General features: G+C 41.2%; 1 protein-coding gene, 1 long non-coding RNA gene and 1 pseudogene across 2 annotated transcripts; 1 reads left to right on the top strand and 2 right to left on the bottom strand.

Annotated features, from left to right (window-relative positions):
* Nucleotides 1–53193: 53193 nt before the first annotated feature.
* lrfn5a (leucine rich repeat and fibronectin type III domain containing 5a) lies at nucleotides 53194–64985 on the bottom strand. The gene is made up of 3 exons (XM_072280494.1): nucleotides 64682–64985; nucleotides 55280–56690; nucleotides 53194–54573 (listed from the first exon to the last, which is right to left on the bottom strand). The coding sequence occupies exons 2-3, from the start codon at nucleotides 56668–56670 to the stop codon at nucleotides 53634–53636; spliced, it is 2331 nt and encodes a 776-aa protein (XP_072136595.1). The 5' UTR covers nucleotides 56671–56690; nucleotides 64682–64985; the 3' UTR covers nucleotides 53194–53633.
* Nucleotides 64986–65788: 803 nt separating this feature from the next.
* Nucleotides 65789–105802, top strand: LOC140211103 (uncharacterized). Its single transcript, XR_011889393.1, has 4 exons — nucleotides 65789–65947; nucleotides 102486–102590; nucleotides 104079–104211; nucleotides 105191–105802. It is a non-coding gene; the product is annotated as an uncharacterized lncRNA (long non-coding RNA).
* Nucleotides 79752–81394, bottom strand: LOC140199410 (ubiquitin carboxyl-terminal hydrolase 35 pseudogene; annotated as a pseudogene).
* Nucleotides 105803–144179: the final 38377 nt, after the last annotated feature.

The raw sequence follows: 144179 nt of genomic DNA on the forward strand, positions 1-144179 counted from the left end.
AATCCATGCTGACTTTGTCCAATGATTTCACCGCTTTCCAAATGTGCTGTTATCACATCTTTGATAACTGACTCCAGCAGTTTCCCCACCACTGATGTTAGGCTAACCGGTCTATAATTCCCTGGTTTCTCTCTCCCTCCTTTTTTAAAAAGTGGGGTTACATTAGCCACCCTCCAATCCTCAGGAACTAGTCCAGAATCTAAAGAGTTTTGAAAAATTATCACTAATGCATCCACTATTTCTTGGGCTGCTTCCTTAAACACACTGGGATGCAGACCATCTGGCCCTGGGGATTTATCTGCCTTTAATCCCTTCAATTTACCTAACAGCACTTCCCTACTAACATGTATTTCCCTCAGTTCCTCCATCTCACTGGTCCCTCTGTCCCCTACTATTTCCGGAAGATTATTTATGTCCTCCTTCGTGAAGACAGAACAAAAGTAATTATTCAATTGGTCTGCCATGTCCTTGCTCCCCATAATCAATTCACCTGTTTCTGTCTGTAGGTTACCTACATTTGCCTTAACCAATCTTTTTCTTTTCACATATCTATAAAAGCTTTTACAGTCAGTTTCTATGTTCCCTGCCAGTTTTCTCTCATAATCTTTTTTTCCCCTTCCTAATTAAGCCCTTTGTCCTCCTCTGCTGAACTCTGAATTTCTCCCAGTCCTCAGGTGAGCCACTTTTTCTGGCTAATTTGTATGCTTCTTCTTTGGAATTGATACTATCCCTAATTTCTCTTGTCAGCCACGGGTGCACTACCTTCCTTGATTTATTCTTTTGCCAAACTGGGATGAACAATTGTTGTAGATCATCCATGCGATCTTTAAATGCTTGCCATTGCATATCCACCGTCAACCCTTTAAGTGTCATTTGCCAGTCTATCTTAGCTAATTAACGTCTCATTCCTTCAAAGTTACCCTTCTTTAAGTTCAGAACCTTTGTTTCTGAATTAACTATGTCACTCTCCATCTTAATAAAGAATTCCACCATATTATGGTCACTCTTACCCAAGGGGCCTCTCACAACAAGATTGCTAATTAACCCTTCCTCATTGCTCAATACCCAGTCCAGAATAGCCTGCTCTCTAGTTGGTTAATAAATATACTCTGTGGCTCCTTCTAATTATTCCAATATTATTATGATTTTATAGTACTGCAGTATTTCTACGTGATACAAGTTCTAACCAAAAATATACTTTTTTTTAAACTTGATAAGGTATCATATTTTTATTAATATGATGTAAGAAATAAGAGTTTGTCAAAAATATTGATTGTCACCATAAAATGTTTCTTTCATTGTGACTTAAAAAGGAAACTTTTCCATTTAGCTTGGCTTTTCAGGACTTCAGCTGAAAAAGTTTGCAAGCTTCGTCTCTGAAAGTGATCATTATTCCCAAAGGACATTATTGTTCAGGATTCCTTTGGACTGCTTTCACAGTCTTGCTTATCAATCTCTTATGCAGTATGCATCTCATCTGCTAGTACCCTAAGGAATGGAGAGGGGTGAAAATCTTTACATATAGAGTGTGTGGAAAGTCACTCATCAACCAGCAGACCCTTCTATATTCTGCCAATATCTTCTAAATTTATTGAGCATTAATCTTCCTGCATTGGAAATGAACACTGGAGACCATACAAGAAAATGTAAGTCAGGAATAGGTCACTCAACCACTCAAGTTTATTCAAGACTACTGTCAGATAGACCTCAGTCAGGAAGCACAACCACTGCTCCCTTCCCATCACCCTCAAAACAGGGGCCCCCGGGGCTGTGTGCTGAGCCCACTGCTGTACACTCTGCTCACACATGACGGCACAGCCAAACACCCGAGTAATCACATTGTCAAGTTCGCTAATGACACGACGGTGGAGGGGCTCATCATCAGTAGTGAATAGAGGGCCTACAGAGAGGAGGTGGAAGAGCTCAAGGCCTGGCATCAGACAAATAACATCTTCCTTAATGTCAGCAATACAAAGGAGCTGGTTATTGATGTCAGGAGAACCCACACCTCTCACACTTCCCTCTACATCAGCAGCACAGCTTCATTCTCCTGCGAGTGCTCATCTCACACAACCTCTCCTGCTTCCTGAACACATCCTGCACAGTCAAGAAAGCTCAAAGATGCCCTTACATTCTGAGGAGGTTAAAGAGAGTCGGATTATGTACATCTATATTCAAGTTACTCTATAGATGCTCCGTAGAGAGCATCCTAACAAGCAGCATGTCTGCTTCATATGGAAACTGCACTGCAGCCGAGAGGGAGGCTCCAGCCTACCCACCATCAAGGATGTATAGTATATATAGAAATGTGATGGAAAAGAACTAGTAACATCATAAGCGATCCCACTCACCCTGCTAATAGATCGTTGTCCCACTCCCATCAGGGAGGAGGCTACATAGCATCCATGCCAGGATCACCAGACTCAAAAACAGATACTTTCCCCAAGCAGTAAGGTTGATCAACATCTGAACCCAGCAACACCACCCCCCCACCTCCAAACCTTCAACCACTGCAATTTTATCATTTCCTGTCAGTCACCATATGTACAGACACTAGCATCACTTTATGGACATACAATCAATCTACGTATATAAACTACAAATTTTGGGATTGTATATGGTGATTTATATGTACTTCGATAATAAATTTACTTTGAACTTTGAATTATTTTCTTCTCCTTTACACGTGTACAGGAAATAACATCAAACAATTTTTGAACTTGTATCTTCAATATGAAGTCAAAAATAGGCAAGGAATTTGCTTCTGCCACCCTTTGAGGAAAACTCCCTGACTCTCCTATGGATTACTGCACAGAGGTTTAGATTATGAAGACACGTAGTCCCTTTTTATTGTCATTTAGTAATGCATGCATTAAGAAATGATACATTATTTCCTCCAGTGTGATATCACAAAACACAGGACAAACCAAGACTGAAAAAACTAACAAAACCACATAATTATACATATAGTTACAACACTGCACAATAACATAACTTGATGAAGAAAGTTCGTGAGCACAGTAAAGTTCAAAGTTTCTCAAATATCCCACATTTCACGCAAACGGGAGAAGGAAGAAAAACTCTTCCTGCCATGCAAACCACAATCCGACTCTGAGTCATCCGAAAACTTCAAGCTCTGATCAGCTCTCCGAAACCAAGTACTGAGCACTATCTCTGTCTGAGTGATTCGACCTCTTTCTCGGTCGCCAAAAGCAGGCAAGGCCGGGGATTTTGAGGCCTATCCTCTGAAAGATTCCAGACCACACAGTAACGACAGCAGCGGACAGGCATTTCAGAAATTTCTCCAGATGTTCCTCTGTGATTTCACGTCCATCCTCCATCAAATCAGAATTGCCCACGGCCCCTATTTAACAGGTACGACATCATTTTTCACCGGAGAGTTGCGCACGTGCGGCGCTGTGCCATCTTCTCCTCCCACCGTTTAGATATTGCATCAGACAGTGCATTAATTATGTGTATTAAGTGATACAATTTTTGTTAAAATATTTTGAAAGCAAAATTCTGTTTATTAAACTGTTTTCTTTAATATTGATTTTCCTTCCTCACTGAGGCGCTTGGACATGCTCAGTGTCTCGAGCAGCATCCACCTCAAGTCTGGGTACTACTTCCATGTTTCTGGTCCATATGTGAGTGGTATAGGGATGATCAAAGCCAATGTGAGGCTCTTTATGCCAGTGGAAGCCTGCTATAATTCCAGTTTAAGAGTATTTTTCAGAGTAGTTAACACCTTGAGAAATCTGTTGCTACAAACCTTCTTTAGGAAGATTGTCATTAAATTAGAAACCTGTGCCTGTTGAGGGCTCTGTATTTTACCCACTAACTGCAATCACAATGCCATTCCTCTAATCCGATTACAAACAAGTCCTTCACTCTAACTGATCAAAGCTACAGTTCTTCACTACCACAGCTATATTTGGTCTTCAAATTGTCTTAACATGATCTATATGTTCCCAGATCTATTTTTTCCCTCTGCAACCAAAGGAAATCTTGGTCTTTCCACTTAGATTCACTCCACATGATCCAAGATCAGAACTAATCAGTTTCTATTGGTGGAAATCATGGAGAAAAGACAATTAAGTATGCAAGAACTTCTTTAATACACAATTCACTCATTCTCAGATGCTTTTGTATCTTGTTATGTTGGCACTGGAAGCATGACGAAGCATCGATGTTTTGATGTGCATGTGAAATGGTGGTGAGTATTGGTAGCTCATGTTGAGGCGTTTGATGTTGCAGTGTTCACCGAGCGTGGCAATTAGCTAGCAGACGCTTAATCACCAGTCAAGGAGACATCCTCAATGCACAGCTGTTGGTGTTTCTCTCTGGGACAGCTCGCATTTATACAGCCCCTCCATTCTTTTGCCTCACTCTTGAACGGTTAGCCCTAAGGTGGACCTTCGTATTCTATTGGCTCCTTTTTCTTTGGCTCTTAGGAGTTCATAGATGGCATCGATTTTGATATGTTTGCTTATGGAGTTATCAGAAGAGAGCCATGCTTCTAAAAATTCTCATGCCTGCCTCATGTTTGCCTGCACCAGAACCTCCATGGTGTCCAGTCTGTGTTCCTGTAAATGAGTTGAGAGTTTATGTCCTGAATGGCCTACATAGTTCCTGTGGCAATCTCCACACGTGATCCTGTACAAAACATCATTTTTGTGGTTCGAGCAGTTGAGCTGCCATTTCAGGGCAACCTTGCCCTATATCAATAGACAATAGACAATAGGTGCAGGAATAGGCCATTCAGCCCATTGAGCCAGCACCACCATTCACTGTGATCATGGCTGATCATCCACAATCAGTACCCTTTTCCTGCTTTCTCCCCATATCCCTTCACTCTGTTATCTTTAAGAGCTCTATTTAACTCTTTTTTTGAAAGAATCCAGAGAATTGGCCTCCACTGCCTTCTGAGGTAGAGCATTCTACAGAACCACAACCCTCTGCGTGAAAAAGTTTTTCCTTAACTCCGTTCTAAATTGTCTACCCCTTATTCTTAAACTGTGGCCTCTGGTTCTGGACTCTCCCAACATCGGGAACATGTTTCCTGCCTCTAGCTTGTCCAATCCCCTAATAATCTTATATATTTCAATCAGATCCCCCTCATCCTTCATCAAGAATATATCAGAAATGATAGCTCGACTACTCAAACCTCATGGCATCACAATAGCACACAAACTAAACAGCGACTTTAAGGAAGCTTACCTCAAGAACCAAGCTACTGATAAAGACAACCAACAAAAAAGCAATGTGGCGTATAGGATCATGTGTGGAGACTGCACCAAGAACTATGCAGGACATAAACTCTCAACTCATTTACAGAAATAAGAACTGGTGGCACTGATACATGATCCATTGTCGCTGATCTCAGTACATAAAGACCAAGAAGGACACCACTTTAACTAGGGCAGCATGGAGGTTCTGGTGCAGGCAAGCACGAGGCAAGCATGAGAATTTTTAGAAGTGTAGTTCTGCTCTGATAACTCTGTAAATAAACATATCAAAATTGATGCCATCTACAAACTTCTACGAGCCAAAGAAACATGAGTCGATCAAAATGAAAGGCCAACTGAAGGGGTAGCTGATCAGGACCAAGACAAGTGAATGGTGAGGGGGGCTATATAAATGTGAGCTCTCCCAGAGAGAAACACCAACAGCTGCGCATCAAGGATGTTACCTTGACTGGTGATGAAACATTTGCAAGCTAATTGTCAAGCTCGGTGAACACCACAACATCAAACGAGTACATGTGACATGTACATTCTTCTTTAGTAGTAGGTTTGCCCTCGCCAGCATGCAAAAACTTTTCAATGTACCTTTTCAGATGTTGGAGAAATTCTAGAAAAGGACTTTCCAGGCCTTTTGAAAGGTTCAAGAACAGTTATTACCCCTCAACTATCAGGCTCTTAAACCAAAGGGAATAACCTCTCAACTTCACTTGCCCTGTTATTGAAATATTCCCACAACTTTCAAGACTCTTCATCTCATGTTCTCAATATTTATTTTTTATATATTTATTATTATTGTTATTTCATTTATTGTATTTGGAGAGTGCTTTGTGTATTTGCACACTGGTTGAATGCCCAAGTTGGAGCAGCCTTTCATTGATTCTATTATGGTTGTTGCTCGATTATGGATTTATTGAGTACGCCAAAAGAAAATGAATCTCAGTTTTGTATCTGGTGACATATATGTACTTCGATAATAAATTTACTTTGAACTTTAAAGGAAAGACAGGAGCATCAGTGTAATGTATCATTCAATGACTAACGGTGCAGGATTCCCTCTGTACAACATTGATGAGCTAGCTTCAATCTTACATGCAAGCTTTTGAAGAAGAACTTGAATCCATAACCTTCCAATTCAAAGGCAAAGATGTGTCTACTGAGGCAAGGCTGACATATACAATCAGAGAGCCAAAAAGTGATTCATAGAGCTTCACTCTAGCATGTTACAGTTTTCTGCTGGGAATTATATTTGCGCAAATCATTTAATCTGTGCAGTAGCTGTTGCAGTTGTCGAAGGATTTGGATTTAGAAGGTACTAAACAGTTGGATTTCAACCAGATGTAGGAAAATAATGCTCAGAGAAGCCCAAGTGTAGAAGGTCTTCATACAGAGAGAATTCCAGGTGCAGAAAGATAATGCAAAAAGAAATCTACATGTAGGTAATCATTATCCAGAACTTCTACTGCCAGGGAATCTTATGTGTAGAAAGTCATTGCACTAAATATCATGAATACAAAGTTACTGAACTCATTGAGCAAACAATCAGTGGAGAGAACCTTATATCTGTTGAGATCAATATCTAGAAACTCATTATCTAGAAACTCGTAGTAAATTATTAGATTGCTATGTATGAAGTCTTCACCATATGTGTTCTGAGAGCAAAATTCAACATCTTATGACCATGAGTGCGACACAATTAGAGTAAGCCAAAGTACCTGAAGTTATTACAGTGGATCCATGAACGGAAAGTCCATGTACAAAAGAGCAGAATGTTCATTATCCAATCAAAGTCATTGCAAAAAAAAAAAAAAAAAAAATGTGAATGCGTTTCTGGCTTTTAGCATGCTGTTTTTAAATTGACAAAATATAAGTTATGTGGCAAAAGTTTATGGATAATAGATACTTGAATCAATCTCAAATGATTGAACAGAAAAGTGACAAATATAATTGAATCCAGAAAACAGTGTGGAAGGAGTATCAAAGTAGGGGAATGTCCAAAGCATGGACAGGTATGTGGCCAATCATAGGGACCTAAAATAGTTTGTTCACAAATTCTAAAACATATGGGAGACAGGATTGGTGTTAAAAGAGGTATACTAACCTTTTCCCCCCATTTATTAACCAATATAAGAAATTCGATTGGCCACAGCCCTGGTCACTGCATCACAAAAATATTGTCTCACTAAAAGTGTAGAGTAAAGCTTGACAAAGGTGAAGCCTGGACTGCAAGATTTTGGTTAAATGTAAAATATTGGATAAGTGAGAGTGTATTATTTGGAAAATAGAAGCTAAAGGGAAACTTTAATGGTGTGGAAAAAGTATGAGAGGCCCAAATACAGTAGAATGAATAGGAAGAAGCTATTTTCTCTCAGCAGAGAATCAAAATACAAGGGTAATGGTTTTATAGTAAAGGGTAGAAGGATTAGAGGGGAGATGAGGAATTATTTTTACTCATAATGCAGTAGTGGTCTCAACTGACTGTCAGAGAGAAGCCATTGTCATATTTAAAAAGCAGTTTAGTACATATTTGAAGAGCCATGGTCATGGATTTAGCATGAGAAGGGTAGTTGGGCAGTTCTTGTTTAACCAGGACAGACACAATGGGCTGCACGGCATCTTTCCAAGTCATTAATTTTTTGGGATTATTTTCATGTTTCTTTGATTTCTCTGTAAGGGAGCTTGCTGTACTGTAGATCCCATTTTAGAGCAGAGACAACATTTCAAGGAGGCCATTATTAACTGCTAAGTAATTTGCAATGCACTCACATCATACAAAGTGGAATGAAACTGAATATCTTTTAATATGATGTCTGGCACATTGCAATGCAGGGTTAGATTTCTGTGTTTCTGAAGAAAGTCAGAAATGGAGCTCACATATGAATATTATTTTGATTAGAATAGATTTGTTAATCTCATGACTTTGTAGAAAAGACATTTAATTGAAAAATGCAGGACATACTTGTAAAGCATGAATCTTATGATACTGGGAAACTGCATCAATTCAGCATTCCTGCATGAATGTGGAAATCCACAGCTTACTGTGCGTTCTCCATCAAACAGAATGCATAAGGAGAAACATGACATAGTCAATCAAAAAGGAATAGAATCATAAAATATGGGAGCAGAACCAAGCCATTTAGCCTATTGAGTTTACTCAGCCATTCAATCATGTCTGATTTATTTTCCCTTTCAACCCCATTCTTCTGCCTTCTCCCCATAACCTTTGACATCTTTACTAATCAACATCTGCTTTCAATATTCCTAATGACTTTGCCTCCACAGTCATCTTTGGCAATGGATTCCACAGATTCACCACCCTCTGACTAAAAGAATTACTTTCATCTCTGTTTTAAAGTGACGTACTTCTATTCCCGGGCTCTGCCCTCTGGTTCTAGAGTCTCCCTCTACCGAAAACATCATCTCCATGTCCAATCTGTCCAGGCGATTCAAAGAAAGTGGAGAAGAAAATGGGAAAACGAAGGAGGCAACATTCTCTGTTAAGTATTTTGTTTTTAAGTTTTCGATTAGCTGAGTTTTTTCAGTTAATTTTTGTTTATTATTTTAGTAATTTAGCTTATTATTACCACATGTATTGAGGCACAATGAAAAATATTGTTTTGCATGCCATCCATACGGATTATTTCATTACAGCAGCGCATTGATGTAGCACCAGGGACTGCACAGCGAAATGTGGGAATTACAGAGAAAGTACAGTGCTGTCAGACAGTAAGATGCAAAGCCATAATGAGGTAGATTGTGAGGTCAAGAGTCCACCTTATCGTACTATGGGATCATTTAATAGACCTTCTATGTTAAAGTCATTCAGAATTATTTAAGTTTCTTAGCTGATTTGATAAGGCAATGCATAGCCACCTATCAAAGTGTTTATACTGTAGGTAATTACTTTGTCCAGTTAACATTTCTCTGTTATGTCATTTAAAGCTTTACTACATGACTCTGAGAATGTCTGAACAAACAAGACCAGATTTCTGGTTCTGGTCAAATTAGATTTGAAGGTGTGGAGATTCAAGTCTGGGAGTACGGGCAACAGATTCATATCTAAAAAATAGGTTTAGAGGACTGGAGAACAAAGTGTGTGAGCATGTTCAGCAGACCCATGTCTGTAAAATCAGGGCCAATGGGAGATACAACTGATAAGTGAAGAAAAGTCAAGAGAAGATTGCTAACATAAGGGGATATAAAATATTTATTAATTTAATATCTTATTTCCAATGAAAGGAATTTTTATGGATGTTGGATATTTTAATGTCTGCAACTGGAGTTAGTTGACTGAAAGTTTAAGTTGTGCTTAAACTTGTTCCTTTCAGAAACACAGACTCAGCAGAAGGTATTTAAGAGCACTTTAATATTTCAGTAATGTTAAACAATAAAATGGTTTGGTAATTTAATAAAAGTTGTCATCAATTCATATCATTTCTTGGTCATAAAGTGTGTAATAAATGTTTAAGTATAGTATAATTGTTTCAAGAAAAAATATTTATTGCTATATTTTTGGTAAGTACTTTAAGGAACTTATAATTGATATCTGACAGCATAGCCCTTTTTTAAGACCTTAAGACCATATGACCTAGTGCTGTTCCTTCAGTCTATCAAGTCTGCAGCACCATTCAAGATGGCTAATTTATTTTCTTTCTCAACCCATTTTGCTGCCTTCTCTCCATAACTTTTGGCATCCTTACTCATCAAGAACCTATCAAACTCCTCCTTAAATATACTCAATGACTTAACCTCCAAAGGTCTGTAGCAATAGATTCCAAAGATTCACCACCCTTTGGCTAACAAAATTCCTCCTAATCACTGTTCTAAAGGGACAGCTTTATATTCTGAGGCTGTGCTTTATGGTCCTAGACTCCCTCACTATTGAAATGACCTATAACCTCTGCCAGCCCACGCCTTTCAATATTCAGTAGGTTTCATGAGATCACTTCCTCATTCTTCTAAAATCAAGTGAGTGCAGGCCTAGAGCCATCAAACACTCCTCAGATTTAACCCTTTTATTTCTGGAGAGGGAGGTAGGGCAAGGAAGCAAGGATTCTCAGAAAGACTAGGACAGAATAAGGGAATGGGCAAAGAAGGGGCAGATGGCAAAGAAATGCTATCTGTCCTGTTAAGTTCCTCCAACATTTTGTGTGTGTTGCTGGAGATGGAATACAGTACCGTGTAGGGGAGTATATGGTCAACAGAAGTACAAAGGTACTTGGGAGTCCTAGTACAGGATTCCTTAAAGGTTAACTTGCTATTTTGTTCCATAAATTATTTAAAGCATTGCTAAACTAAAAATAAAATGACAGTGACTCTATCTCATTAGAAGATTGCGGAGAGTTGGTATGTCATCAATGACACTCGCAAATTTCTACTGATGTACCATGGAGAGCATTCTAAATGTTTGCATCAGCATCTGGTACGAAGGGTCCACTGCACAGGATCAGAAAAAGTTGCAGAAAGTCGTAAACTCAGCCAGCTCCATCATGAACACTAATCTCCCCAGCATCCAGGACAATTTGAAACGGCAATGCCTTAAAAAGTTGGCATCTAGCATAAAAATCCCCATCACCAAAGGCATGCCCTCTTCTAATTGCTACCATCAAGGATGAGGTGCAGAAGCCTGAAACACACACTCAGCTTCTTGCCCCCCACCATCAGATTTATGAATGGACAGTGAATCCATGAACAGTACATCACTATTTTCTTCTCTTTTTATGCTACTTATTTAAGTTTTAAATATATATGATTATTGTAATTTACAGTTTTTTTATTATTATGCATTGCAATGTACCACTGCCGCAAAACAACAAATTTCATGACTCTCTGGATCGCTACCCATGCCATGTGTTAGTGGAAGAGGGAGGAAGATAGTGTAATTTAACATGTGGCTAAGGAGATGATGCAGGAGGGGAAGCTTTAGATTTTTTGATCATTGTGCTCTCTTCAAGGCAGACAGTACCTGTACAGAAGGGATGGTTTGTACCTGAACTGGAAAAGAACTAATATCCCAGTGGGAAAGTTTGCTAGTGCTGCTGTGAGTGGGGGTTAAACTACATTTGCAGGTGGGAGGGAACTAGAATGGCAGGGCAACAAGTGGAGTGCCAGTGGGGGAGATGGACGCTAAGCCTACAAGCAAAGTCAGAAATCAACTGGTTGATGAGCATAGTGTGGCTAATGTTCTGAGATGCATTTATTTCAATGCAAGGAGTATTTTAGGCAAGGCAAATGAACTTCAGCATGAATCAGCATGCGGAATTATGATGTTGTATCCTTCAGTAAGACTTGGTTGTAGGAGGGGCAGGACTGGCAGCTCGATGTTCTGGGGTTGCATTGTTTCAGATATGAAAGAGGGGAAGGTACTAAAGGGGGTAGGATAGTATAACTCACTAGGGAGTCATGACAGTACTCAGAAAGAACATACTGGAAGGCTCATCTACTGAGGCAATGTGAGTACAGAAGGGGAATTAATTCAGGAATGAAGGAGGATCTCATTGAAACCTGTCAAATATTGAAAGGCACAGATTAAGTGGATGTGGAGAGGATGTTTTCCAGGGCAGGTGAGCCTAGGACCAAAAGGCACAACCTCAGATTAGAGGGACATCCACTTAGAACAGAGACAAAGAGAAATTTCTTTAGCCAGAAGGTGGTGAATCTGTGGAATTCATTGCCGTGGGTGACTGTAGAGGCAAAGTCATTGAATATATTTAAAGCAGAGGTTGATAGGTTCTTCAGGGTGTGAAGGGCTACAGGGAGAAGGCAGGAGAATGGAGTTGAGAGAGATAATAAATCAACCATGATATAATGATGGAGCAGACTTGATAGATGAATAGCCTAATTTAGCTGCTATGTATTATGGTCCAATGGCCTTATATACCAGTGATAATGAACCTGATTCTAATTCTGATTTATTTAACCCAGGCAACCTGTTCATATTCTACACCTTCACAGTATGGTCAATTTTGACCCGGCCCAAGAATCCCCTCATAACAAGTGTCTATACCAAATTTTGAACCACAGACCTATTTAGAATGTATAAATAGCCTATCTGACATTAATAAATGGGTGATTAATCCTTAATTAATGTTTCAGAGATCTATAATCCATTTCAACAGATACGGGTCCAATTTGACCCAGAACAGCCTCAATGTACCTTAATCTTTAATTAATAATTCAGAGATCTAAAATCCATTTCAATAGATATGGGTCAAATTTGACTCAATGTACAAAAACTTGTAGCACCTGTACAAAAGTATAACATTTTTAAATATTTTCATTTTTGCACATTTTGGGTCACTTTAGGAAAAGTTATCAAATTTCAGTTTAAAAAAATGGCATTTAGGGTGTTTTTACTACTATCAAATGTCAAAATGAGTCAAATTTGACCTGAACAGTATGTAAGGGTTAAAAAAACACAATTTAACTCCCATCAAACTTCTGATTTTATTGCTATCATCAGATTCATTTCCCTTTGCAGTTCTGAATGTTCACAAGTCTAGAAGTAAATGCGTTCAATAAAACTTTTGTCTAATCACATAAACAGGCACAAGTCCACAATAAGCTACCTGCTGAGATCAACTGCTATTAACTTAGTACTTTCTTCAGTCCTGAAGCAGGGATAGTTATGCAATGATTTATGTGTTATGATAAAATTCTGTGATATATTAATCTAAAATCTAAACAGTAGAATTGAAAACAGTGTGGTAAAAGTACTATCATTGTGAATAACAGCTATAAAATAGTAAAATTGGATTAGCCTTTGAGAATTGATAAAATTTCATTCAGCAACAATACCGTACTCTATATATAAACAAACTATATTTTCATATATTTTATTTTTGGAATAATAGACATTTTACTAGATAGCCACATTGTCAAATTTTGCTTACAAGCACACTTCTGCTACCCTATATTTCAAAGAAAGAAAATAGACTTCAATATTAATAAGCATTGGATGCAGCAAACAGCCTTGTTATAGACCATTATGAATGATTTATTCATCATACTGGGCGAATGGTAGAACATAATTTTAAAAATCCTATTAATATAATGATATTCTATGGTTACTGTTACTGACTCTATAAAATTATTTTTTTCGATGTCATTTCTAACCAAAGGTGAAGACATTAAAAATACAAGATTCTGCAGATGCTAGAAATCTGGATCAACACACACACAAAATGCTGGAGAAACTCAGCAGGTCAGGAGGCTTTTATGAAGGAAAACGAACAGTCAACATTTCACCAAGACTCTTCATCAGAACATCAGATGCTGCCTGACATGTTCACTCCCTCCAACATGTTGGGAGAATTTGAATTCTTGCATATTTATTGTTTTGTGATTAGCAGGAATTATATAAAAACTTATCACCACTGTATCCAATGTTGGCTGAGTGAAACCAATTGATCGGACCAAGTATACTTACTGTACAAAAGCATCATTTTTGAGAGGATTGATTTAGCAGTAAGTGCCCAAACTATGTTAGCTCATGGTGAAATTATATGCTTGTATGAACAAAGAGAAGAATAAATACTTTATTTTGGTGACAAAATCAGGAGAACAATTATTGCTGGTTTTGAGTCAGAAACAAGTCATTGTATACAGATTATAATCTGTTTTCTGTTTTTGTTGGAATTTATAATGACATTCTTCCCTATTCATTATGCATTTTTGGTTCATAGTCCCTAAGATAAAGGATCAGAATGTGTTACAGAGCACGAAAAGAGCTAGCAAAGATGCTTTTTGCACTGTGACCTAATGCAAAATCTCTCTTTTTAATAGCCTTAAACAGAAAGTATACGGGGGTGACAAGTTCGTGGCCTAAGGTAGGAGTCAATTTTAGAAAACCTAACACATTTATTTTTCAACATAGTCCCCTCCTACATTCACACACTTAGTCCAGCGGTCGTGAAGCATACGGATCCATTCTTTTTAGAAGTGGTCCACAGCAGGGGTGATTGATAAGTTTGTGGCCTAAAGTAGAAGGAGATGAGTTAGTAACTTCAAACTTTCTGCATTATCACTCAAAGAGTTGAACTGCATGTGCATGTAACAAGAGTGCCTTGGACCTCCAGGTGGTCCACAGCAGGGATGATTGATAAGTTTGTGGCCTTAAGGAGATGAGTTATACAGCTCTTGTTACATGCACGTGCAGTTCAACTCTGAGTGAAAATGCAGAAAGTTTGAAGTTAATAACTTCCCTCCTTCTTCAATGAGTAGAGTCACTGAGGATATTATCACATCGTTCAGTGGTGCCCACATGCTGAGTGGCTGATATTTCATCTCATACGCAATTACATTTTTCATCTTTACTGCAATGGCTCCTACTTCCTAACCATAGCGAAACCTCACTTATGATTCGTCATTCTGGCTCCCCTCTTATCCCATTCTCCTCTCCGCACCTGCCTATCCATTTCTCCCATAGTCCACTCTCCTCTCCCCTTGGTGACCCTCCTCCTTCCCTTTCTCCCATAGACCACTCTCCTCTCAGAGTTTGTCTTCTTCAGCTCTTAATCCTTTCCACCTTCTCACTTCATCCCACCTCCCCGACCCACCTGGTTTCACCTATCACCTTGTAGTTTGTACCTCTTCCCCCTTCCTTTCCAGACCTGAAGAAGGATCTCAGCCCAAAACGTTGACTCTTTATTCTTTTCCATAAATGCTGGGAGCTTGACCTGCTTAATTTCCCTGACATTTTGTGTGTGCCACTCTGGATTTCCAGCAATCTCTTGAGTTTATGAGAAACCTCATCTTAATTTCCATTTTGTTTAATAGAGGCCATTTTTATTTTTATCATTGGAATTTGGAATATCTCTTATATGAAAATTTCTGCAGTCCTTTAGTTCTCATTCTTTCAGATTTTCCGTGGATTTTCATTTTTGTTAAACTGTTGCTGTGGTTTATTTTCAGTGTTGACTCGTGGACAGTGAAAAAATGCTCTCTGCCTGTGAGTGGGCATCCATCCATCACAGCTCACATTACATGAGATCCTGATGAAGCAATTACATCCTCTGATAGTATGTGGAGCGGGTTGAGCAAAATGTTAATCGACAAAGCAGTACTAGTAATCCAGAAGCATGTTCTAATAATCCAGAGATCAGAGTTCAAATCTCCTCATGGCAGTTACTTAATTTAGCTACAAGCTATAAGAAACTGCCTCATGATTGGGTCCAAGACACAGGAAAGCACCAATCAGTTCCTTGCTTCAAAGGATGGGAAGTAGTGAACCAAACATTCAGGTTAATCATTCACGCAAGAAAGACAATAAATTAATTTTTGTCACAGTGGGATATAATTGGGACATAATTGTTTGAAATCACGAAGGAGGCAAGGTAGCCAATAATATCAAAGAGGATACCAAAAGTTTTCTCAGAAAGATAAAGAGTAAAAGTGGTGATGGTGGATATCGGTCTGCTGGAAAATGACACTGCAGATGTGGTAATATGGACAAAGAGGTGGAAAACAAACATAATAAGTATTTTGTGTCAGTCTCTACTGTGGAAGACATTAGCAGTATGCCAGAAGTTCAAGAGTATCAGGAGACAGAAGTGATTGTAATTGCTATTTCTAAGGAGAAGGTGCTTGGGAAGCTGAAAGGCCTGAAGGTAGATGAGTCACCTAGAAAATATGGAATACATCCCAAGATTCTGAAAAAAGTAGCTGAAGAGATTGTGGAGGCATTAGTAATAATTGAAAATGTCACTTCACTCTTTAAGAAGGGAGGGAGGCAGAAAAAAAAAATTATAGGCCAGTCAGTTTGACGTCAGTGGTTGGGAAAAATATTGGAGACCATTGTTAAGGATGAGAATTTGAGGTACATGGAAGCACATGATAAAATAGAACAAAGCCAGCATGGCTTCCTTAAAGAGATAGCTTGTCTGACAAAGCTATGGGAATTATTTTAGTAAATAACAGGCAGTATAGATAAAGGAGAGTCAGTAGATGTTGTTTACTTGGATTTTCGGAAGGCTTTTCACAAAGTGACGCACATAAGGCTGCTTAACAAGATAAGAGTCCATGATATTACAAAAAAGACATGAGCATGGATAGAAGATTGGTTGACTGGCAGGAGGCAAAGAGTGGCAATAAAGTGGGCCTTTTCTGGGTTGGCTGCCAGTGATTAGTGGTGTTCCACAGTGGTCAGTGTTGGGACTGTATTGTTTTACATTATATGTCAATGATTTGGATGATGGAGTTGATGGTTTTGCAGCCAAGTATGAGACAAGATGTAGACTGGTGAAGGGGCAGGTAGTGTTGAGGAAGCAGAGAGTCTGCAGAAGGATTTCGACAGACTGGGAGAAGTTGCAAAGAAATAGCAGATGGAATATTGTGTAAGGAAGTGTATGGTGATGTACTTCGGTGGGAAGAATAAAAGTGTAGACGTCTATTTTCAAAACAGGAAGAAAATTCAAAAATTAGAGGTGCAGAGGGACTTGGGATCCTTGTGCAGGATTCCCTAAAGGTTAACTTGCAGTTTTAGTCAGTAGTAAGGAAGAAAAATGCAAATTTAACATTCATTTAGGGGACAAGAATACGGATGTAATGCTGAGCATTAAGGCATTGGTCAGACCGCACTTCGAGTATTGAGAGCCTCTTTGGGCTCATTATCTAAGAAAAGATGTGCTGGCATTGGAGTGGGTCTAGAGAATGATTCCAGGAATGAAAGGGTTAACATATGAAGAGTACTTTGATGTTGCTAGTCCTGTACTCACTGGAATTTAGAAGAATGAAGGGGGATCTCATTGAAATCTGTCGAATATTGAAAGGCCTCAATAGAGTCGGTGTGGAGAAAATGTTTCCTGTAGTGGGGGAATTTAGGACAAAAGGGCACATCCTCAGAATAGAGAGAGATCCATTTAGAAAAGAGATGAGGGAGAATTCCTTTAGTCAGAAGGTAGTGAATCTGTGGAATTCCTTGCATAGATGACTGGCAATACCAAGTCATTAGGAATATTTAAAGTGGAGGTTGATAGGTTCTTGATTATTCAGGATGTCAAAGGTTACAGAGAGAAGGCAGGAGAATGCAATTGAGAATGATAATAAATCAACCATCACGGAATGGTGGACCAGACCAAATGGCTTAATTCTTCTCCTATGCCTTATTGTCTTATGGTTTAACAATATAAATCCATCGAGATAAATCAATATGTTTACTCCAGTGCTGTATAGTATTAGGAACAGCTAAACCAATGAAGTAAGAGGGTGAAAATAGATTGTACCTCATATACCTGGGGACCAGCCTATTTCCTCACCATATTTACTGAATCAAAGCCAAACCATCCCCATGGAAATAAAGTAGATAGCATGCTGTTTGAAGTGCAATTGGAACAAGAACTACCTCAAGTGATGTGGGAAAACGGAAAGTAAATGGTAGTAGCTCACAGTAACATATTAATGCCTGTAACAAGGTCAAACATCCCAAGTTACTTACAGAGTCATAGAGTACCAATGCACACAAACAGGTCCTTTGGCCCATTTAGTCTGTGCCAGTATGGATTTCTGGCTAGTCCCATCCACTTGCACCCAGACCTCTCTCATCCATGTATGTAACTGAGGTGTTCTCAATAAAATTTACAGAGCCAAACCCTGCCAAGGATAATTGGGCCACATATTCATTTTTGAGCTGTACTTTCTAAAAAATTCCTAGTTCAAAGTAAATTTATTATCAAAGTTCAACATAACCCAAACGGTTTTCTAAACGTCCTATATTTTCTGGAGATTTTCAGTTCTCATTTCAATCCTTTGAGATACAATATTGGGAAGCCAAGACTTTGACATATTTCTTCAGAGAAGTGACAAATGATACTGTAGTTTCCATCCTTTATTAAATAGCTAATTATTTTTTTACTCTACCAAGCGATGCCTATTGGATTCAAAAATTCTTTAATCTTGGCACAGAATTGTAACACAAGTTACACTGAAGAGTTCAGTTCAGAATAAATATCAAAGTTTTACCTTCTGAAGCAGGTCATCAGACTTTGTTGATATAAAACCTAGATGCTGCAGACCCTTGGAGGATCCAAAAATATTCAGAGCTCAAATTAACATTGGGAAAAAAATACCCTAAAGCAATAAATTGGCCACTAACCTGAAGAGAATATGCTTCCTCAAATTGAAATGGAGGCAGAAAGCTGTTTGCTTCTGCAGACTTCATTTAGATCTGTTTAAGAGATTAAACTATGAGAACAGACAGCAAAATAAAGTGCAAGAATGGAAATGGGTAAGAGTGAAAATAGGATAAAGCAACAAGAAGTGATTATAGTCACGTCAATAGAGAGGGAATTGAATCCTTGTTGATTTTGATCAGAAGCAGGATCCTATCAATTAAGCAACAGCCAACACCAACAAGATACTGTAGAGATTGTTCGGAAATGATTAATCATAGTATTAACTGTAACCTATAGATATCATTGTAAAGGGTGGAAGGTGGAAGGAGGAATATGCAAACAGACTGAGGGAACAAGCAGCAAACAGAATGGTAATAATTCAGGATTTCAACTACTCTATGATTCACTGACCAAAAACATTAAATAGAAGGATTAAGTGACTGGAATTATGATGGAATGCACAGGCCTCCCTGCCAATCTGTTGTTTTTTCTCTGTTGCCACAACACTATATTCTCTGCTTTGCTTATCTTCTTACTACCTTGATATACGTAGCTATGACATGATCTCACTGCAAAGTATGCATGCAAAAGCTTTTGACTGTCTCTCGGTACATCTGACAGTAATAAGTCAATACCAGTAACAGATATGAGAATTCACAAGTGGATTAGGTGGAATTGATTAAACCTGAGCGGAGAAGGAGATGTAACAGGAAGGGATCATCTAGTCAATGGAGACGGGAGCACAGTACACTTTGATAACTGGGGGCAGCATGTTATTGTTGCGGTTAGCGTTATGCTATTACAGTGCCAGTGACATGGGTTCAATTACACCACTGTCTGTAAGAAGTTTGTACATTTTCCCTGTTACTGTGTGGGTTTCCCCGGGGTGCTCCAGTTCCCACTCATATTGCAAAGACATATGGGTTAGTAGGTTAATTGTTCACATGATATAACCATATCAAAATAATACACCGGAGGAAGGCTTATTTTAAGAGGACATGATTAGAAACTAAGAAAATAAAATGGACCACATGTTCATTAAGTAATAGTACTGAAAGAGCGGCTACTTGCTTAACAAAACTCAGAGCCCATGAAAATATATTTAATTAAAAAGCATCAGCAATAACCAAAAGTAATCACCAATGGAATGCCATAAAAAAGGAAAAATGTGAAAATGTGAAGGTAAAGAAGGAGCTGTGCACTAAGTTTATGAACAACAAGAGGAGAGTAAGGAAAGACACAACACCGAACAGAGAAAACATAAAAACGATGAGGTAGGCAAAGGAAAATTCTGAAAATTTTAAACAAGATTGTGACTCGGAGGGCAGAGAAAAGTCAAGATGACATTAAATGGTGACTCCTTCGCTTGCATCTTCAGAAACAGTTCTATTTCTATCTTTGATACCTCTTTTTTCCCTTTTCAAGGAAAGGTCTTGAAGACCTTGACCTGGGCTTACACTCTGACTTCATTTCTTTGTGAGAATGGGACCTGCTCTCAGGGCTTCATGACTGGCCGATTTTTGATATCCCAAGGACATGCCTGGAAGACTAGTGTGCCTTCAAGGTGCCAGATTTTCGTGGCTCTGGAGACGGGCTGATTCAAGGCCGGTGCCCCTGACTGAGGCATCGTGGGAGAAGACAGAAGGTTGGGAGCAGTGGGTTAGCTGTTGCAGACTGTGGGTGCAGAGACCTGGGCCTTGGGCCAACTCTCTGGTGCAGAGCTCGGAAAAAGCTATGGAACAGACTTTTAACACCATAAATCAGGGAGTTGTTTGTTCTGTCTCCCCTCTCGCTGTGAGATGGGGACACCTCTTTTTCCCTTATTAGTGAGAGAGAGAAAGCTTGTGGTATGTCAAATTACCGGGTGAATGATTGGTCTTTGGGGTACTGAAAGTCTGTATTTTTATTGATGCTTTGCTGCACATGTGAGTGTTCAGTGGAGGGTGCTGATTCTGTTTTGCTGTTGGGGGTGGGGGGTGGAGTCGTGTCTTGCTGTTGCTTGTGTGTGGGAGGGGGTGCGGGGGGGGAGACTTTGGGCTTCTAATGTTTAACTGTCATTCATTCTTTGGGGCACTCCTCTGTTTTCGTGGATGCTTGCGAAGAAAAAGTATTTCAGGATGTATATTATATACATTTTTCTGACATTAAATGTATCTATTGAAAACTATGGAATAAAATTAACAGTGAAATGTTCAGAATGGGAAGCAATTGATTGGGCATGGCCTGATGATGCAGTTCACAGATCCATTGCTCCTCAATGCATGAATCCCAGGCTCAATATTTTGGAGCATTTAAGAAGTATAGGAGTGCATTTAAAAAGAATGTTAGGAGGGAAAGGGAATAAAGGAGATGATCTTGTTGAGGATTAAGAATTACAAAACCTTTTACAAGCACATCATAAACAATGTGGTAGCTAGAAATGGGAAGATCCTCTCAAGGACCAATGGAAAAATCTATCTGTGGACCCAAGAAATATGAAAGGGGTTGTAAATGAATCATTTGAAATGGTATTCATCTGGGAGAATTATGTGGAAGATGCAGAGTTAAGGAGGAGCACGCTCATATTCTGACTCATTTATAGCAGAAAGGAGGAATTGTAAATGCAGTGGCGTATATTAAGGTGAATAAATCCCCAGTGCCTGAAATAGTGTGAGTACCCCCAAGTGTGGTGTCCATGTTCTTAGTGGTTGTAGCTGTGGAATTGGGAGGTGTTATGGTAGTAGTCTAGATGCATAACCACAGTGCATTTTCTAAGTGTACCAACTTCAGACATGATGTGCCACTGGAGGAAGGATTGACTGCGTAGTTCAGTGAATGAGGCGACATTTAAGTGGTCTGTTACATCCTAAAATGCAATGAACATCTTGAGTGTGTTTGGTGCTACCTCATCCAGACTAAGGCAAGTCTGAGAAGCACTGCACGCAATGTCAGTAAGACCAAAGAGCTGATTGTGGACTTCAGAAAGGGTAAGATGAGGAAACACAAACCAATTTTCATAGAGGGATCAGAAATGGAGAATGAGCAATTTCAAGTTCCTGGATATCCATTACTTCTGAGAATCTAACCTGGTCCCATATCTATGCAGCTATAAAGAAGACAAAGTAGCAGCTATATTTCATTAGGAGTTAGAGGAGATTTGTTTTGTCATCTAAAATGCTCAGAAACCTCTATAGGTGTACATTGGAGAGTGTTCTGACCGGCTGCAGTACCATCTGTAATGGAGAGTGGGTTAGGCGGTGGGGGGGTGGGGTGCTACTACACAGGATTGAAGGAAGCAACAGAGAATTGTAAAATTATTCAGCTCCATTATGGGTACTAGCCTCCATATTCTCCAGGATACCTTCAAGGAGTGATGCCTCAGAGCAGCAGTGTTAATTATTAAGGATACCCACCACCCAGGATATGCCCTCTTCTCATTGCTACCATCAGGAAGGAGGTACAGAAGCCTGAAGGCACACACTCACTGATTCAGTAACAGCTTCTTCCCCTCTGCCATCCAATTTCTAAATGCATTGAACCCATGAACAATACCTCACTACCTTTTTATTTCTGTTCTTGTTTTACTTATATTAATTTAACATACATATTATATGTGTATGTGTGTATTTACTTAGTTCAGTTTTTCTTCTGAACTTATCATGTATTGCATTGTACTGCTGCTACAAAGTTAACAAATTTCACAACATACACTGACAATATTAAACCTGAATTTGATTTCGGGTATTGAGCCTGCATCAGCAGCACCCAAAGTGCCTAAAGTTTGCAAACCAACACAAAAGGAAAATTAGACTGCAGTGAAGTAAAACAGAAAGCTATTAGGTTAGACTGCAAATATATGTTATATGTATTTCTGTGAAGTTCTAAACAATAAGCGGATATATCTATGCTTAGCACTAGTATATCCAGCCGGACTCATTATAAAATATTTTGTTTGTCATGTTTTTGATAAAGTTCAATATCCTTTAGGAAAAGATTCTCCAGTATTTGATAAGATCCCATGCCTCTTTGGAGACAGTAACAAATTGAGCTGAGGACTACATCATTTTATCAATTGTCAGCATCATATTACATAGGGGATTGCCTGACAACTGACCAATGACCCACTCTCATGATAAAGCATTACTGTGGCAGTATTCTCAATGAATTGTTTCCATTGCTCTGACCCTTGTTGAGCTTTAGAAAACTGCCATAAATATCAAAGTTCCATAACATCATTTTCTCCTGTTGCAACATCTTATAGCTACTGTCATTCAGAGGATTTATTTCGGAAAGCATGTTGGAAATTTCTTTTCCAACAAAGCAGTGCTTGTTCATCAGTCACTCTGTGGACTACCCAATAAATAACAGTTAAACAGTGGCATTCACAGAAGTGTGCAGTTTGAAGATGCCAGATAGTACTAGTAAGTCATGTAATTAGTATTGGTATTGGTTCATTATGGTCACATGTACAACAAAACTCTTGTCTTGCATACTGTTCATACAGATCAAATCTGCTGATTCCTTGATCTGGGTTTGAATAGCTAACAGGTTTCTGGTGAGAAACTACACCAACTATACTTTCTACTCTCGGGAAAGGGAATTCATCTCCTTCTTGAGAAAGGACCATCAGCCAATATGGTCCTGTCTATTTGCAGGCCTTCCCAAGGTTCAGGGAATTATGTTTGATTCTTTGGGCTACCACTGGAAAAACAAGAGTAACATTGCGAGCTAGTACCTCTATATCTATATGGCTATTGGTACCTACGAGTACATATGCCTACCATATTTCAGCCTCTGTACCAGACAGATAGTTGAAACTCGGGAGCAAGGTCTGTCCTCTATGTCTATAGCTCTACACTCAAATCTAGGTTAAGCTTAAGTAAACTACGGCTTTTTTCTTTGGAGCAATGGCGGATGGGAGGTGATTTGATTGAGATGTACAAGATGATAAGAGACATAGATCAAGTGGATAGCCAAAGAAATTTTCCCAGGGAGAAATGGCTAATGCAATTTTAAAGTGATTGAAGGAAGGTACAGTGGGGGATGTTAGGGTCAAGTTGTTGTTGTTTTTTTTTCCCACAGAGATTGGTGAGTGAATGGAAAACCCTGCCATGGGTGGCAGAAGAGAACATTTTTTTAAAAAGTCTTAGATAGGTACATGGATGATAGAGAAAAAAAAAGAATTATATAGGAAGGAATGGTTACATTGATCTTAGAGTAAGTTATAAGGTCAGCACAACATTGTGGGCTGAAGGGCCAGTACTGTGCAGTAGTGTTGTATGTTCTATATTCCATGTTCTAGACAGAATTGCAACCTTGCTCATTAAGCTGCAGACAGCTTAGTGTAGACCTCTTTTGGGGACAAACTGCAATGACTGTACATGGATCACCCTGCAGAGCTCCTCAGAGATATTTAACTATGCATTGAAATACAGAAAACAGAAGTAAGAACACACAATTCAGACCTTCTAGTTGTTCCATTAGTCTATATGATGAGGATGGATCATTTATCTCAATTCCATTGTCCCTCAATAGCTTGTGTGTACAGAAATCGATCTATCCAGTTTCTCATAAGTACATTCAATGCCCTTGCATCCCTGATCTACCGTGGTGTGACAACTCCATTGGTTCAGCACCACTGAGTCCTTATTTCAGTCCTAACTGACTTAACCCACATTCAAATATTGTGACTTCTTGTTTTAGATCCCTTCACCAAGGTAAACATGGTGTCTGCATCCAATTCAGGTATCATGTCAGTATTCTTTGCATTTCAATGAGATCCCTCTTATTCTAACATTTAGGGAAGGAAACCAAAACTACACACAATATTTTGGGTGTGGTTTTACCAAACCCCTGGGTGACTGTAGTAAGGTCTTCGTGCTGTTGTATTCAAAATCTCTTACAAGGGGTGATTGATATGTTCGTGGCCTAAGGTAGAAGGAGTCAATTTTAGAAAACCTAGCACATTTATTTTTCAACATAGTCCTCGCCTACATTTACACACTTAGTCCAGCGGTCGTGGAGCATATGGATCTTGGACCTTCAGAAAGTGCCCATAGCAGGGGTGATTGATAAGATTGCGGCCTAAGGTAGAAGGAGATGAGTTATTAACTATAGAATTTGTTACACTGATGTTAGGCAAGTCAGTCTACAGTTCTGTTTCCTTTCTTCTTCATCTTTCTAAAGTGGGGCTATATCTGCTACCCTCCAATATAAGCATATAAACATATAACAATTACAGCACGGAAATAGGCCATCTCGGCCCTTCCAGTCCATGCCAAACTCTTACTCTCACCTAGTCCCACCGACGTGCACTCAGCCCATAGCCCTCCATTCCTTTCCTGTCCATATATCTATCCAATTTAGCTTTAAACGACAACATCGAACCTGCCTCAACCACTTCTGCTGGAAGCTCGTTCCACACAGCTACCACTCTCTGAGTAAAGAAGTTCCCCCTCATGTTACCCCTAAACTTTTGCCCTTTAACTCTCAACTCATGTCCTCTTGTTTGAATCTTCCCCACTCTCAATGGAAAAAGCCTATCCACGTCAAATCTATCAATCCCCTTCATAATTTTAAACATCTCTATCAAGTCCCCCCTCAATCTTCTACACTCCAAAGATTAAAAACCTAACTTGTTCAACCTTTCTCTGTAACTTAGGAGATGAAACCCAGGCAACGTTTTAGTAAACCTCCTCTGTACTCTCTCAATTTTATTGACATCTTTCCTATTATTCGGTGACCAAAACTGTACACAATACTCCAAACTTGGCCTTACCAATGCCTTGTACAATTTCAACATTACATCCCAACTCCTATACTCAATGCTCTGATTAATAAAGGCCAGCATACCAAAAGCTTTCTTCACCACCCTATCCACTTGAGATTCTACCTTCAGGGAACTATGCACCATTATTCCTAGATCCCTCTGTTCTACAGCATTCTACACTGTTCATTAATCTGCAGACTTTTGGAAAATAACAACCAATGTATTCAATATTTTGTTGAATCCCTCTGAGATGCAAAATTTCAGGCCTTGGGGACTTAAAAGCTCTGAAAGTGAATAATGTCTCCAGCAGTTTTTTTTTCCCACTAATACACATTATCTTTCATTCTTTTGACCCTTGATTTCTGCATATTTGTGTGAAGCTGGAAAGCCATTTGTGCCCTTTTCTGTGAGGACAAAACTAAAGCATTTGTTTAATTACTATGACATTTATTAGTTTCCATTTTTATATTTTCTCATTTCTGACTGTGAAGGGCCTACATTTACCATCTGTAATCTATTTTTCTCTAGATACTCATAGAAGATTTTATAATTTACTTTTGCAATAATATGTACCGTTCTGGTTTCCACACAACAGGAAGGATGTGATAACATCAGAAAGAATGCAGAATTCAGAGATTCACCAGCACATTGTCTAGAGTGCTTTATCTGGATTGGGGTCTTGACCTGAAACATCAATTGTTCATTTCCCTCCATTGATGCTGCCTGACCCATTAAGTTTTTACAGCTCCTTTGTGTGTTGTGCTGGATTTCTAGCATCTGCAAATTCTTGTGTCTCCATCGAGATCATGTGGCCCATTTTTGTGCTATACTGCTCTATGACTCCACAAATCTAATGAAATTACAGCCTTTTCTGTGGCACAGTAGGAGAATGTGGTAAGAGAAGGAGAATAGGTCGCTTGAAGGATTAAAACAGGTTTCCCTCTTAACACGTTAGGGCATTCCCTACATCACTGATGTTCCTATTTGCAGCCCATTCAATTGAATGAAGGCTTACTTAAACAGCCAATCTATGTCCAAATACAGCTAGGCCCTGTCACCATCCAAACTTGGACCGATAATTGGCAAGTTAATAAGCACCAAACCAGTGTTGGCAAGGGCCAGAATCAGGTTTATTATCATTGACATATGTTATGAAATGTGTCGCTCCGTGGCTGCAGTACAGTGCAAGACATAAACTATAACTAAAAGGAAAGAAAGAAAGAAGGGAGGGAGGGAGGAAGAGAGAGATGAAGCGGGGGGGGAGGGAAGGGGGAGAGGGGAGGAGGGAGAGGGGAGGAGGGGGAGGGGAGGAGGGGGAGGGGAGGAGGGGAGGAGGGGGAGGGGAGGAGGGGGGGAGGAGGGGGAGGGGAGGAGGGGGAGAGGGGGAGGGGGAGAGGGGGAGGGGGAGAGGGGGAGGGGGAGAGGGGGAGGGGGAGAGGGGGAGGGGGAGAGGGGGAGGGGGAGGGGGAGGGGGAGGGGGAGGGGGAGGGGGAGGGGGAGGGGGGGAGGGGGAGAGGGGGAGGGGGAGGGGGAGGGGGAGGGGGAGGGGGAGGGGGAGGGGGAGGGGGAGGGGGAGAGGGAGTGGGAGGGGGAGGGGGAGAGGGAGGGGGAGAGGGAGAGGGAGAGGGAGAGGGAGGAGGACGGAGGACGGAGGACGGAGGGGACAGAAGGGAGGATGTAGGGAAGGTTTTCTATGTTCTAAATAAATAGTGCAAAAGACTATTTCCATCAAATAGAACTCTCTCCATTCTACGTTTACAAACAATTTCCATTCTCCCAGCAGCAACATCCTTAGAGTTAATATTAACCAAGATATCACCTGTTCAAGCACTAATTGTTACAGGAGCGTGCCACAGGACTTGAGCATTGCACCATCTAAAAGCACAGGTTTTGGCAGTGAAAAGAATTATCTACAGCATCAAGGACATTCAATAACCTATCTCATTCGGGACCAAGCAGCTCAATGCATTGCTATCTCGTTGGCTAGAAAATGGATTGAAGTGCACATACAAATCAAAACTATTGATCCAGTTTTATTTTTATAAGGAATAACTCATGGTAGCATGCGTGGTCATGTCAGTCACAAAATTGGAGCAGATACTTTCAGTCAGGATCTGTGGCAACAAACCTGTTCTTTTCCCAGTGTCAGATGTGCACCCAATTACTTCACCATTACTGTAGCACTCATTTTTATCCATGCCAACATAAATTGGAGCTTAAATCTTCAAGCTCCAGCCATTGTGGAAGAATATCCATCACATTTGGAGTACCTAGGGCTAGTTTATTGCTTCTCTTGTTATTTATTTGACACCTGGAAATTGGACTAGGCAACATCAGAACTAATTATCAGCTGCTTCAAAAGTCCAGACAATGCATTTTAATTAATAGTTAATGGTTAATAGTTAATATTTAATGTGCCATTTATCCATCAAAAAATTTGTGAAATGTTGATTACTGGTTAAATATTCACCATGGCTTTTCTGGTGAAGACATTAGGCCTAGTATTGCATTTGTCCATTGAATAGAGATTCTCACACCTATAGAGACAGGTGAAGCCACCTCTGACCAAACCTTCTTATGGTAGCCTGGCAAGTCTCTGGGACAGCATAGGATATCCCTTTAGACATATATCTCTTCAAATAGGACTTCCACATTTTTCTGAGTGAACCCAAGATTTTATTCCTCATGGTATGTGTGACTTATGTCTGAAAACTATGGGGAGTGTGTGTATAATGGCTGATGCTCCTCTCAGACTGTTTAGGAACAAACTTTCCCAAGCTACATCGAAGCGAGCCTTGTATCACTAAGAATCATGCATGTCCTTAATTACTTGGCAATGACACGAAAGGATAATTTTCAGCTGCCAATTAATTTTCCAACACACCTATAAAAATTAGGATGTGGGATCAACTGGAGCACCCTAAAGAAATCTGTACAGCTACCACTTGAGGTCAGGATCAAGCACGGAGCTGTTAGGCAGCTGAAGTCTCCTAGTTAGTGCATTATTTTGGTCTGGATTTAAACCAAAAAGCTGTCTCAAATATCTCTATGATTGATTTTCAAGTTTCTTCAGGTAGCCCTAATTTGGCAAATGTGTATACTAAACAAGGGGTGAAACCCATTTTCCAGGTGTTTGACATATTCCATTGCAAAATAAATAAAAAATACTGGAAATACTCAGCAGGTCCAGAAGGATGGATGGATGGATGAAGGGGCAATTTCCAAATGGACTGTGGAGATGTTTGTTGGTTGACAAATTAAAGAGCGAGGTTAGAAACTGAGAAGACAACAATTGGACCTGTAATCCTATGAAGATAGAGAAGTGGCCAGCATTTTCCTCTTGGTTTCAGGTTCAAAAACAACTCTGACATGCACTTCACTATCTAACAAGACCATTTATTTATCTTATCAGTCCTTGCCTCTCTGCTTGTTTTTTTTGTTCCCTCAGTTCTGATGAAAGATCTCCTACCTGCAAATGCTGCCTGACCTGCTGAGTTTTTTTTTCAGCATTTTCTGCTTTATTTCGGGTTTCTGTACTTTTTGATTTTCCATTATTTGGACGCCTACAGTGAGTACCACTCACTAATAACAATGGTTACATTTTGACAAAGCTCCTTCCCATCACATATTCCACTGTCTAGAAAGTCAAAGAAATCATTCGTTAGGTAATTTGACGCTTTTGAAACTGTCTTTAACTCACACATCACATCACCTAAAAATATACTTTCATTATTCATCCTTATTGCTATGATAAGATTCCCTCATAGCATAATGTAGAATTTTCCACATCAAAATAATGCAGTTGATCCAGGGAGGCAGCTCCTCTTCACTATTGGTGAAGATTTAGAATGAACAATAAATGTTGATCTTGCATCAAAACCTACAACTCATGAATAATAGAGAATAATAAGAAATTCCACATTGTCGTCCAAAATAACAATTATCTCTACGTTATCTTTCCACAAACCATGCAAGTCATCACACTAAGTTGCTTATATCCAATCAGGTCCAAAATCACATTTGACCTACCAAAGGTTCAGCACTTCACCTTTGTCTAGGTTAAACTCCATTTGCCATTTCTCTGCCCAAATCTGCAACTAATCTATATCCTGCTGTATTCTTTACCAATTTTGTATGCTATCCACAACACCACCAATATTTGTATCATCTACAAATGTACTAACCCACCATCTATACTTTCATCCCCGTCATTTTTATATACATCACAATGTGCAGAGGTCTCAATACAAATCCCTGGGGACACCATTAATCATAGACATCCAACTAGAATAAGTCTCTTCAAACACTAAACTCTATCTTCTATGGGCAAGCCTGTTCTATATCTAAAAGGCCAATTCACTGTGGATTCCAGGCATCTTATTCATCTGGATGAGCCACCCCACTCCATGAGGGACCTTTTCAAGTGCCTTACTAAAATCCATGTAGACAACATCCACAGCTCTACCTTCATCAATCACTCTTGGCACCTTGCCAGAAAACTAAATCATTAATAAGACATACCTAGGGGTTTAGCGGTACAAGTTTGTAAAGAGATGGCAGACTATTGCAAGAAACATAAGGTTGTTAGAGTAGGTGATTTGAACTTTCCACACATTGACTGGGAATCCCATACTGTAAAAGGACTAGGTGGGATAGAGTTTGTCAAATGTGTTCAGGAAAGTTTCCTTCAAAAGTACATAGAAGTCCCAATGAGAGGGCATGTGATACTGGATCTGCTATTCGGTAATGAGACAAGGCTGGTGACAAAAGTTTGCGTCGGGGAACACTTCGCATCCGGTGACCACAATGCCAATAGTTTCAAAATAACTATGCAAAATGATAGGTCTACCCCATGAGTTGAGATTCTAAAGTGGAGAAGTTTATGGTATCAGAAATGATCTGGCAAGTGTGGATTGGGCAGGCTGTTTTCTGCAAAGGTGTACTTGGTAAGTGGAAGGCCTTCAAAAGTAAAATTTTGAGAGGGCAAAGCTTGCATGTGCTTGTCTGAATAAAAGGTAAAGATAACATATGTGTGGAGCCTTAGCTTTCAAGAGATATTGAGGTGCTGGTTAAGAGAAAAGAGGAGGTCCATAGCAGGTACAGGCAAGTAGGCACAAATGAGGTGTTTATGGAGTATAAGAAATGCAAGAGGACATTTAGGAAAGAAAACAGGAAGGCTAAAAGAAGGTATGATGGTGCTCTAGCAGATAAATTGAAGGAGAATCCTAAGGGATTCTACAGATATGTTAAAAGCAAAAGGATTGCAAGAGACAAAACTGGTCCTCTGGATAAGCAGAATGGCAATCCATGTGTGGAGCCAAAACAGATGTGGGAGATCTTAAATGAATTCTTTGCATCTGTATTTACTCAGGAGATAGACGCACAGTCTACAGAAGAGGGACAAAGTGCCATCAACTTCATGGATCCTGTACACATAAGAGGAGGAGGTGTTTGTTACCCCAAGGCAAATCAGGATGGATAAATTCCTAGAGCCTGACAAGGTGTTCCCTCAGACCCTACAGGAGGTAGGTGCAGAAATTGCCAGGATCCTAGATGAGATATTTAAATCATCCTCAGCGACAGGAGAGGTACCAGATGATTGGAGGATAGCCAATGTTGTTCTGCTGTTTTAAAAAAAAGCTCTAAATGTGAACCAGGAAATTATAGATCAGTGATTCTGACATCAATTTTGGGACAGTTATTGGAAGATATTCTAAGGGACTGGATATATAAGTACTTGCATAGACATGGACTGATTAAGGATAGTCAGCATGGCTTTGTGCATGGTAGGTTATGTCTAGCCAATATTATAGTCTTTTGAGGAAGTTACCTGGAAAGTGGATGAAGGCAAGGCAGTGGATGTTGTCTACTAGGACTTAAGTAAGACACTTGACAAAGTCCCACATGGGAGGCCTGTCAAGAAGATTCAGTCGCTTAGTATTCAGGATTATGTAGCAAATTGGAATAGACACTGGCTTTGTGGGAGAAACCAGAGAGTGGTAGTAGAAGGTTGCCTCTTTGACTGGAGGCCCGTGACCAGTGGTGTGCCGCAGGAATTGGTGCTGGGTCCTTAGCTATCTGTCATCTATATTAATGATCTGGATGATAATGTGGTTAACTGGTTCAGTAAATTTGTGGATGACACCAAGATTGGGGGTGCAGTAGACAATGAGGAAGGCTAAAATGTCAGAGGGAACTTAAAGCAGACAAGAGTGAGATGGCACTTTAATAGGACTAACCAGGGTAGATCTTACACAAGTCTTACACTGTAAGGCACTGAAGAGTGTGGTAGAACAACGTGATCTGGAAATAAAGTCCATAATTCCTTGGAAGTTGCATCACAGGTAGATAGAGTCATTAAAGAAGCTTTGGTACATTGGCCTCCATAAATCAATGTATTGACTACAGGAGAAGGGATGTTATGTTGAAGTTGTAAAAGACATTGGTGAGGCCTAATTTGGAGTATTGTGTGCATGCTTGGTCACCTACCTACTGGAAAGATGTAAACAAGCTTGAAGCAGTACAGAGAAAATTTACAAGAATGTTGTCGGGTATGGAAGACCTGAGTTATAAGGAAAGGTTGAATAGATTAGGACTGTATTCTTTAGAACACAGAAGATTGAGGGGATATTTGATAGAGGTATATAAAATTATATGGGGTATAGATAGGTTAAATACAAGCAGTCTTTTTCTACTGAGGTCTTCTAATCCAATTGACTACAAGAGATCATAGGTCAAGGGTGAAAGGTGAGAAGTTTGAGGGGAACATGAGGGAAAACATCTTTACTCAGAGGGTCGTGAGAGTTTGTAAAGAGCTTCCAGCATAAGTGGTGCATGCGAGCTCAATTTCAATGCTTAAAAGGTTTGGATTGCTACAGGAATAGTAAGGTTATAGAGGGCACTGGTCCTGGTGGAGGTCAATTGGAGTAGGCAGTTTAAATGGTTTTGCCATCAACTAGATGAGCCAAAGGGCCTGTTCCTGTGTTGTACTTTTCTATGACTCTATGCTCTGCAGAAAGCCATGCTGGCTCTCCCTAGTTAGGCCATGGTTTACCAAATACTTCCACTGCTGTCTGTAAAGTTGTTTATGTTCTCCCCATGACTGCGTGGATTTCCTCCGGGTGCTCCAATTTCCACTCACAGTCCAAAGATGTACCATTTGGTAGTTTTATCTGTGACTGTAAATTGCCCCATGATTAGGCTCGGGTCAAATCGGGGATTGTTGGGAGGAGCAGCTCAAAGGGCCAGAAGGACATTTTCTGCTCTGTATCTCAGTAGACAAAATAAATAAATCCTATCCATAAAAATTCTCTGCAGTACCTTCCTTACCATTAATGTGAAATTCACCAGTCTATAGTTTCCAGGATTATCCTTGGATAAAGGAATAATATAAGCTACTCGCCATTCCTCCAGGACCTAGCCTGTGGCTAGATAGGACATGAATATACTGATCAAGGTCCCAACAACCTCTTCTCTTGCCTCTCTCAGTAACCTGGGGTATATCCCATCAGGCCCTGATGACTTATTCACCTTAATTCTCTTTAACAGACCCAACATTACTTCCTCCTTTATCCAGAAATCCCCTGGCATTTTAATACCCCAACAATAATCTCCCTAACCTCCTCGTCCTTCTCCTTGATAAATACTGATGCACTCTGTTTGGACCTCATCCCATCTTTATGCTTGAACGGTCCAATTATCCTCTTGCTCCTGATGTATGGATAGAATGCCTTGGAAATCCTTTTAATCCTACTTGCCAACAACCTCCCGACCATGGTATTGGTTGCTCCAGTTTACATATCTTGCCTTTTTCTTCTTGACTAATTTCATCACCTCTCTCAACATGCAAGTTTTTTCTTACCTTGTCGTCTTTGTCCTTCCTTCTCACTGGAACATACCTGTCCTGTGATCTGTGCAGGGTCATTATACACCCTCCCCATATTGGATGTGGATTTGTTCAAAAACGGCTGTTCCCAATTAACCCTCTTTAGTTCCTTCCTAATGCTCATGTAATTTGTCCTGCTCCAATTTAATACTCTCTCACTAGGCTCATCCTTATCCTTATCTATAACCCTTAAAACGTAAGGAGTTGTGCTCACTGCTCCCTAACTGTTCGCGCACTGAAAGGTCAGTGACCTGACCAGCTCATTACCAGTCACCAGGTCCAATATAGTCCCTCCACTTGTTAGACTATCTTCATTTTAATTTAAGAAACCTTCCTGGATGTACCTAATAAATTTTACCCCATCTAAACCTCTTGCACTAGGACATTTTATATCAAGGAAGTTGAAATCTCCCATGGTAACTACACTATTGTTTTTACACATTTCTTTAATTTGCCTCCATATCTGTTACTCAATATCCCAATGGTAGTTGGGACGTCTGCCTACAATCCCATCAGAATGATTGCACCCTTCCTATTTTTTGGGTTCTACCATATAGACTCAGTGGATGATCCCTTAATTATGTCTCCTGTGAGTGCAGCTGTGATGTAGTCTTTGATTAGTAGTGCAAGTCCCTCCTCCCTTCTTTCCTCCCTATCTTTTTTTTAAATATTAAAACCTTGGGACATTAAATACCCATTCCTGTCCCTCTCTCAATGAAGTTTCTGTAATGGTCACAACATCATGGTTCCATGCACTGATCAATGCTGTAAGTTCAACACCTTTACCCATAATATTCCAAGTATTAAAATACACAACCTTCAAGCTATCCATCCAATCATATCTATTACTTTGCTCCCACTTATTTTTTACTGGCCATTACATCTAACTTCCTCTCTATTTTCACACTTCCTGACCTGATACTCTGGTTCCCATCCCTCTGCCAAACTAGTTTCACCTCTCCCAAGTAACACCAGCAAACCTCCTGGCCTGGAAATACACTCCCCTTCAGTTTAAGTGCAATCTGTCCCTATTGCATAGGTTATCCCTGTCCCAGAAGAAATTCCAGTGATTCAAAATTTGAAACCCTGCCCCCTGCACCAGTTCCTCCGCCACTCACTCATCTGTATTATCATCCAGTTCCTGCCCTGACTAGCACATGGCACTGGGAGTAAGCTAGAGATTACTACCTTGGAGGTCGAGCATCTTTCCAAACTCCTTTCACATCACCTCTTACCCCCTTCTACCCATGTCATTGGTGCCAATGTGCACCACGATCTCTCGCTGCTCACTCTTCCCCTTGAGAATATTCAGTAGTGGAACTGAGACATCCTGAACCATGGCATCTGGGAGGCAATACACCATCCTGGCTTCTCTTTCATTGCCACAGAATCTCCTGTTCGTCCCCCTAACTATCAAGTCTCCTATCTCTATTACTCTGCCTGACTTTATACTTCACTGCTGAGCCTCAGAGCTGGCCTGTGCCCCGATAGATCATACATCTCCCCCTCCCCCTCCCCCAGCAGTATCCAAAATGGTATAATTGTCGCTGAGGAGAATGGCCACAGAGGAACCCTGCGCAGTCTGCTTACTCGTCTTACTTCTCCTGGTGGTCATCCATCTGCAGCCTGCACTCTGGGTGCACCCACTTCAGTAATAGCTTCATCTAAGAGAAATTTAGCCTGTTGCATGGGCCTGAGTATATCCAACTCCAACTCCAGTTCCTTGACCTGGCCAGGAGTTGAAGCCGGGTGAACTTCCCACAGATGTAGTTATCAGGGAGACTGAGAGGTACCCTGATATCGTCCATCTTACAAGTATTCCACTTCCTACTCTAAGTTACTGACTAAGATTTAACAAACAACAATAAAAATCATACCTGTTCTTACCTGTGGCTTCTCTCTGGAAACCTTGAGTTTTGCACTCACCTAGGTCACTTACCTCTTCTCATCAAGTTTGTTATATCTTTGGCTCCAACTTTTCAGCAAAGTTGTATAAACAAAAAAAAAATGATTCCAAATGGCTCAGCCCACTTAACCTGCACCTGTTCTTGCAGAAGCTTATTGAGCCAAAGCCTCCCACTCTAGCTCTGGTCCACTCCAACAATAGCCACTCCATTTTCTTGGCCTTTGCTAAGTTACTAATAACCTAAGCAATTTCCCACTCCGTAGATAAGTCCCAAAAGACCCCAATCGCTTTTCAAAATTGGCACATAAAATGAACTGTTTCCAAATCACTCCGTGATCTCCCGCTCCACAGACAAGTCCTGACAAGCCCTGCTTTTTTTTTAAAACTGCCTTCTGCATACCTTTGTTTGCTCTGTTACTACTGTGATAAATGGCTGTTCACTCCCTTGAAATTGGCTGTACATTCCTGGGAAGGTTAATCACAAGCACAGAATGCAATTAATTCATTGTCCAGCTTTATTGACTACTGATATCCACAGGCAAGACAGTAGTCTGAGATTGCATGGCAGAATTCTCAGGTTCCTTCTCAAGAGACAGAAGCTTTTGCCTGATCTAGAATGGAACCAGAGGCAGCAGCAAACATGGCATATGGTTGAGTCACATGTTCCTGTCTACATCAACAGTGTTGAAGTTAAGAGGCAGTACGGTAGCATAGTAGTTAGCACAACACTTTAAAGTACCGGTGCAACACACACAAATTGCTGGAGGAACTCAGCAGGCCAGGCAGCATCTATAGAAAAAATAGATGAACTTTCCGGCCAAGGCCCATCTTCAGGACTGGAAAAAGATAATGAGAAGTCAGAGTAAGGTGGTGGGAGAAGTGTAGCAAAAAGTATAAGGTGGTAGGTGACAGGTGAAACTGGAAGTGGGGGAGGAGGTGATGTACACAGCTGGGAAGTTGATTGGTGAAAGAGATAAAGGGCTGGAGGAAGGGGAATCTGATAGGAGAGGGTAAAAATGCATGGAAGAAACGGAGTGGGGAGGAGAACCAGTGGGAGGTAATGAGTGGGTAAGGAGATATAGTAAGAGAAGGAAACAGGAATGGGGAATGGTGAAGGAGGGGGAGAGCAATTATTAGAAGTTCGAGAAATTGAAGTTCATACCATCAAGTTGGAAGCTATCCAGATGGAATATAAAGTGTTGCTCTTCCAACCTGAGTGTAGCCTCATCATGACAGTAGAGAAGCCCATGGACTAACATGTCAAAATGGTAATGTGAAATAGAACTGAAATGGGTGGCTACTAGGAGATCTTGCTTTTTCTAGCAGACGGAGCATAGATACTCGGTACCAGTACAATTTACCCAGGTTTAATTCCCACCACTGTCTCTAAGGAGTTTCCCCCCAGGGACACATGGGTTTTCTCCCGGTGCTCCAGTTTCCTGCCACAGTCCAAAGGCATTCCAGTTAGTAGGTTAATTGGTCACTGTAAATTGTCCCATGGGTAGACTACAGTTAAATTGGGGTTGCTGGGTGGTGCAGTTTGAAGGTCCGGAAGGGCCTACTCTGCATTGTCTCTCAATAAGTAAATAAAATTTAGTTGCACTGCCCTCTTGGTAGCTTTCATATTTCGTTTTGCATTGTTATTAGTTTACCTAATGCTAGCTCAATTCACTGTGTAATAATTCGATTGGTATAACAGTATATAGGACAAGCTTTGCATATGTGGTACATGTGACAATAAAAAAACAATTAAAATACCGGTACTAATATTGGCCATCTTTCCCTGTATGAAGGATGAGCTTTAAGTACCACAAAATGTCAAATGCAAATCTGGATAAGTCATCAGTTTGAAATGCTTCTCTTTCTACTGATTTTATTTGACCTACTGCAGATTGACAAGATTAGGGGGAAATGGGATTTGAGAACAAAGGTTACCTTATCATTACTGATAACCTCTGAGCTATCAAGAATATTAACACACCCTAATCAACATGCCAAGTTTGCAGGACCTCCTCCCCACCTTGTTTGGTACTCCGGTCAGGTCAGGGTGACCCTGGGTCAAGAATTAGCATGTTCCTATATGTGTCTATAATCTGCCTGTCATGAGTATGTGAAATGTGCAAAAGGTATTTGCAATTGTGGTAATGATTCTAAGTATGTTACAGTAGACTGAAATACCTGAATCCTAGACAGGTGCGTTAACTCCATGGAAATATTGTTATCTGAGTGCTGGGGTACAGTGTAAAAAGCAATGTTTGTTATACAGTCTTATTTTGGGATTTTGTTTTGGACCAAATGAGAATAGAGTGCTCCTCTTGACTTTACATGAAGGTTACCTGATGTTGCTGCCGATCTCCCAATGGTGACGTTCTTCCCACATTGCTCCTTATAGTGGCTTGAGCTTTCCGTCTACCCAGAGGCTTTAGTCCATTCTGATGATGGCCAAAGGCTTTAGAGAATTATAGTACCTACTAAAAAATGCAGACCACAGATGACCACATGTCAATCTCAAGGACATGTGTTGGTCTGTCTTGTTGGAGCCAGAGATTTCAGCCATAGAGTCACAGAAAAGTACAACACAGAAAAGGCCCTTGATTCATCTCAGCCATGCTGTGCCATTGAAACCACCTACTCCTATGGTTCCTGCACTGGGACCATAAACTTCCATACCCCTATCATCCATGTAACTCTCCAACTTTCTCTTAATCATTGAAATTAGCCTCACATACAACACTTGCGCTGGTGGAATAAAGTCCTAAACTATTCAATCTTTCCAGATAATTCAGGTCTTCCAGGCCTGGCAACATCCTTGTAAATTTCCCTTCAACCCTTTCAACCTTATTTACATCTTTCCTGTAGGTAGGTGACCAAAACTGCACACTATACTCAAAATTAGGCCTCACCAATGTCTTATACAACTTCAACATAACATCCCAACACTTGTACTCAATACTTTGATTTATGAAGGCCAATGTACCAAAAACTTTCATTATGATCCTATCATCCTGTAATCTCACTTTAAATTAATTATGAACCAGTATTCCCAGATCCCTTTGTTCTATCATCTTTACTATTGATGGCCAGGACCTTCAGTTTATCTCACAAATAGCTACAGATTTCAGAATGACGGAGTTCGGGCAGTGAGATCTCAAATCCTCATGACCAGGGTTTTCCATGCCTTACCTGTCAGTAGGGATCCTCCGCAGTGGACTTACCTCTAGCCTGTAGCCAGTTAATCAATATAGGATTCAGCCTCATGATCCATCCTTATGTATATTTTAGCAATTTGTCCATTTCTTTTCCCCCATTGACATCAAGATGATTAACACAGAAATCCAGTGACTAGATCTTCTCGCTTTGAGATTTTATTTGTCGTTTGCCAGTGCTCTGGCAGTATTCCTCAATGCATTTAAGTTTTATCTTCAGGTATTAGATTCTGTTACAGTTCCTCCATGATTCCAGCAGGTGAAATCCATCTAGATTTGGAGTTCTCTGCTTTTTAACTTACTGAATTTACACCTAACTGATGAAAAATATTCAACATGCATTCCTGCCACTTCAGCAGCTTAATTTTGTTTTCTGTAGTAGCAATATTCTCATTTGAACCTTTACTCAATTATCCTATTCAATAATGTGATGTTTATTTTTATGTACTCTGACATCTTCAATTCAGATTTTATCTTTGTCTTCCTGATTTATCATAAAAAAATGATTGTTTTTGTTTTAGTTATCCTCTGGCATTCTATACTTTGAATGTATGTTGTTCTTTAGGTACACCTTTAATTATATATAATCATTAACTCATAGCACTATATTATTTCATTTTATAGTTTAGTGGAATATATTTAATTCAATACTCCCACTCTTGTTTCACTTCTTTATTTGGAGACTGTTTCTTCAAAACCTGGTACTGGAGGAGCAGAGATTTCCTCCAACTAAAAATGGAATGTTTTTTAGCTTCATCATAAACTCCATTCCCTGGCCAATTATCCCACTCTCTGGCAACTGCCTGAAAGTGAGTCAGTCAGTTTACATCTTTGGCTTCACATCTGATTGTATTATGAGGTTCAGAGAGCATTTCCACTGTATCATTAAGCAAGTACATCTCAGCCTCTGTAACACCACCTATAATCACCCCTGCATCATCTCTTCTCCTGTCAATGCCCTCTCTTTATTTCAGGTCAACGACTTACCATCAATGCCATTCGGGTGGAAGGTCATTGACAGGAAACACTAACTCAGTCTCTCATTACATAAATACTTCCTGGTCTGCTGTGTCTTTTTCTTTACTTCTGTTTCTATCTCACTTCCCATGTTGCTGATTGCTACTCATCCTATGCTGTTTCTGATAAACAAAGCTCGATTACCCACCATCTTACCTCCAATTCTTTCAATCCCATCTGTAAAGCTCCTAGTCACTGCAGCCCTCCACAGTCCTATGAACTGCGGCTTCATGAATTGGAACTATAACATTTTTCAGGTACGTTTATAAACTGATCTAGTAACTCCTCCGCTAAATGATGTCAAAAATTCTAATAAAGAGAAGGTTACATTATGTGTTTACTTTCAAAAGTAAATCTTTTCCATTCCCCATGCAGCATCTTTTCAAATTCCTTAAGATGGGACCATTAAGGTCCTGATATTTATATAGCACCATTTACAACTTCAGTTCATTCCAAAGTACTTTGCTGCTGAAGAAAGATTCTTAGGTGCAGTCACTGTTAGGATGTTAGGAAACACAGCAGCCAACACAAGGTTCTACGTATGGGAAGGTCATAATATGTAAAGCAAGGAGCCCACTTTAATGCTGATTTCTACTTACTAGTGACACTAACTATTATTGAGTAACAAAAGGATAAATATCAGTTAGGACTCAGAAGAACTCTTTTAGTTCTGCTTTATGTTACATTACAAGGGGGCAGAAGGAATGGTATTTTGATGCCTCATCCAAAGATGCTATCATGGACAACATTACATTTTGTTGTCACTGTACAATTTTAACCCTTAGTTTTTTCTGGTGGATCTTCAGTGGAACTGAAACCCACAAACCTCTGACTGAGAGGTTGTGTACTCTAACTGTGCAACAGTTCACACATTCATTTACCTACCACATTCATTTGTATCTCCATGAATGACATGCTGATTTGTGAAGATTCTTTTCACTCCATTGTCTTCTTCCAAGAATAATACTTCCACATTTTATTATCCTTATATTAACCAATACAGGTACAGCTCTAGTTACTGGATCAACCATGTGGTAGTCAACAAGTGCACTGAGATAGAAGGCAGAGGTAAATGCCCATAGTTTATTTAGTGTAACAATGCCTGTGGCAATACAGCAGGAGTCTTACTCAAACCTTTTAATATCAACAAGAAGAGAGGACTGATTATATTGGGAACTCTCCTGGATTTGTAGATCAGCCAGGTGAATGGGGCAGGTACCAAAGATCAGATTAGCCATGATCATACTGAATGGAAGAATAGCCTTGTGGACCATAGGGTATACGCAAATTTCTTCTGCTCTTCTGGTGTATTAACCTGTACTTTGCTAAGTTGCAAACCAAAGAAGGAAACTTAACGTGATAAGTTACAAATGAATTATTTATTTTCTATTTTACTTTACTTGAGCACTTAACTTTACATATCTCCATGCTTTTAAGACACATTTATTGGGAAAGTTACTAACGCGTGCTATAAGGAAACAGAGTGAGTGATCCGGAAATAGGACTGTAGGGAGGGAAAGGGAGGTACAAGAAGACGAGGAGTCCAGGAGATACATGAAATTGCCTTAACTTACATAAAGCCTTGCAAGGTTAGATATATTTTACTTCAAGTTTACATAAACATAGGATATAAAAAACAGCTCCATAGTACTCTCTAAAATAAATTTACTTTTAGACTAAATTCTTGATTTAGTACCACTTACTATGTACCCAATTAAGATCACATTCATCACCATTCAAGTGTATGTGGTTAAGCGTATTTAGACCTCAAGTCAGTAATAAACACTATGGTGTCCGGGGTACTGCAACAAACCATGGAAGTGATGAAAGGTATAAGTGCTGAGATAATCCGTTAAAAATATTAAAATGAATCTAGAAAATAAAAAGAAAACAGCATCTAAGACTCGTTGATGTTCAAAAAAAATTGTGGAAGGAAGAAAAGACACAACAAAGGAATGGAATGAGATTATTACAGAAAGAACACTGAAATGACTGTTGTTGAGACACATGAAGAATAATGCAAAGGGAAAGTGAGAAGAAACTATGATTTCAGGGGCATTTAGTAAAATAGTGAAGTCACAGCACAGCTAGTTCAGAATCATATCAAGGCTGGGTCTGCTGCTCAGGATATAACAAGAAACTATTAAATAAATTAGTTGTCTGATTCAATTCTGAAGTTTTAAAAAAATGTTAATTCAGATACTTATGATTAAATTTTTAGCTCCTTATGATGCCTAGTTTGAAACTGCATTGGGGATTAAAATGTAAATGAATTTGATCTTTCCAACCACAGTGGGGGGGGGGGGGGTGGAATTCTGAAAATGGGAAACAAGTTGCTATTTAAATACTATTATAAAGCTGCCCATCTTCATATTATAGATTCTAATCTTAACTACAGAGCTCAAGAAGCAGATGAGAGTTTGTAAATAGCAGGCTAGAAGAATGAAGAGTGCTTTCTCCTGGCACCAAAAAAATGAACATCTTCAGGGATCTACCCTCCACTTCCCAAACCAGTACTGCACTTCATGGTCAACGTTACCTCCTGTGTTGCTCCAGACCCCACAGTTAGGGCATGCCATTATGAAAGGCATACCTGTGATCACTTCTCCACCCTTAATGCAAAAGTTGACCCACCCACACTGTCATTACTACAATATTGTATTTCTCATTCCCAAATACACCTACCTTCTCTGTTGCGAAGTACTCTTCTTTCTTGAATCAGTTCCAGTGTTTCAATCAATTATGGCTGTGGGTGTGAACCCCAGTTAAAGAAGACCTGTAGTGAAATTCTACATGGCATTTGTCATTTGTGAAACTCATTCCTTTCGGTGCTTCCAGCCTCATTAGAGCTTCCTTGTATTGACCTCGCATGCAGGTAAAATCTAGGTCATATATTCCAGTTTTCAAACATTTAGCAATTCACAATTAGAACCAGAAAGACAGAGTAATTCTTAAATGATGTTAGTTGTAAAGTGGATTTACAAAAGGAATTGGGTGCCCGTTACACCAGATGCAGCAAGCAATTAAGGCAAATGGCATCTTGGCCCTTATTGAAAGAGGTTTGGGAACAGGAACGAAGATGTTTTCCTACACATATGGGGCAAGATGAACATCAGTCTACTTGCTGCTGCCCATTAGTCTGCATTCCTAACTGGAATACAAGCAATATTAGGGCTTACTGCTTGGAAGAGGGGCAAAAAAACAACAGCTGCATGGCAGAGTCATTGCTTTATGTGGACAGCCGCCTTAGACACTCACCGTGTGGTTGTATTAAAGGGTGTGTTCACCAGGATACCACACAAATCATGGAATGATAACCAGCATATTATAATTTCAATGTGATACGTCAGTGAGGAGACTTCCAATGAGGAGGAAATTGGCAGCTGGCAGTAATGATGCAAAGACTGGCAAGTAAGCTAGCCACACTATTGATTCTATCAAGAGCAAAATCAACTATAAACAAGAGAAAATCTGCAGATGCTGGAAATCCAAGCAACACACACAAAATGCTGGACGAACTCAGCAGGCCAAGCAGCATCTAAGAAAAAAGTAAATAATGTTTCAGGCTGAGACCCATCACAGGACCACAAGTCCATAGATGCAGGAGCAGAATTAGGCCATTTGGCCGATCGAGTGCACACTGCCATTCAATCATGGCTGATCCATTTTTTTCGCTCCTCAGCCCCACTCTCTGGTCTTCTCCAGAAACCTTTGATGCCGTGTCCAATCAAGAGCCTATCAAGCTCTGCCTTAAATACACCCAACGATCCAGCCTCCGCAACTGCTTGTGGTAATTCACCACCTTCTGGCTAAAGAAAAATCTTTGCATCTTTGTTTTAAGTGGACACCCTTTTATCCTGGGCTGTGCCCTTTTGTTCTAGATTCACCACCATGGGAAACATCCTCTCCACATCTCCTATGTCTAGACCATTCAACATTTGCCAGGTTTCAATGAGAGCCCTCTCAATTCCAGCAAGTACAAACCCTCTAACTTCCAGCGAGTACAAATATTCCTCATATGATAACCATTTCAGTCTTGTGAACCTCCTCTGAACCCTCTCCAATGTCAGCACATCCTTTCTTAAATGAAGAACCCAAAACTGTTCACAATACTCAAGGTGAGGCCTCACCAGTGCTTCATAAAGCCTCAGCAGTGCATCATTACTCTTGTATTCAAGACCTCTAGAAATGAATGCTAACACTGCATTTGTCCTCCTCATCACCGGCTCTACCTGCAAGTTAGCCTTTCGGGTATTCTACACAAGGACTCCCAAGTCCATTTGTATCTCATATTTTTGGATTTTCTCTCCATTTAGAAAATAGTCAGCACATTTATTTCATATCCAAAGTACATGACCATGCATTTTCCAACATTGTATTTCATTTGCCACTGTTCTAATCTGTTTAATTCCTTCTGCAGCCTACCTATTTCCTTAACACTACCTGCCCATACACCAAGCTTTGTATCAACTGGAAACTTGGCAACAATGCCATTTATTCCATCATCTAAATCATTGATATACAGCATAATAAGCAATCCCAACACCAATCCTTGCGGAACACTACGAGTCACTGGCGGTCAACAAGGATCCCTTTATTCCTACTCACTGCCTCCTACCAAACAGTCAATGCTCTAACAATGTTAGAAACGTTCCTGTAAGACCATGGGCTCTTAACTTTGTAAGCAGCCTTATGTGTGGCAGCTTGTCAAAGGCCTTCTGAAAGTCTAAATACACAACATCCACTACATCCCCTTAATCTATCCTACTTGTAATTTCCTCAAAGAATTCCAACAGGTTTGTCAGGCAGGATTTTCCCTGAAGGAAACTATGCTGACTTTGTACTATCTTGTCCTGTGTCACCAAGTACTCCATCACCTCATCCTTAACAATTGACTCTAACATCTTCCCAACCACTGAGGTCAGGCTAACTGGCCTATAGTTTTCTTTCTGCTGCCTTCCTCCTTTCTTAAAGAGTGGAGTGACATTTGCAATTTGTCAGTCCTCTTGCACCACACAGAGTCCAATGATTTTTGAAAGGTCATTTCTAATGCCACCACAATCTCTAACCGCTGCCTCTTTCAGAACCCGAGGGTGCAGTTTCTTATATACCCTTAGGTCTTTCAGCTTTTTGAGCACCTTTTCTCTTGTAACAGTAATAGTACCCACTCCTCTTCCTCCACACACAAAATCAGGCACTCTGCTAGTGTCTTCCACAGTGAACACTGACGCAAAGCATTCATTTAGTTCATCAGCCATCTCCTCATCCCCCATTATTATTTCTCCTGCCTCATTTTCTAGCAGTCCTATATCCACTCTCATTTCTCTTTTATTTTTAAGATACTTGGAACAAATTTTTACTATCCACTTTGGTATTATTTGCTAGCATGCTTTCATATTTCATCTTTTTTGTTATAATGATATTTTCAGGTGTTCTCTGTAGGTTTTTAAAAACTTCCCAATACTCTATCTTCTCACTATTTTTTGCTTTGTTGTATGCCTTTTCTTTTGCTTTTACATTAGCTTTAACTTCCCTTGTCAGCCACAGTTCTACTATTTCTTTGTTTTTGGAATACACCTATCCTGCACCTTCCTCATTTTTTTCTAGAAATGCACACCATTGTTGCTCTGCGATCATTCTCATCAGCACCTCCTTCCAATTAACTTTGGCCAACTCTTCTCTCATACCGCTGTAATTTCCATTGCTCCACCAAAATACTACTACATTAGACTTTACTTTCTCCCCATCAAATTTCAAATTGAACTCAATCATACTGTGATCACTGTCTCATAAGGGTTCTTTAACCTTAAGCCCTCTAACCACATCTCGTTCATTACATAACACCCAATCCAGTATAGCTGATTCCCTTGTAAGCTCAATTACAAACTGCTCTAAAAAGCCATCTCATAGACATTCAACAAACTCACTCTCTTGAGATCCATAACCAAACTGATTTTCCTAATCGACATGCATGTTGAAATCTCCCATGATTACCATAACATTGCCTTTTGATATGTCTTTTCTATTTCCTCTGTATTCTGTGGTCCACATCCCAGCCACTGTTGGAAGGCCTGTATATAACTGCTGTCAGGGTCCTCTTACCCTCGCAGTTTCTTAACTTAACCCACAAGGATTCAACATCTTCCAATCCTATGTCATATCTTTCTACTGATTTGATGCCATTCTTTACTAGCAGAGCCACACCACCCCCTCTGCCTACCCCTCTATCCCTCCGATACAATTGTAACCTTAGACATTCAGCTTCCAACTACAACCATCCTGCAGCCACGATTCAGTGATGGCCACAATTCATACCTGAAAATCTGTAATAGTGCAACAAGATCATCCACTTTACTTCTAATACTCCATGCGTTGAGATATAACACTTTGAGTACTGTATTTGCTACCCATTTTGATTCTGCATTCCTAATACACTGATACTCACCCTGCTGGCTACAATTATGTCCCATCATCTACCTGCCCTTCCTGACAGTCTGACTGCACGCTATCTTTGTTTTTTTTTACCATCCATCCTACCCTGAGTTCTTTCACCGTGGTCCACAACCCCCTCCCCCTGCGAACGCCCCCCCGCCAACTGATGAACCAAAGAGTTCATCAGGACCCTTTGTCAATATAAAGGCATAACAGGGAAAATACAATGATAGAATGTAAGTTTTAAAGCAAACACAGTAATGATTCTACAGGAAGCATATCCAATAGAGTCATTCAAAAGAAAAGTATGCATTAGCCATGAGGCTCAGACAACGCCCAGCACAATGGCAGTCTCACCCTTGCCCAAAGGTAGAAATACCAATGACAAACTCAATGAACTACTCTGGGTTGCTGTCTCAAAAGGTGCCTAAATTGCAACTATCAGGCAAATAATATCTTCCTCAATGTCAACAAAACAACAGAGATGATTATCAACTTCTCTACAAGAGTGGTAGAGCAGTGGAAACTGTGAGCCGTTTCAAACTCCTGGCAGTACCTCGCATGGTCCTAGAACACATCCTATACAATCAAGAAAGCTCAGCATGCCTCAACTTTCTGAGGAGCTGAAGAGAGCTGAACTACACACATCAATACTTATAACCTTCCACAGACATGCAGTATAGACATAACGAGCTGTTGGAGAAAAACCAAGCCTCAGACAATCTTCATAGCCATTATTTATTTTGCTTTTCCAATATTTAAGCTGAGAACTTGTATGACTAATATTAAGACAAATAGCATTTCAAAAAAAATTAACTATTGATAGTGATACTCAGTATTCTATATTTGTCAGCTGTTGAGCATATTGAACCATCAATATCTCTTGTGCAAAAGTGCAGTATCTACCTTCTCCCTGGCACCAACCAGGGCACAGGATGGCATTTAATTCCCTCAGGAAACTCTTCAAATTTCTGAATGATTTGTCCCAAAGAAAGTGTGCAGGAGGGAGACAGTTTCAATGCTGCCCTTCAATATTGAAACAAAACAGGAATGCGGGACTTCAGTGCCAACACAGCTGATGTCAAAGCCTCCAACAGTTTCTATTGTCATAGGATCATAGGCTCTGCAGCTGAATTCATGATGTGGATTCTATGTATTGGAGCTGGATGTGTCCAAGCTCCAGGAAGGCCAAATCAGCAAGGTCCTTTACAACAGCTATATCTGTGAAGTAAGCATGTTCTTTGCCACAGACCAAGATGGCTTAGACATCCTTTACCAACTAGCTGTCCTATCAATGTTCCTACTCAGTTAGGCCAAGTAAACTCCTGCATGGGAATCCACTCAGATCTCTAATCTGTGTAGGGTGTAAATGCTTGTGCAACTTTAATAGTGTTGTAGTGTATGCACAGCCATCCACATTCCCCTGCATGTTCACAGTATTTAAGGATCTGGAACATAAAGTTATCACTCAAAGGAAAATATAGGTGAAGATGGAGGAGGATTTTCAAATTATTACTTATTTTCCTGTATTGTGTGAGAAAGAGATATCATTGGGAAGAGGGCGAGACAAGCAAACAATTGCAGAAGCCCCCAGATGTTAAACTCTGATGCATACCTTTCTGGGAATGCTTGTGCTGCCCTCTTTCAAAACAGGACATGGCTTTAACTCATGGCAGACTACATTCTGATATCATGAGGTAATACCATATGGTTTTCAAATTCTGCTGGAACTTATTGAGGATATGACTGCCAGTGTAGAAGAATAATTTCAGACATACAGCACCTGCTAGATTTCCCTTTAGACATGTTGTCTGATCTGATTAACAAATGCAAGTGATATTTAATTCCTTTACTCATTATTTACTGACTTCTTGACGAATAACATGAGCCATGCTGCCAGTTTTCAGTTTTTCCCCTGATGCTAACCAGGCAGAGGGGCCAATTTAGAGTGGCAGTCAATGCCCCATGAGTTGACCTCTCTGCAATCATGTGGACATTTTTTTTGTGATTTCAACATTTCAAATTTATACAATCAAATGATTGTGTAATCATTTACGAGCCTGATTGAATTTTTTTGAGGTTGTGACTAAACACATTGATGAAGGAAAAGCAGTAGATGTAGTGTATCTAGATTTCAGCAAGGCATTTGATAAGGTATCCCATGCAAGGCTTATTCAGAAAGTAAAGAGGTATGGGATCCAAGGGGATCTTTCTTTGTGGATCCAGAATTGGCTTGCTCACAGAAGGCAAAGTGTGGTTGTAGATGGGTCATATTCTGCACGGGGGTTGATGACCAGTGGAGTGCCTCAAGGATCTGTTCTGGGACCTCTTCTCTTCGTGATTTTCATAAATGACCTGGGTGAGGAAGTGGAGGGATGGGTTAGTAAATATGCAAATGATACAAAGGTTGGGGGTGTTGTGGATAGTGTGGAGGGCTGTCAGAGGTTACAGCAGGACATCGATAGGATGCAAAACTGGGCTGAGAAGTGGCAGATGGAGTTCAACCCAGATAAGTGTGAAGTGGCTCATTTTGGTAGGTCAAGAATGATGGTAGGATATAGTATTAATAGAATAGACTCTTGGCAGTATGGAGGATCAGAGGGATCTTGGGGTCCATGTCTATAGGACACTCAAAGCTACTGCGCAGCTTGACCCTGTGGTTAAGAAGGCATACAGTGCATTGGCCTTCATCAACCATGGGATTGAGTTCAAGAGCCAAGAGCTAATGTTACAGCTGTATAGAACCCTGGTTAGACCCCACTTGGAGTACTGTACTCAGTTCTGGTCACCTCACTACAGAAAGGATGTGGAAACTATAGAAAGGGTGCAGAGGAAATTTACAAGGATATTGCCTGGATTGGGGAGATTGCCTTATGAGAATAGGTTGAGTGAACTTGGGCTTTTCTCCTTGGAGCGACGGAGGATGAGAGGTGACCTGCTGGAGGTGTATAAGATGATGAGAGGCATTGATCGTGTGGATAGTCAGAGGCTTTTTCCCAGGGCTGAAATGGCTAACATGAGAGGGCACAATTTTAAGCTGCTTGGAAGTAGGTACAGAGGGGATGTCAGGGGTAAGTTTTTTTTCCCCCCACAGAGAGTGGTGAGTGCATGGAATGGGCTGCCGGCAACGGTGGTGGAGGTGGATATGATAGGGTCTTTCAAGATACTCCTAGACAGGTACATGGAGCTTAGAAAAATAGAGGGCTATGGGTAACCCTAGGTAATTTCTAAAGTACGTACAACTTTGGCACAACATTGTGGGCCAAAGGGCCTGTATTGTGCTGCATGTTTTCTATGTTCTATGTTTTAAATTTTAAAAAAATTTAAAACACAATCATCTTCAATAAACCTTGAACTAGTTTCTGCATATCTAATCGTTATGCAAATCACAATATAAAAACAGGTTTAACCTCACAAATGTAGTCCATTACACTTAAGTTCAATGCAACATGCTTTGAAATGCTCGTGTTTTGCGAATAAAATCCACAATTTTCTGAATTCTCAACTACCTGATAAATAAACACAGCTAATGCTGAGTCATGATGTATTTGACGTCATGCACTTACTGGAATGGAATATGACTTAAGATAAGACAAACCAGCATGTTACTTAAATACCTTGTGCATTTACAATCATTATACAGTGGATTCCAGTTAATTGGACCATCAGTTGATCAGGGCAGCCACTTATTGTTCAATACTTAAAGAAAAAAATTGAGAAAATTCTGGGATTCCCTTTGTTTATTTGGGACACTGTGCCACTTAATTGGGGCAGTAGATTGTTACCAAACAATTTCTAATCAGCATCAGACACATGCACACAATTGGCCATTAGACACTACACAATGCTTAGAGAGAACCGTTTTAAATAGCGTTGCATGCATATGCATTCAATAAACAGTGATTTTTGTCACAAATAGTTGGCGAGTAATAACTCACAAGATGATTCACAACTGCAGTTTCAAGCACTCCAGCTTGGAGTTTCCAGAAATGGCCAAGAGTGAAGGTGAAACGATTTCACTACTTCAACAAGTTAGGAACTACAGACAACTTGAAGGTATCAACAATCATCTTGAATGTCACAATGAAAATAAAGATTGGAAGACCCAATCGTCGATAACATTGTATGAAAGCAGAGCATTATCTACACCAGGTGTCTGCTGTACTTACAGTCAAACAAAGGAATGCAGAAGTGTGCAGGTACACCGGATGAATTCCTCCATTGATAACAACTAGGAACAAATACACAGTTTTATAGAACTATAGTAGAATTGTTAGTATTCTATTTTGCTCTGTATTTTATATAAATACATATTTTAGTACTCAGTTAAACAGTAGTTTGCCTTTTTTATACTTGCTTTTAACTATTTCCATGAAACTTCAGTTAATTAGGACAGCCACTTAATTGGGCCAAAATGTACTGGTCGTGATGTGTCCCATTTACTGGGAATCCACTGTATTTGATTTGGCTACAATTAGCTCCAATTCCTGAAGAAGCTTTAAAAACTTGTACCACTTTGATCATTTGTTTCTCCAGTCTTATTTATGTCATATGGTCCACAGTTACACTTTTTAATGAACTACGTTGCAATTCTTGAGAGAAGGCCCGGTGATACCGTATGCTTGTATATGGTGTAAAACATGTCCAGACACATGGGATGGATATCTGTTCTTCCTGGCTGTATTAATAATGCATGATCTAAAATGAATCTACATTAGTTCCTGGTTAGCTTGCAAAGCTATCTTCAATTAGCATGAGGGACACAATCCAACTCAATGATAAGTATATAATTTCTTTTACCAACATATATAGCAAAATTAATTGCACTCAATTGCTCATATGACTTAAGTACTAAAACCCTTAGGAGAAAAAAAACATTTCAATTATCAGATATTGAAAGTTTCTTTACTAGGCTAAAGATTCTAACATATGATGAAGATTCTATTTGCATTTTGTTTTGTTCTGAAAGATGTATCATGTTTTCAAATAATAGTCAAATAGGAATGCTCGTTTAGTCTTAAAGAGTACTTGAAACATTGAGCTGGTTAAGTGTACTGCTGGGGAAATAACTTTTCAGTTTCTGGTCACTGTGAGAGATTTAGCATTATCAAGCTAATGCCTAGTCAATATTCAGAATAGCTTTTTGAAGTGGACACTTGAAGATTTTGTGAAAGAGAAATAACATCTATTTCTACTGGGCTAGATTAAAGTAAACATGGCTGGGATCATGGATCAAAGAAAAATAGAGAACTATATGGAAGGGAATGGTTAATTTGAGCTTGGAGTAGGTTAAAAGGTTGGCACATTATCGTGGGCCCAAGGTCTCATACTGTTCTATGTTCTAGACAAGGTATGAACAAGCTAGCATCTGGCAGGTGTCCAACAAGGTGACCTGGCTTCCTAACAGAAAGAAAGTTGAAGGAATCCAACCTAGGGTACCCCCTGCCCCCTAGTTCCACTACAAACTGGGAATTCTGCTCTTCACATCAGACATCCCTGTTTGGCTATGTATGTGTTGAAGCTGAAATGCACTGTGGCCCTTATAACTAACAACCAGTACTTCCCCAAGAAGTCCCAGCTATTAGCTGTTTTGTATCAACTCACATTTAAAAAAGAGATTGGGTTATAAATCCAGGGATGAAAATACATTGGAGGGCTTGCTGTTATAAATATGTTAACAAAGTGTTTAAAGCACTTTCCTTTTAACTGGCTGAGCTTCAAATTCAAATCAGAGTATAAAAAGGATACATTGTTTAATTTATACCTTGAATAGGACATATGATTGTGCATTGTTGAGATTTTACCTCAAGATTCAAAGTGAATGGAAAATCTATTTTTTTATAATAGTGTAGAAAATGATTAAACTTCAAATGACTGAAGATACACAAAGTGCAAAAGAAAATATATTCATATACTGAAAACTACAGTGACAGCTTTTCTAACAGCCATCAGATATCAGAATGACTTTATAGACAGCTGGTCTCCTAAGGCTTTGAGTTTAAATCATTAATTCATTTCCTGGGGTAACGGCATCAACAGACCAAACTAATTTCAATACATGAGGGCTCCATTTGAAATGTTTCATTTTTTTTTAAGCTTAGTCTCCATGACAGGAGAGTTGGCAAATGCAAAAATTAAGACAGCTTACAAAGCAATTTACATATCTAAAGTTTATTTTCAAAGAGCGAAACACATAGAAACAGGCTATACGTTTTATTGAAATGAGTGAATTTGACAGGGGTGGGAAAACCTTCCTGATAAAATAAAACCAGATCCATTGTAAATCTTCTGTGTGACTCTAGAAAACACTCCTTGTAAAATCCTTAGATGGACTGACCATCTTAAAGTGTTTTATCAGGTTAGGTCAAGCCATGATATAATGTGTGCATCACTTTGTTTTTACAAATTGCATATGTTGAAAGGACTCCAGAATGATTACCAGATAATAGGAGTGAGCACAGCTCAAGGTCGACACCCTCTTTAACTGGGTCAGCTAAATGTAGTCTGGACTGTAGGCTTTTGCCAGCTTGTTTTCACTTATTGAAAAAAACGGATGTTCGTGTCTTGTTTTCCGCAAGAAATGTAGTCACACACTTGAGGAAAACTTAAGAATTGTAGAAAGGTACACCACGGAAACAGGACCTTTAGCTCAGCAAGTCCATGTTGAGCGTCAATCATCCATTTACACTACTCCTATGTTAATCTCACTTTCATTTTTCTCCACATTCTCACCAATTCCTCCCAGATGCTGCCACTCACTTGCACATTAAAGGCAATTTGTACTGTCCAATTAATCTATCAAATCACATATCTTTGGGATGCGGGAGGAAATTGAAGCCCCTGGAGGAAACACATGTGGTCACAGGGAAAATACGCAAACTCCATGCTGACAGCACCAGAGGTCAGAATTGAACCCAAGTCTCCGATGATGCATGGCAGCAGCTCTTTCAGCTGTGCCACTATGCTACAACTTGGCACAGAGTTTTTAATTAACACTGTTGTATTTATCCCTGTAATTAAATGGCTCAGAACTATGATCAACTTTGGCTGCATTTTAGCTCAGAACACATCAGCCCATTAATCTAAAATATTGTCTAATTACGCATCTCTACCAGGTGAATAATGATTTTAGCAGTTGGGTTCCTCGAACATCACACTAAGGTCATGTGCTTTGTAAAAAATGTTTTTCTACTTGAATACTTGGTCTGCTGTTAGATTAAATAAATCTGTTTATCAGCTTCTTTGCAGGTTCTAGTGTGTACAGTGCTCCTTGTCCACATTTTTTTTTAGGGAAATTTCACAAAAATAACATTAGAACCAGTTGAAATATTTAATTCACTGGCCCAAATGCAGTGTCTCTGAGTGGCAGTATTTTCATTTAATGGCTCCTTCGAGTGGTAGTCAGAATAGGAATACTTGATTTAAATGCAAAAATTACATTACCACAACCATTACTTTTTTTTCCCTGATACAGCACCGGCACCCTCATTATGAAAACTCAATCATTTTAGATTACTTGGCTGGGCAGCACGGAGTATCTCCACCAGTCTGGACTGGGTAACCACAATTTTCAGGCTCTGCTTAATTGCACATATAACAGCTATTCATTGTACTAACACTGGCCGAGTATACTTATTTAATCCTTTATTGTACACAACATAACAACAGAGTTGTTTTATCTGTACAGCATTTGCCTGAAAATGAAAGGCATTTACCATTGTCACTGGAAAGAAACTTACATCTCAAATTTTAAAAAATATCAATTTATTAAGTTGTCCATAAATAGGTTATTTTTCTTTAAGATGCAGGAAACCATATTTCCTTGGTCAAAGGCTTCTGTGAAAATGTTTTCACTCATTTATCCCATACTCCAGAACCAGAAAGCCCATCCTTAAAGGAGGATAAGGCACTGGTGCAAAGTCATGCCTCACCATCATGTCTTTCAGTGCTGCCAATATCTGTGAAAGAATTGTGTGCATGAGAGCCAGTTCATTACTACCTTGCTGGAAATGCCATCAAACAGAAAGACAAGCATAGAATTCCAAAACTCTTACAAGGCAGTGCCCTTCATTGTAACATTTAAAATGTCACACGGTGCTTTCCATTATCCATTCAGAACTTGAGAAGGTGGCTTTCCCACTATCACCATCGGAGCTTTCCAACTGTAATAGCATCCCATTCATGGACATGCTTCTTTTTGACCATAGGCTGTTAATATTTTGTGAATGAGTATAGCAATGATACTCCGATAAATCTCCATTGAGCGAGTACCTCCGCTTAGCTCTGCTTGTTTCAGCTGGCAGAGTAAGGTATTTGATGGGCTTGGATTGTGCTCGTCTAAAAGTGGGAGTCTCTTTCAAAGAAACTGGAGCACAAGACGGCTTGTGTAAAATGGCAGTATTTTCCCTTTTCTTTTTGGATATCTCAACATTGGTGAAAGCTTCCATTGGTGTTTCAACACTTGACTTTGGCCCAGCCTTTCTTTTCAGCTTTTGAGATGTACTGACACCTGTAGTCCAGTCAGGTGACATGGTGGAGGTAGCAGTAGCACAGTCCTGGATTGAAACAGAATCCAATGGCTGTGTTTTGGCTGTACTGGGATCTTTCTGATACTGTGCATTTTCTTCATGTCCCATGATGACTTTAGAATTTGAATGAGGAAACATGCCACCACACATTTGCAAGTGAGCTCCATTTGTCTGCGAGTAGACGTTACTAACCTTTGTGATCTTGTGCGAGTCATTATTACACACCTTATATCGAATCATCAGTATAATAATGAAGACCAACACAGAAGCTACAATAATTCCACCTATTATAATTATCATGGTTCCTCCCAGAAACTGGGAGGGCATAAAATGGCAGCGGACATAATCCTCATCTGTGGTAAACTGTATGCAGCCAACAACCCTAGTAGCTGTGAGAGACGTGATGCCATCATCGTAGATTGCCAAGACACACAAATCATACTGTGTTCCTGCAGCCAGGTTAGTAACAAGGAATGTTTTGCTTGTGGAAGGAATCATTCTGAAGGACAATATGTGGACTAAAATTAGAATACTGTTAAACACTTCTTAATTAGAATACAAGTACTATATTTGTTACTAGAATTTTATGGATAAAAGCGCATGCAGTTGAGTTTGACATGTGACTGATATGCACACTTATCAATGAGAGTACTATATCAAATGTTGACAGAACTATCAAACTTTACTGGCTAATCTGTGAACCACATCAGATGCATATTTTCTTTAAAAACACATAAAATCTCTGATATTATTGCAAGTGCATAAAAAGGCAAAATGTTAATCTCCATGCAAGCAATCCACAAGATTAACAGATCAATTAATATGAAAGTCACAGCTGGATTAACTTTGAATGTTTTAATCCAAAGTGCTTTTTCTCCATTTCTATTTAAATAACATTATAGAACAGCCAACCATTTGTATATAGTCTTGATTTGCAATGAGCCAGCATGCACAAATAAAGCAAGATTGTTTTATGGGATTAAAAATCAATATATGTTCTATAAAAGCTCTACTCTTTCTTATTCATTGCTGTACAAAAAACATTGCATTAATAATTGACCACATCCTTACAAAAGCTCACATGAAACTGTAACGTGCCAATGATTTCACCTCCAGTAACGTACCTCAAACAACTGCATTAACAAAATCAATATTGGATTGACAACTTTGCACACTACAGTGAAGATACAGTTGATCTGACTTACCTGTAAACAAGTGAGTCATCATAAGAGCCATTATACTGAATCTGGAACATACGAATGCCAGGGATATTATGTTGCAAATTAAATTTAATCAGTGCAGATGATGATGATGTTTCAGCAACCGCCACCCTCTTTTCTGGCTTGGCTTTCGTGTCACTAACACTGTTACTAGTATTGGAGCCAGATTTAGTGGAAGTTGAAATGTCTGATGAACCAGGATCAGGCTCATGAATATGGTTTGTACTGTTGACTAGATGTGGGAGTTTGATTATATGAAGTTCCACCACTGCAGTGGTTTCTCCAGCAGCATTCGAAGCAATGCAGGTGAAAGTGCCTGTATCTTTGACAGTCGTTATCAGGATGTCTAAAGTTCCATTACTGTATAAGGCTGTTCGTGACGAATTTGAAATAAGCTTGCCTTCAGGTGAACTCCAGTGAATGGAGGGATCTGGGTCCCCAATAGCCTTGCACTTCAGTGTTGCTCGTTGTCCTTCTAAAACTCTAAGCTCATGCGTGTATCGAGTAATGAGCGGCTGGTCACAGATAAACTCTTCTTCTGGAATTGACCAAAAGTATCGGCCAGTTAGGTGCGGAGGTGAGGCGCAAGTCTCCAGGTCGTCCTCCCTTGAAAGGCGGCGCAGCCACAGCAGCTCGCAGTTGCAATGCAAAGGATTCCCTCCAAAGCTCAATGTAAAGCTGGGTGGGCTCAAGAGTCCCGAGGAAGCTATTACCTGAGCTCTCGTGAATAATGGGTCAGGCGGGAGCTTCCGCAATTTATTAGAAGTCATATCCAATCGAGTCAATTTATGAAGGTGAGAAAAGGTTCCCTCATCAATGTGTTCAATCATATTATGGTCCATACTGAAAGTATGCAAGTTGACCATCTTCTGAACTGCTTCCCAGGGTATAGATTTTAAGTTATTATAGGATACATCCAACTCTTCGAGCGACAGTAAAATATCATTGAAAGCTTCAGAGGAAATGTCAACCAGTTGATTGTTATTGACTACGAGATGGTGGAGGTTTGAAAGTCCACTAAATATATCATTTGTAATCTGGGTTAGTCTGTTGCTGTTCAAATGCAAAGCCCGCAGGTTACGCAGGTCTGCAAAAGCTTGTGGTGCAACATAGTTTATTGTATTCCTTGACAGGGTAAGATCAACCAGGCTGGTCATGTTAGCAAAGTCTTTTCTTTTGATGATAGTAATGAAATTATCTCCCAGACGTAACTCGACCGTCCTTCTGTCGATGTTTGATGGAACAAAGAGAAGTCCTTTTTTGGCACAAAGAGTTGCGAGATTTGGAGACAGATTCTGACAGATGCAGCGTTTGGGACAAACCTGTGCCTTCACTGCCATGCCAATTAACAGCAGATATAAAAACAGTTTTTCCATTGTAATTCAGGATAACTACCCTGGAATAGAAAAACATTGTTTAGAAAAGCCTTTAATTTTCTATTTGTTATATACAATAAAAGATGGCATAAATTTACTGTATGCTGATGCTCTGATGTTGGCTTGTCAAACAAAAGGATACATCTTCATTGTTTTGTTCAAAGACTTGCCTAGATCATTGAGAAATGCTAGCCAAAACCAGGTATTTATTCACAGATGACAAGTAGGAAAGAGTCCTCCTTTACCACATTTATACACATTCTAACTGTTCCATCAACAGAAAGTTTCAACATAAGCTTCATAGCATATTATCAATACACCACACAATTGTACTATAAGATATAATCTGTTCCGAAAGGAAAATTACTGTCAAATAAGATTCTTAAAATGAAAGCAATAATCTAAAAAAAGTTATGAAAGATATAATTGCATTATTAATAACAATGCAATATTGATTAGATATATATATATATATATAGGGATTCAATACCATGATTACACCTATTTGATTATTAAACCTCATTGCTTATATAAAAAAAGCAATTGAGAACTTTAATGACAAATTTAGGTTCACTACAATTAATAACAACTAAAAATTGCTTATTAAAACTAATGATATATTTAAAAGGCAATATACTCCACAGAGAATGATTACTTTTAAAAAATTATTTCTAAAACATGGTATGAAGCATAATAATGAACAGAATTGTTATGAAAAGAAAATTGATTTTAAAAAAACAAATCTCCCATCTAACTCTTTGGCGATGACATGTTATGTAATAACAATTTTCTCATAAGAGACCATTAGGGATTGTAGCAACTGATAAGAGGACTTGAAATCACTGAGATAAGGGTCCTGACATCCAAGACTCTCAGCTTCCAAACACAAAATAGCTCAGTAATCTATGAGACTTATGAATGCAGTTTTGGGATTTAAATAAACTCTAGAATCTTTGAACAGGAGTTAAGTGACCCAGGCAGGTCCTCAGACAAAAAGAATTGGAGGTTGTTCAGATTGGAAGCCATGGTGGGAAGACCTAGTAAGGCTTGTGAGAGATCCAAAAGAAAGAATCCAAACTAACTTGTCCTCTTTCAGGATAAAATTACCCAATTCCTTCTCACTCTACCTTGTTTTGATCTTTCACTTAAAGCAATTTGAACCACCAAGCACTTATGAACATTAATTTCTTACTTTAATGTTCTGCATTAAGATATTTATTTCACTGATGAGTTTATGAATTCACATAATCACTAACAGACACAAACTTCCATAAAGAAACAAATTATCTCTTAAAACATATAAACATGCATTGATTAAACAATTTCTCAGTCATTACACTGAATCCAAATTGAGAAAAAGAGAGGAATACAATCTTGTTTAATAAACTTTGTGTAAATTAAAATAGAATTGAAAGGAACAGCTGCTTATAATCACACCTATATTCAATACATAATTTGTCTGAGTATTCCATAATAGAAAACGTGGTCAAGTTTTAAATTAGATATGCTGAAGCAAATATTTGAGAGATCAGCTTTCAGTTTCCTTCAAACAAATGAAACTGTAAATCCATAGAGAATGATCTGAAAAATCCACCTATAGAACCAATAATATATACTCTGGGAAATGATGAAATCGAAACGTGGAGAATTTATACAAGTGGGTAAATGCTTTGTAAATCCTTTAGAGATTTAAAAAAAAAATCTAGCTACCATCCTAATTTCTGAGAAAAATGTTTGTTATGTTTTGTAACTCCAAAGCATAAAACTAATCAAAATAAAACATGGAGCTGGAATTAATGTGTTTTAGTGTGTTTTTTTAATTCAGACATCTCGCTGCACTTTTCCTTAACTGGTACACCTTGCTGTACTTCAACGGGTAGGTAGTCATCACAGGTTCATTTAAAACATCCTTTTCACCACTGTAAAGTTTTTTTTATTAGTTTATTATTATCACCCAATACTCACTGGTTATGAATCATGAATTTGTCCATTTCTGCTTTTTTAAAAAAACTCAAACATTTCTTGTCCCTTCCCAAAGAAGCATGTGCTGTGCTGCATTTTGCCTCCCGGGGATTACTCATGCATGTTTTGTTTTACTTTTAGTGAGGCACGCACATATGATGTGGTGACATAATAACGTATGCCATTCATGTACTTTTAGATATAACCCATAATGTATAACTTAAACAATGAATACTTACACAATACATTTACAATTTTATGCAAATATAACTGAAACATTAAATACACAAAAAAAAACTTTTGCAGATTTTACTGCTGCCAAGATCCAAAGAGATAAATAGAGGGATGCAATCATCTGACTGATTTTTCTTTTCTTATGTGGCTTTTGGTTAAATAACATTTAAGTAGAACTGTTAAGTAGTTATTGCAATACAAGATATTAAGAACATTATGTAAAAACCTTGACTGAGAAAGCAAGTTTGACAAGGAAGTGTGCAAGATGTAGATTAATATAATTAAGTAGAAAATAAAAAAAACAGCAATATCAATTCACAATAGCTTAGCTGATTGAAGGAAATACCAACATTTTATATGTGAATCACTTGTTCTAAAACATAATGTTTGCTTTAGGCATATTAAACATTATATCACAGAAGCCACTACAAATATTTTTTCTTTAAATCCTCCATTTCACTGGTGGTAAATTTTTAATCCTTACTCAGTAATGGAAAACATTAAATCAATAAGTATGGGTGAATTGCATATAATTTGGAACCTCGGTACAGCATTAGAACCTGAAACAGGCATAATATAGAAGTATATGATTTAAGAAATATTGTGGTCATTTTTGCTAGGAAATTGACAGTTACTAAAATGCTCATTAAGACAAATGCAATACTTTGCTATTTTTTATTATACTTGCAAGTTTTCTAACATTATAATTAGTAATTTGACAATTTAAAAAATGTACAGCAGCCAAAAGCACTCAAATACTATGGGACAGCTCAACATCAATCTCAGAGGAACTCAACGGAATTACTAGCAGAAACACAAGAAGTTTATTAGAGCTATAATTAATATTTTTCATAACCGTTTGTATTACATAATCTATCAGCATAGTTACATTCACCAGAAGGAAAACTCATCTTTCTGATCCTTCTTAGAAGCAGTAGAACACACTATGCCAAAAAAACAAACAGAATATGATTTCAATATTGCTTTTGAAATTTAACAAAATCAAATTAATGTGCACAAAAAAAAAGATAGCATTAAGGGAGCCTTTTCCTAACCATTAATATAAACCTAGATTCTATCCTATTTTAAATAAACTGTCTATCATAATTTGGTTTTGCATGCTTGTTATTAATATTAGTTTCAGACTTTTATGATTGTTATAACACTTCAAAGTAATTACAATACAAATTGCGTCACTAAATTAGATTCAAGATCTATTTGAATCAGAACCAGATTTGGTCGATATCAATTAAATTCAGAACAAAATAACTCTTGCTACTGATCAATATTGGCATTGACTTAACTCTGTGTTATGCATTACACATCAAAGGATCCAAACATTCATGATTGTTATATAGTTGTGATTTGCCAATTGATATGTCATACCAATAAACATGTGGGTCTGTAATTCTATATAAAAAAAATGTAATATTCATTCCTTCAGGTGCTGAATGAATTATATTTAGTCATCAAAGTTGCAGCTTGATAAATGTATTTCATGGTGATGGAAATTCCCTGAAAATGATGTGAGCTACATGATAGACCAATATGATAGACCAAGCAATCTTGAGAAAAATTGGTTCAGGTGGGAAGATATGTAATCATTCCATCGAAAAATACTGTCACCAAATACAAGCTTCTTTCCAGTCCATAACAGACCTGTTAGGAGATTTTCACATTGATATACTTCTAGTGGTAATTTGGTTCTGGTTCTATTTGTACGCAGGGTAAAAAATGGTTACTCAAAAACAAAAATTTTCTCTCATGAATTACAAAAAGCTTCATATTAGAATGAATCTGAAATCAGGAATAGTCCAATTTGACAATTGTTGGCTTTGTTTTGGATTTCATTCCTAAAATGCTCCCTCTATAATGTTGCTTTCTGCCTTGAATCAATAGGAAATAAAATGCAATGACTAAACCTGAATTATTTACAATCAGACTTCATTGGATGTTATAATCAAAATGCTGTCAAGCCTGGAGTAAATTGTAAGTATTTTTTGTAATTTATTTGTTATCATTAGGGTGTTGTTAGAATACATTTAGAAGATACATTTTTTTAAGATCACATATGCTAATTTTCTGCAGTTGTTTCAACAAACACATGATCATTTATATGTTTTCTGATCCATCTTCTTAGATCTCCATAATGATAAAATGTATGTCACCAGTGATAAACATGTTTCATGATCTTAACATAAAAGGATTCAAATCATCACCTTTAAGTTCCATTTTGCAGTGATTACAGCTACACTAAATTTCATTGCTTCCATTCTCAAAAGCCAAGCAAAATTAAAGAATAAGCAACACAAGTGGATAATGAATTAAATTTCACTGCAATATTAACATGTGCACAACTTAAGTGCTCTAAGTTACAAGATGAAAAAATCATTATGAGGGGGAAAGTTTGCTAATATTCTTGATATACCTTAGAATATTGTAAAATGCTGTCTTTCAAGTAGTTTATTATTTATATATTCCAGAAGATTAAATTCTACCAAAATGTTGCTTTTAGGTCATTGACAATAATCTGATGTACTATGTAGTGTTAATATCTTCTCCCATTTGTTGAACTCATCCATTCAAAATACTTGGCAATTTGGTGAGAATGAAGAATTTTCCTTCCATTCACTCATATTTCCCATATATTTATAATTAGATATTCATATTTTATTCATTATTTTAGAATTGGTATAAATATTTTAAACATTTGCATATGAAAATGCTTTAGGGATTGGAGAAATTCAAACAATGATATTGAGAGTTTTCTGTATGGATGCAGAAAACTCCTAATATCAGGGTTTCAATTTTCAGGTAATTAGAACATTTAGATTATTTAGGAGATCTGTCAATGAATCAGCTCAGAATAAAGGAATCAACTACATGAAAAGGCAGTGGTGAAAGAAATAATAGCAAGTACATGTTAAAGAATAAATAAATATAAATTAGTATGGATTTACATCCAATTTCTTGTTATGAACAGGTGTACCAAGGTTAAGCACCCATCAATAATGCTGGACGCTTGAGAGCTCCATAATATAGTGTGAGTACGTATCACCAAGACGGCACAACAGCAATGCTTTTAGATTCTAGTGATTACCTATAATTTCCAACTGATTATGCATAAAACGTCACCTCAATGATAATTGCTAAACTGGTTCGTCCCTTGACTAGTTCCATTTAGGATCAAGTTTCTTTGAGAATTAACGCATTTCGAAGTATGATGGTTATTTAATATAGAAGGAAAGGTGGACCTCAACTGGACTGGTATAACATTGCTGAAAGAGCCTTGAAGGCAACAGAAGACTAACACAATCGCTATCCAGAGCACTGAAGTTCCACCAGAATATGACATAGGCTGATAGTAACTTCACAGAAATTGCTTTAACCAATTGATGAAACCAGAAGGGGGGGGGGATGCTTTGTAGCTCTCCTCCTCCATTTCTTCTGGAAATTTTTTGTTCCATATATTTACATCACCAAATCTCAAATCTGTAACATTTCATGCTCAAATTTCTAATTCTGTAGAATTGTTTCTACAACAACCTCAAAATCTTAAATTTACTTTTGCAGTGACTACAAAAAAAGATTTGCATGCACGCAACTGATACATTTCATTCACTTTCGATTTATACTGGAAATGTGACAACCTACACCAAGCTGTCAGCGTATATCACCTTACTCAATAGTGGTGCTCATCTTGAAATAGCATCAACCGCAAAAATACCATGATCATTTCTTCTGAATTTTCCATGAAAAACATGCAAGGCCTAACCATATTTAAAAGATTGCAATTAAAACCGACAGTGGATAGTGAGGACTGGTGCAAATTCGTTATTTCGTGGATCGGTGGGCAAGATGTGGTAAACTGACAGTTTGGATTGAATAATATCAAGAGTTTTCCTGTACTTCTGGTTACTATACGTTGCCCTCTCTGGATTAATTAGCACGAATTGTATTACAATCAGGAAGTTGGAAGGCATCTTAGATTATATTGTCGCCCTCTGAGTTTCCTGCAGGAACGGTCTTTTCATTCTGGTCTCCATACCGTTGAGCTGTCAAGGTTTTCATATTGTGCAGTGGAGGTGGCAATAACCTGAATTCTAGCACCGCCAGGGCAGTAAAGCCTACTGTATATTCTTCTGTGCATTGCTAATCCCGATAATACATTGCTTTAAAACGCAGCCATCGGGTCTTGTCATCAAACACAGCAGATGCCTCCTTAACTAAGAGTTAAATGTTAAATTTGAAAAAGGGCTGGAACATCTATCTTGTCACTTCATATATTCACCAAAATAACGAGCCCTTCGACAAAAAAAATGCATCGACTCAGTGTTAGACCGTTCATGCCAAATGAGCATTAGTGCTTTAAATAATTCAGGTGCGACAATATGACATTTAACATTTATGAGGCCGATCCAGAAGCAATTGATCTTGTTAACCTCTGCAAGCATCGCTGGACCATATTAGCGAAGATCATCAACTGGAGCATAGAAGAAGTAAATTAACACAATAACTTGTCCAAAGAGGCAGAGCTACCTTGTTAACCCCCCACAGGTCGAAGCAATCAGTAATTAGTTAATGCTCACCATAAAAACAAACCGTGCATCACACACATAGTGGGAGAAAGGAAGAAGTCGATTCTTAGTACTGAGCACTTGCATAGCCATGTCCTCCCTAAAGAGATCGGATGTTGTTTTTATATCGTAGGATGATCGTTAATTCATGCAGCTTGCTTATCACAGAGAATCATCATCGTTATCAGAAAACGTTTGATTGAAATACATACCATCCGTACAAGCTCGAGCAAGAAATCAACCCACATACATACACTTGGTCGTTTTCTTTACGAGAAAAACTTTAAAACATGACTTAAACTGAATTGTAAATACTTCACCCTCTAATGCTACCTTTGCCATGAACAGGATCGCAGACGCATGTGGTATTCGGTCATCCACAGTATAAAATAACTGGCTCTCCCTGTCCTAGATACCACCGGACCTCGGCAGAGCTAAACTACAATCAACAGTAGCATTTTTATTTATTTAAAATTGTACCTGATTTCAGTCGAGGAAACATGTTTATGGAATGCTTACCTTCAGCTACCGTAATGGAATCGTGTTGCTGCTTTAGTTTGGCTGCACCTTCACAAATAGCGGTCCTCCCCTGTATCACTTTTCCGTCGTCGGTGCAACCGGCGGACTATCTACGATATCTCACCAGGCGACCCGGGAGGAGAAAAGTAACTGCTCTTTTTTTTACCCCTCAGTTGTAACACCTATGATCGGCGTTTGACGAGGAAGCTATAAAGAGCGGATAACAGTTCACCTCTGCGTTATTTTACAGCAGCACGTTTGCAAATATTCTTCAGCGAAAAGACGCGAGTAATAGGTGATCCGTCGAGCAAACCGTTTCAATTAAATTTCCTCCAACAGCTTGCAGACGAAATCCATTTGACTCCAACGTGCCAAGCGCAGTTCTACGGGAGCATTGTTTAGCAGCTGCTACACTTGGAAAACATTCCGCACCGTCTTTAGTTAACACACTCGATCCCACACCCTTACGGCAACACTGACCTTGCTATGTACCTGTTCCAAGTTAAGAAACCTCAAGCCATTGCTAACGGCGGAGCTTCCCCTTGCAATGCAGCATAAACACCTTGAATGGCACACGATACTAAACACAATACTATACGGATAGAACCATCCATTCACCGGGAAATGAACCCTGGTTACGCCACGGCACGGACTTGCTGATAAAAACATGCACATCTTAAGTGAAACAGCAATGACAAAAAAAAACTGAAAACAGTTACCTTTAGGGACGAACATCAGCCCTGCCCGGTTAGTTAAGGATCAGGGTAAGTGTGTCTTCTCATCACCTATTTCCCATTTCCACAAGTCACTGTTCAAATATATCGCATTTACACGGTGCACCGTTTTCTGTAGTGATGATTTCAACGGGGCCATTTTCAAAGCAGCCAAATCAAAAGACGGGAACAGAATGTCATCCATGTGTAAAAAAAACGTTTTCAATTCGAGATTTACATATATCCTCAGAGTTAAACTTCAAAATACACATTTTTCCAGAGCGTCGCGAACAGCGGAGACATGCTCTTTCCGTCCATTCAGCGCCGAAGCGGCTATCCTGCCGTATAGGAGGGGGAGCTGAAAGCAGCTTTCCTCTGCATCAAGCAAGCTGCTTTATTAGCTGAGCAAACGTCTCTGCAGTGAGAGCGATCAAGTGGCTGAGATGGGAAAGTCAGATCAAATCTCAGCAAGCAGAATTGCACCGTTGCACCTAACACATCCCCCGTCGCAGCCTCCGCGCTAGGTTGATCCTCAGAGTGGTCGTGTGCCACATTATCTGCCCTTTTGCCTCACTGAAGCGTTGACTTCAGAAAGCTCTTGATTACTCTCGCCCCCCGTGAAAAGTATCGGGGACTGTCCGCTTCTCGCCACTACACCAATGTCATTGGGCTTGCACTCAAACAAATCATAAAATGCAAAGCTGAATGACACGTACACCGTCGGAACTGTGTTCTCAGAGGTAGACATGAGGGCTCGCACTCCCTGATGGTGGCATCTCATCCAGTTTGCTGCAAGGGTGGGTTCGATCTTGTGCAGAGAGCGCAAAAAAAAAATCTGGCATCCAAAGTGATCTGGGAAGACCAGGAGGCGGAGGGAGTAGAGAAGGATTTGTTCAGGCTGCTTCTAGTTGCTGACTGCCACTCAGGGGAACTTGTTAAGAAGTGCTGTCAAGCTTAGTTTTTTTTGGTTTGTCTTCTGGATTTCGAAAAAAAAATGATGTTGCAGTGCGGAAAGGGGCGATAAGAACCAGTCACAGTGGGGGGAGTTGTGTAATGAGAGGTCACCCATACAAATAGACAAAGCTCCTTCCCGAGATGGCGCAGGGCTGGAAATCAGCGGATAAGCTTTGACGAGCTCTCAGACAGTGCGGGTGGCGCAGGTACCTGACCCTTGTGGCAAAAAAAAAGCGTCTTTAATTAACCAAAGGAGTTGAGATTCGGAATAAACAGATGTTATGAAGTGCTCTCTACTTTCCTGAGCAACTTGACAGTGTAAGTACAACCGAGGGCTGGAGTGAGCGAACTCTTCCTACGGAAAATATCGTGGTGTCAGGTATAGCTAAAACAGGATCAAGCCGGAGGAAGATGGAAGAGATTGCAAGCAGCTTTCCACACTGAGTAGTCACTTTCAACAAAGAGGAGTTGGCCTCGAAGTCTAGAGATGGCAGCACCAGGACGCGTATAGAAAACGATCGCTAGAAGTTTTTTTTTCCTTCTTTCAGGGGCTTACATAAATGGCGTATCTGCATCAGACGCTTTATGATTCAGAAAGTACTACCTTCAAATGTGGCCTAATTGTTAAATCCCATGTTTCCGTCAATTGGAGATTAATTAGGATTACCGTAAAGGCTAATTTGTCTCTGCTGAAAGACTCGGGCATAGGGCAATGGGTCATTCTAATTATGTCTCTGTTGCGTTATTTGAAAATAACTTTGGAGTAATATTGGTTTGGAATTTCATTATTCCATATTGATATTTTTCTACAGTGTTGTTTTTGCTTATCTGCATGCACTTTTCCTTACTTTAATAGTATTGCAATCCGTATCAGATTTGGAAGAAAACAATTATCTAAATATGATACCTTGCAGTTACATCTGTTTTAATATTAATACAATTATGTTGCACCTGCGTATCATGAGATAGCTAATGAACAAGGGTGGTTTGCTGTGTATTTCAGTATTCCTTCAATCAACATTATTAGCATTCTTGAAAAAAACCTTTCCAATTTCTAGCTTACTCTCCAATATTCCATTTGCATTCATTTCCTGTTTTAATCGGGTTCTGATAAAGCAGTTTGATATAAATATTTAATATACTGGATACGCGAATTGTTAAAGTCTTTTTAGAGGAACTGATTATTAAACTACAATGTAACAGGGCACCTATGTAAGTTTGTGCTAAGATTTAGCATGCATTTTTCATAACTACAGTATATAAAAATTACCATTAATTACCTCATGACATATTCTTTACAAGGTGTGCTTTTGTTGCATTTATTTTGACTCCCAGGACATTGCAAGTCAAGAAGATAAAACTTCTTTTATCTGAAACTACATTCAGATAAAACTTCTTTTATCTGAAACTACATTCAGATAAAACTTGTACCACTTCAGCTACCTGGATAGGAGAAAGAAGAAGGCCCTTCACTCCGAGCTAGATAGATCTTTGATAATAATTCATGCATATGATAAGTAAGTTGTGTTAGTTACTGGTTAGATTTTGTTTAAAGCAGGGCAATTGTGAATGTGAATATGATGCTTATTATGAATAACGTAAATTAAGATAGCCATCACTAAACTTTTATTTTTCCAGACTACAGAGTTATTTTTTTTATTGTTATTAGTGTTCATTTACAGTATAACGATATGTTTCAGAAGAGCAAAACACTGGTTCTTGTAATGACTGTCTATACATACTTATTAAAAATGAGGAAGAAACAGCATTGAAATAAATAGTTTCAGGTTAAGCAGTGTGAAGTCCATTTGGGACTTTCTCTCAACAGTTTCTGGGAGAGCACAAGCTGTATTCTTTATTTGGTAAGATGGGGGAGCTGTTGTATCACATTGAAACACTTCAAGAATTCTATGCTGAAGGAGAATCAGACATGACATACTGACTTAGTTTAGCCAGCAACAACTTTTTTTTAATGATACAATGATCAGAGGCAATTGTTGATTGGATTTTAAAAGAAGAACCATATATCAATGATTCTAGTAGAAACACTGTATATTATTTATCACATTTACTTATGATATGGAAGAAGACCATTCAGCTCTTCCAGTCTAAGCCGGCTGTCAGAGCAATAGTGCCCCACTTATTTCCCTGTAATTTATTCACATTCCAACAGATCCTACCAACCACCTTCACAGTGGCCAATAAACTTACTCAGTGGCACATGCTTGGTGTGTGGCAGCAAACTGCAGGACCGGTGGAAATCCATGTGAAAGGGAGCATGTTCAAGCTTTACACAAAAGGCACTGGAAGTCAGGATCAAAACCCCTGTGCCTGAGCTGTGAGTTAACAGCATTATCTGCTGCATCATAACAATTCTTGCTGTTTTCTTTGTCTTCTTTGGCATTCCCTCAGAGCTGGGGATGAATTGTTTCCAATACAGTGGTATGCAATTTGAAGGGACAAATCAATCTTCAGGTAGGTCTCACAGAATGAAACCAAGTGGGACTTGAGGGGTCAGGTGGACATGCAGCGTACATCTTATTCTCTTTGTGCTTGGAGCTATCAGAGAATCCCTTGCATGTTTGGTGACTGATTAGATACTTACCCCAAGATTTCCATGCCTCAGTGAGGATGTTACATGTTTTTAAGGAGATTTGAGGTCATCCATGAAATACTTCCTTTGCTCCAGTGGAAGTCACTTACTCAGTGCAGTTTAGAGTTGAGTGTTTGCTGCCAGTGTTTGTATCAGGCTAGTTGATGATTTGGCTCACCTTTGGAGTTGACTAAGATGACAGCCAGAATGCTGGGGACAATGGCCTGGAAAAAGATGCTGATGTTTGTTGACCTATCCTGCCAGCAGATTTGATGGGATTTGTCGAATCCGTATCGGTGGTACATTGAGGTTCCTACTGCAAGTTGTCCATACTTCTGACACACACATATAGATCAACTAAAATTTCAATTAAGCAGATATATCTTCAGAATATTCAGGAATCTTATTCTAAGAATACTAAGTGCACATCTGACTTCTTTCAACACAAATAATATTTCTTCAATTGGGAGAAACACGTAGCCCTGCATTTTTACACCTGGCATTTAAAAGCAATAGATTAATGAAGAGTGAACAGTATGTTGTCAGCACATTAGCAACATCCAATAAAAGATAAACATATCTGGCTCTTCTATTACTCAGCTGTAGAAGCACTAAACATTATCATGGAATTGATTGCACAAGCAGTTGAGGTCATTGCATTATTAATAATAATACAGTGCAGTACAGACATAGGAAGTGCTAAAACATGGGCTATATTGTGGACCCAATAAAGGGAGAAGCAAGTTCATAAGTGCTTCTGCTTGGTACTGTGCAAGCACTGCCAGGTGGCTGTTATAACGTGCAGTCGGTGTGACTGGCGTGGGAGTTAAATTATAAAGTAAGCTTTTTTGACTAGATCCCCTAAATCCATCTGATTTAGTCTATCTTGAAAAATATTTATGTCAGAAATACTACGCAGGTCTGGTGGCAGAAGATTCCACTCTCTTGTTGATCTTGGGTAGAGGGAGAACTGGCAGCAAATCTTATTGAATGAACGAGTTTTCAATATGTGAGGTCCAGTTTGCTATTCAGTTGAACTGACCCTGTGACGAATTTGGATGTTTGATGGAGTGATGTTGTGAACTTCTTTGAAAATGAAAATTAACAGTAGTTTAATATATTGGTTTTCAAGTGGTTCCCATTGAAGGTTAGAGAGCATGTTTGGTGATTTCCTGTTGTAATCGCTTAACACAAAGTGAGTGTTGGATTTTTTTTTAGCTTGATGGAGATCCCATATGGCCGCGCAATACTCAAGCTTTGGACGGACGAGTGTCTTATATGCCATGTCCTTGACGGATTTACTACATGAGTGGAGGTTTCTTCTCAGGATACCCAGCATTTTATTTGCTTTGGCTGTAATCTGATTGATGTGGCATGCCCAGTTAAGATCCTTGCTAATTTCAACACCAAGATATGGGTGGTGGGTGACTGTTTCAAGAATCTGTCCATTCATGTCATATATTATGTTGATTGGTATAACTTACTTTGTGACTGACATGCATAGCATAACATTTAGATGAGTTGAAAGATTTGCCATTGAGATTCCCATTGACATAATCAATATCGTTTTGCAGCAGCTGAGCATCTTGGTCATATTTTATCTCATGGTAGATTATGCAGTCATCTGCAAAATGTCTGACTTTGGACTTGACTATATTTGGCAAGTCTTTGATTTAAATGAGAAAAAGTAAGAGTCCCAACACAGTCCCCAGGGGCATTTTGGATGATACTAGAGATTGAGGGGACTCTGCCCCTCAAGAAGCACACGTTGCTGTCTGTTGGTGAGGAACATGTTTAACCAATGTAGAAGGCTGTTGTTAATGCCCACATGTTCAAGCTTACGTAGCAATCTCTGGTGGGGGACCGTGTCAAATGCCTTACTGAAGTTGAGTATGATCAAGTCTGCTTGGCTTCTATTGTCAAGGATCTTTGCTAAGTCGTTGATCAACCCTGCAAGTTGTGTGTCACAAGATCTACCCTCTCGGAATCATGTTGATGGTGAGTAAGAACATTGTGTCTGTCCAGATGGTCTATAATGTGACAGTGAATAATATGTTCCAAGAATTTAACAAGGGATGGAAGTGAGTGAAACTGGTCTGTAATTTCCCGGATTTGTATGCTCGCCCTTCTTATAAATTGGAACGACATTCACTTTCAACCAATCGTCTGGTAATGTCCCAGTATCAATAGACTTCTGGAATATCTTTCGCAAAACGGGAGCTAGACTGGAAGCACAACTCTTTAGAATCATAGCTGGTATTTGATCAGGTCCTGGTGCTTTCTTAGGCTGGAAGTCCTTGAGAAGCTTCTTAACGCCTGTTACAGTTATAATGAGATCTGGCAAGTCTGGGGTATTGCGGGAGTGGGAGAAAGGGTAAGCCATTCAGCCCTTTATGCCTACTCTACAATTCAACAAGATCATGGATAACTCTCTTCATCCGCTCCACTTCACTGACATTTACCTCTATCTTTTGCATCCGCTAATAACCAATAATCTCGTGATCAATAGTTCACATGTTATCTGTAGCTGCATAGTTCCCCTTTTGCTGGATCTATCATATATCCCATGCTTTAATGTCTCCTAATCCATGGAGAATAAAAGTCCGTCCTGAGCTATACAGTAAGCACAAAATACTCTGCAGATGCTGGGGTCAAAGCAACACTCACAACACACTGGAGGAACTCAGCAGGTCAGGCAGCATCCGTGGAAATGATCAGTCAAAGTTTCGGGCTGGAACCCTTCATCAGAACTGAAGAGGGAAAGGGCAGAGGCCCTATAAGGAAGGTGGGAGGAGGGTGGGAAGGAGAAGGCTGGTAGGTTCCAGGTGAAAAACCAGAAAGCGGAAAGCTCAAGGGGTGGGGGAGATGATAGACAGAAAAGGTGGAGAAGGAATAGGGGAAAACACAATGGGTAGTAGAAGGAGGCGGAACCATGAGGGAGGTGATAGGCAGCTGGGTGAGGGGGCAGAGTGACATAGGGATAGGGGAAGGGAGGGGGAGGGAGGTACCGGAAGTTGGAGAATTCTATGTTCATACCAAGGGGCTGGAGACTACCTGGACGGTATATGAGGTGCTGCTTCTTCAACCTGAGTTTAGCCTCATCATGGCAGTAGAGGAGGCCATGTATGGACATATCTGAATAGGAATAGGAAGCAGAGTTGAAGTGGGTGGCAACCGGGAGATCCTGTCTGTTATGACGAATGGAGCGGAGGTGCTCGACGAAGTAGTCCCCCAATCTGCGTCGGGATTCACCGATGTAGAGGAGGCCACACCGGGAGCACCGGATGCAATAGATGACCCCAACAGACTCACAAGTGAAGTGTTGCCTCACTTGGAAGGACTGTTTGGGGCCCTGAATGGTGGCAAGAGAGGAGGTATAGGGACAGGTGTAGCACTTGCGCTTACAGGGGTAAGTGCCGGGTGGGGAGGGACGTGTGGATCAAGGAGTCGCGGAGGGACCGATCCCTGCGGAAAGTGGAGAGGAGTGAAGAGGAAAAGATTTGCTCAGTGTTGGGGTCCTGTTGAAGGTGGCGGAAGTTACGGAGGATAATGTGCTGGATCCGGAGGCTGGTGGGGTGGTAGGTGAGGACAAGGGGAACTCTGTCCCTGCTGTGGTGGCGGGAGGATGGGGTGAGGGCCGAAGTGTGGGAAATGGAGGAGATGCGGGTGAGGGCATCATTGATGATGGCAGAAGGGAAACGACGATCCTTAAAGAAAGAGGACATTTGAGGTGTCCTGGAATAGAAAGCCCCATCCTGGGAGCAGATGCGTCGGAGACGGAGGAACTGGGAATAGGGAATGGCATTTTTGCATGTGGCGGGGTGGGAAGGGGTATAGTCGAGGTAGTTATGAGAGTCAGTAGGCTTGTAGAAGATGTCAGTGGACAGTCTGTCTCCAGAGATGGAGACCGAGAGATCGAGAAAGGGGACAGAAGTGTCCGAGATAGGGCAAGTGAATTTGAGGGCTGGGTGGAAGTTTGAAGTAAAGTTGATGAAATTGACGAGCTCAGCGTGAGCCCCCATGCCACCCACTTCAACTCTGCTTCCCATTCGGATATGTCCATACATGGCCTCCTCTACTGCCATGATGAGGTTAAACTCAGGTTGGAGAAGCAACACTTCAAATACCATCTAGGTAGTCTCCAGCCCCTTGGTATGAACATAGAATTCTCCAACTTCCAGTAATTCCCTCCCCCTCCCTTCCCCTATCCCTATGTCACTTTGCCCCCTCCCCCTGCTGCCTATCACCTCCATCATGGTTCCGCCTCCTTCTACTACCCATTGTGTTTTCCCCTATTCCCTCTTCACCTTTCCTGCCTATCACCTCCCTGCTTCCTCTCCCCCACCCCTTTATCTTTCCCCTTACTGGTTTTTCACCTGGAACCTACCAGCCTTCTCCTTCCCACCCTCCCCCCACCTTATTTATAGGGCCTGTGCCCCTTCCCTCTTCAGTCTTGACAAAAGGGTTCCGGCCCGAAACGTTGACTGATTGTTTCCACGGATGCTGCCCGACCTGCTGAGTTCCTCCAGTGTGTTCTGAGCTATACAGTGTTGCTATTTATATAATAATGTGGTTACCTGCCAGCAGAAGCAGCTTCTATGGTGTGGTGTGAAGAAGAGGCTGAGCAGTCAAGTTGACATTATCAGAGCTAACAAAGCTTGCTGAAGACAGACAAGCTACCAGTGATTTTGGTTGGAGGAGGAATGAGATCCTGCAATATAAGATTAGGTGCTAGTTAGGTGTTTAAAGAGCAGGATCTTAAAGGTTATCATTTCTGCAGTGTCAGCAAGTACCCATAGGCATAGAAGGATAGGGCAAATCAGTGTGTGACTAAAGAGATGGTGTAGGAGGTTAGGTCATGATGAGGGGGTCTGGATCAAGGGGACTATTTCTAGGGAAAGGTGGGCTCTGGGTGTGGAATGGTTTGCACCTTAACCAGGATAGGATCCAAGTCCCTGCTGAGGGGATTGCTCGTGCTGCTTGGGAAGATTTAAACTGATTTGGCTGGTGAATGGGGTCTCAGAGTAGTTGTTCAGATGGAGAAATATGATCACCTTCAGGAAAAATAGTAAGTCCAATAGGGTCAAGGCGGTAAGTGCACATCAAAGGAATTTAAATCTAAAATGCATCCAGTAAAGTAGATGAACTCAAACCTTTAGATAACACAATGGTCTACAATATTGTTGCTATTGCTGAGACTTAGCTGATGAATGGGCAAGACTGGCAGCTTAGTATCCCAGAGTATAGCAACAAAGGAGGTTAAAAAGGGACATACAACTCTGAGGGTTATGGATTGGGTAGATTCCAGGAAATCTTTCGCTGTATCATAGGTGAACAAAACTAGAGGATATAGATAAAGAATAAATGGGAAAATATGGAGTTCAACCTAGAGAAGTGTGAGGTGGTAACTTTGGAAGGACAGACTCCAAGGCAGAGTACAAGGTAAATGGCAAGATACTTGGTAGTGTGGAGGAGCTGAGGGATCTGGGGGTACATGTCTACTGATCCCTGAAAGTTGCCTCACAGGTAGATAGGGTAGTTAAGAAAGCTTATGAGGTGTTAGCTTTCATTAGTCAAGGGATGGAGTTTAAGAGTCACGATGTAATGATGCAGCTCTATAAAACTCTGGTTAGGCCACACTTGGAGTATTGTGTCCAGTTCTGGTCGCCTCACTATAGGAAGGATGTGGAAGCATTGGACAGGGTACAGAGGAGATTTACCAGGATGCTGCCTGGTTTAGAGAGTATAGATTATGATCAAAGATTAAGGAAGCTGGGACTTTACTCTTTGGAGAGAAGGAGGATGAGAGGAGACACGATAGAGGTGTACAAGCTATTAAGAGGAATAGATAGAGTGGATAGCCAGCGCCTCTTCCCCAGGGCACCACTGCTCAATACAAGAGGACATGGCTTTAAGGTAAGGGGTGGGAAGTTCAAGGGATATATTAGAGGAAGGTTTTTTACTCAGAGAGTGGTTGGTGTGTGGAATGCACTGCCTGAGTCAGTGGTGGAGGCAGATACACTCGTGAAGTTTAAGAGACTACTAGACAGGTATATGGAGGAATTTAAGGTGGGTGTTATATGGGAGGCAGGGTTTGAGGGTCGGCACAACATCGTGGGCTGAAGGGCCTGTAATGTGCTGCACTATTCATGTTCTATATTTAGAGGGGATATGAGGGGAAACCTTTTTCAGAGTGGTATGTACCTGGAATGCACTAACAGAAAGAGTGCTTAAAGATGGGTAGCTGAGAGGGTTGAAGATGAGCACTTGAATCATTTAAGCATTGAACTAATTGCTGGGAGATGAGACTAATATGGCTGGGTGCCCACTGTTCAGCATGGACCAGTTGGGACAAATAGCCTGTTTCCACTCTGTATGATTCTTTGGTTCCATGAAGCTAAAATGTTAATCGATGCACTATTCTAGGTGGAACCTAAGAAATTAGTTTGGATATATGCCTATGTTTAGTCTCTTGCTATTTCCTATCAGTGATGTATTAGCAGAGCAAAATTAGTTCTGCTACATGAAAATTGACCCAAGAGTTTAGTGCCTACTTTCCACCAGTCTGTGAAAGGTTCTCTTTTCTGAGATTGGGTTTTAATACAAACCAACGAGTTCCAATGATACCAAAACTTTAAGCTTTCTGTTTTCAGTCTCAGAGTGAGACAGAATGAAGTTTTGGAGTCTCAAGCCCCAATGGGCACACCTACATATCTCATTGTCATGGTGAGAAGGGAGAGCCGCAAGAGCTGAGATAATTCAAGCATCCTTGAAAGGAAGATGTCATTTAGATATTATCAACCCACTCATTTCATCCTCTTTCACTGCTGACTTCAAAGAGAATTTCCCTGAAGAATCATGCATAAAAAAATAACAGTTGAATTAATAAATAACAAGGTACTCTGAAACAAAGTGAATGTCAAATCAGAGACAGGAGGATTTCCCCAAACTATTCATTTCGTCCTGTAACATGACCACTATACTAACCCACCAAGATTTGACACATCTCAGGCAGTCAAACAACTCCTGTGAGATGTATTCTTGGCATGTGCTGGCTATATTTCAGCCAGTTACAGTGCCTATAAAAATGTTTCCCCCCCCCCCCCGGAAGTTTTCATGTTTTATTGTTTTACAACATTGAATCACAGTGGATTTAATTTGGCTTTTATTGACACTGATCAGTAGAAAAAGACTCTTTTGTGTTCAAGTGAAAACAGATCTCTACAAAGTGATCTAAATTAATTACAAATATAAAACACAAAATGCATGAGTATTCACCCCCTTCAAGTCAGCATTTAGTGTTTGCACTTTTGACAGCAATTACAGCCTTGAGTCTGTGTGCATAGGTTTCTATCAGCTTTGCACATCTGGACACTGCCATTTTTCCCCATTCTTCCTTATAGAACTGCTCAAGCTCCATCAGACTGCATGGGGATCATGAGTGAGCAGCCCTTTTCAAATCCAGCCACAAATTCTCAATTGGATTGAGGTCTAGACGCTGACTTGGCCACTCCAGAACATTAACTTTGTTGTTTTTAAGCCATTCCTTGTAGCTATGGCTTTTTGATTGGGATCATTGACTTGCTGGAAAACAAATCTTCACCCAAGTTACAGCTCTCTTGCAGATTGCATCAGGTTTTCCTCCAGGACTTCCCTGTACTTTGCTGCATTCATTTTACCCTCTACCTGCTGTGAAGCATCCCAGGGTATGATGCAGCTACTGCCATGCTTCTCAGTAGGGTTGGTGTATTTTTGATGATGTATGATGTTTGGCTCACGTCAAACATAATGTTTAGTCTGATGGCCAAAACGCTCACTTTTGGTTTCATCGGGTGATAGAAGCTTCTTCCAGCTGACTTCAGAGTCTCTCACACGTCTTCTAGCAAACTCTAGCCAAGATTGAATTTGAGTTTTTTTCAATAGTGGCTGAAACACTTTGACTGCACACAGGTCTCCAAAAACAGTTGTCCATTTAATTAATTATGTGACTTCAAAAACCAATTGTTTGCACCAGTGATGATTTGATGTGCCATATTAAAAGGGGGGGGAGGGTAAATACTTATGCAATCAATTATTTTATGTTTTATATTTGTAATTAATTTAGATCACTGTAAAAATCTGAATTCACTTTGACACAGAAGTTTTTTTTCTGTTGATCAGCGTCAAAAAAGCCAAATTAAAACACTGCAATTCAATGTTGTAAAACAATAAAACATGAAAACTTCCAAGAAGGTGTGAATACTTTTTTTTATATACACTAAGAATTCAGTATTCTTGGCAGCAAAATATAGGAGTGAAATGGACGTGCTGGCTTTAGAGATTCTACAGCAGAGTTTCACGAGTCGAGGGGGTTGACCTATGAGGAGAAATTATGTTGTCCAGTATTAAATTTGCTGAAATTCTGAAGGATGAGAGGGAATCTTATCAAAATATAAAAGGGATAGATAAAATACAGGCAGGAATGTTGTTTCCATTGGTAAGTTTGGGAGAATCAATTTAGGATGGAGACGAGGAGATGTAACTGCTTTTTCCCCAGCAAGTAGTAGACTGGCCAATGGTGTGGTGGCATCAGCACTGGACTTTTGAGTTGGAAGGTCCTGAGTTCAAATCTAGCTAGGTCCCAACCTGGACAGCAACAGCATCTGCGTGGAAGAAAGGCATGGCAACTCACTCCCATATTTTGCCATGCAAACCCTATGGACAACCTCACTATTCGTAGGGTCGCCATGAGTCGACAATGACTCGACAGCACTCTATAGCAACAATGAATCTATGGAATTCTCTGCCCTAGGAATGCAGTAGAGGCTACTCTTTTAAATATATTTAAGACACAATTAGGTAGATTTTTGCTGAGTGGGAGAATAAAGGGTTGTGGGTAAGGACAGTTAGTTGGAGCTGCATTCATGGCAGCCAGCCATGATCTTACTGAATGGTGGAGCAGCCTCGATGGCTGGATGGTCTATGCCTGCCCTGTTTCTTTGATTGTTATTAGGTTTTCAAACGCATTGCAATAAAAATTTGTTTTGTGACCTCCCACAGTAAATACTGTCAAATAATTCAAAGTGAGCCTACTGTATCAGTCGACTGTGTTAAAAAGGTAAGAATAAGGATTCTCCATTTCCATGTATGTCATTCAAACCTCATATTCTTTGAATTCCTTAAGAGTTGAAAGAGACATTAAGTGATGCATTCTGCTTGACAGAGTCTGCCCAGAGCTCTGAAGAATTATATCCCTCTCACTATGGCTCTTAACAAACTTGGCTCATTAGTTAGCTATGGCTAACAGCCGCGTAACTTAGCATTGCGTGGGTAATGGTAGGAAGGCCACCTTCAATAAGCAACACACGTCTAGGGTCAGTATGATTCAGGTTCAACCAAAGAAGAAAATTGGAATGTTCCAATGAGAGAATGAAAATTGTGGTAAATGCTACACGAATGCTGCCCTGTGCAAAGTTATCGTTTGCCAGGAAATAATAGATTTTACACCAGCGTAAAATTAAAGTGGAAATATATTTACAGATATTTCAACTCTGACAAACAGTTAATAGTAGAAAAAAAAAGAGAAGGGCCTAGTACAATTAAATGTGCACATAAACATTGGAGCTCATTTCTGGAGTAGTCGGGGTGCTTTACTTTGATTATTCAAGCGCTGAACCCACATCCCACTTGAAAGCCACCAGCCACAGTTTGAACTTCCCTTGAAGACCATTTCAGATGATCTGGCTAGCACAGGAGTATTGGCACTTCCTCCTTGCAACCATTCGTCTGAGCAAAGCACTTCTTACAATGGGGTCTCTCCTTCTGGGCAGGATTCTGACAGCATCTTCCCTTGTGTTCTGCACCACCTTCGTGTTCCGCACCACCTTCGTGTTCCGCACCACCTTCGTGTTCCAGCACCTACCAACGAAAGACCCAAAACCAGACTACTGTCCTTCAGAAATCTGATCCCACCCAGCCCTCTTGAATGTTCCATGGCATCCCACTGGACAGCATGTTACAGCACAACACCAAGACAAACCCAATTGGCTGGCACCACATTCCTAGGTAGAGCAAACAGCTCTTTATCTCAGCCAAAGCCAGGACACTAGTCTATGAAGCCTAACTAATTGAACACACGACATTTGCAGAAAAACTGCTAAAATAAAATACTTCAAAGCATAGTAGTAGAAATATAATAAAACATGTTCTTAATGAGGACATTATATAATATTGATCTTTGTGGATTAATTAGCAGCATATGAAAGTATATAGACATTGTGTAGGCAGAAAGGGTTAGTTTAGTTGGCTATTTGATCACTAATTTTATTGGTTCACGACGACATCATGGACTGAAGCTCCTGTTCCTCTGCTGTGCTGTTCTGTTCTGTGTTCTATGTACTACAGTGCATACTAAATAAATCACTTTGACTTCTTTCATTAAATTCAGTGAATCACATTACCACAAGACTGCATGGAAATTGTTCCTATGTGGTTAGCCCTACATATACTATATACTAATACCTTTCAGTATATTGCCTCCAAATTCTGGTAGTGTGGAATCCTAGAAATGAAGTTTTGGGCATGTTAAGTATTTTGTTAGCTTCACCTGCCTCCTAAGATTTCTGCATGAACAAAATCAGGGCTCTTGTTTTTTCTTTGCAACCCCACAAGGAATTCTAACATAAGATTGCGTGGCCTTGAGTCATTATTCTTCTATCAATGTATCACTTTGAACTTCTCTGTGTTGGATTTTATCATTTTTCTTTCTGCCCATTTCACCAGTCGTGTGCATCCCTGGAAGTTTATCACCAACTACCACACTTTGAACTAGTGCTATCTGCAAATTTTGAAATAACTTCTGCCAGAAAATGTTAGAGTTTTTATGTTAAAGCAATTAATGTAATGATATTCAGATGAGCGGACCCAGGTGCAGAGCAATCTCACGACTCAATTGTAGAAATTGATGATGAAGATTTATTCAGAGAATAATACAAGAATAATCAAACTTAGAGCTCACTGATTTGGGACTTGAGCACACAGAATGGTAATCCACACAGAGAGCTCAGCGATGAGCTCTGGTCCAGAATAACCTTAAACAGAACATAAAACACAGGAAACCCTTGCAGATCAAAATCAAAAACTAATCACTTAGAACCAGAAGCATCAGGAAACTGTATTCACACAATAAGCATCATGAAAAGCACAGTCATGAGGAAATCTGCAGATTCTGGAAATTCAAGTAACACACATCAAAGTTGCTGGTGAACGCAGCAGGCCAGGCAGCATCTCTAGGAAGAGGTACAGTCGACGTTTCGGGCCGAGACCCTTCGTCAGGACTAATTGAAAGAAGAGCCAGTAAGAAACTTACGAAGGGTCTTGGCCCGAAACGTCGACAGTACCTCTTCTTCGAGATGCTGCCTGGCCTGCTGCATTCACCAGCAACTTGTATGAAAAGCACAGTGACAGCTTAATGATAAAAGTAGTCACTAGACCACTCTAATAAACTCAAATAAATGATAATCAGGTGTGTTGTGTTTCAGAAGTCCATGATTAATTGAGGGTCCAGAATGCCCTGAGAGGAAACCTAGCATCTTTGCTCCGCAGAAAGCTTCTAATTTCCTGGTTGCATCTCTGATTTTTGCCACAAATTTTGTATTCATCTTTGAATTCATCCTAATTGGTAGTTTAAGGACAAAGGAACACATACATTATATGGAATTTTTTCTGTGCTTCATGTTTGCAAGATCAAAGGCAAATCACAATAAAGTCAAAACAAAATCATGCAGATTTCCAATCGATTCCACCACTTTTTCTGCTTCTGGTAATGAGGTACGTTTAATGCAATATATCTATTATCACCTGACAGCATTTCTGGTGAAAGATAGTAGAAAATGAGGTCAGAAACTACTCTACAGTTTGCTGAGTCACATATTTCTTCCCCAGAGGCGATTACAAAATCATTCTGTGGCAAAGAACTAATTCTAGATGCTGCAGACTCCTCTTTTGCTTTTCCACGCGAACCGATTATTTCAATTGGCACCACTCGCACTGAATGCTCCTTATATTTTGTTTGTGTCTGTTTATTTGGAGACTTGGCAGTCATATGTTGTTTCTCAGCTTGTGATGCCAAATTACTTGCACTGTAATCTTCACTGAAATATCAGGGTCACTTGAATGATTACACCTTTGCAGAACCTTGTTAGGTGGTGGAACTGCGAGGGCTAGATCTAAAAAAAAATCTTCCTCTTGGAAGGAAACATTACAACAACAATAACAAAGGACCCTAGTCCACATCTACCTACCAAATGCTGTTTATAATAATGCTATTTCTGGATCTCGACCTTTTAAAAGTGTTTTACCACCTGTATGTCTCAATCCATGAGAAACTCCTTTACTTCTCTTTTCTTCTCAATGTAGTCTGTCCAATAGACATCTTAACTACTCTAAATGTTTCTAATGCAGCACTTGGTTAACCATGGAGGAGATGACACTTTTAAGAAGCTACATGGAGAGATGGCAGGTCTGGCTATGTTACAGGAAAGCAAATAACCCTTGAAGTTTCATCATTAATGACTGTGAATCACTCTCGAGCAGCATAACATCATTCTTGAAGTCAGAAGCAATGAAATGGACTATAATGACAGTGTTCATGTAGGAGGTATTGCCTAGATCTCTCTGAACTAGCTTTCCTGTATTTGATTTTTCAGCAAGTCTTGAGTACAAAGGTTCCAATGCATTTTTGCAACATCCGGGCATTCTGATTGAGCAGCTGCTTTATTTCTCCCTCATTTGGAATTGGAGAATCCTTTAGTGCATATGTGACAGGTTCATACAGGTCATGGAAGCCTGAAAACCTAAATGTCATACATTGTACTAATTCAGACAGTTGTTATTGACAGATTATAGCAGAGTTGAACTCTTCTTTAGAGTGAGAGGTCATTAATTTGGGAATGTGAGGAAGAAGCACAGAGAGTGCTTCTGATGAATGTTGGAAAGGTAAAAGCCTATATTTTAGCACACAAATGTTCCTAATCTTACAACTGGAAAAAGGAGACTTGAGAACACCTGGTTAGTTTTTGGAAGTGTAACTTGAATCAAAATGCTGAACTTTCTCACAGCAGCCAAACCTTCCGGTAAAACAATAATTCACTATCTATGTTATTGGCTAATGGCCATGAAAGCCAATCAATCATATGGAATGAACTTTGTAGACAACTCAAACATAGCTATGGACACTTTACTATTGAGAGGTTCTTTTGGTACTTCTAAAATACATATTTGGTAGTAAATTGATGGTGCAATTTTAGTCCTGATGTGGAGGAAAAGTAATGGCTCTCCTCTTGCTGAACACCTGCAACAAAACTGAATACCCGAATGGCACTCTAGACAAACTCTGTTGAATTCAAGTCCAATCTTGAGGAGTCAGAAAGCAACTTGATATGGTTTGCAACAGGTCACTCAGAAACTTGGGTGGGCATCTCAGAAACTTGGTCAGGCATCTTGGGACCTTGGGAAGTCATCTCGCAACCTAGAGGAAGGCACTTATCCCAGCGCAGGGTCAACTAACACTGAAGGTTACCAGAAGACCAGTTAATCCAAGGATTATGAAGATATACATAAGTGTCATTGTACACCAGTCATTGAAAGTGGGCATGCAGGTACAGCAGGTGGTGAAAAAGGCGAATGGTATGCTGGCATTCATAGCAAGAGGATTCGAGTACAGGAGCAGGGAGGTACTACCACACCTGGAGTATTGTGTGCAGTTTTGGTCCCCTTATCTGAGGAAATACATTCTTGCCATAGAGGGAGACAAAGAAGGTTCACCAGATTGATTCCTGGGATGGCAGGACTTTCAATTGATGAAAGACTGGATTGACTAGGCTTACACTCTCTGGAATTTAGAAGATTGAGGAGGGATCTGATTGAAACGTATAAAATTCAAAAGGGATTGGACAGGCTAGATGCAGAAAGATTGTTTCCAATGTTGGGGAAGTCCAGAACGAGGGGTCACAGTCTGAGGATAAAGGGGAAGCCTTTTAGGACCGAGATTAGGAAAAACTTCTTCACACAGAGAGTGGTGAATCTGTGGAATTCTCTGCCACAGGAAACAGTTGAGGCCAGTTCATTGGCTATATTTAAGAGGGAGTTAGATATGGCCCTTGTGGCTAAAGGGATTAGGGGGTATGGAGAGAAGGCAGGTACAGTGTTCTGAGTTGGATGATCAGCCATGATCATACTGAATGGCGGTGCAGGCTTGAAGGGCCGAATGGTCTGCTCCTGCACCTATTTTCTACGTTTCTATAACCAAGGATTAGTGGAATGTCTGGAGAATGAATCATCTCCTCAATCTTTACAATAGTCAACTTGTGAGCAACAGAAAGATAAAAGATTTGTCCAGGTTCTACCATCCAAGGCTGTAGCAGAGGTAGGCTGGTTGAGGCATACCCTAGAAATTTAGAATCTCTCTGCCAATCTGATGTTCAAAAAATCCCTCGCTGAACCAGCATCTGCCAAGGCTCTCACAGAATGCCGATGTCTCCCTCAAGATAATAGGGATGGTAAAAGCACTCCAGGACTTGACAAAACAGGAGAGAAGCTTGAGACCATTACAGTTCTCTCCTTACTGGATGGTCCTAGGAGTTATCCCAGCAACTCAGAAGTGTCAGGCCTTACTACAGTATAAGCAACACCTGTGCCCCATACATCTCTCTCACTCTGCTGGGGGGCCTGGGATCTTCCAGGGATGAATGTGTGGATCTGCAATTAGGCATTGTGTAGTTTTGAGAACTAGCCCTGTGGATGAACTCATACGTCCCTCCCCCTTTCTTTTAGAAATGCGGTTGTCGATGTCTGTGGTTATTTCATAAGATTCTTCAAATCCTCCAGAACGTCTTTAAGCTGGTCATTTAGTCTTAATCTAAACAGAGCAACTAAAACCTTATTGTTTCACCGGCTCTCAGCCGCTAAGGTACAGAAATCAATGGAATCATTGGCCATGCATCCCTGACGCAGCTGGAGGAGTCTGTTAGCTGCCTTGGAGCCCCCGGCAGGATGAAAGAAAACCCTCCTCATCATTCTTAGAAATCAATTTATATCAGAACACATGGGTTCATACCTCATATAAAGCTGTTGCCTATGAAAGGGCCCTGCCCAAGAGGAAGGAAATTATTGGGCCACTTTACACCTGCCTGAGGGGAACTTGGCTGGTTGTAATTTAAAGACTAGGGAGCATTAAAGCATTGATTTAAGAACTCATGTGTCAGTACTTCCAGTTGAACATTGTCTTTTTGTGTGTTTTCCCCTAGCTGTCAATCTGTGGTTTTGTATTGCCATGTGTTCCTGTCCCTCCTCCTCTCTACTCCGGCCCCTGTATTACTGAGTATTCTGTCTCTCACCTGTTTCTCATTATTACCCGTACTGCTGCCACCTGTGTCTCATTGTGCTCCACCTATCATCTGCCTCCCTGTTTATTGCTCAGTGTATTTCAGTCCTGTGTTTTCACCTGTTTGTTGCTAGATTGTGCCAGTGAATTTTCCTGAGCCTTTCCAGTATTTGTATTTGTATTTGTATTTGTACTCTGTCCGTCTGAATATTGACTCTGCTTGTTTCCCGGTTCTGGTTTTTGCATTTCTCTGGATGTTTTGATCTCTGCCTGAACTTTGACGCCAACTTTGTTTGCACCTCGGGATTTGTCACTCAATTAATTTCACTGTGTGCACAGTACTGGGTCTGTGATTGGATCCCTGCTCCAGCATCCTGACACCATGACAAGACTCAGGATCAGAATCAGGTTTAATATCACTGGCATATGTTGTGAGATTTATTGAATTTACACCAGCAGTACAATATAATACATAATAATAGAAAAAAACTGAGTATTATGGTAAATATATATGCCTACGCTCCCACCATGACCAACCCAGATGACATTAAAGACAAGTTCTATGAAGAACTCAACGCCCTCATCTCAGCAATCCCACAGTCAGAGAAGCTCATCGTTCTCAGGGACTTCAATGCCAGAGTAGGGACAGACTACCAAACCTGGGAAGGGATCATTGGAAGACACGGCACTGGCAAGTGTAACAGCAACGGCCTTCTGCTCCTCAAGACATGTGCCACACATGACCTTGTCATCACCAACACCCTGTTCCGCCTATCCACCCGTAAGAAGACGTCATGGATGCACCCATGCTCGAAGCACGGGCATCTGATTGACTACATCATCACCAGGAAGAGGGACAAGATGGATGTCAGAGTGACGAGAGCCATGTGTGGTGCCGCCTCATTGTGTCCAAGTTCAGGCTTCGCATTCTGCCCATGAGAAGACCCCAAGGGCAGAAGACTGCAAAGAGGCTGAATATCTCCAAGCTGAAAAGCAGCAGGGTTGCAGAAAAATTCGTCGATGACCTTGAAGGCAGACTGCCAGACACACCACAGGAAGATGAGACCAGCGTTGAGGAACAGTGGACGGCCTTCAGAGACGCTGTCTACACTACCGCCCTCGAACATCTCGGACCAGCAACCCGAAGAAACCAAGACTGGTTCGATGAGAATGATGAAGAAATACAGGCACTACTGACGGAGAAACATCAACATTACAGAGCAAATCAGAACGACCCCACGTCGCTAGCCAAGAAAGATGCCTTTACCAACGCAAGAAGGAAGGTGCAGAAAAAACTACGCGAGATGCAGGACAGCTGGTTCAGCAAGAAGGCCGATGAAATCCAGGGCTATGCAGACAGCCACGACATAAAGCGCTTCTACGATGCGCTTAAGGCTGTATATGGACCCCAGTCCTCCGGCTCCTCACCCTTCCTCAACGCAGATGACACGCAGCTGCTGACAGAGAAGAAGCAGGTTCTGGATCGGTGGGCTGAGCACTTTAACAATGTCCTTAACCGCCCTGCCGACATCAGCGATGAGGCCATTGCTCGCCTGCCCCAGGTAGAGATCAACAAGAACCTCGACACCCTCCCCACAGTAGATGAAGTCAGGAAGGCAGTGAAGCAACTCTCCTGTGGCAAAGCGTCAGGACCCGATGCAATCCCTGCTGAGGTATACAAAGCAGGAGGCCCTGTCATGATGCAAAAGCTGACTGTTCTCTTCCAGTCCATGTGGAAAAAGGGACAGGTTCGGCAACAGCTGAAAGATGCCAGCATAGTCCACATCTACAAGAGGAAAGGCAACTGCCAGTCTTGCGACAACCACCGAGGCATCTCCCTCTTGTCCATTGCGGAGAAGATTCTGGCCCGCGTCCTGCTCAACCGCCTTCTCCAACATCTTGAGCAAGGTCTGCTCCCAGAAAGCCAGTGCGGCTTCCGTGCTGAACGTGGGACCGCGGACATGATTTTTGCTGCGCGCCAACTCCAGGAAAAATGCCAGCAGCAACACAGCGACCTCTTCGTGACCTTTGTCGATCTAACCAAGGCTTTCGATACGGTCAGCAGAGAAGGCTTGTGGAAGATCATGGAGAAGTCTGGCTGCCCCAGCAAGTTCATCACAATCATCCGGCAGTTCCACGACGGTATGATGGTGAAAGTTCTGGATGACGGCGACGAGTCGGAGGCCTTCCCAGTGACAAATGGCGTCAAACAAGGCTGCGTTCTTGCCCCGACTCTGTTCAGTATGGTATTCGCTGCCATGCTGACAGATGCCTTCCGTAACTACAAAGAAGGAATCCACGTCAGATACAGGACTGACAGCAGGTTGTTCAACCTTAGGCACCTGCAGGCAGTTACAAAGGTGCGAGGGACTGTCATCAGAGACTTGTTGTTTGCTGATGACTGCGCACTCAACGCCAGCACAGAGCAGGAGATGCAGCGTGAAATGGACTGCTTCTCACAAGCCTGCGACAACTTCGATCTCACTATCAGCACCAAAAAGACCGAAGTTATGTACCGGCCTGTCCCAGGAAAGTCATACCAGGAGCCGTGCATCACGGTGAAGGGCCAGAACCTCCAGGCAGCCGACAACTTCACCTACCTGGGCAGCATACTCTCTCGCGCAGTGAACATAGATGCTGAGGTCAACAACAGGATTGCCAAAGCCAGTGCCGTCTTTGGGAGACTCCGTGAGAACGTCTGGGAGCGGAGAGGACTCAGCCTTACCACCAAGCTGAAGGTCTACTGTGCAGTGGTCCTTACTACCCTCCTTTACGCCAGCGAGACCTGGACTGTCTACAGCAGCCACGCCAAACAGCTCAACCACTTTCACCTGAGCTGTCTCCGCAGACTCCTCCACATCAGGTGGCCGGACAAAGTCCCAGACACGGAAATTCTGGAACGAGCTGGGCTCTGCAGCGTCTACACCCTCCTGCTGAAAGCCCAAGCCAGGTGGGCTGGACATGTGGTCAGAATGCCAGACAGCCGATTGCCTAAGCAGCTGCTGTACGGAGAATTGTGTCAGGGCAAGCGCTCAGTCGGGGGGCAGAAGAAACGTTACAAAGACTGCCTCAAAGCGTCCCTTAAAGGCCTAGGTGTCAACATCAACACATGGGAGATGCTTACCCTCGACCGTCCAGCTTGGCGCAGCAAGATCACCACAGGAGCCCGTGGAGCTGAAGTCAGGTGCATCATCGAGGCGCAACGAAAGCGTGCTGTGCGCAAGGTCCGAGCAGCATCCACTGCCACGACAGCACCCACCCACTTGTGTCCCACATGTGGGCGAGCCTTCAGGGCCCGGATTGGCCTCATCAGTCACCTCCGGACCCACAGCCACCAATCTCCCATTTGACTTTGAAGCCATGGTCATCTTCGACTACGAAGGACGAACAACAAACAAACAACTATATATATATATATATATATATATATATATATAATATTTAAATTAAATAGTGTGAAAAATAGAAATAAAATAGTGAGGTAGTGTTCATTGGGTCAATCTCCATTCAGAAATCAGATGGCAGAGGGGAAGAAGCTGTTCTTGAACTGTTGAGTGTGTGTTTTATGCTTCTGTACCTCCTTCCTGAAGGTAACAATGAGAAGAGGGCATGACCTGGGTGACGGGGTCCTTAAGGATGGACACCGCCTTTTTGAGGCATCACTCCTTGAAGATATCCTGGACATACGATGGATGCTAGTGCTCAAGATGGAGCCACCAAGTTTACAACTCTCTGCAGCTTACTCTGATCCTGTGCAGTAGCACCACCACTGCCCCCCCCACCCCGACCAGGTGGTGATGCAGCCAGTTTGAATACTCTGCATGGTACGTCTGTAAAATTTTTCAAGTGTTTTTGTGACATACCAAATCTTTTCAAACTCCTATTGAAATATAGCCACTGTTGTGCCTTCTTTGATGTTGCATCCAGATTAGATCCTCAGAGAAATTGACACTCTGGAACTTGAAATTACTGACTCTCTCCACTTCTGATCCCTCTGTGAGGACTGGTGTGTGTTCCCTCATCTTAATCCTTCCTGAAGTCCGCATTCAGTTCTTGTTCTTAGTGAGGTTGAGTGAAAGGATTTTGCTATGACATTACTCATTTAGCTGATCTATCTCGCTCCTGTATCTCATCACCATCTGAAATTCTGCCAATGATTTCAGATTGTATCATTGGCAAATTAATAGATAGCATTTGAGCTCTGCCTAGCCACACAATTATGAGAGAGAGTAGATCAGTGGACTAAGCACACATCCCTATGGTGCGTTAGGTTTGATTTTCGGCGAGGTCGAGATGTTGTTTCCAACACGCACTGATTGTGGTCTTCTAGTTAGGAAGTCCAGCATCCAGTGGCAGAGGGTGGTACAGAGGCCTGGGTTCTGGAGCTTTTTGATCAGAACTATATGAATGTGTGTTAAATGCTAAGCTCAATAAACAGCAAACTGACACAGGTATTTGTATTGACCAGGTGATCCAAGGTCCCTTGAAATGCTGTGACACTACTTCACTATTTTTGCTCTGTTTTCATACTGCTTGTTTCATATATTTTTATTATTCCAATTTATAATATTTTTATATATTACTCTTTACTGCTGCAGCAAAACAAGAAATTTCATGACACATGGAGGTGATAACAAACCTGATTCTGTCTGGTCAATAGTGTGATTAGAGCAACCTGGAGTATTAATCAATACAGATTTATTTGATACAGATAAATTGAGGATTTAATGTTTCAAACCATTAAAATCCATGATTATTCAACAATGAGAAATCACTCATGGAACAACAGCTGAGTTTTTAACCTTTTTAATAATTAGCCATTTAAGATGCACAATGAAGAATAACTGAGAAAATTTCAGCCACTGAAGCATCATATTTTACTCAGTTTACAATTAGACCTGATCTATTGCATAGCCCATCTCTTCTCGCTGAAGCTGTTGAAATCCCTTTTTATTGGGCACCTCCAGAGCAGCAGCTCGATAGCCCCTGGCTAACACTGCTCGACTCAGCAGTGAGTTGGGACTCATCTTGAAGTTGTGTTTAACACACACACTGGACACACAGTCTGTGTGAAAGCACACACCACCTTCCAAATGTTGCTTGAAATCCATCTCAAACCAATGGGCTCCCTCACTGGAGTATTGGTCCTTCTTCCTTGAAGCCATTTATCTGCACAAAGCACCTTGTGCAACAGGGATGGCATCGTCAGCCATCTTTCCTCCTGTCTTCTCCCAACTCCTGCCTAAAAGACCTTAACCCAGACCAGTGTCCCTCACTAAAGCCTCTCTGTCCAGCGTTCTCTAGAATGTTCTCCCAATTCCACCATCCTGATTGGCTGACACAACATTCCTAAGCTGAACAACATAGGCACTCATCTTTAGCTCAAACCCAAACATGCAAAGAGCAGAAGAGACTGGTCTTACAGAAATGCTAAAATGAAAGTCCTGCAGCATAGCATTAAAAATCTTAAGCAGGGCATTACATCCCCCCATGACCCCCCCCCGACCAAAAATAGTCACAGACATCCCACCCTGCAAAAACTTATTTCAGGGAGGTAGCACCATCAATTTGTGGGTGACTTCCGGGAGAGGTGTGATGTCTGCAGTAGAGTAGCTCCTTAGCAGCTAGCCAGCTAGTTTAAATAACGTTAGCTATGCTAATGAATGAATGACACCTGTTAAACTCACCTCAACAAGTCTTTTACAGTCTTAATCCACCATGGGCAATAGAAAAGTCACTGTTGCAAACAGTGCATCGAGCAACACTGTCATTATTTTGAGCCCTATTAGGCAGGGGTGCAATTTAGGGTAGTCTGGGGTGACGTACGTTTTATATTTTCTTTTTTTGGAACACTTTGCTACTCTGACATTTTTTTGGAACACTCTCGTTCTCTCTCTCGTTCGTGGTTGCTCTCACTCACACTCGCTCTCTTGTTCGTGGTTGCTCTCACTCACACTTGCTCTCTCGCTCTTGCTTTCTCGCTCTCGCTCTCTCTCACGGTCACTCTCACTTGCACTCACTCTCTTGCTCTCGCTCTCTCTCACGGTCACTCTCACTCGCACTTGCTTTCTTGCTCTCGCACTCGCTCTTTCTCGCGCATTCTCTCACATCTGCTCTCAAAAAAAATCAATTTCCGGGACATTGTATATAACTTGCGGGCATCAGGGAGCCACTATTAATATGTGGGAGATTCCCGGAAGTTCTGGGAGAGGTGGGATGTCTGTAGTCATGTCCTCATGACTTTGAAATTTATCAACCCATCATTAATTATACAGTTTTCAAAGGAATTTGGTGAAGTCAGGACCTCCAATCCATTTGTAAATGGTAGTGACGTATCTCACTAGGGAGATAAATGCAACACTCTGTTTCCTGGATGCATTATAGGCCAGCTTATCTGGGGGTTTCCTGACACTTTGAGACTTCCTTATCCCTTCTTTGGCTCCTCCAGCTTCAACCACACCTTGTGACCCATCCTGTCCAAGAGAGAGTGCCCCCCCTCCTCCATTGTGCTTTTCTCCTCTCTAACTTCTCTGAGTAACTTGATAAAAGATGGAGGAGGGCACATTTTGCAGGTCATTCGAATACGTAGAGCAATCATGTCATGTGACAGTATGCCCTTCACACCTTACTTCATGCTCAAGCAATTTCTCTAAGACAGTTGAATGATTCCTTTGTCGCACAAACAATGCAGCAGCTTCTCCGATCTGAAAATGGAGACATACAATTTCTCTCCTTCATCCTGAAATGTGTGCCTAAACTTCATTCTAGGATCAACTGCACTTTCAACAGTACCAAAAGCATCTTCCGAAACTTGCAAGTACAAAGTAATTAGCTGAGGTGGTTAATGGATTTTCTGCCTTGAGGAACCTCATTATATCACTCACTGGGCCCTTTAAGCTCCCTACCAGCTTAGCTTTTTTCATATTATCTGAACACTACCATTCATCCAGTATTTGAGAAGTTTGCTCAGCCCAAGCCTTATATTCTTCTTCCACATCGGTTGAGGACTTGACCCAGAGAACACTCCCAACTGACAATAGCTTTGGCTCTCCACAGTTTTATGTAATATCTGTGTAGAGCTTGTCATATCTTGTGTGACTGGTGGCTAGATTCTTTATGAGAAAATCAAATTACATTGTATTACACTAGGTGCTAGTAGGCCATCAGAAGCTCTAGTTATCGAAAGGAGGCAGTGAATAGAAAACACGCACTTCTAGAGGTAAGTTTGGTTATAAAAAATGGCAATATATACAAAATATATACATGAGTAAGAACAATTCAAAATTCCAGATTTAAGTTCCAGATCTCAGATATCAAATGAAAACCAAATTCCTTTTCAGTTGGAATCAGTGAGATACATTAAAATAATCTTTATTACTCCAATTTCTCTAACTAATTAGATCTAGTGTTATTCCCTATTTAAAGGTTTACAGACTAACCTTCCCTTTTTATTTATCCCTAGTTAGTTATAAAACTAATTGAATCCCTAATCTTAAGTATTAACACTAACTTCCATTTCAGTTCATGTCAGTATGCTTACAAATTCAAAATCAACACCAATAAACAAACAAAAAAAAACATACAAATATATATGTGTGTATAAGTATAAGTAGCACAGGTTAATTAAACCCAGAGATGTAATGTTAGAAAGCTTCGCCCATGGAGGGGTGAAAATGTGGTTACCAAATTTAAAAAAAAACAAGAGAATTTGGAAAAAAAGGTATATATATACACAAACACCTACACACAGTGTTCCTCCTTTCACGACAAATTCTCCAACCTCACAATTTTTAAACAAAGTAAATCTCATTCAGTAATTTATCAAAGTCTTTGCAAAAATAATCAGTTCTTCTAGAATATCAAATTCAGTTCCTTCAAATGATAAATAAACTGATACATCCAACCTATTAAATCCTCTACGTCTTGAAACATTTTGTTCCCACACTGGTTCTTCAATGTTGGGTAGCTCGCCATTTTGTTTCTTGGTTTGTTGAATGAAATAGTTGGTCATCCACGGAAAGTTGATTCACAAAACTTATTCTAAAAAAAAACCTGACCAAATCCTTTGGTATGCTTTAACAGAACTAATTCCTGATTACATGGTAGAGATTTTGGACCATCATCACTGCTGATATTGTCTCAATATAGTTGCTGTTTGTTATCGCCGTAGCTTCAATTAACTTTTTATTGCTATCATCTCTCCTCCAGGGGTTTCACCCTGAGATTTTCAACTAAGTAGTGTAGAGATACTCACTACTAATTCAACTTTTAACAGTGTATATCTTTAGTTCCCAATAGTTTGCTGTGTTTCTCTCACTTGTTCCTGCCTGCATCAGCCATGCCTCATTCTTGCTTAGCTTTTTTTCCAAATTCTCTTGTTTTTTTAAATTTGGTAACCTCATTTTCACCCCTCCATGGGTGAAGCTTTCTAACATTACATCTTTGGGTTTAATTAACCTGTGCCACATATACTTCTGCATTTATCAACCAGCAATGTAATAGATAAAACGAGCTCAGAATTTAAATCAACCACTGAAGGACTCAATAGACATTTCACATCAGATAATTCCTTCCCCACACTCTACAGAAAGGAGTCCAACTCGTCTTTAAAGTCCCTGCCCTCAGCCATGAGAAACTTGACTTCCAATTCAGTCCCATCACCTACATTCACCTCTTCTCTATAAGTATAGACGACACATGGCCCCGCCCCTCTAGATGCCCCAATTGTAACAGCAGATCCACTCTTGTACGTCATTGCTAGTCTGAACTAAATCTGTTTTATCAAAATGCCATTCCATAATCATAATTTTCTCTAATGCTGGAACTGAACCTAATTCTTATCAGCAATTCATCTGAATTGCAGATATTCATCCCACTCAGAACACAAGCCTTAGTTACGAATGATTGCTTTGAATTGCACCAACGCTTAATCCGTGCAACAGGGATGGCATCCTCAGCCATCTCCCCTCCTGTCTTCTCCCAGCTCCCGTTAAAAAGACCTCAACCCACACCAGTGTCCCTCACAAAAACCTCTCGGCCCAGCGTTCTCTAGAACGTTCTCACAATTCCACTGTCCTGATTGGCTGACACAACATTCCTAATGTGAACAACATAGCCCCTTATCTTTAGCTCAAACCTAAACATGGTAAAAGCAGAACACACTGTTCTTACAGGACTGTTGAAATGAAGTACCTACAGCATAGCAGTAAAAGTCTTAAGCAGGGCAGAAACTGACATACCTATTCCTGGCACTTTTAAGAGTCTCCTGGCTCTATGCAACCTCAACAGTTGGAGATCAAAACCCTCCAAGCAACTAGTCATCTTTGTTTTTGATCAGGTAGATGTGACAACCCACTTACTAAGAGCAGGAGATGTGGCAAAGGGTAGCTCAGCCACAATGATATGGAATGTCAGGTAAGGTTCCAGGAGGTCTACTCCCAGCCCTATTTCCTTGTGATTCTTGTCTTCAGTGTGCATCTACATCAGGCCTATCATGAAAGCATCCAATTATCCAAATCAGGGTCATCATTTGAGTACCCTGAATGCATTGTTTCAACACGGCATCTGGTATCCCTCTGCCCTCATTGGCACCATATAGATGATAATGAGGGATGAGGGCATGCACAGTTGATCAAAATAATGGAGATAATTTAGTAAGAACTGTGCAAAAGATAAACAAACCTTTGGAAGATCTCAGTTTGTTGAGCAGTATCAGGAGGCAAACGGGTAGTGGATTGTAACCCTACTTTTGTCCAGGACATTGCTTCATGGGGCGTTATGCAATCTTCTGATTCAGTTTTCCAAACCTTTAGAGTAAAAGTTGACAGAGTACTTAAGATTTGGTTATTCATTTTCTGTGGATCTGGACATCAGAGGCAAGGCCAGCATTGATTAACCAGCTCCCAAATGAACTGAGTGGCTTGCTGAGTGCAATTTCCAAGTCAATACTTTGATGGGTTTGAAGCCCCATATAGGTCAAACTGAGAAGAGAAGGCAGATTTAATTTCCAGAAGGTGATATATTAACCAAAAGGTATTTTACAGCAATCCCCCATCCAGTAGTTTGTTGTCTTCATTACCAATGTCCATTTCTAATAGAACAAAGAATAGTATAGCATATTACAGACCCTTCGGCCCACAATGTTGTGCTGACCATCAAACCCTGCCTCCCATATAACCCCGCACCTTAAATTTCTCCATATACCTGTCTAGTAGTCTCTTAAACTTCACGAGTGTATCTACCTCCACCACTGACTCAGGCAGTGCGTTCCACACATCAACCACTCTCTGAGTAAAAAACCTTCCTCTAATATCCCCCTTGAACTTCCCACCCCTTACCTTAAAGCCATGTCCTCTTGTATTGAGCAGTGGGGAAGAGGCACTGGCTATCCACTCTATCTATTCCTCTTAATATCTTGTACACTTCTATCATGTCTCCTCTCATCCCCTTTCTCTCCAAAGAGTAAAGCCCTAGCTCCCTTAATCTCTGATCATAATCCATACTCTCTAAACCAAGCAGCATCCTGGTAAATCTCCTCTGTACCCTTTCCAATGCTTCCACATCCTTGCTATAGAGAGGCGACCAGAACTGGATACAGTACTCCAAGTGTGGCCTAACCAGAGTTTTATAGAGCTGCATCATTACATCGTGACTATTAAACTCTATCCCCCGACCTATGAAAGCTAACACCCCATAAGTTTTCTTAACTACCCTATCCACCTGTGAGGCAACTTTCAGGGATCTGTGGACGTGTACTCCCAGATCCCTCTGCTTCTCCACACTACCAAGTATCCTGCCATTTACTTTGTACTCTGCCTTGGAGTTTGTCCTTCCAAAGTGTACCACCTCACACTTCTCCGGGTTGAATGCCATCTGCCACTTCTCAGCCCACTTCTGCATCCTATCAATGTCACTCTGCAATCTTCGACAATCCTCTACACTATCTACAACACCACCAACCTTTGTGTCGTCTGCAAACTTGCCAACCCACCCTTCTACCCCCACATCCAGGTCGTTAATAAAAATCACGAAAAGTAGAGGTCTCAGAACAGATCCTTGTGGGACACCACTAGTCACAATCCTCCAATCTGAATGTACTCCCTCCACCACCACCCTCTGCCTTCTTCAGGCAAGCCAGTTCTGAATCCACCTGGCCAAACTTCCCTGGATCCCATGCCTTCTGACTTTCTGGATAAGCCTACTTTTTGAAAGATTCTGGACAGATAACTGGATTCAATCCAACAGCTGTGATATTAGTTTCTGAAGTTAGATACTGGTGTGTTAGTTGACTAAGTTAAACACCACAATAGAGTTAATACTGCCCTTATCATAGCCCCACACAAGATCACAAAACAAAGTCTAATCTGACTGGAATAAAGTACTTAATGAATGGATATTATTGCTCTCTATTTGTTCACACATTAGTCCCTTAAATTAAATTATCATTACGCCAGATCCTTCTCTTTCTGAGTGTGTAATACAACTATGATTTCAAATTACAACTATGATTTCAAAGAAAAGATATATGAGAGATAAAGTCCAAGATTGCCATTACCTTTCACAATATGCAGTAGCTGTCCAAGAGCTAAAGATAAGAATGAAAGCATTTCTCTAGTATGCTGTGGTTAGTGAGGCAGGAAAGATACAGAACACAAATCTTTAAAAATCAATAGCTAAGGGCTACACGGAGTGCAAGTTGGTATTGCTGCATCATAACCATTGCAAATAGCAGACAAAAAGCAAAGTAACTCCAATGCTGAAGTATTTGGAATAAGATCCTGGATACCAACATAAAATGAAACTTGACGAGCTTTTGAATGCACATTGATGGAAAAATTCCATACACAGCAGTAACTAAAATGAAGTAGACCAGCAATACCATTTGCAATCAAACATACATTACAAATCTAAGAGCGCTACAGAAACATGGAGCTTTGTTAATAGTTAGCAGGTAACAGAGCAGATAGTTGTAAAGCAGAGACACAGAGCAAAATTCTCTCAAGATTTCCAGAGACTACTAACTACAAAATAAACACTAATCTAGAGTTTTTGTTGCCAAAAGCTCTTATGACTCCTATTAAACTATTTTTCAAATTATAAATGGCATTGAGATGAATTTCTGAATGAATTCCTATCCTGCTATTTATCACTGCAAGGGTAACAGCAGACAAAAGCCAGGTCATTCTAGACAGGGGTGACAAGCATATGGCATGTGTGGACATGATTATATGAAAAAAAAATTGCTGGCAAGTGATGTGCTGTGCTGCCTCTCAATTCTTTAAACCCCACGCATAATATTAAAGAAAGGATGTAATCATGAGGCTTCATAAGACCTTGGTCAGACTGCACTTGGGGTATTATGAGCTGTTTTGCGTTCCTTATCTAAGAAAGGATTGGAGAGGGAACAGAGGAAGTCCACGAGGATGACTCAAGGAATGAAAGGGTTAATGTATGAGTATTCGATGGTTCTCGGCCTGTGCTCACTGGAGCTTAGAAGAATGGGGGTGGTGGCATTAGTAGTGTTCTAACTTGCTCTGTAATTTATTTAAATACATAATTTGTTTCTCAGTCAAACTGTAGTTTGTCCTTTTTAACTATTTCCACAAAACTTTGGCTAATCGGGGCAGCTGCTTAATTGTGCCAAAATATACTGGTTGTGATGTGTCCCAATTAACCGCAATCCACTGAACATGTAAATAAACAACATGACTCATCCTTTAAAAAATTGTCCATCATTATTGTTACTGATTCATTAATCAGTTCTTAGCATTAAATTGCTCAGAATTACAGTGGCACATGAGAAAAACTTTCAGAAGATTATCGCCAATTTGCACGTCATTTTGTGGAACAAATTTCATGACACACAGTATATCAGTGATAGTAAATCTGATTCTGATTTGGGCACACGCTGTTCAAAAGGTTTGCTACCCCACTCTGGGAAATGGAGTCAGAAATAATGGGGTAATGCCCGGTGTTTACAAGTAGATGGTTAGAAATTTGTGCACCAATTATGAATTTTCAAAATCCATTTTTTAAGGCAAGTCTCAATTCTGAGAATACGAGTTGAAATAGCATTCATTAAAATCTTACAGTGTGAAAATGTCAGGGCAAAAAATCAACATGTAGTAATATGCTGCTGAATATTAATTTGAAATGACATAAAAAGACAAAGAAGAACTGACAATTTATTGAGAGCCATCCTTTGAAAGCTAACAAACCTGGATGCGTCTGCAGTCATTATCTATGGGTGAAATATCACTGCTGATCAGCCAGTAAAAATAACTTTAAGTGGAGAGGATGATGGAAGAGTTTGAGATTAAACCACTGACAGTTGAAATTGAAATTGATATAATGGTTAGCACAACGGTTTACAGAACAGGCAACAGAGGTTCAATTCCCACAGCTGCCTGTAAGGAGTTTGTGTGTTCTCCCCATGACCGTGTGGGTTCCTCCGGGTGCTCCAGTTTCCTCTTACTGTCCAAAGACCCACTGGTTGGTAGGCTAATTGTAAATTGTCCTGTGATTAGACTAGGATTCAATCAGGGGTTGCTGCAACTGTCCATAATAGGTGTCTCTCCAGCTGATGTGTGAATGAACTGACCAGCAGACCCTTCAGAGGGGCAACGGCGCAAGTGCTGTGACAGCCTTCTAGTTTGTACAATGGCAGTACGCCAGTGATCTTCCTAACCATATAGGCAACACTGGAATCCCACCAGTGGAATGTCAAATTTCCCAAACCTCTCAAGGCTGCTGACTGGGGCAGCTTTCTGTATCCCAGATGAAATTACAGTAACATCTTCTCCTGGAAGTGGGAGAGTGGAATGAAATCAATTGAGGGGAGGAATTGTCAAATATCAGGGTAATGATTAAATTCATTTGTAAACATCACATATGTGGCATTTATTTATTTCAGCACAGCTCATGGTTAGACTCTTTATGTGAATTGATGCTACATGTTGCCCAAACAGGGCATCTGTGCTCAGTGATTGGCTTATCATTGTTGTTGGGGAGCTTCAAGCTGCACATAGCATGATCACGATGTTCAACAACACAAGCATGACAACAACACAACAGAACAAACTAAGACAGCAACAGCAAAACAAGCCCCTTTCTCACTCTCACACACAGATAGGCCTCCAGCCACAGGATAAACTTACCCCCTGGGTCTCCAATCCTTTGCCTTGGACTCTCAGACTCCCAGACATCCAGCCTCCAGCTTCTAGTCCATGGCCCAGATTCAGAGACATTGGGGTTCTGATCTCAGGACAAGCCGACCCAGGGGCTTCAGCCTTTAACCTTTGGAGTGGCCATGATCTGGGCATCAACCCCAAGACCCGCCAATCATGGGACACATGTACGTGTGTGTGCGCGCGCTTGTGTGTGTGTATGTGAGAGAAAGAAAAAGAGAGAGAGAGAGAGAGCAGGTGAGAGATTTAAAGAGGCCTCAATGTGGATTTTGAGATCACCTTGACATTTTTGTGGTTGCCAGATCTTGAGCGGCATTGCTCCATGGTGCAGGAAGTGCTCCTCTGAGAGGGATTATTTTTGCCATCTCCTGCCAAGACCTTTAAATAGTAAAATGGTAACTCTGTGTTTTCCTGGCCCACTGCACAGAGGACCTCTACCAGCCTCTACCATATTATACAAGTTCTGGATCTCTCTCTCTCCTTCTCTCCTACTACTTTTTTTTCCTCCTCAAGGCTACACTAGTTTGTGTTGCTTCCTTAAGCTGCCATGGGGAGTGTGCTTTTAAAGCTGGATGTCCTTCTGGCATTGGTACCCTATAAAAATTACCAGCAGCTCAAACTGATTGAGGTCTCCTCTTTAATACTGGGAGCAACTAGCACAGTGTCTTTTCTAAATATATTTTGGCCAATTTTGAAACTCTCTGAGAGTTATCTGATTTTGCATTGGCACCTTGCATAGCATCTACTTAATGCATGAACAGAAGGGTGAAAACAATTTCTAGACAAAAGATTCTCAGCCCCATTTTATCTGCATCTGAGTGAAGTATTTCTATGCCTCGCTTTCCCATCTCAATCAATCTTCTTGAACTGCCAGCAATATAATTGAATGAGCAGAAAACATTCAATAGTTTATTATTGATACATCCATATGACTTATATAAAAATGTAAATTATATCTCTTTACTAATGGGAATCTCATTATAATCTTAAAGCATACCTGTGATTAGTTTCCATTTTCCTACTGCTGAAAAATAATGGTACTCTGGCTACAATTATTTTGTCAGAACCTTTTACAATTGTTACAATACCAAATAATGTAAAATAATATATTGTTGAAACATTTTCCAGTGGTGGTTGTTCAATGTGTTTTTCTAGATGGGAAGAGCTTCAACAACAGACTATTAGAGCAACATGCTCTTAGCTACTTCCCTGGGGTCAGCTTACAAGAAGGCTAGGATGAGTCAAAAGATATTTCTGCTGTAGATATCATGATGCAATTGCTGAGTTTCCTAAGGATGCCTGACTGTGCATCTTCTTAGGCATGTAAGTAACAGAGGAGGTTCTTACAATCGGTATCACAATCCTGTGAGAGCCTGTAAGATTCATGTGTTACATGTTCATATGACAGGCCTCCAGATAGCCACATGAATATGATGGAAATGGAAGGATAGAGATGATTTACAGGAAGACACTTAGTGTAAATTAGCATTAAGATTGTCACAACATAGTGTCTTGTATGGCCTGTCCAGTGCGGTACTGTTCTGTGTTCTAAGATTACTGAATATCTGCAGAAATTGCAAGCAGTGGAATCATTCAGGTGGAATCAGTCAATCATTCAAGCAGCGGATGACCCCATTGTGAATCATCACCCAACAGACCTCTTTTACCTCCCCTTCTTCATATAAACATTAAGAAGAAAGGTAAAGCTTTGCTTATGGCACCAGGGAGCTAATGCAGCCAGATATGGCTTGGATATTTCATATGCATTATTTGGGACGAGATAATTTGCACAATGACATGGAATGACTTTGGTATTTTTGTGAAAATATTTCAGTTATTCATGCTCTGATGGAAATAGTGGTTTTAGCAATTTAGGTGTTATAGAATTATACAGCACAGAAATAAACCCTTCAACCCCACTTGTTGATGCTGACCAAGTTGTTTAACTGAGGTAGTTCCATTTGTCAGTTGAAGTAAACAATATCGCTCTGAATCTTTACTATCCATGTAGCTGTCTAAATGTCTTTTAAATGTTGTAATTATACATGCCTCTACATCCCTCTTGCAGCATGTCCATATGTCTATGAGCATCTGTGTCAAAAGTTTGCTCTTCAAGTCCCTTCTAAAGTTTTCACTGTCACCTTAAAACTGTGCTCTCCAGTAATAGACTCCCCTACCCTTGGATAAGAGTGACCATTCACCTTATCTATGCCCTTCATGATTTTATACACAGTTCCTGTGTCTCTGTAAGATCACCCATCAGTCACTTATGCTTCAGGAAGGACGACCCCAGACTATCCAATTCCTACAGATCAGGCAACATTTTTGTGAATCTTTTCTGCATCCTTTCTAGTTTAATGACATCCCTCCTGAAGACTAGATGCAATACTCCAAATACAGTTTCTCCAATGTCTTGTGCAGTTGTAGTATAACGTCCCAACTTCTGTACTCACTGTCATGTTTGATGAAAGCTAGCATATGAAACGTCTTCTAAACCACCCTGTCATTAGTTTCAAGGAACTATGCATTTGTACCCCAAGTCTATTTGTCCTACAATTCCCTCCAGGATCTGATCAGATTTTACTGTGTATGTCCTACACAGATTTCATTTCACAAACTGAAAGACTTAACACTTGTCCAAGTCAAATACCATCTGTGATTCCTTGCTCCACTTCCTAGTTGATCTAGTTAGTTAAGTGTATGTATATGTTGCATAGTCTGATTGCTAGGAAATAAACTTCGAGATCCTTACTGTTTTCAGTATATTTCTAGTCCATAATTGGGGAAAATAATTTCTTGTAGCAGAGTAATCTGAAGAAGACCACTTCTGTCTATTGATAGGCAAAAAATGAAACCTTCAGACTGTATTATATTTTCTGACCTGCTTCCCAATCTCCCTTATGAATTTCAAAGGTTAATTTTATTATCAAAGAATGCATGCAGATTACAACTCTGAGATTTGTCTTCTCCAGATAGCCATAAAATACAGAAAACCATCGAGGCAGTTGAAAGAAAGGCATCAATTCCACCCACTTCATCCTCGAGTTATAATCCCCCCACCCCACATGAAAAGAAAAAGGAACAAAAACTCACAAATCCCAAACCTCCACAAACCTTTCCTCACACAAAAACTAACAGATCATCCACATGGAGAAACAGCAGCAATAACATCAAACCCCAGACTCCTAGCCTGCTGATTGACATGAAGAATGGGTGAGAACATGAAAAAAAAATCATAGAACTGATAGAGGGCAATATGAAGTACAGTTAGTTGGAACCACAATTCAATCCATACATCTAAGAATTTTGATAACATTGGGACGCAGAGGCCCCTGAGGGCAGTCACACAAATCAGTGGCCACTCTAAGAGCAGTGACTCGAACCAATAGCCCCTCCGAGAACCGCCTGGTCTCCTTCACATTTGCCTCAATGTTTCAACCTTCCTTAATGCTTTAAATTGGCGAGAAATGTAACCAATCCGTGGCCCATGTTCTCGACTCTGAGCTTCTCCTCATGGTAGCTAGTGCTCACATTTCTCTCCTGGAGATGTCTCAGGGACAGCAGAGCACTGTCTTATTCAATCAACCTGCAGACTGTAAGTCACAGGTTCCAACAGTTTCAAATACAAAATTAAGATGAAAAAAATAGAAGATGTAGAAAAACTGAAATGATCAACTATCTTGAAGTTGTTGCCTGAGGAATTGTTGGTTGCTGGCACCAGCATGACTGGAAAACTTCTTTTCTTCGAAGAATTTCCAAGTTCCCTGAATAAGAGAATAGAAACTGCAACTACTTATTTTCCTAGATTTTATACCTACTTTGTATATGGATTGAGAAATGTAAGATGCAGCTGATTTCAGCAGCAGTTCAAAAAGATGAAGTGAGGACTTTATCTAGCTAGAGGGCTTCAAAGGTGTGTTCTTGTTCATTTATTAATTTATTTATTAATTTCTGACACATGGCTTCCTTTGGTAAAACTGATATTTAACGCCCATTCTAATTGTCCTTCAGAAGCTGATGATGATGCACTGCCATGAACTGCAGTTCTTCTGAAGAGAATACTCTAATGTGTTGTCTGTGAGGGAATGCCAGGAATTGGAACCAGTGACTTGAGTCATAAATAGAGTCCTGCCAAGATACAACATGGAAACAAACTCTTTGTCTAACAAGCCTGCCCCAACCATCAACCATCCATTTATACTATTTCTATATTAACCCCGTATCTCATTCTTCCCAAGTTCTCATCATCTCCTACCAGATTCAACCATTCACCTATTTATTAGGAGCAATTGATAAGTTCAATAACTCACCAATCTGTACACATTCAGGATTGAGGAGACTGAAGCAGCTGGAGGGACTCCACATCATCACAGGGAGAAAGTGGAAACTCCACACATGCAATGCTAGACATTGGGATTGAACCCCCAGTCTTTGTGAGACAAACTAACAAGAAGCAGTGACATATTTCTAAGTCAGGATGATGTTGGACTTGGAAGGGAAGCTGTTGTGTGGTGGCAACTGAATGTTGCCGTTTCCCCATATTTCTTGGTGGTAAAGACCATGAGCTTAGGAGGAACTGTCAGAGTAGGCTAGGTGAGTAATTGCCTTGAATTATGTAAATGATACGCACTACAACTACTGTCCTTTGGTGGGTGGAGGGACTGAATGCTTAGGATGGTCAAGGGAATGTGAATCAAACCAGTTGATTTGTTCCAGATACTATCAAAGCCATGGAGAGCAACTGGAGCTGCATTCGTCTAGACAAGTGGATGATATTCTCTCATTTTTCCGAGCTGAACTTTGCAGATGGTGAAAATAGAGGTGAGACACTTGCAGCAAGATGCTCAACAACTGATCTCTTCATGTATTTTTAGTTTTTATGATGCTGGTGCAGATGAATTTGTGGCGAATGGTTATCTGCAGGGTGCACTTTTGTAGTAGCCTGACAATAGTAAAACCATTGAATATTATGATCATGTTTAAAATTGTAGTGAGGCAACACGCTCCTGCCTCTCTCTCTAATCAAATATAACTTTGTTTCTTACTGATCTTAAAGGTTAAAATTACCACTATATGCTCTCACTCCACCTAACATATCTTTTTCACTGCATGTAAAATAGCTAAGAAATCACAGTTGAACTGCCTCTGTTAGTTGTCATGGAACAAAACAAAATAGCAGTATAATATGGAACAAACAGTGTGGTAGAATGCAATAGGTCTCTCCAGGGGTAACTCACCTCCAGCAAACATAGGCAGCAGAGCTTGTATCAGTGTCATAGTAACCAGGAACAATTAACCTTATCAAACAAGCAATAGATAGACCTTTATGATAAACTACAACCATGCTCATTTTACTTGTTAGAATAAGCAAGTCATAGTTAACAGATTATGCTCGAGGTTTTAAAAAGGGTCTGTGAGATCTTCAGAGTTTTCTTTACAACATTATGATTCTTAGTTAGTTAATGTTTAATTTAACTATTTCTGAGCCAAACAATGTTCTAGCAGTCTTACAAAACTGCTCAGATTGTTCTAATCATAACTCAATAAAAAAGGAAGAATTAATGTCTTAGACATATTTACGTAGCAAATTATAAACACAAGATTCTGCAGATGCTGGAAACCCGGAGTAACACACGCAAAATGCTGGAGGAACTCAGCAGGTTATCAGCTGGAAATGTTGGCACTTCATTCCTCTCTATAGATGTTGCCTGACCCGCTGAGTTCCTGCCACAGTTCATGTGCTTAACCACAGCAAGTTTATTTGCTCTAGAATGTCCCTTTCATTTAATTTTCATTGCGTTTTTTTGTGTATATGTGCAGAGTTAAGTAAACTCAATGCCTTTCTGCTAGTGAAAAGAAACTTGTCCAGTTATTTTTTTGCTACTAAAAAAAAAGATCTACAAAAAATGTGCAATGGATACATCACAGGAAGCCACATAGCCTGTTCAACCTGGGCCAATCCAGCTAGTCCAATTCCTGCTCTTTGTTGCAGTCCTGTGATTTTTGCCTCCTGCAACTAGATAAACAATTTCCTTTTAAAATAATTATTTAGATTGTTGTAAAATAATAACAATATTGTATAGCCTAATTTATTATAAAAAAGAACAAGTTCAAGAATCATTGTTGTTGGCCTTTGCTGTTACATTGTCAGTTCTCAACTCTTTCTCTTCTACCATGGTTGACTTCACCTTAATTTTGTGTGTAATACCTCAGGAAATTGATTAGTAAGCAATTAAAACAGATGCCTATACAATACTTAACCTTGATTGTAATTAAGATTACTATAATTAGTTCACATTTTCTCTACAGCAGCTTCATGGACTAATCTTCCCACATTACTGACTCTCAAGTCTGCCTTGCAGTGTCAAATATTGCGATAATCTATAGAGAAGAAAGATAAAACATGTTGAAGGAATACATTAGCTCAAGCTTAGCTATAAAGGTGGGAAAATGTTTTACATTTTTTAGCAAATGTAACCTTATCATTGTTTGTATGAAATTTGTGGGGGGAGGGTATTTTTGGTCTTGCTCTGAGCATGAGGCATAAAATAGATATGGCAATGTTTAAATCCATTCTAAAATGTGCATAAAATACTGATGGCAGAGGCTGCTGGTGAAAGATACTCTGTAGGTTATGTTTGTTTTCAAAGTAAGGAGAAGATGAGTTTGAAAATCTGTCTTCCAGAAAGACCCATATTAGCATCAGAATTGTACCTGTTTTCAGTTAAGCCAATGGGAAATTTCATACATTATTAAACTAGAAACTAGTTTGGAATATTAGCTAGCTGAAGATTGTCTTCATTGCTGTCTCTGCACAAATGTTTGTGCAACCAGCTTTAACTCTGCTTCTTCTAGCTCTGGGAGAAGTCTGAGAAAGCAGATTGTTTTTTATGAGATTACTGAAGTTTAAAAAATGTTTGTCTTTTTCACATTTCAGAAGGGGCTGATTTTTAATCTGTGCCCATCAAACTGTGCCATGTTCCAGCTGGGTCTCCTGTCATCTATCCTAGGTCACAGTGGTGGCATTGTGAGCAATTTATTGAATTAGTAACCCAGATTACTGGAATCCTAAAACCAGCATTAAAATTTATATTCGCATGGCAACAGTGTAATTCTAATTCGGTGAGTAATCTAGAATAGGATGAACAAACAGTTAGTTTTAGTGCTGATGATGGAAACACAGGTAGATTGCTATAAAAACACTAATGTTCTTGGAGGGTGGTGCAGTACTACAGAGCTTAATGTTTCTGCCTCACAATTCCAACAGTCTGGGTTTGATCCAAACCTTGGGCACTGTCTGTGCAAAGTTTTTATGTTCTCCCTGTGACTTTGTGAATTTTCCTTGAGTGTGCTGTTTTTTTTCTCCCCACATGCTAGCTGATTAGTATAGAGTTGACTAATGTAAATTTCTCTTAATACAGGTAACATGAGATGGAGAAGGGAACAAGATGGAAATGCAAAAAGGAGAAATGGGATTAGTGTAGGTTGTCACTTCATGATTAGTGTGGAACTCTAAACCTGATTCTCTGCTGTTTAACACAATGAAATCTGCTATTGTTTGACCTATAAGGTGAAACCACACCTTTACTAGGAGCTTGACTCTGTGGCTCAGCAAACCATTCTGTGGATGGCAATGATTGAATCTGCCACTTGCTGAATCCTTTGCTATTTTATTGTGGGTTACAGAATTTCCTCCTGCAGAAATGATGAAGATTGACACTTCCAGATTCTACTTGTCTGTTGGTAACAATGCTGAGGAGATTAACAAAAGCTTTCTAAATTTCCAGATCGATATAAAGCCTCATTGTTCAATAGGTTTAGTCATATAACAATCAGGTGGATACAAAATACCATATGTCCTCCTTTTTTTTGGAGTGGAGTTCCGATATAAAGGGAAAATGTCTCCATAATAAAATGGAAATATTGACTGGCACATATTTTTATTTAATTCATAAGTCTGTGCTTGGAATATTTAGTTAATCATAGAAACTACAATGTTTGCTACAAATTCTTTTGTCACTGAATTATTTTGCATGAGATTGGACTATATCTTCTAATTCCAACATTATCTATATGTTTTTTCTTATCTTGTAACATATATTTGGTGATGATAATAGTACTGTTTAACATATTTGTCAATTTTTCACATTATGAGAGGCATTAATCTGTTTGTAATAAATGCAATCTGTAAACAGGCAAACAAGTGAATTGTTCATAAATATACCAAACTATTCAGAAAATAAAGGATTTTATAAACATCCGGTTATATTTCCATGGAATAGTTTTAATCTCAGTTATATTGGGAATTCAGCTGTTCTGAAAAGATTATTAAAAAAAATCTGTTTTTATTTTTATGACAATAGACAGATTTTGGGAGACCTATGGAGATTGCCATTAAAAATCTCTATGCTTGGTATCACGTGACCTCAAACAAATTTGATTCCAATAAACCTATTTTGCATCTGTTTCAAATTCTAGCATTTCTGTCAGAACTCAGTACAGCATAGTTCGAATTATATACTCGGACCCTTCATGATGTATCAAGGCATAATCTCCTGACTCAAAGCCCTGTGTGGAGATCACCTGATTTGAAAATCAATTGGTTTTCTTCTAGTAACTCTCATTCAAGGTCTATTCATGAATCACACGGCCTACTTTATCAGTAATCCAGTGCTTCTGCAGTATGGCATTGTTGTGGCAATGCCTCATCCTTCCTTCTTCCAGCTGCTGCATGTGCTACAAGTGTTCACAAAAAAACAGCTGAGGTGTATCTCCACAAATATTAGATAGATGGATTTTATTACAAAGTTTGGTCAAGCAAATTACATTTTAATCCAGGAAGGTATGGAAAATGTAAATTAAAGCAATGAATGATGGGTAATGAGGTAATAATTTTGTTCGGGAATTAGATAATCCAAATAACGATCATCTAGGATATATCATCCACATTTATTCATAAATGACAATTGAATGTGTAATATCAGATATCCACATTATTAAGAAGCAAACATTCAATACAAATCATGTCAAATGTTATCAGTTTCAATGAAAATGCTACCTTAAAAAAAACCAATTTGAAATCTGAAATTGCTCACATTCTAAATTACACTATGATTTAACATCCATATTTAACTCTAATCTAGCAAATGAACTAAAGCATAACTTGGTACAGTAGCTTTCTATCAGCAATATATCAAAATATTATATATTCTCCTGTTACACAGTGCAGATTTGGTATAGTCTTATCTCTGAAGTTTATTGAGAGGGACTTTTAGGCTTTTCACCCAAATGAAGTATTTTCTTATCCCGGAGGAGTTCAGATCTTGAAGAAAAGATGCCAGCACTTTTGAATGAAATTTTCTGAAAAAATCATTCTTCCATGATATTTGCACAGCTCAGACCTTTTTAAAAATATTATTTTCCAAATAAAATGCATATATAGTAGATCATTAAACACATTGGCCTTTGAAATGTAGATAGTGAAGAACTGTGAATGATTGATGGATGGGTATAGAAGAACTAAAAATCTAGTATGTTCACGGCTTATTGAAACTTCAAGCTTGACATTTTAATATTGCTAAAGTTAATCAGAACATAAATCTGCTTACATTTTTGCACAGTATATTCTGATTCAGTCTCCTAATTTAAATAACAGGATGTTCCAATTTTACAATTTATGCTTCATACAAAAGTAAATTGATGATGGTGTTTAATGACAGTTTATCTATGAACCCTTTGGTATCCCTGCTGATGGTCTGATGATCCGGAGTTCTGGCTGCACTTTTCCGTGTGACTGGTCTGTTGGTTTTTGTGTGAGGGAGGGGTTGGTGGGTTTGAGGTTTGGTGTTTCAGCTGTTGATTCTCGTGTGATCGATCGTTCAGTCTTTTTGTGTGAGGGAGGTGACATGGGGTTTGGGGTTTACAAGTTTTGTTTCTTTTTCCTTTTTTCATGTGGGGTAGTTTAATGTCTTCTTTCAGCAAACTGATTTTTTTCTGTACTTCATGGCTATCTGGAGAAGCTGAATATCAGAGTTGAATTGTACGTGCATACTTTGTGACAATAAAATGAACCTCTGAACTTTTGATGTTAATATCAGCAGCTGGTTTACTGATAAACTCCTTGTAATAAATAAACGAGTTTTCAGACTGCATTCTATTAATTCTTCTCTCAAAGAATAAATTTGAGAATCCAGTTATCTTACTCTGCTGCCCTGTCTTTTTCCTCTTTCTATAATTTGGGTTCAGGAAATCATTAGGGCAGCTATGACTAAGAGTTAAGAGGATGATTTCCTTAACAGCAAAATGACTTCACTTCTCTAATATTCTCTTTGAAAATTCTGGTCTAATTTTCAACTCTCAGATAATCATGGAAGGTAAAAAAAAAGGATGTACTACCCTTAAATCACCATTTCATTTATGAAGTTAGTAAATGAAGAATCATCGGGATAAAATGCTGGGTGAAGTACAAAACCTGTAACTCCCAAATGTATTATTACATGGATTGAATGGGTCACAGACGATTTAGTAAAATGACTTGCATCATTCTGAACTCTTGAGTTCAAGAACATCTATTAGCTTTTTGTATTTTTGCTGTAAACGAGGTTAACGAAATATTTTAGGAACTGTTTCTCCTATAAGTTTCTCATTTGTAACACTGATACCCATCATAATAAATCTTGTACTCAGGTGAAAGTAGCTGGGGTATCTAATAAATTTTATTTACACCATATTTATTGAATCCATTGTGAAGTAGTTGCCTAAATATTTAGGAGTAGACCAAATCAGACAATGTCCTGATATCACCCAGACCAAGGTATGAAACCCAGATTTTTAATGACTTCATTTCATTCGTGATATTTCAAGACACCAGCAGGTTTATTAACACTTTTCAGCATTACATAATCATAAGAATATAATATGCATTGCAGCACAATTAGGCCATTCAGCCCATCAAGTCTGCTCTGCCATTCCATCATGGCTGATTTATTATCCCTCTCAACCCCATTTTCCTGCCTTCTCCCCATAACCATTGACACCCTGAATACTGAAGAACCTATCAATCATTGCTTTAAATATACCCAATGACTTGGCTTTCACAGCCATCCAAGGCTAAATCCATCCTCATCTCTGTTTTAAACGTGCATCCCTCTATTCTGAGTGTGCCTTCTGGAAGAATACTCACCTACTAAAAGGTACATGCTCTCCACATCCACTCTGTCTAAGCCTTCTAATATTCAAGATTCAATGAAATACTCCTTCCTCATACTTATAAACTCCAGTGAGTACTGGCCCAGACCCATCAAAAGCTCCTCATATATGAACACCTTGAGGCATATATGAGGCTATAAGGCTAGAACTTGCAGGTGTGAATTGGGATGATGTATTTGCAGGGAAATGTACTATGGACATGTGGTTGATGTTTAGGGATCTCTTGCGCCATGTTAGGGATAAATTTGTCCCGGTGAGGAAGATAAAGAATGGTAGGGTGAAGGAACAATGGGTGACAAGTGAGGTGGAAAATCTAGTCAGGTGGAAGAAGGCAGCATACATGAGGTTTAGGAAGGAAGGATCGGATGGGTCTACTGAGGAATGTAGGGTAGCAAGATAGGAGCTTAAGAAGTGGAGAGCCAGAAGGGGGCATGAGAAGGCCTTGGCGAGTAGGGTAAAGGAAAACCCCAAAGCATTCTTCAATTATGTGAAGAACAAAAGGATGACAGGAGTGAAGGTAGGACTGATTAGCGATAAGTGTGGGAAGATGTGATTGGAGGCTGTGGAAGTGAGCGAGGTCCTCAATGAATACTTCTCTTCAGTATTCACCAATGAGAGGGAACTTGAAGATGGTGAGGACAATATGAGTAAGGTTGATGTTCTGGATCATGTTGATATTAAGGGAGAGGAGTTGTTAAAATACATTAGGATGGATAAGTCCCCGGGGCCTGACAGACTATTCACCAGGCTGTTCCACGAGGCGAGAGAAGAGATTGCTGAGCCTCTGGCTAGGATCTTTATGTCCTCGTTGTCCACGGGAATGGTACTGGAGGATTGGAGGGAGGCGAATGTTGTCCCCTTGTTCAAAAAAGGTAGTAAGGATAGTCTGGGTAATTATAGACCAGTGAGCCTTACTTCTGTGGTGGGAAAGCTGTTGGTAAATATTCCTAGATATATGATCTATGGGCATTTAGCGAATCATGGTCTGATCAGGGACAGTCAGCATGGCTTTGTGAAGGGCACATCGTGTCTAACAAGCCTGATAGAGTTCTTTGAGGTGGTGACCAGGCATATAAATGAGGGTAGTGAAGTGGATGTGATGTATGTGGATTTTAGTAAGGCATTTGACAAGGTTCCACACGGTAGGCTTACTCAGAAAGTCAGAAGGCATGGGATCCAGGGAAGTTTGGTCAGGTATATTCAGAATTGACTTGCCTGCAGAAGGAAGAGGGTCGTGGTGGAGGGAGTACATTTGGATTGGAGGGTTGTGACTAGTGGTGTCCCACAAGGATCAGTTCTGGGACCTTTAATTTTCGTGATTTTTATTAACGACCTGGATGTGGGGGTAGAAGGGTGGGTTGGCAGGTTTGCAGATGACACAAAGATTGGTGGTGTTGTAGATAGTGTAGAGGATTGTCAAAGATTGCAGAGAGACATTGATAGGATGCAGAAGTGGGGTGAGAAGTGGCAGATGGAGTTCAACCCGGAGAAGGGTGAGGTTGTACACTTTGGAAGGACAAACTCCAAGGCAGAGTATAAAGTAAATAGCAGGACACTTGGTAATGTGGAGGAACAGAGGGATCTGGGGGTACATGTCCACAAATCCTTGAAAATTGCCTCACAGGGGAATAGGGTAGTTAAGAAAGATTATGGGGTGTTAGCTTTTATAAGTCAAGGGATAGAGTTTAAGAGTCGCAAGGTAATGATGCAGCTCTGTAAAACTCTGGTTAGGCCACTCTTGGAGTACTGTGTCCAGTTCTGGTCGCCTCACTATAGGAAGGATGTGGAAGCATTGGAAAGGGTACAGAGGAGATTTACCAGGATGCTGCCTGGTTTAGAGGGTATGGATTATAATCAGAGATTAAGGGAGCTAGGGCTTTACTCTTTGGAGAGAAGGAGGATGAGAGGAGACATGATAGAGGTGTACAAGATATTAAGATGAATAGATAGAGTGGATAGCCAGCGCCTCTTCCCCAGGGTACCACTACTCAATACAAGAGGACATGGCTTTAAGGTAAGGGGTGGGAAGTTCAAGGGGGATATTAGAGGAAGGTTTTTTACTCAGAGAGTGGTTGGTGCATGGAATGCACTGCCTGAGTCAGTGGTGGAGGCAGATACACTAGTGAAATTTAAGAGACTACTAGACAGGTATATGGAGGAACTTAAGGTGGGGGGGTTATATGGGAGGCAGGGTTTGAGGGTCAGCACAACATTGTGGGCCGAAGGGCCTGTACTGTGCTGTACTATTCTACATCTGTGGAAGATCCTGAGAATCTTCTGGAGAAGGAGGAAGATCCCAGAACAGTGGAGAGTGGCTGAAGGGGTGTGGATCCCGAAGGAGGAAAATGCCACCCAGATAGATCAGTTTCGCATTATCTCCCTGCTGTGTGTCGAGGCGAAGATCTTCTTCAGTGCCGTTTCTAACTGGCTGTGCACCTACCTAGCAAAGAACACCTATATTGATACAGCGGTCCAGGAGGGTGTCATTTCAGGGATGCCAGGCTGTCTGGAGCATTTCGCTGTGGTGACACAGCTCATCAGGGAGGCCAGAGAGAACGAGGACAACCTGTCAGTGTTGTGGCTCGACCTGGCAAATGTATATAGCTCCATTCTGCATAAGCTGGTGCAGCTCACACTGATCAAATATCACGTCCCCAGCAGAATCAGAGACCTTATCGCTGATTATTACAGCAACTTCAGGATGAGGGTCTCTTCAGGAGCAATTACATCAACCTGGCGCAAGGTGGAGATCGGCATCATCACAGGGTGCACCATCTCAGTGACACTATTCTCCCTAGCCATGAACATGCTCACTAAGTCTGCTGAACCAGAGTCCAGAGGGCCCCGAATGAATTCCGCTTAACGGCAACCACCTATCAGGGCATTCATGGATGACCTCACAGTCACCACAGAATCAGTCCCAGGCTGCCAGTGGATCCTGCAAGGGCTCGAAAAGCTGGTGGAGTGGGCCCGGATGCGTTTCAAACCTGCCAAATCAAGATCGATGGTGCTGAGGAAAGGGAAGGTGGAGAACAAGTTCTGGTTCAGCATCGCAGGCACAGCCATCCCAACCATCACAGAAAAGCCAGTCAAGAGCTTAGGCAAAGTTTTTGACAGCTCTTTAAGGGACACAACATCCATTCAGGCAACCTGCACCGAGTTGGATGGCTGGCTGAAATCTGTGGACAAGTCTGGCCTACCTGGAAAGTTTAAAGCCTGGGTGTATCAGCATAGCATTCTTCCCAGAATCCTGTGGCCCCTCCTCGTCTATGCAGTTCTGATCTCAACAGTCAAAACCTTAGATAGGAGGGTTAGCAACCACCTCAGGAGATGGCTGGGGCTGCCAAAGAGCTTGAGCAGCATCGCACTCTATGGACACCACAACAAACTGCAACTGCCCTTCAAATCCTTGGAGGAAGAATTCAAGGTAACAAGAGCCAGAGAAGTGCTACAGTACAGGGACTCAAGTGACCCGAAGGTGGCCAGAGCAGGGATCCAAGTAAGTACTGGCAGGAAGTGGAGGGCAGAGGAAGCTATTCAGGAGGCAGAGGTGAGGCTGCATCACAGGAGGCTGGTGGGAGTGGTCACACGAGGCCGAGCTGGGCTAGGATCCTTCCCAACTCCCCAAATGGAGACCAGAGGGAAGGAAAGGCGTCGTCTAGTTCAGGAGGAGGTGAGAGCAGTAGTGGAGGAGACGAGAGCCTGCAAGGTGGTTGAAATGAAGCAGCAGGGAGCTTGGACAAGATGGGAGAATGCGGTTGAGAGGAAAGTGACCTGGGCTGATCTTTGGAAAGCCGAACTACACCGCATCCAATTTCTCATCCAGGCAGTGTACGATGTGCTTCCAAGCCCATCAAACCTGCACACATGGGGCAAGGCAGAGTCATCTGCGTGCCCACTGTGCTCCAAGCGAGGAACCCTGGAGCACATCCTCAGCGGCTGTGCAAGGGCACTTGGTGAGGGACGGTACAGGTGGAGGCATGATCAGGTCCTGAAGACCATCGCTGAAACCATCAGCGCAGGAGTTGAGTGGGTGAAGCGATCCTGACCCTCCAAGCAGACCATACCCTTTGTCAGAGCTGGGGAGCAGCCAATACCTGCCAGAAGAACATCTGCAGGGGACTGACAGCTGTTGGTGGACCTTGAAGGGCAGCTAAAGTTCCCCAGCCATATCACAGCCACCACCCTGTGACCAGACATTGTCCTAGTGTCTGAGTCTACTAAGCAAGTGGTGCTGCTGGAGCTGACAGTCCCATGGGAAGATCGCTTGGAAGAGGCCTTTGAAAGGAAGCTCTCCAAGTACGCAGGACTGGTTAGGAACTGTCAGCAGGCTGGATGGAGAGCGAGGTGTCTCCCAGTGGAGGTTGGTTGTAGGGGATTCGTAACCCATTCTTTAGTTAGAACCTTCAGCATTTTGGGCATCGAGGGAGAGAGGAAGAGGAGAGCCATCCGCAGTACCACTGATGTGGCAGAGAGGGCCTCAAGATGGCTGTGACTCAAAAGAGGGGAGCCATAGAGTCATAAGTAACTAGCCATCTGGACACAAGCTGGGGTCTAATGAGCCCCAGCTGGGTCACCTGGAGGAGGTTGTATGATGTTGAAAGACCCGAAACACCCGATGATTCCAGGAACATCACTGAAGATGTGTCCAGAAGCATCAGTAGATGTATGTACACAGCAGTGTTCTATGTACGTTCATTCCTGGATTCATTCTTGTGAACCTCCACTCTACTCCATCGTGGGCACAATCCTCCTCACTATCAAAGATATCTTCAAAGGATAGTGCCTTAAGAAGGTGACATCGTCATTATGGACTCTTATACCCCTCCCTGCACCCCCCCGCCACCCCCAGGATATACCCTCTACTCTTTACCACCATTAGGGAAGAAGCACAAGAGCCTAGAGTTCCACATTCAAAGTTTTAAGAACAGTTTCTTCCCCTCTGCCATCAGATTTATGAACGGTCCACGAACATGACCTTGCTATGCTTTGTTTTTTATTGTAATAGTAGTTCTGTATGAATTGAACTGTACTGCTGCTGCAAAATAACAAAATTTCACACCATATGCCAGTGATAATTAACATAATATTGATTTTGAGATCAAGTGATGAGAGGGATATCAGTGCAGGGCAATATATATTTTGAGCAGGTGAAAATGCAGTATCATAATCCAGGAATTGCAATCAATTGTGATAATTTACACAGTATAGGTAGCAATCATAAATTCTTGTAACTTGGACTACCGTACAGGAGTATTATTGTTTCTCGAAGTGACAGGAATTGTGAACAATACTGTATGTCCCAGCATGATTGGAATGTTTTATTTCTGAGAGTCTTGGAAGAACTTTTAGAGAATGTGTAAGTATTTTCAGGGCTATGGTGTAGGGGCTCTGACAATGATTTCTTAAAACTTGTGATATAAATTCTTAACTGTCATCACATTACTAGCAAATCTGTGAGCATATAGGCTCCATAAAGGATCTTGTGAAAACAGGCTGTTCAGACAATCGAGGCTGCCTGATGCCTTTCTCTTTATTAACAACCTGATCTGATCCTACTTATCTAGATGTTGAGTCTTAACTAATCAGTTTACAGACTGCTTTTGATTCTTGCTAGGTAGTTGCACATTCTAATTATAGTTCGCCAATTTCTATTTCCTAACCTGCTTTCTTGATTACTTTAATGTCCTGAACTTTTGTTCAAAGTTCAAGGTTAATTTTATTATCAAAGTACATAGGTATCACCATTTCAATTCAGAGATCCATTTCCATGTGAGCATACTCAGTAGATCTCTAGAATAATAACCATAACAGAATCAATGAAAGACCACCCAACTAGGGTGTTCAACCAATGTGCAGAAGACAACAAACTGCACAAATAAAGAAAAGAATAAAATAATGATAATTAGTCAATAAGCAATAGATATCAACAACATGAGGTGAAGTGTCCTTGAAAGTGAGTCAATTAGTTGTGGGAACATTTCTATGTTGGGGCAAGAGACATTAAATGAAATTATCTCCTTTGGTTCAAGAGCCTTATGGTTGGGGTTAGTAACTGTTCCTGAGCCTGGAGGTCTGAGTTCTGAAACCCTGTCCCTTCTTCCTGATGGCAGCAATGAGGAGAGAACATCTCCGGGTGGTGGGGGTTCCTGATGATGAATGCTGCTTTCTTACAACATTGTTTCATGGAGATATGCTCAATGGTTGGGAGGGTTTGCCAGTGATGGACTGAAATGTATCTATTAATTTTTGCAGGATTTTTTGTTCAAGGGCATTGGTGTTTCCATACCAGTCTGTGATGAAACCGGTCAATGTACTCTCCACTACACAACTATAGAAGTTTGTCAAAGTTTTAGATGTCATGCTGAATCTTCACAAACTGTGCTTTCTTCATAATTACACTTGCATGCTAGGCCCAGGACAGGTCCTCCAAAATAATGAAACCAAGGAATTTAAAGTTGCTGATCCTCCCCACCTCCTATCCTCTAATGATTACTGGCTCATGGATCTTTAATTTCCTTCTCCTGAAGTCAATAATCAGTTCCTTGGTCTAGCTAATATTGAATAAGAGATTGTTTCTATGTTTCTATAAAAACATAGAAAATAGGTGCAGGAGTAGGCCATTCGGCCCTTCGAGCCTGCGCGCCCATTCAGTATGATCATGGCTGATCATTCAACTCAGAACACTGTACCTGCCTTCTCTCCATACCCCCGATCCCTTTAGCCACAAGGGCCATATCTAACTCCCTCTTAAATATAGCCAATGAACTGGCCTCAACTGTTTCCTGTGGCAGAGAATTCCACAGATTCACCACTCTTTGTGTGAAGAAGTTTTTCCTAATCTCGGTCCTAAAAGGCTTCCCCTTTATCCTCAAACTGTGACCCCTCGTTCTGGACTTCCCCAACATTGGGAACAATCTTCCTGCATCTAGCCTGTCCAATCCCTTTAGGATTTTATACGTGTGACGTCGGGCTGTGCAGCGCGGCAGATTTAAAAGGAACAGAGCCTCATAGAGCGGGCAGCGGAGTTTGCGGGCTGCGGAGTGAGCCGGGAGCAGAGTGAAGACTTAAGGGCTTCAGCTCAACGGGCTTAGGCGGAAACGGGCGAGGCGAGGGAGGTTTGGCATTCATTTTCTGTTGTTATTTGAGGAGAGGGGCAGTATGAGTGTGAGGGCAGTTTGCTGTTCTCGGTGTCGGATGTGGGAGGCCCTGGAGTCTCCAAGCCTCCCGGACGTCTACATCTGCGCCAAGTGCATCGAGATGCAGCTCCTAAGGGACCGCGTTACGGAACTGGAGCTGCAGCTCGATGACCTTCGTCTGGTCAGGGAGAGTGAGGAGGTGATAGAGAGGAGTTGCAGGCAGGTGGTCACGCCGGGGCCACGGGAGGCAGACAAGTGGGTCACGGTTAGGAGGGGGAAGGGGAAAAGTCAGGTAATAGGGAGTACCCCGGTGGCTGTGCCCCTTAACAACAGGTATTCCTGTTTGAGTACTGTTGGGGGGGACGGCTTACCTGGGGGAAGCGACAGTGGCCGTGCCTCCGGCACAGAGTCCGGCCCTGTAGCTCAGAAGGGTCGGGCAAGGAAGAGGAGTGCAGTTGTGATAGGGGACTCGATAGTAAGGGGGTCAGATAGGCGATTCTGTGGACGCAGTCCAGAGACCCGGATGGTAGTTTGCCTCCCTGGTGCCAGGGTCCGGGATATTTCTGATCGTGTCCAAGATATCCTGAAGTGGGAGGGTGAGGAGCCAGAGGTCGTGGTACATATAGGTACCAATGACACAGGTAGGAAAAAGGATGAGGTCCTGAAAGGAGAATATAGGGAGCTAGGAAGGGAGTTGAGAAAAAGGACCGCAAAGGTAGTATTCTCGGGATTACTGCCAGTGCCACGCGACAGTGAGAGTAGGAATGCGATGAGGTGGAGGATAAATGCGTGGCTGAGGGATTGGAGCAGGGGGCAGGAATTCAAGTTTTTGGATCATTGGGACCTCTTTTGGCGCAGGCGTGACCTGTACAAAAAGGACGGGTTGCACCTGAATCCTAGGGGGACCAATATCCTGGCAGGGAGATTAGCGGGGGATACTGAGGTGACTTTAAACTAGAATGGTTGGGGGGTGGGAATCAAATTAAAGAGGCTAGGCGTGAGGAGGTTAGTTCACTACAGGGGCATGGGAACCAGTGCAGAGAGACAGAGGGGTGTAAAGTGAGGGTAGAAACAAAAAGTACTGTGGAGAAAAGTAAAAGTGGCAGACCGACAAATCCAGGGCAAGCATTAAAGAGGGCCACTTTTCAGCATAATTGTAAAAGGACTAAGGGGGTTGTAAAAGAGCGCCTAAAGGCTTTGTGTGTCAATGCAAGGAACATTCGTAATAAGGTGGGTGAATTGAAAGTGCAGATTGTTATTAATGATTATGATATAGTTGGGATCACAGAGACATGGCTCCAGGGTGACCAGGGATGGGAGCTCAACGTTCAGGGATATTCAATATTCAGGAGGGATAGACATGAAGGAAGGGGAGGTGGAGTGGCGTTGCTGGTTAAGGAAGAGATTAACGCAATAGAAAGGAAAGATATAAGCCAGGAAGATGTGGAATCGATATGGGTAGAGCTACGTAACACTAAGGGGCAGAAGACGCTGGTGGGAGTTGTGTACAGGCCACCTAACAGTAGTAGTGAGGTCGGAGATGGTATTAAACAGGAAATTAGAAATGTGTGCAATAAAGGAACAGCAGTTATAATGGGTGACTTCAATCTACATGTAGATTGGGTGAACCAAATTGGTAAAGGTGCTGAGGAAGAGGATTTCTTGGAATGTATGCGGGATGGTTTTTTGAACCAACATGTCGAGGAACCAACTAGAGAGCAGGCTATTCTGGACTGGGTTTTGAGCAATGAGGAAGAGTTAATTAGCGATCTTGTCGTGAGAGGCCCCTTAAGAGTGACCATAATATGGTGGAATTCTTCATTAAGATGGAGAGTGACATAGTTAATTCAGAAACAAAGGTTCTGAACTTAAAGAGGGGTAACTTTGAAGGTATGAGACGTGAATTAGCTAAGATAGACTGGCAAATGACACTTAAAGGATTGACGGTGGATATGCAATGGCAAGCATTTAAAGGTTGCATGGATGAACTACAACAATTGTTCATCCCAGTTTGGCAAAAGAATAAATCAAGGAAGGTAGTGCACCCGTGGCTGACAAGAGAAATTAGGGATAGTATCAATTCCAAAGAAGAAGCATACAAATTAGCCAGAGAAAGTGGATCACCTGAGGACTGGGAGAAATTCAGAGTTCAGCAGAGGAGGACAAAGGGCTTAATTAGGAAGGGGAAAAAAGATTATGAGATAAAACTGGCAGGAAACATAAAAACGGACTGTAAAAGCTTTTATAGATATGTGAAAAGGAAAAGACTGGTAAAGACAAATGTAGGTCCCCTGCAGACAGAAACAGGTGAATTGATTATGGGGAGCAAGGACATGGCAGACCAAATGAATAATTACTTTGGTTCTGTCTTCACTAAGGAGGACATAAATAATCTTCCAGAAATAGTAGGGGACAGAGGGTCCAGTGAGATGGAGGAACTGAGCGAAATACATGTTAGTAGGGAAGTGGTGTTAGGTAAATTGAAGGGATTGAAGGCAGATAAATCCCCAGGGACAGATGGTCTGCATCCCAGGGTGCTTCAGGAAGTAGCCCAAGAAATAGTGGATGCATTAGTGATAATTTTTCAAAACTCGTTAGATTCTGGACTAGTTCCTAAGGATTGGAGGGTGGCTAATGTAACTGCACTTTTTAAAAAAGGAGGGAGAGAGAAACCGGGGAATTATAGACCAGTTAGCTTAACGTCAGTGGTGGGGAAACTGTTGGAGTCAGTTATCAAGGATGTGATAACAGCACATTTGGAAAGTGGTGAAATGATCGGACAAAGTCAGCATGGATTTGTGAAAGGAAAATCATGTCTGACGAATCTCATAGAATTTTTTGAGGATGTAGCTAGTAGGGTGGATAGGGGAGAACCAGTGGATGTGGTATATTTGGATTTTCAGGAGGCTTTTGACAAGGTCCCACACAGGAGATTAGTATGCAAACTTAAAGCACACGGTATTGCGGGTAAGGTATTGGTGTGGGTGGAGAGTTGGTTAGTAGACAGGAAGCAAAGAGTGGGAATAAACGGGACCTTTTCAGAATGGCAGGCGGTGACTAGTGGGGTACCGCAAGGCTCAGTGCTGGGACCTCAGTTGTTTACAATATATATTAATGACTTGGATGAGGGAATTAAATGCAGCATCTCCAAGTTTGCGGATGACACGAAGCTGGGTGGCAGTGTTAGCTGTGAGGGGGATGCTAAGAGGATGCAGGGTGACTTGGATAGGTTGGGTGAGTGGGCAAATTCATGGCAGATGCAATTTAATGTGGATAAATGCGAAGTTATCCACTTTGGTGGCAAAAATAGGAAAACAGATTATTATCTGAATGGTGGCCAATTAGGAAAAGGGGAGGTGCAATGAGACCTGGGTGTCATTATACACCAGTCATTGAAAGTGGGCATGCAGGTACAGCAGGCGGTGAAGAAGGCGAATGGTATGCTGGCATTTATAGCGAGAGGATTCGAGTACAGGAGCAGGGAGGTACTACTGCAGTTGCACAAGGCCTTGGTGAGACCACACCTGGAGTATTGTGTGCAGTTTTGGTCCCCTAATCTGAGGAAAGACATCCTTGCCATAGAGGGAGTACAAAGAAGGTTCACCAGGTTGATTCCTGGGATGGCAGGACTTTCATAAGAAGAAAGACTGGATGAACTGGGCTTGTACTCGTTGGAATTTAGAAGATTGAGGGGGGATCTGATTGAAACGTATAAGATCCTAAAGGGATTGGACAGGCTAGATGCAGGAAGATTGTTCCCGATGTTGGGGAAGTCCAGAACGAGGGGCCACAGTTTGAGGATAGAGGGGAAGCCTTTTAGGACCGAGATTAGGAAAAACTTCTTCACACAGAGAGTGGTGAATCTGTGGAATTCTCTGCCACAGGAAACAGTTGAGGCCAGTTCATTGGCTATATTTAAGAGGGAGTTAGATATGGCCCTTGTGGCTACGGGGGTCAGGGGGTATGGAGGGAAGGCTGGGGCGGGGTTCTGAGTTAGATGATCAGCCGTGATCATAATAAATGGCGGTGCAGGCTCGAAGGGCCGAATGGCCTACTCCTGCACCTATTTTCTATGTATGTTTCAATCAGATCCTCCCTCAATCTTCTAAATTCCAACAAGTATAAGCCTAGTTCATCCAGTCTTTCATCATATGAAAGTCCTGCCATCCCAGGAATCAATCTGGTGAACCTTCTTTGTACTCCGTCTATGGCAAGGATGTCTTTCCTCAAATTAGGGGACCAAAACTGCACACAATACTCCAGGTGTGGTCTCACCAAGGCCTTGTGCAACTGCAGTAGTACCTCCCTGCTCCTGTACTCGAATCCTCTTGCTATAAATGCCAGCATACCATTCGCCTTTTTCACCGCCTGCTGTACCTGCATGCCCACTTTCAATGACTGGTGTATAATGACACCCAGGTCTCGTTGCACCTCCCCTTTTCCTAATCGGCCACCATTCAGATAATAATCTGTTTTCCTGTTTTTGCCACCAAAGTGGATAACTTCACATTTATCCACATTAAATTGCATCTGCCATGAATTTGCCCACTCACCTAACCTTTCCAAGTCACCCTGCATCCTCTTAGCATCCTCCTCACAGCTAACACTGCTGCCCAGCTTCATGACACCACTCAGCCAGATTTTCAATCTCCCTCCTATATGTGATTTATCACCACCTTCGATTTGGCCCACAGCAGAAGTGTCAACAGCAAACTTGAATATGGCATTGGATCTGTGCTTAGCCACACAATCATAAATGTAAAGTGAGTAGAGCAGTGAGTTAAGCACACAGCCTTTTTGTCTACCTGTGCTGATGGAGATCATGGATTGAGATTGTTGCCAATCTCAACTGACTGGGTCTGCTAGTGAAGAAATCGAGGATCCAATTGCACAAGGAGGTATTGACGTCAAGGTCTTGGAGCTTATTGATTAGTTTTGAGAGGATAATGGTTTTGAATGCCGAGAAGTAGTCAATAAAGAGCATCCTTGCTGTCCAGATGTTCCAGGGTTGAGTGAAGGGCCAATGTAATGACACCTGCTGTGGACCTGTAGCTCTGGTAGGCAAATTTGAGCGGATTTAAGTCGCTTCTCAGGCAGATTAATATGTTTCATCACCAGCCTCTCAAATCACTTCATTACTCTTATAAGTACAAGTGGGCAATAGCCTTTAAGACATGTCACATGATCTTCTTGGGTATCGGTAAAATTGAAGTCTCCTTGAAGCAGTGGGTACAACACATTGCCAATGTGAGAGGTTAAAGATCTCAGTGAACACTCCAGCCAGTTGATCAGCACAGGAGATTAGTTCTTGGCCAGGTACCCCAACTGGACAGGATGCTTTTCCTGGGTTCATCCTCCTGAAGGCTGCTTGAATGTTGGCTTCAGAGACTGAAATGATTGGATCATCAGGTGATATGGGAGTTCATGATAGTTCCTCCATACTTTGACTGTCAAAGCCAGCATAGAAGGTATTGAGCTCATCTGGATGTGAAGACTCACAGTCTCCTATGTCACTTGATTTAACTTTATAGAAGGTGGTATTATTTAAGCTCTGCATAATTGTCAAGAATCCTTTGTTGATTCATATTAAAATATACCATTAATTTGAATACCAATTTTTCCATTCCTATCTATCATTTATCTATCAATAATGCATGCTTAATAACAAGACAAGGCTGAAAATACTAAACCTGCCAGGCAGTGACTGTGGGGAAACAAACCAATCATTTCAGTAAACAATTGTTCATCAGTACTAGAAGAAGTTGGAGAAGAGAAATGCTAAAATGCAACAGGTGCCCTGATCCTGATACAGGACACCCCCAAGCCCTCTCTGCAGTACATACCGCAGTCAGAGGTCTGCAAAAGCCAGCATTGGCGCCTGTGTCAGCAGGTCCTTCAGCGACTGAAAGGCCTCCTGACACTTCACGTACCACCTCACTCCAAAAGACTCCGAAGGGCTAAGATACTCTTTACCCTCCTCTCCTTTTGTCCTCCTCACTTTCTTCCCCAAGGGAGGGTAACCACACAGAAGTTGATTTAAGGGGTGATTCACTTTCACATAGCCCTTCACGAACTCCGATAGTACCCACAGAACCCAAGGAATGAGCGCAAAGCACTCACAGTCTTGGGCCTTAGCCATGTGGTCACCGCCTCTATCTTAAATGGATCTGTAGCTACTCCATTTCATGAGACTATGCACCCAACGTAGCTGACAGATATCTTGCAGAACTGGCACTTGTCCAGGCAAAGTTCTAACCCTTCAGCTTTCAGGCAGCCCAGCACCTTCAGTAGCCTCGCTTCATAGATTCAAACACTATGAGGTCATCCAGATACACTAATACCTCAAGCAAGTTCATATCCCCCACTGTTTTCTCCATGACCCACTGGAAGGTTGCAGGAGCTCCTGATATGACCTGAGGCATCCTTTTGAACTGGAAGAATCCCAGGGAATATATAAATGTCGCCTTCTCTTTGTCGGCCTCACTCATGGGAATCTGGTAATATCCACTCCTCAAATCCAGCACACTGAACCACTTTGCACCATTCAGACAGGCCAACGCATCTTCGATCCTCAGGACCGTATACTGGTCGGAGACTATGCCAGTTCAGAGTCCGATAGTCCACACACATCCATTCCTTACCATTCTTCTTTCTGGCCATTACTATTGGGGATGCAGAGGGGCTTCTGGACTCGGAGATGATCCAAGCTTCCTTCAACTTATGCAAATACTGCCGAATGACTTCCATCTCTGCAGGGGCAAGTCGCCATGACCTTTCTCTGAACGGGGTGTCATCTGTCACCCGGATAGTGTAGCGAGTGCTCTAGGAACAACCCACATCAGACTCCTCCTTGGAAAAGACACCTTCCAGTTTCAACCTCCTCTTCCAAACCGCAAGTAGCAGGGAGTCCCCGAAGTTGAGTGACTCAGCAGTCAACTTTCCCCCTTTTGAAGGTAGTTTCTCCCTGGCTTGTCCCACAGGGACAGTAGACATTACCATCACTGGAAGGGATGCGCCAGGGTCATTCCCCTGCTTGAAGGTGATCTCCCTCTTCCTAGTGTTCCTGACAATCACTGTCATCCTGCTCGCCTGTACAACCGAGGGTTTCTGCAGTTCGGGCCTCACCAGTACTCTAGCAGGCTTGCCCAACTCCTCTTCGTGGTCTTCCGGGGCATCCACCAAGAGGGCCTCGGACTCAGGCATTCTGGGACATCTGGGGTTTCCCATCACTCTCACTACTTCCCCAGGCCGTAACACGATTGGCTTTGACTGCGTGAACCACACAGTCCCTCGTCTAAGCTCATTATCTGGCCCAGTGTGCCATGCACTTCCACAAAAGCAGCTCGAAACACCGGGTGAATGGACAATGTCTTTAAAAAGCTCTTTCCAGCTCTCTCCTTGCAGGTTCCCACTAGCCTCCTCACAATAGGAGTGTCTGTCCCCCACAAGAACTGAAACTCCACCCCTCTCAACAGAGTTGGAACCTCACCACTCCCACATCTATTCCAAAAGCTCCAGCTTCACTGACAAGTAACTATGATATGGATAATCACCTGCACTAAGATCCCAGATCTCTAGTGTGCTGATTGGCGGCAATGGTAAATGCGTCAAATACTGGTTGTAAACGAACAGTACAGCAAAGTGACCCGCGACCCTGTGTCAAGTATGGCTTTAGCATAAATACCCTCTATCTGTAGTGAGACACTGGAGCTTGACCGCACTGAGCCTTCAGGAATAGGGTTTTTTGCTTTATGGGTTCCTTGATATGTTGTTGGGAATGTGTTCCCCCCGAGACAGCAGGTCATCCCCTCACTGGTTCTCTTTTAAGTTTTCCCAATGTCTCTTTCTCTTTAGGTACCTGGAGGCTCACTCTCCAAGAGGTTTCCCATGATTCATACTCCTGCCTGAAGTGTCCCTCTTTACCAGAGTTACAATGGACAATACCAGCTGCTCCACTTCTCCCGGGCTCCAATAGTATCAAGTAGTTCCACTGCCATTACTTCAGCACTAGTCTGAACTATAACAAAGTCTTTGCCCACCAATTTATCACACCTCCACCCCCATAATCGTAACTTCTCCTACAGCTTTAACAATACTTAAAATTCAAATTAACTATTCACCAGGGATATGAATGTCTACCCACTCAACACGCACACATTTGTTACAACTACCCCCGTGGATTTGCACCACCGCTCAACCTCAGCAGCATGCATAACCACATACCATAATCACTGTACCAGACAATAATTTAGCATTGACTTAAACACACAACCCACTGGATCAATGCTCAGGGCAATCACACAGCAGCCAACAAAATTGATCCAGGATGAGCCCCCACAATTGATATGCTCTGGTTCTGTCAACTGCGTAAATCTATGGAAGATGATCTCCAGCCCCGCCAAACGTGTGAGATTAAGGTGCAAGCCCACCCTGAAGCTCCCTGTTTGTGTGGATGCTGTGTGATTCATTACCGTGTTATAAATAAGTACCATGGAATAATAGACAGTAATTGCATACAATTAAGCGATTTAGATTTATCATTCTTAACTCGATAAAGGTTTGGTAAAACAAAAGCAAAAAAAAAAGAAGAGGGCCCATTTTAATGAAACAGTCTAATGTGCACAAGTTGGAGCGCATGCTTTCCCCTTCACCGATCCTCCTTCGGTTTCCCCGGGCTTCGTCGAATCATGGCCCCACTCTGGGTCGAGTCCTACGACCTCTTCTCTCCAGCAACTTCTCCCCTCATCTCCTGCTGAACAAAAGACCCAGCTCACACCGGTGCCAGGCACACAACATAGAAACACACTCCCTCCATTGAACGGCTGACATTCCAAAGCACCCGTTATCGCTAACCATAACCCAAACATTGTTTCTACAGAAAGACCATTACGTTAGCAGTGAAGCCTTTCCCAGGGTATTACACACACAATTTGAGGCAAACATAGGATCATTTGAAATTTCCATTGTAAGAACTTTGATTTGGAGGAACTGAATGGAGTAAAGGAATTGTTTAATTTTAGAGAATTTTCTCTAGGTGTTGAAGGCTGGTGATGGATACTGACTGTTCGTGGGACTGTTACTTTTGGATTTGGAACTGTGGGGGGATTGAAATGAATATCTGTAATTTTAATTCTGTACCCTACTCCAAATCCTCTCAGTCTCAATGCCTGCTACTTTATTACAATAGGATACAGTATTAACGTTCTACATTTTAGCTTGAATTCTCTCATTTTTATTAGATTGTAATTGATACTCAAGAGTAATTTTGATATTCCAACCATTTATCATAAGTATATCTAACCTTCCCATCTTGACAAAAACCTTGCTTAACTTTGATGTTCCACTCTCCCTCCACTGTGTTAGGTTCCAGGTTTCTGGGCAGCAGGGCAGTGGTCACTCTAGTATTGCATTTTTATTTGATTTACAGTTTTGATTAGACCTGCCCTTTTATATTGCCCTCAGATTAACTCCATTTGGCTTAGGTTACTCTTCGTTCTTGTCTCTTTGCATCTTCTTCATGAACCTAGTTCAGGCCTGAAATGGAACTAGGTTCCCTGCACTGTTGATTGTCCCTCATGTCTTGATGATGGATTGAGGGAGACATCTAGAAGACATCTAACCAGCTATGGCTCAATGGATTCCTTTTCAAGTTCAAGTTTAAATTTACTGTCATCTGACTGCACATATATACAATGAGTGATGTTCCTCTGGACTACAGTGTACCTACAATACATATATCACTCACAGCACATAAAACAAAATATTACTCATTGTCCTAGTAATGAGACCTCAGGTGTGGCAGAGTATTCATTAGTCTCACAGCCTGGGTGAAGAAGCTGTTGACCAGTCTGGCATTCCTAGTCTTGATGCTCCTGCATCTCCTTCCTGATGGTAGGGGGTCAAAGACATTGTGGGATGGGAGTTAGGGATCTTCAACACTTCCTTGGGCCCTTCGGCTACAACACTACCAGTTAAAGTCACAAATAAGGGCAAGGGAGACCCTGATGATCCTCCCAGTGAGTTTTATTATTTTCTGTAGGCTCTTGTAGTCCGATGTCTTGCTGCTTCCGTACCACCTCTGCAAATATCTCTACCTTCTCTCTGCACCCAGACAGGGTACTCTCAATGGTGTTCCTGTAGAAAGTTGTTAAAATGGTGCACAGAGTCATGTACTCTTCAGACTGCTCAGAAAGTGTAGGTGCTGCTGTACCTTCTTGACTAATGAGCAAGTATTGTGGGTCTAGGTTAGATCATCTGTTATATACCTTTCCATAAGCACTGCAGGTCCCTAATGTCACAAGCTGTCTGTGAGTACTCTTGTTTTGCCTTCCTGATGGAATGGGAGAGCCAGACTTTTGCTGATATTAGAATCGTCTTATCCCCCGTTCTGAAAGCAGAGCCCCAATCCCTAAGCAGACCTTGAACCTCTGCAGTCAGCCGTGGCTTCTGGCTTGTCCTGGCAGTGTAATGTTTAATCACGATAGCATCTTCCATGCATTTTTCTATGTAGCCGGTCACCGATCGTGCAGATTCATCAATGTTGACGTGATGATCGTAGGTAGCCATCTCCGTGAATATGCTCCAGTCAGTGCTTTCGAAATAGTCCTGCCATGGTGAGGAGCCACCTTCTGCCAAGGTTCTGATATCCCTGTAAACTTGTTTAAGTCATTTAACCAGTGCAGATATTAGCAAAATGGATATGTGGTCTGAGTACTTGAAGTAAAAGTGGTGAGGAAGGTGAGTCTGGAGGAGGGTGCCAGCCTTGTAGACTCTACAATCCTTGGCATTGACCCAGTCTAGTATATTCCTTCCTCCGACTGTGAAGTTAACACGTTGGTAGAGCTTCGGCAAAACTGTTGTTAAATTGGCGTGATTGAAGTCACCAGTAATAATGAAGATACCATCAAGATAAGTGGCTTCAAGTTTGCAGACCATACTGTAGAGCTTCTCCAGCACTGACACTGGGGATGGTGCAAACAACAATAATCACATTGGCTGTGAACACCCTCAATAAGTAGATGGTCCTGCATTTCTTTGTTAAGGTCTCTATCTGTGGTGAGCTGTGCACCATTACTGCTGAAGTGTTCACACACCATTTCTTAATGCTATAGACTCACAGATTACTTCTGCAGATCTTAGAGGTCATGGCATTTCTGTCTGTCCGAAAGGAGATTAGACCTTCCAGCTGTATGGCCAAGTCTGGAGTGGTGTCCTGGAGCTACGTTTCTATCAGGACGAGTGTGCAGCAGTCCCTCATCTTCCACTGGTTCAGTTGTGAACGCAGGTAATCCAGGTAATTTTCTAGTGATCGGATATTAGCAAGGAGAATCGTTGGGAATGCGGGCCTGTAGGGATCTGCTTTAGATCTCACTCGAATACCAGTGTGCTTACCCACTTCTGCTTCCGTGCACACTGCTTCTGACAGCTGCTTCCCTAACTACATGTGATAGGTCATGACCTGGTTCAAGAACCCACTCTAAGCGTTAGGCCGTAATTATGCAGCACCTTCTTTATTCGGCTCAGCAGTGAGGTAGACATGCAAATTTTAGTTTCCTTTATGATTAATAGTGTTTTACGGATAATAAAAATTATGGACAGGACACACAAGACTCCAGCCTTGAACTCCAGGCCGGGCCTTCACGAGCTGCTGTTGTGACTCCCGTCTCCCCTTCCCCCACCACCACTCTGCAACCCCATCTCCCTCACATCCCATCATCTAGTCCTGGGCCCTCGGAGGCTCCTTCTTCCTCTCACCCCAACCCTCCCCTCTCCACTGACACTACCCTCCCTCTCCCCCTTCTGATCCCACTTCTCATCCGTGCCGGGTCCTTGCCATCCCCTCCAACCTTCAACACTCTGACGCAGAGCACTCTGTCCTCAGTAAGGGCCTTACCTTTGTCCCCCTTCGCCCACACCTCAGTGAGTTCCGCATTCACCATAATGCTGAACTCTCCTTCCGCCGGCTCCGTCTTCGAGCCTACTTCTTCAGCAAGGACTCTCCTACCCCCACCGATGACACCTTCTCCCGTCTTCAATCCTCCTTCTCTTCATGGACACCCCTCCCTGGTCTTCTGCCTGCTCTGGATCTCTTTATTGCTAACTACCAACGAGACATCAACCGTCTCGACTTCACCGCACCTTCTTCCTTTTCCAACCTCATTCCTTCCGAACGCTCTGCTCTCCACTCCCTCCGCACTAATCCTAACCTTGCTATAAAACCCGCCAATAAGGGGGGTGCTGTTGTAGTCTGGTGTACTGACCTCTACCTTGCCGAGGCACAGCGACAACTCGCACATGCCTCCTCTTCATTACCCCACGATCATGACTCCACTAGGGAGCACCAGGCCATTGTCTCCCACACCATCACCGACTTTATCCGCTCAGGGGATCTCCCATCCACCGCTACCAACCTTATAGTTCCCACACCCTGCACTTCTCGTTTCTACCTCCTACCCAAGATCCACAAACCTGCCTCTCCAGGTAGACCCATTGTCTCAGCTTGCTACTGCCTTACCAAACTCATTTCTGCATACCTGGACACTATTTTATCCCCCTTTGTTCAATCCCTTCCTACCTATGTTCATGACACTTCTCACACTCTGAATTTTTTCAATGATTTTAAGTTCCCTGGCCCCCACCGCTTTATTTTTACCATGGATGTCCAGTCCCTATATACCACCATCCCCCACCAGGAAGGTCTCAAAGCTCTCCGCTTCTTTTTGGATTCCAGGCCTAACCAGTTCCCCTCTACCACCATTCTCCTCCGTCTAGCAGGATTAGTCCTTACTCTTAATAATTGCTCCTTTGGCTCCTCCCGCTTCCTCCAAACTAAATGTGTAGCCATGGGCACCCATATGGGTCCCAGATATGCCTGCCCTTTTGTTGGCTTTGTGGAACAATCCATGTTCCAAGCCCATACTGGTATCTGTCCCCAACTTTTCCTTCACTACATCAATGACTGCATTGGCGCTGCTTCCTGCACGCATGCTGAGTTCATTGATGTCATTAACTTTGCCTCCAACTTTCACCTTGCCCTCCAGTTTACCTGGTCCATTTCCGACACCTCCCTCCTCTTTCTTAATCTTTCTGTCTCTATCTCTGGAGACAGCTTATCTACTGATGTCTACAATAAGCCTACGGACTCTCACTGCTACCTGGACTATTCCTCTTACCACCCTGTCTCTTGCAAAAATGCCATTCCCTTCTCGCAATTCCTCCGTCTCTGCCGCATCTGCTCTCAGGATGAGGCCTTTCATTCCAGGACAAAGGAAATGTCTTCCTTTTTTAAAGAAAGGGGCTTCCCTTCCTCCACTATCAACTCTGCTCTTAAACGCATCTCTCCCATTTCATGCACATCTGCTCTCACCCCATACTCCCGCCACCCCACTGGGAATAGGGTTCCCCTTGTCCTCACCTACCACCCCACCAGCCTCCAGATCCAACATATAATTCTCCGTAACTTCTGCCACCTCGAATGGGATCCCACCACTAAGCACATCTTTCCCTCCTCCCCCTCTCTGCTTTCCGCAGGAATCGCTCCCTATGCTACATCCCATTCCCACTCTGATATGTCTATCCACGGCCTCCTCCACTGTCCAGATGAAGCCACATTCAGGATGGAGGAACAACACCTTATATTTTGTCTGGGTAGCCTCCAACCTGATAGCATGAACATTGACTTCTCTAACTTCCGTTAATGCCTCACCTCCCCTTCATACCCCAACCCTTATATATATATATATATATATATATATATATATACACACACACACACACACACACATATTTATTTATATATTTATTTATCTATCTATCTATTATTTCCCCCCCTTTTTTCCCTCTTTTTTTCTCCTTCTGTCCCCCTCACTATACCCCTTGCCCATCCTCTGGGCTTTCCCCCTTCCTTTCTCCCTAGGCTCCCTGCCCCATGATTCTCTCCCTTCTCCAGCTTCATAACCCATTTGCCAAACATCTTTCCAGCTCTTAGCTCCCCCTCCTGTCTTCTCCTATCATTTTGGATCTCCCCCTCCCCCTCCCACTTTCAAATCTCTTACTATCTCTTCTTTCGATTAGTCCTGACGAAGGGTCTCGGCCCGAAACGTCGACTGTATCTCTTCCTATAGATGCTGCCTGGCCTGCTGCATTCACCAGCAATTTTTGTGTGTGTTGCTTGAATTTCTAGCATCTGCAGATTTCCTCGTGTTTGCGCAAGGAATTGCATTGTTGATTTATTAATCTGAGATTTTACCTGCATCCCCTCTCCTCAGAGCTGCTTGACTTGCTGAGTATTCCATGCAGTTTTTTGCTTTACTTCCAGCGCTTGTGTAATACAGACTAAACCAGTGAAGGTCGCTGGCTTCAGATTTGCCAGTTGCATAACACTCTGCTGAATTTATCTCTTGAAGCCAAACAAGAGTAAAATTGCATGATGTAAAATAAGTGCTCGAGTATGTGTCCCTCTTGATTTGGAAGAAATATTTTATTATGCACATGGCAGAGGGCCATCTAAATCTATCTTTTAAGTCTTCTCTCCAGCTGCCACCGGAGTCTTCAGATCTGAAAGACGCATTCCAGTCCTCCAGTCAGAAATACACAGCATTTTACATCGTCTTTTTTACTAAATTTAGCGAACATCAGCATTGAGTCATAGCTATTGACAGGCACTTCACAGAAACAGGTCCTCTGGCCCATCGAGTCCACGACAACTGCCAACCATCCATTTATACTAATCCTCTGTCAATCAGTTAAAAGGGTCCTTGAGAATGCAGTAAATGAGTTTGAAGTGGTAATCCAATTTGATCTCAATTACATTAAGAATTGGGTAGGTGGTGTGCATGTGTAAAGTGTCTGGGAGTTTTGGAAATCCTGCTGTTACCTTCAGGCTAATGACTCCTTTTAGTAGAATTAAGCACTAGGCATGATGGCCCCAGCAAACTAAGTTTCTGTTGCCTGTTTGCTACACCTGAGGGCAGTTGACTGACTGATTTAGTACAAGTGACTGCTGGTGGATTGGAAGAATGTGGGCATAAAATGTCAGTGTAATGATGCACAGCCACAGAATAAGTTGTCCTGTGGTGAAAGCTGTCAGCAGCTCAGACTTAATGAGATGGCACTGGCAAAATCAGGTCTTTGATGAAATGGCTGGGTAGGAATAGTTGGATTGATAAAGTGTTAGGCTGGAGCTGCAGAGATGTGTGCAAAATCCGTGCTGCTGAGATGTGCAAGAGGGCAACTCATTCATCACTTCTAGTATGGAAGCTGGTTGTGATGTCAATCATTCTCACATCTTCTTTCAGTTTCAAAAATGCCAATAAAACTCTCTGAGCATTTCTGCCCTCTCTTCTGACAGATGGCTGCAAAGCTAGTTCTGAATAAATAGATGCTAGTAAAAGTGCTACAGAAATGCTTCGAGTCAGTGGACTGGGCCATGTTCAAGGATGCAGAGGATATGAATGAATACGCCACGGTTGTCATGGACTTTATCAAGTCCGTTGTGGATGAGCGTGTGCTCACAAAATCATTCAGAGACTTCCACAACCAAAAGCCTGGATGAACCAAGAGATCTAGCTGGCGGTGTCACCATCTGGTATGGAAGGGGTGGGGGCTACTGCACAGGATAAGCTGCAGAGAGTTGTAAACCTAGTCGGATCCATCACGGGCACTAGCCTCCATAGTGTACAGGATATCTTCAAGAAAGCTATGCCTCAGAAAAGCAGCATTCATCATTAAGAACCCCACCACCCAGGCCATGCCTTGTTCTTATTGCTACTATTAGGAAGGAGGTACAGAAGCCTAAAGACACACATATAGCAATCAGAAACAGTTTCTTCGCCTTTGCCTTCCAGTTTCTGAATGGACACTGAACCAATGAACACTATCTCAGTCCTTGTTTTTTTCAAAAATTTTTATTTTTGCACTACTTGTTATGATGAGGTTGTATAAAGCATTGGTGAGGCCGAATCTGGAGTGTTGTGTTCAGTTTTGGTCACTAAATTACAGGAAGGATATAAATAAGGTTGAAAGAGTGCAGAGAAGGTTTACAAGGATGTTGCCGGGCCTTGAGAAACTCAGTTACAGAGAAAGGTTGAATAAGTTAGGACTTTATTCCCTGGAGCGTAGAAGAATGAGGGGAGATTTGATAGGGGTATATAAAATTATGATGGGTATAGATAGAGTGAATGCAAGCAGGCTTTTTCCACTGAGGCAAGGGGAGAAAAAAACCAGAGGACATGGGTTAAGGGTGAGGGGGTAAAGTTTAAAGGGAACATTGGGGGGGGCTTCTTCACACAGAGAGTGGTGGGAGTATGGAATGAGCTGCCACACGAGGTGGTAAATGCGGGTTCTTTTTTAAAATTTAAGAATAAATTGGACAGATACATGGATCGGAGGTGTATGGAGGGATATGGTCCGTGTGCAGGTCAGTGGGACTAGGCAGAAAATGGTTCGGCACAGCCAAGAAGGGCCAAAAGGCCTGTTTCTGTGCTGTAGTTTCTATGGTTCTATGGTACTTATTTAAATTAACTATTACTTCACTTTCAACTATTACTTATGTAGCCCCCCAGTAAGCCTCAGGGTCTCTCAACTCTGGGGGAAGCAGCCTTCGTCCCCACCAAACTGGGTAATTAAGTTTGTGTGGATGCTGTGTGATTGTACCTCACCCCACCAAATAACAGACAATACACCATATATTATTAAATGATTACAATTTATAGATATTACTGGAACTATGTACTTAATATAGATAAAATATAAAAGGAAAGTAAAAGGCGCCAAACTTATCTAAGTTCAATCTCTTCATGCACAACAGTTGAAGCTCTAGTAATGATCCTCTTTTCACAATTCAATCCCCTCTGACCACCTCGACCTGCTGCCTCGGACCATCCACGGTGGTCGACCAGATGCTCCACACGTGTCTGTCTTTGTCTCCTCTCCTCGCTGAAGACCCTGGACCTCGGACTCTGGCTCGGGGTCTGACCGTCAGCCAGCTCACAGAATCGCGTCCTCTCTCTCTCTCTCTCTCTCTCTCTCTCTCTCTCTCTCTCTCTCTCTCTCTCTCTCTCTCTCCTCTCTCTCTCTCTCTCTCTCTCTCTCTCTCTTCATCGTGCCGTCTGCCCAAAAACCCACGCACCACAATAGCTTACAGACACACAAGAAAGAATGACATCTATCCCAATTGGTTAGCAACGGAATACAACTCGCTCTATAACCCAAACAAGCTGCTAGCGAGAGAACTTTCTCATCAGTTAACATAACAAAGAAGCCATTTTGATTAGCCTACGCAGTAACATAAAAGAAGAAACACCTTACACTAATTTTATTTAGTTTATATATATATATATTTAGACAATAGACAATAGGTGCAGGAGTAGGCAATTTGGCCCTTCGAGCCAGCACTGCCATTCACTGTGATCATGGCTGATCATCCACAATCAGTACCCCGTTCCTGTTTTCTCCCCATATCCCTTGACTCCGCTGTCATTAAGAGCTCTATCTAACTCTTTCTTGAAAGCATCCAGAGAATTGGCCTCCACTGCCTTCTGAGGCAAAGCATTCCACAGATCCACAACTCTCTGAGTGAAAAAGTTCTTCCTCAACTCTATTCTTAAAATGGCCTACCCCTTATTCTCAAATTGTGGCCTCTGGTTCTGGACTCCCCAACATCAGGAATGTGTTTCCTGCCTGTAGCGTGTCCAATCCCTTAATAATATTATCTGTTTCAATCAGATCCCCTCTCATCCTTCTAAGTTTCAGTGTATACAAGCCCAGTCGCTCCAATCCCTCAACATATGACAGTCCCGCCATCCCGGGAATTAACCTCGTGAACCTACGCTACACTCCCTAAATAGCAAGAATGTCCTTCCTCAAATTTGGAAACCAAAACTGTACACAATACTCCAGGTGTGGTCTCACCAGGGCCCTGTACAACTGCAGAAGGACCTCTTTGCTCCTATACTCAAGTCCCCTTGTTATGAAGGCCAACATGCCATTAGCTTTCTTCACTACCCGCTTTACCTGCATGCTTACTTTCAGTGACTGATGAACAAGGACACCTAGATCTCGTTGTACTTCCCCTTTTCCTAACTTGACATCATTTAGATAGTAATCTGCTTTCCTGTTCTTGTGACCAAAGTGGATAACCTCACATTTATCCACATTAAACTGCATCTGCCATGCATCTGCCCACTCACCCAATCTGTCCAAGTCATCCTGCGTTATCATGACATCCTCTGCACATTTCACCCTGCCAACTGACTTTGTGCCATCTGCATATTTGCTAATTTTACTTTTAATCCCTTCATCTAAATCATTAATGTATATTGTAAATAGCTGCGGTCCCAACACCGAGACTTGCGGTACCCCATTAGTCACTGCCTGCCATTCTGAAAGGGTCCCATTAATCTCTACTCTTTGTTTCCTGTATGCCAATCAATTTTCTATCGATGTCAGTACCCTACCCCCAATACCATGTGCTCTAATTTTGCCCACTAATCTCCTATTTGGGACCTTATCAAAGAGTTGCTGAAAGTCCAGATTCAATACATCCACTGTTTTCATAGTTACATCCTCAAAAAATTCCAGATTAGTCAAGCATGATTTCTGCTTTGTAAATCCATGCTGACTTGAACCGATCCTGTTACCGCTATCCAAATGTGCTGCTATTTCATCCTTTATAATTGTAATTATAATTTACTGTAATTATGATTTACTGTAATTCACAGTTTTTCTATTATTATGTATTACAATGTAATGCTGTCATAAAGACAACAAATTTCACGACATATGCCGGTGATATAAAACCTGATTCTGATTCTGCAGTCTGCTGAGGGCCAGAGCAAAGACATCCAGTTCTGGTGACAAAATAAAATACATGAGGTGCAGGCGCAACATCTGGAAAACCATCTCAGATGCAAAGTGGCAATTCCAGACCATACTTGAATCACAGAAGGAGGCTTAACAACAGTGGCAGGGCTTGAATGCTATCACCCCCCACAAAATAGAACCAACTGTGTGCACACGGGTTCGTCCTCCCACAGTCCAAAGACATACCAGTTAGTAGGTAATTGATCATTGTAATTTTTCTCATGTTTAGACTAGGGTTAAATCAGTGGGTTGCTAGGCCGCATAGCTCAAAAGGCCAGAACAGCCTGCTCCATGCTGTTTCTCTAAATTAATTAATAAATAAGTAAATAGGAGCAACATGTGTGACAAGAATGTTTCACTCCTAATGACTATAATCCATTTTATGCTTGCTCTGACTGACAAGACATGGAAGCACTTTCACAAACTTTCATGGCCCCAGTGTCCCTGTGATTTCAGTCTCTAAGGCCGACGTGAGAGCATTCTTCAGGAGAGTGAACCCATGGAATGCATCAGGCCCAGATGTACCTAGCCAATTACAGAAGATCTGTGCTAATCAACTGCTGGAGTGTTCACTGATGTATTTAACCTCTCACCTTGGCAGTCCAAGGTACCCACTTGTTGATAGCAGGACTGAGGTCTGCAAGTGAGGAAATCGAGGATCTAGTTGCACAAGGAGGTATTGAGGCCTAGGTCTTGGAACTTATTGAATAGCTTTGAGAGAGCTGTAGTCAATGAAGATCATCCTGATATATGCATCTTCAGTGTCCAGATGTTCTGGGGTTGAGTGAAGAGCCAATGAAATGGTATGTGCTGCTGATCTGTTGTGAAGATAGGCATTTTTGAGAAGTTTCTCCTCAGGCAGGAGTTGATATGTTTCATCACCAATCTCTCAAAGCACTCCATCACACTGAATGTAAGTGCTACTGGATGATAGTCATTGAGGCAGGTTACGACATTATTCTTGGGGAGCAGTTGCAATTGGCAGCAACATCCCTCCACAATCACCATCAGCACTGGTGCATTACAAGGTTGTGTGCTTAGCTCCCTACTCTACTCTATGACTATGTGGCTTAGCACAGCCCCAATGCCATATATAATTTTGCTGACACACCAGTGCCTTTGGCTGAATCAAAGGTTGTAATGAATCAGCATATAGGAGGGAGACTAAAAATCTGCTGGATGGTGCCACAACAACAACCTCTCACTCAATGCCAGCAAAAACAAAGAGCTGATTATTGACTACAGGAGGAGGAAACAGAAGATACATGAGCCAGCCCTCATCAGCAGATAACAGGTGGAGAGAGTCAGCAAATTTAAATTCTTTGTCATTATCATTTCAGAGGCTCTATCCTATGACATACATCCTTTGTAAATGCCATTACAAAGAACGTATGGCAGTGCCTCTACTTTCTTAGAAGTTTGTGAAGATTTGGCATGGCATCTAAAAGTTTGACAGACTTCTACAGATGTGTGGTAACTGGTTGCATTATGGAAACACCAATGCCCTTGAATGGAAAAGCCTACAAAAAGAACTGAATGCAGCCAAGTCCATCATGGGTATAGTCTTCCTCTCCACTGAGCACATCTACATGGAACATTGTTGCAGGAAAGCAGTGTCCATCACCAATGACCCTCAGCATCCAGGCCACACTCTCTTCTCACTGCTGCCATCAGGAAAGAGCTTCAGGAGCCACACTACTAGGTTCAGGAACATTTATTCCTCCTCAGACATTAGGCTCTTGAATCGGAGGGGATAACTTCACTCATCTTCACTTGCCCCACACTGAACTGATCCCACAATGCATGGACTCACTTTCAAGGACTCTTCATCTCATCTTCTCAATATTTATTGCTTATTCATCATTATTATTATTATTATTATTATTATTATTATTATTTTGTCTCTATTTTCTCTTTGTATTTGTACCGTGTGTTGTCTTTTGCACATTGGTTGTTGGTCTGTCTTTATGTATGGTTTTTCATTGATTCAATCGTGTTTATTTATACTTTCTGTGATTGCCGATAAGAAAATGAATCTCAGGGTTGCATATGGTGACATATATATTCTTTGATAATAAATTTAATTTGAACTTTGAAGTAAAGTCATTCAAATGGACAAGCTGACAACTCAAACAATTAGAAGTAACACACCTATGACAATATCAACTGGTATTCAATACAGGAAGTCTTTTAAAATAACTGAATACTTCTGAATTTCTTTAACAAATTTGTCTATACCATCTACTTACCTGCTACATTTGTTTATTTCAAACAACATGGTGAAAGGGGAGATCAGATTCTGCGTACAACTTATTACTGTCTTTTTTAAGATGTTTGCAATTACTGTGTTAAGTTCTGCCATCCTGGGGAACTGACCCCCATGTTGACTCACAAATGGAGCAAGGAACTGAGCATGAGAGTCTCAACAAGTTTAGCTTAGTTTGTGAGTCTTATTCAACCAAAATAAAGGAGGGCGGTTGGACTAACCCTTAAAACTGAGTTCAGATATAGATACAGAGCCAATCAACACTGTCTACAACCACTTTTAACTAAAAAAAGGAAAGGAGCGTCGCATCCAGAGTTTCTCTGGTTAGCGGACGATTTCCCTCCACGCCTCTCCGAAGTAGTGGGGAACCGTGTACGAGGCAAGTTACAGCAGTGGTTTGCCATTACCTTCTGCCGAGTGAGTTTCCAAAGAGATCACCAGCTCGTAACCCAGCACAGATGGAAAGCTTGCAGGGGATCCAGCTGGATTCAAACTCGGGACCTTTCGACCTGAAGTCCGGCACTGATGCCACTATGCCACCAACCGGGTCCACTCTTAACTACTCAAATCAAATGTAGGAGAAATTCCACTCATAAAGAAATTTTAGAAATGGGGCTAGCCAATAGTATCATATAGAAAGATCAGTGCAATGCGGTAAATTTGAATGAGTTAGCCAGTTCCACCTTTAATGTTCAACTCACGCTAAATCTCTGCACAATTTTCCAAATCTTTCATTGAGGCTCAGCTGAGTATGTAGTTGAAATGTAATTTATAACTGAAAATCTGCCCACAGTCAGACCTTTTAAGAATTTCAACTTGGAATCTTAACAGTCAACATTGAGTCCATGCCATAGTATAATGTTATTGAATATGCATGTTCTGTTGTTTAGAAGGAACAGGTTTAAATGAACCAGAAACTGGCACCAATCTTATTTTGATCTACCCTTTGCCCAAAATTGGAGTCCCAGTGGGAAAGAACCAAATACATAACAATTAAGTTTGCTGATGATCTTGCCAACTACCAGATGTGACTTTCTACACTGTATGTTGTACAAATGGCAAAGTTTTAACCTGCTGGCCATAGGAAGTAGAGGGAATTGGCCTAGATTATTGCTGTGGTTTCCAAAGTGGTTTGCTTCTGATGAACTGCTTCAATCGCTCTTTATTTGTTTCATCTTAATGGAGAAGAATTTCAATTGTTCTGGAAAATTCACACCAGAATTGTGTTGTGAAACTAATAAATCCCAGTTTATTCTGGTACTGAAAAGGCTTGATCAGGCCTGTTTATTATGATTAAAGCAATCAGCTCATTCCAATCAGACTTCTGCTCACTTTAATGCATATAAAAGAGCTGTAATTTTCAGAAGTCTGCATCAACAGCTAAAGCTAACTAGAGCTGATTAAAATGCATTTTATAGGGACAATCATAGTATTCAGTTACTACTGAGGCCGATTGAAGGGTTTGTAGAAGCTGGAGTGAGTCATGCCTCTGCACAGATGAACAAAATGATATGGAGGAAAAAATAGAATTCTCTGGAGTCCAAGGAAGCTACTCAGATTCTAGGGGAGTATCAGAGGCAGGAGGTTGCTATTTAGGTCAAGGGAGGGGCATTCAGGTTTTTGATACAGTGACTCCAAAGCTTAACGATCTCATGTGTGGTCAAAGTCAGTGAAGGCAACAAGCAAATATAATCCCCAACTACTGCTTACTTAGCTCAAGTGCTTCTTCACAACTTACATTACTATCACTGATGTAACAGTCTCTATAATCACTTCTTCACTCAGGTATTCATTTGGCCCATCACACTCTTATATGCTCTGATATTCACAAGCATACCTCGCAACTTACGCACAGTAAAAGCTTTGTCGCCTGGAACAATGTACCATTTTACCCATTTCACATGGGACAAGGAGCCAGGAAGTTTGTAGAAGTGTATAGAATTCAGCAAGTTAAAGGGGAGAATGCAAACATTGTTGGAGCTGCTGCAAAGTGTTAATAGACAGCGGTGTGGAGATCTTTTAGGATGACAGTGTTCACAAGTACACTTGCACTGTTCAGCTCCCTCTCATTCTCCAATCTCTTTGATGTGTGAAGTAAGAAAAAGAAGGAGGCGCCTTCTACTTCACTGCAACGTCACTTTATCTACTGCCTTTCTCTTTTAAACTGGCAGCATCTTTTACCTGGCCAGCAGAAGGCTACAGCACTAGGAAAAGACTCCCAAGTCCTGATCTGACTCTCACAGCCATCAGCTTACTTACTGGAACTCCAGATAGAGTATAGGGCACTTTGGATGTGAGTCACCAGATATAAGTAGTGGGAACCATGAAAAGAATCTAAGGTTAGGTTCCTAACCAGCATCCTGCAGGGTATGAGTTCTTCTCCAAAGGTCTTTGAGAAAACAGCACATAGCTGCTCGTTAATGGGCATTAGCTAGCCTGCCTGATAACCATATCAAGAAACACAAGGTCTTTAATTATTAGGATTGTCCACTGGTTTTTGTACAGTTCTCAGCACAATGAGCCTTCTGGCATGGAGGTTATGCCAGATCTATCAGACATCTCTGTTGGTAGGGGTCAACCATGGATATTACGTCTTAGTTGTCTATGAGATATGCAAGCCAATACGCAGGCCAGGGCAGTATGAAACAGAGAGCAAGATGTTGCCCATGCAGCAGGTTCCCCTTCTCCAAGCAGCTGATGAGTCCATAGGAAAGGCAGAGACTGGTACAGTTTGGCACCAGCAACATCACAGAATTTGCCGAACAACGTCAAACTCTGGAGGGGAAGATGGCGACACAATACAGCACGTGCGGCCTCTCCAGTGAATGATACATGTATTTGTCAAGTAGGATGCTGTGCACAATCCTGATTTGATGAAGACAGACGTGAGAAGCACGGAGGAACATCTGGAGAAACTTCTGAAATGCCCGCTTCGCTGCTGCTGCTACTGTGCGACAGAGAATCTCCAGAGGGGAAGGCCCCGAATCCTCAGCTTTGCCTATTGTTTGGCAGCCGGGGCTGGGGTTGAAGCGCTCGGCAGAGATGGTGCTCGGTGCTCGGTGTCGGAGGGCTGGTCGGAGGCTCGAAGTGTTCGGACAGACTCAAGAGTCAGCTGTGGTCGGGTGCTTCCAGGGTGCTGCATCAGCAAATTTGCAGCACTGGAGGTTCATGGCAGGGAGAGTTTTCTTTCTTCTACCGTCTACGTGAGATGATGGGAATTTCGAGACTTTGAGACTTTTTTTTACCGTGCCCATGATCTGTTCTTTATCAGATTATGGTATTGCTTTGCACTGTTGTAACTATATGTTATAATTATGTGCTTTTTGTCAGTTTTTTTTAATCTTGGTCTGTACTGTGTTTCTGTGGCATCATACTGGAGGAACATTGTATCATTTCTTAATGCATGCATTATTAAATGACAATAAATGAGGACTGCATGTCCTCATAATCTAATCTAAAAAAAACTCAATGTAGGACTGCCTTAGAGACTCCATCTCCAGATTTTCCTCAGGGTTTACTCCTGAAGACTTCCCCATGAGTGGGTATAGCTGTAAGGCAGTGGGGATCTGAGATCAGAGTTTTTCTTTTCCTCGATGAGCTGCCAGTCATGGCGGATAAGCCCGATTTGTGAAAAGCGACTGGTTTTAAGGTAACAGTAAGTTGCCTTTGATCCTTCCCCTGGCAGTAGAAACGGCTCTGCCAGGCTTAGTAGCTAAACCACACAGAAAGGCCAGGAGCTGGATTTGGTTGTCAGAGTCTATTTGAGATACACACCATTAACAGCATTTAATAGGTAGTGGGAGCTTATCCCCACTACATCCCCTGGCTATGACAACCTTAAGTAACTGACCTATGAGAACACTAGTGCATACAGCCATTGTCAGCATTAAGTGAAACTTCGAGGGTGTCAGTACTCTAATAAACTGTCATTTCATAGTTTACCGGGTAAACCCCATCTGCCCAAAGTGAATGGATTTAAGGCAGCAATAACCTGCCTTTGCTCCTTCTCCTGTCAGTAGAAACGGTTCCAGCAGGCTTAGTAGCTAAGCCACACGGAAAGGCCAGGAGCTGGATTTGGTTGTCAGAGTCTATTTGAGATATACACCATTAACAGCATTTAATAGGTAGTGGGAGCTTATCCCCACTACGTCCCCTGGTTACGACAACCTTAAGGAACTGATCTATGAGAACACTAGTGCATGCAGCCATTGTCAGTATTAAGTGGAACTTTGAGAGTGTCAGCACTCTAATAAACTGTCATTTCATAGTTTACTGGATTTCTGATGCACTGATCTGGGAAATAGAATAGGCTCCATCAATCACAAAATATTGGCTCTCCTCGGGATGACTACTTCCATGATCCAGTCTGCCAGTCTGCCAGTGTCTATCAATCAGCATGTCCAGAACACTGCATTCCACAGTGGTACAGTCCAAAGTCCTGTCCTAGGCTACTAGAACCAGAATCAGAATCATGTTTCTTATCGCTGATGTTTGTTGTGAAAGTTGTTGTTTTGTGGCAGCATTGCAGTGGAATGTATAGTGTATACCTCCTCTCTGATTGGAGTAGTAAGAAGCGAGCATGTCTCGAGTGATGAGGGGTGGGGCCCTTAATGATGAATGCCTCTAGAAACACCACCATTTAAAGATGCTATCTCACTGGCTCTTCACACAACCTTGGAACATCTGGACAGCAAAGATGCATACATCAGGATGCTCTTTTTCCGTCACAGCTCGGCATTTAATACCAACATCCCCTCAAAACTAATCAGCAAACTCTCACGTGTGCTGCAATACCCCTTGTGTAACTTGATCCTGGATTTCCTCATTTGCAGATCCCAGTCAATTCAGATTGGCAAGCACATCTCCTCCATAATCTCTATCAGCACAGGAGCACCACAGGGATTTGTGTTTAGTCCCCTGCTCTACTTGCTTTACGCCAATGACTGTGTGGCTAAGCACAGCTCCAACACCATATACGGGTTTGCTGATGACACAACTTTGTGGTCTGTATCAAAGGTGATGATGAATCAGCTTACAGAAGGGAGATTGAAAATTTGGCTGAGTGGTCTAATAACAACAGCTTCTCACTCAATGTCAATAAGACCAAGAAACTGATTGTAGACATCAGGAAAGAAAAAACAGAGGGCCATAAGCCAGTTCTGATTGGATGCTCAGCAGTGGAGAGGGTAGATAATTTTAAATTCCTGGGTGTCACTATCTCAAAGGACCTGTCCTGGACCCATCATATAAATATAATTACAAAGAAAGCACAGCAGTGCCTCTGCTTCTTCGAGAGTCTGTGGAGTTTCAACTTGTCAATAAAAACCTTGGTAAACTTCTATAGATGTGTTGTGGAAAGTGTGCTGACTAGCTGCATTATGGATGGATATGGGAGCACCGATGCCCTTAAGTGAAAAATCCTACAAAAGATAGTGGATTCAGCACAGTACATGATGGGTAAAGCCCTCGAAACCATTGAGTACACGTACATGAAACATTGCCATAGAAAAGCAGCATCCATGATCAAAGATCCTCACCACCCAGGCTACGCTTTTTTCTCACTGCAGCCATCAGGTAGAAGGTACAAGTACCTCAGGACTCGCACCACCAGGTTCAAGAACAGTTACTACCCTGCAATCATCAGACTCTTAAACAAAAGGGGATAACTACACTCATTTTATTTCTGGTGTTCCCACAACTGCTGATCTCACTTTAAGGTCCCTTTTTCTCATTGTTTCATACTCGTTATTTATTGTTATTTATTTATGTTTGCACTTTCACGGTTTGTTATTCATTTATCCTTTTTAAAAAGTACCGTTCCGTAGAATTACTAACTATGCCTGCAGGTGAAAAGAATCTCGGGGTGTATGTGGTGACATATTTGTTCTCTCACAATAAATTTTACTTTGAACTTGGAATTGTTTGAACTTTGTCCTTGATGCTGGGAAGGATAGTGCCCATGATGGTGCTGGCTGAGTTTGTAATCCTCTGCAGTTTTTTCCAATCGTGTGCAGTGGCACACCCCACTCCCAACTTTACCAGGCTGTGATGCCACTATTTAGAATGCTCTACTTGGTACATCTGTAGAAAATTTTCAGGGTCTTTGATGACTTAGCAAATCTCCTGAAACTCCTAAGGAAATATAATAGCTGATGTCTCTTCTTTGTAATTCTGTCAATGTGTTGGGCGCAGGGGAGATCTTCAGAGAATTTGACATTCAGGAACTTGAAATTGATCACCCTTTCCATTGCTGACCCATCCACAAGAACTAATGTGTGTTCCCTTGACTTCCTCTTTCTGAAGTCCACAATTAATTCCTTGGATTTACTGATGTTGAGTGCAAGATTGTTATTGTGACACCACTCAACCAGCAGATCAATCTTACTCCTATATACTTCATCATCACCATTTGAGATTCTGCCAACAGCAGCTGTGTCATCGACAAATCTATAGGTGGTGTTTGAACTGCGCTTAGCTACAGTCATGGAGAGTAGAGCAGTGGGCCATGTACACATCCTTTAGGTGCATTGGTGTTGATTGTCAGTGAGGAGATTGCCGCTCCATACCAGATGGTGATGCAGCCAGTTAGTTTACTCTCCACGGTACATCTGCAGACATTTGCCAGAGTCTTGGTGACATACCAAATCCTCAAACTCCAAATGAAATATCACTGCTGTTGTGCCTTCTTCATAATTGCATCAATGTGTTTGGCCTAGAATAGATCTTCAAAGACATTGACACCCAGGAACCTGAAACTGCTCACACCTCCATGAGGACTGGTATGTGTTCTTTGAGCTTCTCCTTTAAGAGTAGCACACATCCTCGAGGTGAACCAGAGCCGATTGTCAGTGCGGAGGAGATACTATTTCTGATATGTACTGACAGTGGTCTCCCAATGAGGAAATCTTGGATCCAGTTACAGAGCGAGATAAGAAG

This window comes from Mobula birostris, chromosome 1 (assembly GCF_030028105.1).
Source record: "Mobula birostris isolate sMobBir1 chromosome 1, sMobBir1.hap1, whole genome shotgun sequence".
Classification (NCBI taxonomy): Eukaryota; Metazoa; Chordata; class Chondrichthyes; order Myliobatiformes; family Myliobatidae; genus Mobula; species Mobula birostris.

What these genes read in the sequence shown, in the direction of transcription:
- lrfn5a (XM_072280494.1), bottom strand. Translation starts at nt 56,670, where the DNA reads ATGGAAAAACTGTTTTTATATCTGCTGTTAATTGGCATGGCAGTGAAG. An exon ending in GATGACTCACTTGTTTACAG is followed by an intron (nt 54,574 to 55,279) that starts GTAAGTCAGATC and finishes ATTGTCCTTCAG; the next exon opens with AATGATTCCTTCCACAAGCA.